Source organism: Scyliorhinus torazame, chromosome 5 (assembly GCF_047496885.1).
Source record: "Scyliorhinus torazame isolate Kashiwa2021f chromosome 5, sScyTor2.1, whole genome shotgun sequence".
Lineage (NCBI taxonomy): Eukaryota > Metazoa > Chordata > Chondrichthyes > Carcharhiniformes > Scyliorhinidae > Scyliorhinus > Scyliorhinus torazame.
This window is the reverse complement of record NC_092711.1, coordinates 167,525,856-167,650,004: the sequence shown is the minus strand read 5'-3', so window position 1 is coordinate 167,650,004 and position 124,149 is coordinate 167,525,856. Positions and strand designations below refer to the sequence as shown.

At 47.2% G+C, this 124,149-nt stretch overlaps 2 protein-coding genes and 3 long non-coding RNA genes across 5 annotated transcripts; 3 read left to right on the top strand and 2 right to left on the bottom strand.

Moving 5' to 3' along the window:
* The first annotated feature begins 16,414 nt into the window (after positions 1–16,414).
* On the top strand, positions 16,415–23,345 carry LOC140422317 (uncharacterized). Its single transcript, XR_011947381.1, has 2 exons — positions 16,415–16,529; positions 21,004–23,345. It is a non-coding gene; the product is annotated as an uncharacterized lncRNA (long non-coding RNA).
* A 17,001-nt stretch (positions 23,346–40,346) lies between these two features.
* Positions 40,347–42,487, bottom strand: LOC140418028 (uncharacterized; the record flags this gene model as incomplete). Its single annotated transcript, XM_072501458.1, has 1 exon — positions 40,347–42,487. A coding segment is annotated over one exon (990 nt), but the record flags the coding sequence as incomplete, so codon positions are not given.
* Positions 42,488–60,064: 17,577 nt separating this feature from the next.
* Positions 60,065–110,249, bottom strand: LOC140418027 (uncharacterized). Its single transcript, XM_072501457.1, has 3 exons — positions 110,197–110,249; positions 106,747–107,802; positions 60,065–62,844 (listed from the first exon to the last, which is right to left on the bottom strand). Exons 2-3 carry the CDS (start codon positions 107,444–107,446, stop codon positions 61,967–61,969), a joined length of 1,578 nt encoding a protein of 525 aa, XP_072357558.1. The 5' UTR covers positions 107,447–107,802; positions 110,197–110,249; the 3' UTR covers positions 60,065–61,966.
* LOC140422318 (uncharacterized) lies at positions 75,149–80,373 on the top strand. Its single transcript, XR_011947382.1, has 2 exons — positions 75,149–75,426; positions 79,079–80,373. It is a non-coding gene; the product is annotated as an uncharacterized lncRNA (long non-coding RNA).
* LOC140422319 (uncharacterized) lies at positions 91,800–99,184 on the top strand. Its single transcript, XR_011947383.1, has 2 exons — positions 91,800–92,004; positions 93,451–99,184. It is a non-coding gene; the product is annotated as an uncharacterized lncRNA (long non-coding RNA).
* Positions 110,250–124,149: the final 13,900 nt, after the last annotated feature.

Below are 124,149 nucleotides of genomic sequence, written 5' to 3'. Positions count from 1 at the left end.
CCCCCCCCCCCCCCCCCCCCCACCACACACACACACTGTCCTTAAGTGGCCCAATCCTTTCCCTGGCCACCCTATTGCTTTTTTACATATGAATAAAAAGCTTTGGAATTTGCCTTCATCCTACTTGCCAGGGGCTTTTCATGGCCCCTCCGAGCCGCCCTAAATTCCCGCTTAAGTACCTTCCGACTTTCTTTCCACTCCTCATTGGGTTTCGACTGTCCCCACCCTTCTACCTTCTGTTGTTCTCCGTGTTCAGCTGTAACTTCTCTGCTGACTGATTCTATCCCCCACCCTGATAGACGTCCTGGAATTTGGTTTCCTGTTTTTTGCCTCCTTCCTTCTTGGATATTGGGTGAAATGTGCTCCTTTGATGTCTGATGCAGTCCTTCCAGAATCCACTCCATGTTGGGAAATTGACACCAACACGAAGCTGGCCGAGCTCTTGGCCCAGCAGAACATTCAAGGCCATCGGCCAACTGCTGGCAAATGGGATGAGGTAAGTAGGTCAGGTGTTTTTCACATGTCGCCGCAGACTCGATGGGCTGAATGGCCTCTCACGCACTGCATTTTCTGTGATTCTGTGAACACATCTGCTGCCTCAGTAGCCACAGCTTTTCAGACCCGAGAATGACCTTCACTAGTGTCCATGGAATTGGCAGCCGCAGCTCCATCAGATTGTTCCATCACTCCCCTGGTGAGAATTCACAAGCAGTACTCCCCCCCCCCCCTCCCTCTCTCTCTCTCTCTCTGTCATCTAATCCCTCACTTCAATCTTTAGCAGGGGTGTTTTTTGCACCTTCGACAGTAAATAGAAAGTGTTTTTTTTCATCCGCGGTTTGCCGGTGACCTGCTATAATCTTCACACCGTCACTGTGCAGAGGATTAACACTCACTTCACTTTCTCTGTCTTCAAACACTGTCCAAACTCTTGCTACATTTCCAGCTACCGCCATCTCACAAACTATTTCATTTATTCTCGTTCGCCTTTTAGTTATTCTCTGTTGTTATTTATATTCCGACCAATCGCCAGGCCTGTCATTCACCATTGCACAGTTAGATAATTGTTCTTTCCCTGATGATTTATTAAACCGCGGAATGCGGGTCCTGTGCTTGGAATTGTTCTTTCTAATGGGAATCTACTTCTCCTGGATATTCTGAAATATCCCCTTTAATGTCTGCCACTCTGTCTCAATTGATCTATTCTCCGGCCTATTCTCAGCTTCACTCCAGCTCGCTCAGCTTTCACACCCACATTGCTGCTCTTATTTCAGTTTCAGACACGAGTCTTGGACTCACTCATCCTCCTTACATTACACGGTGCCAACTCTAATATAATATAGTGAGAAGTCTGACAACACCAGGTTAAAGCCCAACAGGGTTGTTTCAAACACTAGCTTTCGGAGCGCTGCTCCTTCCTCAGGTGAATGAAGAGGTAGGTTCCAGAAACATAAATAGAAACAAATTCAAAGATGCCAGACAATGCTCAGAATGCGAGCATTTGCAGATAATCAACTCTTTACAGATCTAGAGATAGGGGTAACCCCAGGTTACAGAGGGATCAGCCCTCTCTCTGGATCTGTAAAGACATAATTACCTGCAAATGCTCGTATTCAAAGCATTGTCTTGCATCGTTGACTTTGTCTATACATATGTTTCTGGAACCTACCTCTTCATTCACCTGAGGAAGGAGCAGTGCTCCGAAAGCTAGTGATTTGAAAGAAACCTGTTGGACTTTAACCTGGTGTTGGAAGACTTCTTCCTGTGCTCACAACAGTCCAACGCCGGAATCGCCACATCATGGCTAATATATGTTCGCTGGTTTGTTCAATAACTTGCTCTGAGGAACGATCTCAAAATCTTTCCACGAACTCATCCTACAGATTTCTACAGCCAATCTGATTTGTCCAGTTTAAATGTCTATTAAAGTTATCCATGATTATTGTCATCCCTTCACACGTGCATCTACTGTTTATTTTGTGTGCTTTGTCCCGCATGTTTATTACTATCTGGGGCCTTTACACCCCTCCCACTAGTGACTTCTTTCGCCAAATATTCCTCATCTCCACCCAACCGAATTCATCGTCCAATCTCCTGAACCAAGGTCATGGATAACTGTGACACCGATTCCATCCTTGATATTCAATAGGACCCGCTCCAAATATGTTTCTCTTCCTAATCTGCTCGAATCCCATAATCCCCTCAAACGTCAGCATCCAATCCGTGTTATTCTGCAACTGTGTCCCCGTAGGTGCGGCTAACCCGCGAGTTCTTGTTTCCTCTGCACCCCGCACTCACTCGCCGGATTTGATGGTCAATGGAACTGCATTCATAATGCAAACAATTAGATTGTGCAGCAACATGGGGACTTCCTGAACCACAGTTCCAGACTGGAACACGCATGTGCAAGTGTAACGTTCTCCGGTTTCCGAGCCGCCTGTTTCTCTGCATCGCGCCGTTCGCTGAGGCGGGATTTTATCCTCCCGCCGCTTGTCGATGGGATTTCCCATTGAAGCCTCCGGGAAAGCCGCGGGCCGGGGTGCGCTGCCGGCGCGAAAGGGGAATCCCGACCACAGGAGGATTCCAGCTCCAGGCGTTACAACCGTAATCAGGATTGTGATCTGGAATAATTAAATCAATCTGAGCCTATATTGGAGGCAGCAATTTCCTTAAGATGTGGCTCGAAATTGTTGTACAATTGTTCCTTTCAGTAATTGCAACTCCCTATCCATGTCTCACACTCGCTTTGTCTTTGCATCACAGAGTGTGTGTGTGTCTGGCAATTCCAGCATTCACGGTGCATCCCGCATTGCCTTGAGAGCCGAGTGCGATAGTTCAGGAATAGTTCATCTTCACGTTGGACATTTCCATCTGCAATACTGGTGGGAAGGAGCCTGACAGCAATTGTCTTCTTTATCTTCATGTTAAACCATTACTTACCTTGAAGGAGTTTGTTCGGTAAGATTTGCCATTCCACAAGCTAAATTCAGAAGAGTTTTAATGTTGTTCTTTTTGCTTTCTGCTGGCCATTAAGGACATTCAAATTATCTCAATCCCTACAAGTTACTAATCATTTAGATCAGTGCTTCCAGATGCTGATCCAACCCTGTTCTATCATACACGGATCAAATTAGTTCATGCCCATAACCTTCGTAGACGCTCTCGACATACACATTGGTAATACAATATATCTTGATATTTAAGCCAATTCGAAAAGTTCCCTACACAATATCCAAATTAACAGAGACATTGCTATCCTTACACATGTGTCCTTGGCTAAGCTGTAATTAAAAGCACACCATTGCCATGTTATGTCCTTCGTTTTGAAAATGCAGCTGTTTCACATTTGTTGTTGGTGAAAATACTGTAGTCTAAGAGCGATAATGATAGATTGCACTAAGGCAGCATGGGTACCCTGCGGCCAGCATTGTTTCCTGAACAGAAACAATAGAATAGATAACATTGCTTTTCCGGGGCGCCGGGAGGAAATATATTGAAGGAGGTGACACTTTTCCTATGGATCAATAAAATAGGATATTTGTCGTGGTTTTGCTAAACATGAAAGATCTCTCCAATGAGGTCACACCCTATGGTGTAGGCCTGAGGTCTAACTAGTGTCTTGTATCAGTTCAGCATAAACTCGTTGCTGTTTAACACGATGCTCCTTTTAATAAAGCCCAGGACGATATCTGCTTTCTGAACTGCTCTCACCACCTTCCTGCCACCTTCAATGATCTATACACATAGACACCTTTTACCCTCTGCTCCTGCAACCCTCCCCTTTACAGTTGCACTCATTATTTTATATTTTCACTCCATTTTCTTCCTAACATAAAACATCACCATACACTTCTCCACATTCTACTCCAGCTGACACCTTTCTGCCCACTCCAACAACTTGTCTGTGCCTTTTTGCCCCCTAAAGGTTTACAATGCTCCAAATTCCGAATGCTCTGTAACTATGACATTTTCCCTGCACACCAAGATCGAGAACAATAATATACATCAGGAACAGTAAGAGTCGCGATATGTACCTCTGGGGAACTCCGCTGTAAACCTTCCTCAAGCCCAAAACACACCCAGTGGCCATTATTCTGTTTCCTGTTACAAGTATTGTGTCTGGCGCTGTATCGAATGCCTTTTTACAGTCCATGTACAACACCTCAATATCGATACCCTCACCAGAACTCGCCGTTACCTCTTCAAAAAACTCAATCAATTCATTAAAACACAATTATCCCTTTAGAAATCCATGCTGCCTCTTTCTAATCAATCGACATTTTTCCACGTGACTACTAATTCTATCCCGAATAATTGTTTCCAGGAATTTCGCACCACCGAAGTTAAACTGAGTGGTCTGTATTGCTGAGCTCATTCGTAAAGTCTTTTGTATTTGAACAAAGGCCTGACATTTGCAATTCTCCAGCTGTGTTGCACCTTCTCTAAGTCGGGATAAAACAGAAAGAATACCTCCAGCGCCACTGAATTTCACCTCTTACTGCCATCAATATCACTGGATTCATCTCATCCAGCAAGTAGCAGCTGGGGTGGGCATTTGGTTTATTATTCGATGGCCGAACACAGAAATAAACACATGAATGTCGAGTATGGGAGACAGAAATAAATATAACGGCGATGAAAAGCTGCAGATCTCAGACAATATTGATGAAAGGTTCCATTTCATGGCGAGAAGAGGAAACGGCGCTGAACGATTCACCAGCTTGTGGGGAACGAGATGCGGTCGGTGACCTGGGAAAACTAGGAACAAAAATAATATTTCAAATACCCTAGGGGAACGCAGGCGTTAGAACCCAGATGTATCCATTATTTTGCTGGCAGACACTGGGGAGGCAATGACGCGGTGGTGTTGTCACTGGCCCAGTGACCCAGAGCGAATCCAGGGTTCAAATCCAGCCAAGGTAGGTGGTGAAATTAGAAATCAATAAATATCTGGAATTCAAAGCCAAACAATGGCCAAGCAACGATTCTGGTAAAAGCCATCTGATTCACTAATGCCCAACCTTGCCTGCCGCCTGCAATGGAGGGCAGGACGGATGTGCAATAAATACTGACCCAGTCAGCATTCCTCTAAAAGGAATTTTAAAAATCTTTGACTGAAGCGAAACGATGTTTTCTTCAGTATGAAAAGAGCCAGGTGGCGGTGTGAGGATTGTCACGGATGCAGTTGGGCAGAATCTACATGTAATGTTTAGACAATCTATGTAAATATTCTGACAGAGCCAGTTGGTGTGGTGTATCAGAGCACAGCTAGTCCTGTCCAGACTGAATGTGCTGATCGAACCATGTTCACTGTGAAGAGAACCCTGCTGAACTGTTCTTGTGGTAACCCAGTGCAAACTGGCTGAAGTTAACTGGTGCAGGGTCTTCGCTACGAGAAAATACAATCCATTCCTCTCCAAAGGTACTTTCTGGCCTGCTCAGAATTTCAACACTTTTGCCTATTGTTTGCGTGTTGAAGTGGACCCGCCCACACTGAATCCACGTGCAGTCCAGTGGGACAATATCCACTGAAAGCAGCGTGACTGGGCTTGGACCATGTCAGCTGAGCAGATAACTGTGAGAGCGGCTTTCAGTCCCGCTCTAGTGACTCTTCTCTTGACCACACTGAATGCTGCAGTGCACAAGTGGGTAGATCCACAGCGAATTGAACTGTGTTGTACTGGAGCTATCCAGGCTGAAACTGGCTGCGCTCAGCTCAGATGTTAGTAATTGTGTGGCGAGAAACTTGCCACCTGAATCCGTAAAGCCTGGCAACAGTCTACAAGGCCCCAGTCAAGGTGTTGATGGGATGCTCGCCAATTGATTGATTCGTACAACTCCAGCAGCAGCCAAGAAGCTGAAGACCATCGAGAACAAAGCAGCCGCTCGACAGGAAGACCCTCCACCCCCTCAAACATTCACTTCCTCCAGCAGTGACAGTCCCTCCACACACTCAAACACTCACACCCTCCAGCAGTGACAGCCCCTCCAATCTTTTCAAACACTCACTTCCTCCAGCAATGACAGTCCATCCACCCGCTCAAACATTCACTCCCTCCAGCAGTGACAGCCCCTCCACCCACTCAAACACTCACTCCCTCCAGCAGTGACAGCCCCTCCACCCGCTCAAACATTCACTCCCTCCAGCAGTGACAGCCCCTCCAACCTTTTCAAACACTCACTTCCTCCAGCAGTGACACAATGGCAGCAGTGCGAGGTGGGCGTGCGGGGATGGTGAGGTGGTGCTGTACAGTGGGGTCAGTGCCCGTGCTCAGCGAGCCCCTACCACCTAGTTGGTGAAACGTGCAGCAATCAACACCTCCCGTGCTCGCTGGCCAAGCCGGTGGCGTAGTGCAGCCTCCCGTCCATCTCCAGCCCCCATGTCCCGTCGATTGCCCACCCCCTCCCCTCCCCATCCTCCTCATCTGGAGAGCCGTGCCCTTCCCCGGCTTCCCCTCGGCCTCCTCCTCCAGCACATCGCCTCTCTGCTGGGCTATATTGTGCAGGACGCAGCAGACCACAACGATGCTGCCGACCCTCTCCGACAGGTATTGGAGGGCCCCTCCAGAGCGGTCCAGGCAACTGAAGAGCATTTCCGGAATCCCAAAGCACTTCTCGACCATGGGCCTCATTGTAGCGGGTCTCCACGTCGGTCCGTGGCCTCCGTATAGGCGTCATCAGCCATGACCGCAATGGGTAACCACTGTCGCCCAGCAACCAGCCCCTCAGCCGGGGGTAGCGGGGGGCCTGGGGGGGGGGGGGGGTTCCTCAAACATGGCGGGGATGAACGATTGGGCCAGGATACTGGGCGCAGATGTGCAGGATCTTCATCTGGTGGTCGTAGACCACCTGAATGTTCATGGAGTAGGACCCTTTCCTGTTCATGAAGACGTCCCTGTTATCCGCTGGTGGTCGCATGGCAACGTGAACTCCATCGATCGCCCCCTGGACCATGGGTACTCTGGCCCCAGCTGCGAAGCCCGCTGCCTGGGCATTCTGGTGGGGCTGGTCCACAGGGAACTGGAAGTAGCGGTACGCGATGAGGTACAGGGTGTCTGTCACTGCTCGAATGCAGCGGTGTACCAATGCCTAGGAGATGCCGGACAGGTCCCACTCGGGGCTGGAACAACCCTGTGGCATAAAGGTTCAGGGCCCCATAACCTTGACGGCCACTGGGATAGCGTGCCCTCCCCCGGTTCCACGCGTTGCCAGGTGTGCCATCAGGTGGCAGATATGGGCTACAGTTTCCCGGCTCATCCAGAGTCTCCTCCTGCATGCCCTGTCTGGCAGGTCCTCGAAGGACATACGGCGCCGGTAGACACGAGGCCTCATCAAGTTCCTCCGGCACCATGGCACCACCTCCTCCTCCTTTTCCTCCTCCTCCTTCTCCTCCTCCTCCTCCCCCCCCCCCCCCATCAACATCGATATCGCCATCCAGTGCACCGCCCCCATCGTTGTTCTCCTCCTTCTGCCCCTATCAGGCGGGCGGCCCTCCAGCCTGAGTGGGTGCCACCTAGCCTTCTGCAGCCCGTCCCTCTGCAGCAGCCGCCTCTCTGAGCCGCCTGAGCCGACGCTGCCACAGGGCTGCAGGCAGGACAGCGGCCCCCACCACGGCGGCCAACATCGCTGGCTGGTGCCCAAACATTAGGATCTGTAGGGGGTGGGGGGTAGACAACAGGTTTAACCATTGCGCATGGCCCCTTCCACAACCACATGTCATGGGCTACATGGCCGGTCTGGTTGGCCGGTTGCGCCACACTTGCGCTCACACATGCATGAGCACCCACCCCTGCCACACCCTCTGTGCCCGACTCCTGTTGCCTGACCCTCCTGCTAGCACCACCGATGGATGGCAGTGTCCTCACTGATGCCATGGGTGCGGCCCTGGGCCTACCCGCCGGTGGGTGCTGCTGGCTGGGTTACCCGCCCCCCGGGGGGAGGGGGGGTCCGGCACCCATCCGCACAGCCAGGGGCTTGCACTCAGCCAGCGCCCAGGGTCGGTGCCCATCAGCTTGGCCATCCTAATGGCGGCCGTGGCTTAGGCACCGCCCTGCCATGGCGGGCTGGTCCCGGCCGACAGGACTGTCCTTCCCACGCCAACCCCCAAACCTGGAAGCCCTCCCCCCTTCACCCCCTCGCCCCCCCCCCCCCCCCCTCCAGCCACAGCCGTTCCCGTACCACCACCCGGAGGTTCCAGGAGACAGTAATGTTAATAAGAAGTGTTGTGTTATGTACTCTGGGGTAACACAGGCTGCAACTCGATGCAGCTTTGACAAAAGGTACTCCAGACTTTGAAGCAAGTTCAATGTGATTTATTGAACCGTTAGCACAGTTCCCTATGAGTTCAACTCTCCTGCTAATCTTGCTATAGTAACTCAGTCTAACTAACCAGTCTTCTCTAAGCCACGTGGTGGTGTGATGCTTCTGATCTGCCCCTGTCCTACTCTAAGTGTCGCCTGTGGAAAAGAGACAGAGCATGTGTGCCCTGTCCTTATATATGGGTTGTGTAATGGCCCCTTGTGGTAGTGTCACCTCTGGTGTCTTGACTGCCCATTGGTCGTGTCCTACTCTATGTGTTCATTAGCTGTATGTCTGCATGTCATGACGTCTCTGGTGCTCCCTCTCGTGTTTCCTTAGTCGTAGTGTATTTACATTAACCCCTTGTGTATTTACAGTGTTGCATATCACCACAAGAAGAAGAGAAGAAGAAGGAGCAGATGCAGAAAGAGAAGCAGAAGAATATGAATGTATTGTGGACACTGTGTTGACAGCTCTGTCCACACTCAATCTATCAGTTTAACTGGAGCCGTGCACATTGCATTCAACCGGGTTCATCTCCGCCTCCCAAAATGTCTAAACTTGCTGAATGGGCGTGGAGCGCGTTAATAAAACTAAATTAGATATCGGCACACTGATTTCTTATCACTGAATTGGATCCGCTCACACTGATGTCCACCCCCTGGGGCTCTGGACTAACCTGATTTCTGAACATGGATCGGAGACTTGCTGAACTTTCCTCCCGAGCTCAAGTTAACCAAAATTAACTGGACATGTTCAGGACTTTCTTTCTGATGTGGAATTAGCTCAGACACAGTGTCGGCTGCCACGTTTCTGCGGGAATGGACAACAATGTGTAGGGGGCGGTTAAAAGGCAGGGGAATGGCCCTAAATCATGATTCTCATTTGGAGAGCCGGTTCAGACACCATGGATCAAATGGCCTCCTTCTGTGCAGTAACACTTCATTGATTCTGTGCTGGGCACTAAAGTGAAAGTAACCATGATGAACTGGACCGCCTATGTCGTTTATTTAAACGTGATTTTCCTCAATGTGTCCATCTGTAACTGGACCTCTCACTGAATGTAATCACATTGACTTGGGACTGTCTATAATGAAGGCTGTTGTGCAGAACTGGACTCAATGTAACCTTTACTGATTTGGGCGTGGATTCATTAAAAGTAACGGCGCTGAACTCGAACTTCCCACATTGAAACCAACTGGACGGAACTGGAAATGCTCCTTGTGGTGATATCCATCACTGTAAATACACAAGGGGCTAATGTAAATACACGTAGACTAGATAGACACTAGAGGGAGCACCAGAGACATGACACACAGTCAACCAATAGGCCAGTAAAATAGGACACGACCAATGGGCATTCACGATACACACAGAGGTGACACTAATACAGGGGGGCATTACACCAACCCATATATAAGGACACAGCACACATGATCTTCCTCCTTCCAGACACTCAGTGGGTACAGTCACAGGGTTGATTGAACATCACACCCACCATGTGGATTGTAGCAGACTGGTTCGTCAGTCTGAGTAGCCATAGAAGGATTAGCAATAGCGTTGAATCCAAGTAGGAGAATCGTTAACAGTAATAAATGTGTTAAAGCTATCTCCAAGTCTGAACCTTCCTTTGTCAGAGTGCACATCAAGGAAGCAGTTATGCTACGTCAAGAGCATAACAAAACACTCCTGATGAATATACAGATGTTTGAATGAAGCTGGGTGCACAGTTTCAGAGATATTTGTAAAAGGGGCTGTGATGCCATCTCATCACTGGCACTGAGTAAATAATCACGGGGAGAACCTGGCCGTGTTCCCATTAGGGCTCTGGTCAATCATCCATTAAACCACTAACTCAGCATTATCGGCTTGAAGCCGCGCACACGTCCCGTTTTCATCATTCCAACCCAACGTTTATTATTCTGTTATAGTTAATGAAGGGATGGAATTGGGATCTATTTCACATTGCAGCTGTGTCGGAACAGCTGGAAAGTCTGGCAGCAGCTGCACTAATCAGTTTGTTAACATTAGTTTATTTAATTTAATTGATCAAACATTTAATTGTCTCCCTGGAGAGTGACATGCGGTTTAAACCTGACACATTTTCTTTTGTTTTTAAATATTTTATTGAGGCATTTATATTATAAATTTTAACACAATGAACAATGACACACCCAAAGCCCAGCCAACATCTGACATAAACAGCTCCCCAGCAACGCCTCCTCTCACCCCCTGAACTCCCTGGTCTTCTGACACACCAAAGATCGCTACCTCTGGACTCAGAACCACTCTTGCCTTCAGTACCTCCGACATGATGTCACCAAACCCCTGCCAGAGTCCCACAAGCCCTGGACACACCCAGAAAATGTGGACATGGTTTGCGGGCCCACTGCGCACGGCCCACACCTATCCTCCACCCCTGCTCATCCGGGTCATGTTCATATGTGCCCCGTGGCTCTAATAATAATCGCTTACTGTCACAAGGAGGCTTCAATGAAGTTACTGTGAAAAGCTCCTAGTCGCCACATTCCAGCACCTGTTCAGGGAGACCTTGTCGAAATCCTTCTGAAAGTCTGAATAAACCACATCCAATGGTTCTGCCTGGTCAATTTTACTAGTTAAATCTTCAAAGAATTCTAGTAGATATGTCAAGCATGATTTTTGTTTGTAAATCCATGCTGACTTTGTCTGATTGCATCACTGCTTTCCAAATGCTGTGCTATGAAATGCTTGATAATGGACTCACAGAATTTACAGTGCAAAAGGAGGCCATTCAGCCCATCGAGTCTGCAACGGCCCCTGGAAAGAGCACCCCACGCCTCCACCCCATCCCCGTAACCCAGCAACCCAACCTTTTTGGACACTAAGGGCAATTTAACATGGCCAATCCATCTAACCTGCACATCTTTTGATTGTGGGAGGAAACCGGAGAACCTGGAGGAAACCCACTCAGATATGGGGAGAATGTGCAGACTCCGTACAGAGTGACCCAAGCTGGGAATTGAACCTGGGACCCTAGAGCTGTGAAGCAACTGTGCTAACCACTGTGCTACCATGGCTCCAGCAACTCCCGTCCTATCAAGGTTAGGTTCACTGGTCTGTAGTTCCCTGTTTTCTCTCTCTCTCCCTTTTTGAATACTGGGGTTATATAAGCTACCCTCCAATCTGTAGGAACCATTCCAGGTCCAAAGAATTTTGGAAAATGACCACCAATTGATCTACTATTTCTCGGAGCACTCCCTTAAGTATTCAGGGATGAAGATTATCAGGCCCTGGAGATTTGAAACTTTCAATCCCATTATTGGCCGATTCTGTGATGGTAGTGCCATTGAATGTCAAAGGAGAATAGTTTGATTCACTCTTATTGGAGATGGTCATTGCCTGGCACTTGTATGGTGTAAATGTTACTTGTTACTTGTCAGCCCAAGTCTGGATATTGTCCAGGTCTTAGTGCATTTGAATGTGGACTACTTCAGTGTCTGAGGAGTCACAAATGGTGCTGAACATTGTGCAGTCATCCGCAAACATCCCCACTTCTGACCTTATGATGGAAGGAAGGTAATTGATGAAGCAGCTGGAGATAGTCGTGCCGAGGGCACTACAGACTGACATCTGTGATGCTGGGAACCTCCAGAATAGATCGAGATGGATCATCTACTCGCACGTTTGGCTGACGATTGTTACAAACGTCTTTTGCACAGATGTTCTGGGCTCATCCATCATTGAGAATGGGGATATTTGTGGAGCCTCCTCCTCCAGTGAGTTGTTTAATTGTCCACCTCCATTCACAGTTGGATGTGGCAGGACTGAAGAGCTTAGAACTGATGTATTCATTGTGGAATTGCTTAGCTCTGTCTATTATTTGCTGCTTATGCTGTTTGGCTTCTAGGTTGATGCCTCACTTTTAGGTATGCCTGGTGTTGCGCCTGGCTTGCCCTCCTGTACTGTTCATTGAACCAGGGTTTATCCCCTGGCTTGCTGGTAATGGTAGAGTGGGGGATGTGCCGGGCCATGAGGTTGCAGATTATGCTTGAGTACAATTCTGCTGCTGATGGTCCACAGCGTTCATGGATGTCCAGTCTTGGGTTATTAGATTTGTTCAAAGCCTATCCCATTTAGCACGGTGGTAGTGCCACACAACATGATGGAGGGTATCCTCAATCTGAAAAGAGGACTTTGTCTCCACAAGGACTGTGCAGTGATCACTATTACCGAGACTGTCATGGACAGAGCATCTGCAGGTTGGTGATAATGAGGTCTGGTAATTTTTTGCCTCACCACCTATCACAGACCCAGTCTAGCAGTTACGTCCTTTCGGACCCGGCCAGCTTGGTCAGTAATGATACTACTGAGACACTCTTGGTGATGGACATTGAAGTTCCCCCACCCAGAGTCCATTCTGTGCCCTTGATGGTGTTTAACATAGAGAAGTACTCATTCATCAGCTGAGGCTGGACAGTATGTGGAAATCAGCAGGAGGATTTCTTGCCCATGTTTACCTGAAGACATGAGACTTCATGGGGTCCAGAGTGAATTGACCCCAGGACAACTCCCTCCCTCCCGACTGTGTACCACTGTGCCACCACCTCTGCTGATATGTCCTGTCCCACTAGCAGGACAGAGGACATCCAGTGCACTGAATGTGGAAAGAGCTTTAATCAGTTATACAGCTTGAAGAAAACATAAAGAATTGATGCAGGGAAAGACCCAACAAAGGGCCACCTGGACTCGAAGCGTCAGCTCTTTTCTCTCCTTCCAGATGCTGCCAGACCTGCTGAGTTTTTCCAGCATTTTCTCTTTTGGGTTCAAGACCCAACACGTGTTATGTGTGTGGACAAATGATAAAATGTTGAGAGACACAAGGGCACTTGCACCATGGAGAAACAATGGAAATGTGGGGACTGTGGGAAGGGATTCATATCCCCATCGAAGCTGGAAATTCATCAACACAGTCACACTGGGGCGAGGCCATTCACCTGCTGTGTGTGTGGGAAGGGATTCCCACTTACAGAGACACAAATGAGCTCACACTGGGGACAAACCGTTCATGTGCTCTCACTGTGGGAAGAGATTCAAACATTCATCCACCCTTCTGACACATTAGCGAGTTCACACTGGGGAGAGACCGTTCACCTGCAAAAAGTGTGGGAAGGGATTCAGTGAGTCATTCAATTTTCTGACACACCAGTGAGTTCACACCGGGGAGTGGCCTTTGACCTGCACTGTGTGTGGGAAGCAATTCACTCGTTCTTCTAACCTGTGAATACACCAAGTCACTGACACCAATGAGAGTCCCTTTAAATGCTCTGCCTGTGGGAGTGGCTTCAAAAGTTCTCAAGAACTGATGTCCCACCAGTGCACTCACACTGAGGAGAGACCGTTCAGCTGCTCTGACCTTGGGAAGAGGTTTAGAAGGTCATCCAACATGTTGGAACACCAGCGGGTTCACACAGGGACAGGCCATTCACCTGCTCTGAGTGTGAGAAAGGATTTATTCAGTTATCCAAACTGCAGATGCACCAATGAATCCACATCGGGCAGAGGCCATTCACCTGCTCTGATTGTGGGAATGGATTCTGTGATTCATCCACCCTGAAGACACACCAGCAGAGAGAGGTTGTTCATCTGATCTATTTGTGGAAAAGGATTCACTCTGCTATGCATCCTGTTGAGACAGAAGAGTGTTCAGAAGTGATGACAGGGATTGGATTCTGCTGTTTTTCTGCTGTTAATCACACCCAGGACTGAACCATGTTCATTTTGACACTTGGTGAGGTGGGATGGTTAGAGGGTTTCTTTCTGCTGCACTGGCCGTTCTCACGACCTTGCTGACAGTGGGCTGATGCTCTTTGAGTCTGGGAGAGTACATCTCCTTTGAAATGATCCACAAAAAGTCGCTTCCCATAACCGAGTGAATCCCTTCCCGCAGTCAGTCAGGTGAACGGTCTCTCCAATGACACTCTCTCATTGGAGTGTCAGCTGCTGGATAATTGAGTGAATCCGATCCCTGGTATGAACTCGCTGATGAATCAGAAAGCTATACGAATCACGGAATCCTTTTCTGCAAGCAGAGCAGGTGAACACCACATCCTGGTGAACACTTTCTCCCCAGTGTGAACACACTGGTCTATCATCTGGCTGAATGACTTAGTGAATCCCTGTCCACATGCAGATCATTTGAAAGGCCTCTCCCGAGTGTGAATTTACTGCTGTGTCTGCAGGGTGGATAAATTACTGAATCCTTTCCCACATTCAGAGCAGGTGAATGGCTTCTCCCCGGTTTGAGCTCTTTGATGTGGCAGCAGGTGGGATGACTGAGTGAATCCCTTCCCACACACAGAGCAGGTGAGTGGCCTCTCCCCAGTGTGACGACATTGATGAGTTTCAGCACAGATGGGGATCTGAATCCTTTCCCACAGTGCCCACATTTTCAGGGTTTCTCCATAGTGCAGGCGTCCTTGAGACTCTCCAGGTTTCATAATCAGTTGAAGCATCGTCCACAGCAAAAATATGCAGGATTTCTCTCCACTCTGAATAATGCGATGTTTTTTCAGGCTGTGTAATTGGTTAACATCAGGACGGCACGGTGGTGCAGTGGTTGGCACTGCTGCCTAGGGCGCTGAGGACCCGGGTTCGATCCCGGCCCCCTGTCTGTGTGGAGTTACACATTGTCCCCATGTCTGCGCGGGTCTCATCCCCACAACCCAAAGATGTGCAGGTTAGGTGGATCGGTCGCACTAAATTGCCCCTTAATTGGACAAAATCATTGGGTATTCTAAATTTATAAAACAAAGTAATTGGTTGACGCCTTTTCCAGTCAGTTCCTTGGAACGCAATTACCCAGGTGTCTGTGTGTCTTGGTGCTTTAAAATCTCTTGAGACAGACAAACATTTCTACATCTAGATTCAAAGTCCGATCATATTCAGGTCCCAAGGAATCGAGTGACTCTGTCAGACCCAGATGCGAGATTTACTTTCAGATTTCTGTCTGTAAATCCTCACTTTCTAATGTACTGGAAAAGGAGATTATAAATATCATCACTGTCAAATAAAACAGAAATTCAGAAGACAAGTCTAGTTTCTATGGAATATTTTTCTTCCCTTGTTCCCCTAAAGCTGTAAATTTCCATCCCACATACTCCCTCCATTCTCATTCTGCTGTATCTAATATTAACCCATGATTAGACATATGGGGCAGTGGGGGAGAACTTTATTTCGGCAGTGAGTGCTGATGACTTGGAACTCATTACCTAGTGGTGCAAGTTGAGACGATAAGATTATTTGAAACTGAATGTAGAAGGGCACGTGAAGGAAATAAACTTGCAGAGGTATGGTGATATCGAGAGGAAATGTGACAGCCTGAATTGTTCTGCAGAGAGTCGGCATGGACTCAAGTGACTGAATGGATTCCTTCTGTGCTGTAATAAAATAGAGAACTTATTCACAGAACTATATCAGAAGACAAGAAATAATAATAAATGGCTTAATCACTTTAATGTGAACAGTATGAAATAGACCATTCTTTTAGCCAGACAAATAAATGTGTCAAGCTGAGGGACCAAAGGATGTCAATGTCTTTGAGAGAGAGAGAGAGAGACCTGGGCCAAGATTTTCAGAGTCTGAACCCTCCCTGGATTCGCTTCCTTTCCTACAGTTGCTGCAAGTCACCAATGTCTCCCCAGAATGAGAAAGGAAATGGAAAGGAGGAAACACTGAGCTCCCAGATGAGGAGGAAGTTTTAGTCTGAAACTCATTGTCCAACCTCCGAATTGTGACGTCACAACGGAGCCGTGCCTGATTCAACCAATACCAAATCACTCTGCTCCACGGTGACGTCTGCGGGTTCCCCAGTGCGCAGTCCCGTCCCCATTGTTCCCCCTCCCCCGACACCTCCTCCAGACAAGGTTTCCAGGCAACTGGCTGATTGCTCCCGCCTGAGCGAGAAGCCGCTCGGTGATCTCCCCCGAGGTCCGGGACTGCGCATGTTCAAAGGGCGGTGTAGGTGCGCATGTGCGGGGAGGCCCCGCCCCTTGACCCACATGTCGGGGTATTGACCAATGGCAAACTGAGAGGACCGGTAGGACTCTTCTCCGCCTGCCAATCAGAGTTCCTTCATTGTCTGCCTGCGGACTTTGGAATTGAGCTTGTTAACCTGCTCATTCCGACCCAGCAAAGCTGCTGCTCCTCACTCTGAATGAGCTTGAGCTTCACACCTCCTCCCGTCTCCAACATCTGTGAGTAAAACTTTCTTTTCTCATTCTCACCTTCAATTGGTGACTTGCAGCAACTGAAGGGAAAGGAAGTGAATCCAGGGAGGGTGCAGACTCTGGAAAGCTTGGCCCAGGTCTCTCCCTCCCTTAAAGACATTGACATCCTTTGCTCCCTCAGTTTGACACATTTATTTGTCTGGCTAAAAGAATGGTCTCTTTCTCAATGCTCACAGCTCTGTCACTCCGCCCCTCCGAATCCGCTCCCTGAAGACGACGTATGGGGTAGTTTTTGGAGACTCGGTATTGGGGAATGAGAGAGGAAAAAATGTTCCATAGAAATGAGAGTTGTCGATTCTGAATTTCTATCCTACACTTTTGTAAACTCATTTTGTAAACTCCTTTTATAGGATATTAGAAGAGGAGGAATTACAGACAGAAATCTCAAACGTAACCTCTCGATGTGACGGAGCCACTCTATTCCTTGGGACCTGATTATCATCAGCCTTTGAATCTAGAAGGAGAAATATTTGTCTGTTCTGTTGGCTTCAAAATATTTTAACCATCAGTGTGACTGGAAAAGCACCGAGACACACACACCCGAGTGAGAGTGTTCCAGAGCACTGACTGTGGAAAGAGCTTAGGGGCTTTTCACGGTAACTTCATTGAAGCCTACTTGTGACAATAAGTGATTTTCATTCATTCATTCATTTAACCAGTTACATAGCCTGAAAAAAACATCACACCATTCACAGCGGGGAGAGACCATACACGTGTTCTGTGCAGGAGGCTTCAACTGATTGTCTGACCGGGAGAGACACAAGGAGACCCAAAACATGGAGAAACCGTGGAAATGTGGGAACTGTGGGAAGGGATTCAGATCCCCATCTGTGCTGGAAGCTCATCGATGCATTCACATGGGGGAGAGGTCCTTTACCTGCTCTGTGTGGAAAGGGATTTGCTGTGTTATCCAACCTGCGGGCACACCAGCGAATTCACACCGGCGAGAAGCCATTCACCTGCTCTCAATGTGGGAACAGATTCAGTGATTCATCCAACCTGCGGAATCATCAGCTAATTCACACTGGATAGCGCCTGTTCATCTGCTCTCAGTGTGGGAAGAGATTCACTGAGTTATGCAGCCTGAAGAAACATCAGCGAGTTCACACTGGGGAGAGGCCATTCACCTGCTCTGCTTGTGGGAAGGGATTTACTGAGCTATCCATATTGAAGAAACGCCAGCGAGTTCACACAGGGGAGAGGCCATACACCTGCTCTCAGTGTGGGAAGAAATTCACTCGGTCAGACACCCTGCAGTCACATGAGCAAGTTCACACTGGGGAGAGGCCATGCATCTGCCCTCAGTGTGGGAAGGCATTCCGAGTTTCAACCAGCCTACGGTCACATCAGCGAGTTCACACTGGGGAGAGGCCGTTCACCTGCTCTCAGTGTGGGAAAGGATTTATTCACTCATCCAGCCTGTGGACACACCAACGACTTCACACTGGATAAAGGCCACTCGTGCTCTCAGCCTGGGAAGGAAATCTGTGATTCATCGCACCTGCTGATTTGCCACCAAATTCACAATTGATTACAGGGGTTGGATTCTGTTATTGTTTCTGCTTCAATGACATCCAGGACTGCATTTTGTTCATTCTGATAGTTGGTCAATGGAGATGGTCAGATGATTTCTTTCTACTGGACTGGCTGGTCTCACGACATTGTCGCCAGTGGGCTGATGGTCTTTGATACTTGTTGCAATTGCCTGGTTCTAAATTTCACGAGGATCACAGACTGAAAGAGTATTTGTAAGTTTGAAGATATTTAGTTCCTATTTCTGTTTGGAACCCCCAAAGCACGCCACCTTGCCATGGAGATGGACTGTGGTGGTTAAATGTTTTTTCCTGTTTAATTTATTTGGGTGTTCCTTACAGAAGAAAACTACGAGGGTATAAAATGAAAATCACTTATTGTCACAAGTAGGCTTCAAATGAAGTTACTGTGAAAAGCCTCTAGTCGCCACATTCCGGCACCTGTTCGGGGAGGCTGTTACGGGAATTGAACTGTACTGCTGGCCTGCCTTGGTCTGCTTTCAAAGCCAGCGATTTAGCCCTGTGCTAAACAGCCCCTGCAGAGTGGCAAGTTGTTTGAGGTGGATTGGGAAACAGAGAATAGCTAATATTAAAGGAAATGTTACATATTTACCAGCTGGTCAGTTAGCTCAGTTGGCTGGTTCATGATGCGGAGATACGCCAACAGCATGTGTTCAATTCCCGTTCAGAGGTTATCCATGAAGGCCCTGCCTTCTCAACATTGCCCCTCACCTGAAGTCTGGTGACCCTCAAGTAAGTCATCACCAGTAAGCTCTCTCTCTCTCAAAGGGGAGAGCAGCCCATGGTCCTTTGGTGACTTTCATTTTCCAGAATACAGCAAATCTAGATTCCTTTAAGGAACACAAATCAAAGTTAAAGATCCCATTAGATCAAAGGAAGCGCCTCTTGAAGTGGCCAAAACAGTAGTAAGCCTGAGGATTGGGAACTTGTTTGGAATTCAGCAAAGGAGGACCAAGAAACTGCTAAACCAAAAAAATAGAATCTGAGAGCAAACTGGGGAGAACTGTAAAAGCTCCTATCGAAATGTGAAAAGGAAAAGATTAGCAAAGGCCAATGTGGGTCCATTCCAGGCAGAGACAGGAGAGTTTATAATGGGGAATAAGGAAATGGCAGAGAAACTAAACAATGTGTGTCTGTCTACATGGAGGAAGATACAGAAAATCTCTCAAAAACTCAAGGGAACCAAGGAACTAGTGTGCATGAGGGACTGAAAGAGATTAGTATTAGTAACAAAGTAGTATTGGAGAAATTCATGTGGGTTGAAAGTTAATAAAATCCCACAAAGTTGATGCTCTACATCCCAGAGTGCTGAAAGATGTGGCTGTAGAGATCGTGGATACATTGGTGATCATCTTTCAAAAATTCTACAGATTTTGGAATGGTTCCTGCAGATTGGAAGGTGGTAAATGTAACCCCACTATTTAAGGAGGGAGAGAGAAAACGGGGAACCACAGACCCATTAACCTGACATCAGTAGGAGGGAAAATGCTACAATCTATTATAAAGGATGTGATAACACACAAATTAGGAGCAGGAGTAGGCCACTCGGCCCCTCGAGCCTGCTCCACCATGCAATAAGTTCACGGCTGCTCTGATTGTAACCTCAAATCTACATACCCGCCACCCTCCCGATAACCTTTCACCCCCTTGCTTACCAAGAATCTATCCAGCTCTGCCTTCAAAATATTCAAAGACTCTGCTTCCACTGCCCTTTGAGGAAGAGAGTTCCAAAGACTCACGATCCTCAGAGAAAAAAAGTTCTCCTCTGCCTTAAATGGGCAAGTTATTACTTTTAAAGTGACTCCAATTTCTAGATTCTCCCACAAGAGGAAACATCCTTTCCACATCCACCCTGTCAAAGATCCTCAGGATCTTTTACAGTTCAATCAACTCACCTAAACTCCATCGGACACAAGCCCAGCCTGTCCAATCATTCCTCATAAGACCAGCCTCCAATTCCAGGTATGAGTCCAGTAAACCTTCTCTGAACTGCTTCCAACACATTTACATCATTCCTTAAATGAGAGTAATACTGTACACAGTGCTCCAGATGTGGTCTCACCGATGTCCTATACAATTGAAGCATAACCTCCCTACTTTTGTATTCAACTCTCCTCACAATAAACAATAACATTCTATTAGCTTTCCTAATTACTTGCTGTACCTGTATACTCGCCTTTTGTGATTCATGCTCTTGGACACCCAGATCCCTCTGAATCTGAGCTCTGCAATCTCTCACCATTTAGATAATAAGCTTTTTTTATTCTTTCTACCCAGATGGACAATTACACCTTTTCCCACATGATTCTCCATTTAGCTGATTTTTTTCCCCACTCACTTAACCTATCTATATCACTTTAGTCTCCTTATGTCCACTTCACAATTTACTTTCCTTCCTATCTTTGTATAATTGGAACATAGGAGCAGGACTTGGCCATTCAGCCCGTTGAGCCTGCTCCACCATTCAATACGATCATAGCTGATCATCCACTTCAATGCATTTTCCCCCACACTATCCCCATATCCCTTTGTGTAGGGGCTGGTTTCGCACAGTGGGCTAAAACAGCTGGCTCGTAAAGCAGAACAAGGCCAGCAATGAGGGTTCAATTCCCGTACCAGCCTCCCCGAACAGGTGCCGGAATGTGGCGACAAGGGGCCTTTCACAGTAACTTCATTTGAAGCCTACTTGTGACAATAAGCGATTTTCATTTCATGTTATTGGTATTTAGAAATCTGTCAGCCTCTGCTTTAAACACACTCAATGACTGAGCTCCCACAGCCCTCTGGGGTAGAGAATTCCAAAGATTCACAACCCTCTGAGTAAAGAAATGTCTCCTCCGAGACCGATCCAAAGTGACTTATTTTGAAATTGTGTCCCCTGGTTCTAGACTCTCCAACCCGGGGAAACATCTCACCTGCATCTATTGCCAATTATTTTTGGCTATCCTCAACAGACACAGAATACAAAGCAGCTGATAAATGTGAAGAACAGATGATGAATGCTGCAGCATCGATAGCAACCTGTCTGACCATCAAGTGAAGAATTCTGCTGTCAGAGCCAGGCAACTACATATCACGGAATTGTTGAAGCTTTTCTTGTGTAATCTTGGAGGCTGCCCCGGTCTTTGGAAATCTAGGAGTGGATAAATTTATGCTCGCGATGGTGACATGTGAGAAGACTAAAATGGACTATACTTACTACACTCGCATGTATGTTTGCCTGTTGAAAAATGTAAAACGATATTACAGAGTATAAGTTGCATGTTTAGTTTAGCACATAGCTTAGCATGGTTTAGCACAGGGCTAAATCGCTGGCTTTGAAAGCAGACCAAGGCAGGCCAGCAGCACGGTTCAATTCCCATACCAGCCTCCCCGAACTGGCGCCGGAATGTGGCGACTAGCGGCTTTTCACAGTAACTTCATTTGAAGCCTACTTGTGACAATAAGCAATTTTCATTTCATTTCATGTAATCATAAGAAATGTTTAAAATTCAAAAAGTTTTTAGAAAAACAAAGCCATCTGCGTACATCGCTGGTTCATCTTTTTAAAGGGGGAGGTGTGACGATTGGAAGATTTTAGGAAAATTTGATTATAAATGTATTGGGCAATTTAAGGGTTAAAAGCGTGGGGTTAGAGTGCGGTTCACTGCAGTGGCCCTTTTTTTATTTTAAAGAAGGATCCTGTTTTGCAGGGCCTGGGTGTTTTTAGTAGCCAGAAGGTGAAATTGTCAAAGGAATGTGTTTTCAGTCTGGGCTAATGGACTGTGGTTTGACTGGGAAAGTACTTGTGGAATTACTGTACTTTGCAGCCGTCAGAGCTCATTTGTTTTCCAGCTTGGGGAGATGAGGGCATTGCTGGGTGGAACCGAGGAAGGCAGAAAGACATTTAAAAAGTCTTGAGAGAGCAGTTTTTGGAGAAAGATTTGGAGAGAGGAGTTGAATTCTGGGTCCACAATTCTCCCACAGTAAGATAGATTGAGAGCTGTATCTTTCTTTTCCTGTTGTTTAATGGGAGATTGAGTAGTGACGTTTAAATGGGTAATTGTAAGCTGTTGTTTTTGGGTGTGAAGTTAAAAAGTTTAAATTGTAGTCATAAGAAAGTTTTATTTTAAAAATAACCAAGCCCTATTTCTTCATGCGATCACTCCTGGAGCGAATCATTCTTTCCGCACAGTCTGACAAATAAACTGAAATATTGGGGCTTTGGTCCAGTATCCGAGCCTCTGTTGGGGTCTGGTCTGGGATCGGAATAGTGACCAATGTAACAATTGGTTGGAGGTCCATTTCCCAGTCAGTCCTCCAGCACCTTCCTGTCTCTCTATTAGTGCGACGTCCATGGCAGTTTCCCAAATGGGGCACAGCTCCTGTATTTCTCAGCTAAATTCAGCCCTCAGCTCCGTCACCTGGCTGTCATTGATACAAGCGACAGAGACAGAAAGGGGCAGAGGAGGAAATGAGAAGTTAAAACTTGTGGCTCAAAATCAACACTTCAACATTTGTCAGTGAAATATATGTTATTTATACTGGGTTTTAATTATTAGATTTAGGCATCGGAGGCAAAGGGTGGAGGGTTTTAAAGCGTAACTTTTCCTTTCTAGCTAGTGTCAGTCATAGGTCAGTGGGCAGCACTATCACCTCTGGATCAGAAGGTTAAGACCCAGTTAGGGACCTGTGGACAAAAACCAGTTCCAACATTCCTGGTCCCAGCACGGAGGGAGCGCTGCACTGTCTTCCAAACAAGATGTTAAACTGAGGCCCTGTCTGCCCCTCTCAGGTGGATGCAAAAGTTCCTACAGCCACTATTTTGAAGAAGAGCAGGGGAGTTATCCCCGGTGTCCTGGTCAATATTTATCCCTCAATCAACATCACTAAAAACAGATCATCTGCTCATTATCATTTGCTGTGTGTGGGATTTTGCTGTGTGTAAATTGGCTGCCGCGCTTCCTACATTACAACAGTGACTACACTTAAAAGAACTTCATTGGCTGTAAAGCACTTTGGGACGTTCTGTGGTTGTGAAAGGCGCTATAGACATGTAATTTTTTGAATTGAAGGTTTATGTTATCTGATCTTGTTATCTGGAACTTAATTGATTTGAGCCACACCCAACTTGCGATTTAATAAATTCACTTTGGTTCAGACAAGACTTTAACCAATTAAGACAAAATCAGAATTGTCTGGATAGTAAATTTAAAAATAAGTTTATTAAATGAAAATGTTTACTGAACAAGTTTAAGACATTGACTTTTCCAACTTCATGTGGGTGATCAGTCTGTAGAAGCGTAACCCTCTCTGGCTCCTTTGACAGTAATTCTTGTGGAATTCAGCCTCGGGAGTCTAGCTCCTTCTTTCACAGTAATTTATTTGGAACTCGGCCTCGGGAGTCTTCAGTACTTGGCCAGCAAGGAAGATCTTCAGAACCTCTACTTTTATCCCCAAAGTGACCATTACCTCACGTCAGAGTTGGGTCTGTTGTGACATGATAATTGCTCAATTTGGTTACTAGATTAATTTAATTGGATCCCCAATTACTGACTCCACCTTCTGATTATCTCAGACAGGAATACAATAGAACTGTTTCATACTATCCCTTTATCTGATTCCATACAAACCCTTATTCATACAGTTTCAAATGTTGAGGCTAATCAGAGTTTGAAGGTCTCTCTTGTCAGTACATTTATCCACATTGCACTTTCTTTATACACAGCAATTAACCTTTGACATTTTTACAGCAAATGAGAATCAGGGCACGATCGAATGGCCACGATGCGCAAGGCGTGAATCCAAGTGCGCCAGTTAGATCGCAGGAGAGTCCGAAATTGGGCACCAAGCGCCAATCGGTTTCCGATCTAACCGGCCTATTCCCACTGGCCGGATGAAGGCCAATCTCCATCCCGTTAACGGGAAGGACCCCCTATCTTAAGGCAAAGCTTGATTTAAGCGACTCCCCAGTCGGTCACATGGACGCCGATGAGTATTGGCCCCACACAGACATGGGCCAGGCATCATGGTACCCGAGGGGTTCCTGGGCCATGGATGCCCCCGAATGGTCAGGGCTAGGGCAGGGTGCCCCCCTGGCACAGCCCCTGGGACGTGTGCATCTTGGCACTGCCAGACTGGCATCTTGGCACCGCAAACCTGGGTATTTCACACTCTGCCCATTCATGAAGATCACTCATAAAGACTGAGTCTTGATTTTGTGCAACAACCATGGGCGAGATTCTCCGACCCCCCGCCGGGTCGGAGAATCGCCGGGGGCTGGCGTAAATCCCATCCCCGCCGGTTGTCGAATTCTCCGGCACCGGATATTCGGCGGGGGCGGGAATCGCGCCGGTTGGCGTGCCCCCCCCCCCCCCGCGATTCTCCGGCCCGGATGGGCCGAAGTCCCGCCGCTAAAATGCCTGTCCCGCCGGCGTAGATTAAACCACCTACCTTACCGGTAGGACAAGGCGGTGCGGGCGGGGTCCTGGGGGGGGGGGGGGGGGCGTGGGGCGATCTGGTCCCGGGGGGGGGGGGGGCAACGGTGGCCTGGCCCGCGATCGGGACCCACCGATCCGCGGGCGGGCCTGTGCCGTAGGGGCACTCTTTCCCTTACGCCTTCGCCACGGTCTCCACCATGGTGGAGGCGGAAGAGACTCCCTCCACTGCGCATGCGCGGGAATGCCGTCAGCGGCCGCTGATGCTCCCGCGCATGCGCCGCCCGGAGATGTAATTTCCGCGCCAGCTAGTGGGGCACCAAAGGCCTTTTCCGCCAGCTGGCGGGGCGGAAATTCGTCCGGCGCCGGCCTAGCCCCTTAAGGTTGGGGCTCGGCCCCCATAGATGCGGAGCATTCCGCACCTTTGGGGCGGCGCGATGCCCAACTGATTTGCGCCGTTTTGGGCACCAGTCGGCGGACATCGCGCCGATATCGGAGAATTTCGCCCCTTGTCTTTCTCTCCATTTCAAATCCCCTGTGAAAATCCAAACACAATGTATTGTGAAATTATTAGATTTAAAACAGAACGAGTTGTTGGGATTCACTGCCTGACAAAGGTGCAGGAAGGAAATTCAACTGTAACTTTCACAAGTTAACTGGACAGATTCTGGAGGAAAAGAAACTTGCCGGGCGATGGGACTAATTAGTTAATTCAAAGAGCTAGCATGGGAACAATGGGCGGGATGGCCTCTTTCTGTGCTGACTGAGACTCGTTTGCATTTGAAGAAAGTGGGAAATATCTGGAAGCCACTTCCTACGATGCGGGTAGAAGCAGAGATGATGGAATGTTACCCAAAGGAAATTGGATGGGCTTTTAAGGGAAATAAACTGACAGGGATACGGGGATAGAACGGGGCAATGGTTTGATCTACAGAGATCTACAAGTTGTGAATCTTTGGAATTCTCTACCCCAGAGGGCTGTGGGAGCTCAGTCATTGAGTGTGTTTAAAGCAGAGACTGACAGATTTCTAAATCCCAATAACACAAAGGGATATGGGGATAGTGTGGGGGGAAAGGCATTGAAGTGGATGATCAGCCATGATCATATTGAATGGTGGAGCAGGCTCGATGGGCTGAATGGCCAACTCCTCCTATGTTCCAATGATACAAAGATAAGCAGGAAAGGAAATTATGAAGAGGACATAAGGAGGTTAAAAAGGTAGATATTAAATGAGTGGAATAAGATCTGCCAAATGGGGAACGTGGGAAAATGTGAAATTGTCCATGTTGGCCAGAAGAATATAAAAGCTTATTATCTAAATGGTGAGAGATTGCAGAGCTCTGAGATTCAGAGGGATCTGGGTGTCCAAGAGCATGAATCACAAAAGGCGAGTATACAGGTCCAGCAAGTAATTAGGAAAGCTAATAGAATGTTATTGTTTATTGTGGGGGAATTGAATACAAAAGTAGGGAGGTTCTGCTTCAGTTATACACGGTAGCACAAGTGGATACCACTGTGGCTTCACAGCTCCAGGGTCCGAGAATCGATTCCCCACTTGATCACTGTCTGTGGAGTCTGCACGTTTCCCCGTTTCTGCGTGAGTTTCCTCCAGGTGCTCTCAGTCAAAAGGCGTGCAGGTTAGGTGGATTGGCCACAATAAATTGACCTTAGTGATCAAAAAGGTTAGGAGGGCTTATTGGGTTACGGGGATAGCGCTTAAGTGGGTCGGTGCAGACTCGATGGGCTGAATGGCCTCCTTCTTCACTATATGTTCTATGTACTATATTGGCGAGGCCACATCTGGAGCACTGTGTACAGTATTACTCTCATTTAAGGAATGATGTAAATGTGTTGGAAGCAGTTCAAAGAAGGTTTACTGGACTCATACCTGGAATTGGAGGCTGGTCTTATGAGGAATGATTGGACAGGCTGGGCTTGTGGCCGATGGAGTTTAGGTGACTTGATTGAACCGTATAAGATGCTGAGGGACCTTGACAGGGTGGATGTGGAAAGGATGTTTCCTCTTGTGGGAGAATCTAGAAATTGTGGTCACTACAAAAGTAATAACTTGCCCATTTAGGCAGAGGAGAACTTTATCTCTCAGAGGGTTGGGAGTCTTCTAAACTCTCTTCCTCAAAGGGCAGTGGAAGCAGAGTCTTTGAATATTTTTAAGGCAAAGCTGGATAGATTCTTGAAAATCAAGGGGGTGAATCTTTATCAGGGGTAGGTGGGAATAAGACCACACTAAGACCATAATCAGGGGGATAGATAGTATCCTTTGTGAGCAGGATAAAGAGTCCCGCATGGTATGTTGCCTGCCCGGTGCTAGGGTGCGGGACATCTCTGACCGGCTTGAAAGGATACTGGAGAGGGAGGGGGAGGATCCAGTTGTTGTGGTCCATGTCGGTACCAACAACATAGGCAAGTCTAGGAAAGAGGACCTGTTTAGAGATTATAAAGAGCTAGAATTCAAATTTTAAAAACAGGTCCTCAAGGGTCATAATCTCTGGAATACTGCCCGAGCCACGTGCAAATTGCCATAGGGAGGCAAGAATAAGGGAAGTTAACACGTGGCTGAAAGAGTGGTGTGGGAAAGAGGGGTTCCTTTTCATGGGACACTGGCATCAGTTTTGGGACAGGGGGGACCTATACCGTTGGGATGGTCTCCACCTGAACCGAGCTGGGACCAGTGTTCTGGCGAAAAGAATAAATAGGGTGGTCAATAGGACTTTAAACTAAAGATTGGGGGGGAAGGGAAAGTCAGGGAACCAAGAGGTGAAGTAATCAGTGGGAAGCGTAGCTGCTTAGGAATACAAAAAATCACGAAAAGACAAAACTCAGGAGAGGTTACGATAGTCCCCATCCCACAAAATATGACACAGTGTATGGAAAGGTTCAGTAAACCAAGGTCCACCACACTAAGAAAACAAAAAGGGACGGTCAATAGAGAATTAAAGGTGCTATATTTAAATGCGCGCAGTGTACGGAACAAGGTAGATGAGTTTGTGGCCCAGATTGTGACTGGCAGGTATGATGTGGTAGGCATCACAGAGACATGGTTGCAGGGGGTTCAGGACTGGCATTTAAACATCCAGGGATTCACAACCTATCGAAAAGACAGGGAGGTGGGCAGAGGGGGTGGGGTTGCCTTGTTAATTAGGAATGAAATTAAATCAATAGCACTAAACGACATAGGGCCAGATGATGTGGAGTCTGTGTGGGTAGAGTTGTGGAACCACAAAGGCAAAAAAACCATAATGGGAGTTATGTACAGGCCTCCTAACAGTGGTCAGGACCGGGGGCACAAAATGCACCACGAAATAGAAAGTGCATGTCAGAAAGGCAAGGTCACAGTGAACACGGGGGACTTCAATATGCAGGTAAATAATGCTGCCAGTGGACCCAAGGAAAGGGAATTCATCGAATGTTTACAGGAGGGCTTTTTGGAACAGCTTGTGATGGAGCCCACGAGGGAACAGGCCATTCTGGACTTTGTGTTATGTAATGAGCCAGACTTGATTAAAGATCTTAAAGTAAGGGAGAACTTAGGAGGCAGTGATCATAATATGGTAGAATTCAATCTCCAATTTGAAAGAAAGAAGGTAGAATCAGATGTAAAGGTGTTACAGTTAAATAAAGGTAACTACAGGGGCATGAGGGAGGAACTGATGAAAATCGACTGGGAGCAGAGCCTAGTGGGAAAGACAGTAGAACAGCAATGGCAGGAGTTTCTGGGAGTAATTGAGGACACAGTACAGAGGTTCATCCCAAAGAAAAGAAAGGTTATCAGAGGGGGGATTAGGCAGCCATGGCTGACAAAGGAAGTTAGGGAATGCATCAAAGCAAAAGAGAAAGCCTATAATGTGGCAAAGAGTAGTGGGAGGTCAGAAGATTGGGAAGGCTACAAAAACAAACAGAGGATAACAAAGAGAGAAATAAGGAAAGAGAGGATCAAATATGAAGGTAGGCTAGCCAGTAACATTAGGAATGATAGTAAAAGTTTCTTTAAATACATTAAAAACGGGAGGCAAAAGTTGACATTGGGCCGCTCCAAAATGACGCTGGTAATCTAGTGATGGGAGACAAGGAAATAGCTGAGGAACTAAATAAGTACTTTGCGTCAGTCTTCACAGTAAAAGACATGAGTAATATCCCAACAATTCCAGAGAGTCAGGGGGCAGAGTTGAATATGGTAGCCATCACAAAGGAGAAAGTGCTAGAGAAACTAAGAGGTCTAAAAATTGATAAATCTCTGGGCCCAGATGGGCTACATCCTAGGGTTCTAAAGGAGATAGCTGAAGAAATAGTGGAGGCATCAGTTATGATCTTTCAAAAGTTACTGGAGTCAGGGAAAGTCCCAGAGGATTGGAAAATCGCTGTTGTAACCCCCCTGTTCAAGAAGGGAACAAGGAAAAAGATGGAAAATTATAGGCCAATTAGCCTAACCTCGGCTGTTGGCAAGATTCTAGAATCCATTGTTAAGGATGAGATTTCTAAATTCTTGGAAGTGCAGGGTCGGATTAGGACAAGTCAGCATGGATTTAGTAAGGGGAGGTCGTGCCGGACAAACCTGTTAGAGTTCTTTGAAGAGATAACAAATAGGTTAGACCAAGAAGAGCCAATGGATGTTATCTATCTTGACTTCCAAAAGGCCTTTGATAAGGTGCCTCACGGGAGACTGCTGAGTAAAATAAGGGCCCATGGTATTCGAGGCAAGGTACTAACATGGATTGACGATTGGCTGTCAGGCAGAAGGCAGAGAGTTGGGATAAAAGGTTCTTTTTCGGAATGGCAACCGGTGACGAATGGTGTCCCGCAGGGTTCAGTGTTGGGGCCACAGCTGTTCTCTTTATATATTAATGATCTAGATGACGGGACTGGGGGCATTCTGGCTAAGTTTGCCGATGATACAAAGATAGGTGGAGGGGCAGGTAGTATGGAGGAGGTGGGGAGGCTGCAGAAAGAGTGGTCCAAGAAATGGCTGATTAAATTCAACGTGGGCAAGTGCGAGGTCTTACACTTGGAAAAAAGAATAGAGGCATGGACTATTTTCTAAACGGTGACAAAATTCATAATGCTGAAGTTCAAAGGGACTTGGGAGTCCTAGTCCAGGATTCTCTAAAGGTAAACTTGCAGGTTGAGTCCGTAATTAAGAAAGCAAATGCAATGTTGTCATTCATCTCAAGAGGCTTGGAATATAAAAGCAGGGATGTACTTCTGAAGCTTTATAAAGCATTAGTTAGGCCCCATTTAGAATACTGTGAGGAATTTTGGGCCTCACACATCAGGAAGGACATACTGGCACTGGAGCGGGTCCAGCAGAGATTCACACGGATGATCCCAGGAATGGTAGGCCTAACATACGATGAACGTCTGAGGATCCTGGGATTATAATCATTGGAGTTTAGGAAGTTGAGGGGAGATCTAATAGAAACTTACATGATAATGAATGGCTTAGATAGGGTGGATGCAGGGAAGTTGTTTCCATTACCAGGGGAGACTAGGACCCGGGGGCACAGCCTTAGAATAAAAGGGAGTCACTTTAGAACAGAGATGAGGAGAAATTTCTTCAGCCAGAGAGTGGTGGGTCTGTGGAATTCATTGCCACAGAGGGCGGTGGAGGCCGGGACGTTGAGTGTCTTTAAGACAGAAGTTGATAAATTCTTGATTTCTCGAGGAATTAAGGGCTATGGAGAGAGAGCGCGGGTAAATGGAGTTGAAATCAGCCATGATTGAATGGTGGAGTGGACTCGATGGGCCGAATGGCCTTCCGCTCCCATGTCTTTTTTTTTACAAATATTTTATTGAAAATTTTTGGTCAACCAACACAGTACATTGTGCATCCTTTACACAATATTATAACAACACAAATAACAATGACATATTTTATAAACAAACTAAATTTTTTTAAAAAATGAATAAATAATAAATAACAAAAATGAAAACTAACCCTAATTGGCAACTGCCTTATCACAAGTAACACTCTCCAAAAATATAATTTAACAGTCCAATATATAATTATCTGTAGCAACGACCTATACATACTATACAGTATATATTAACAACCCTGAGAGTCCTTCTGGTTCCTCCTCCTCCCCCCCCCCGATCCTGGGCTGCTGCTGCTGCCTTCTTTTTTCCATTCCATCTATCTTTCTGCGAGGTATTCGACGAACGGTTGCCACCGCCTGGTGAACCCTTGAGCCGACCCCCTTAGAACAAACTTAATCCGCTCTAGCTTTATAAACCCTGCCATGTAATTTATCCAGGTCTCCACCCCCGGGGGCTTGGCTTCTTTCCACATTAACAATATCCTGCGCCGGGCTACTAGGGACGCAAAGGCCAAAACATCGGCCTCTCTCGCCTCCTGCACTCCCAGCTCTTGTGCAACCCCAAATATAGCCAACCCCCTGCTTGGTTCGACCCGGACCCCCACTACTTTTGAAAGCACCTTTGTCACCCCCATCCAAAACCCCTGTAGTGCCGGGCATGACCAAAACATATGGGTATGATTCGCTGGGCTTCTCGAGCACCTCGCACACCTATCCTCCACCCCAAAAAATTTACTGAGCCGTGCTCCAGTCATATGCGCCCTGTGTAATACCTTAAACTGAATCAGGCTTAGCCTGGCACACGAGGACGACGAGTTTACCCTGCTTAGGGCATCTGCCCACAGCCCCTCCTCGATCTCCTCCCCCAGCTCTTCTTCCCATTTCCCTTTTAGTTCTTCTACCATAGTCTCCCCTTCGTCCCTCATTTCCCTATATATATCTGACACCTTACCATCCCCCACCCATGTCTTTGAGATCACTCTGTCCTGCACCTCTTGTGTCGGGAGCTGCGGGAATTCCCTCACCTGTTGCCTCGCAAAAGCCCTCAGTTGCATATACCTGAATGCATTCCCTTGGGGCAACCCATATTTCTCGGTCAGCGCTCCCAGACTCGCGAACTTCCCATCCACAAACAGATCTTTCAGTTGCGTTATTCCTGCTCTTTGCCACATTCCATATCCCCCATCCATTCCCCCCGGGGCAAACCTATGGTTGTTTCTTATCGTGGACCCCCCCAAGGCTCCAGTCTTTCCCCTATGCCGTCTCCACTGTCCCCAAATCTTCAGTGTAGCCACCACCACCGGGCTTGTGGTGTAGTTCCTCGGTGAGAACGGCAATGGGGCTGTCACCATAGCCTATAGGCTAGTCCCCCTACAGGACGCCCTCTCTAATCTCTTCCACGCCGCTCCCTCCTCCTCTCCCATCCACTTACTCACCATTGAAATATTAGCGGCCCAATAATACTCACTTAGGCTCGGTAGTGCCAGTCCCCCCCCTATCCCTGCTACGCTGTAAGAATCCCTTCCTCACTCTCGGGGTCTTCCCGGCCCACACAAAACCCATGATGCTCTTTTCAATCCTTTTTAAAAAAGCCTTCGTGATCACCACCGGGAGGCACTGAAACACAAAGAGGAATCTCGGGAGGACCACCATCTTAACCGCCTGCACCCTCCCTGCCAGTGACAGGGATACCATATCCCATCTCTTGAAATCCTCCTCCATTTGTTCCACCAACCGCGTTAAATTTAACCTATGCAATGTGCCCCAATTCTTGGCTATCTGGATCCCCAGGTAACGAAAGTCCCTTGTTACCTTCCTCAACGGTAGGTCCTCTATTTCTCTACTCTGCTCCCCTGGATGCACCACAAACAACTCACTTTTCCCCATGTTCAATTTATACCCTGAAAAATCCCCAAACTCCCCAAGTATCCGCATTATTTCTGGCATCCCCTCCGCCGGGTCTGCCACGTATAGTAGCAAATTGTCCGCATACAAAGATACCCGGTGTTCTTCTCCTCCTCTAAGTACTCCCCTCCACTTCTTGGAACCCCTCAACGCTATCGCCAGGGGCTCAATCGCCAGTGCAAACAATAATGGGGACAGAGGGCATCCCTGCCTTGTCCCTCTATGGAGCCGAAAATATGCAGATCCCCGTCCATTCGTGACCACGCTCGCCATCGGGGCCCTATACAACAGCTGCACCCATCTAACATACCCCTCTCCAAAACCAAATCTCCTCAACACCTCCCACAAATAATCCCACTCCACTCTATCAAATGCTTTCTCGGCATCCATCGCCACTACTATCTCCGTTTCCCCCTCTGGTGGGGCCATCATCATTACCCCTAACAGCCTCCGTATATTCGTGTTCAGCTGTCTCCCCTTCACAAACCCAGTTTGGTCCTCCTGGACCACCCCCGGGACACATTCCTCTATTCTCATTGCCATTACCTTGGCCAGGATCTTGGCATCTACATTTAGGAGGGAAATAGGTCTATAGGACCCGCATTGTAGCGGGTCCTTTTCCTTCTTTAAGAGAAGCGATATCGTTGCTTCAGACATAGTCGGGGGCAGTTGTCCCCTTTCCTTTGCCTCATTAAAGGTCCTCGTCAGTACCGGGGCGAGCAAGTCCACATATTTTCTATAGAATTCGACTGGGAATCCATCCGGTCCCGGGGCCTTTCCCGCCTGCATGCTCCTAATTCCTTTCACCACTTCTTCTACCTCGATCTGTGCTCCCAGTCCCACCCTTTCCTGCTCTTCCACCTTGGGAAATTCCAGCCGATCCAAAAAGCCCATCATTCTCTCCCTCCCATCCGGGGGTTGCGCTTCATATAATTTTTTATAAAATGTCTTGAACACTCCATTCACTCTCTCCGCTCCCCGCTCCATCTCTCCTTCCTCATCCCTCACTCCCCCTATTTCCCTCGCTGCTCCCCTTTTCCTCAATTGGTGTGCCAGCAACCTGCTCGCCTTCTCCCCATATTCGTACTGTACACCCTGTGCCTTCCTCCATTGTGCCTCTGCAGTGCCCGTAGTCAGCAAGTCAAATTCTACATGTAGCCTTTGCCTTTCCCTGTACAGTCCCTCCTCCGGTGCTTCCGCATATTGTCTATCCACCCTCAAAAGTTCTTGCAGCAACCGCTCCCGTTCCTTACTCTCCTGCTTCCCTTTATGTGCCCTTATTGATATCAGCTCCCCTCTAACCACCGCCTTCAACGCCTCCCAGACCACTCCCACCTGGACCTCCCCATTATCATTGAGTTCCAAGTACTTTTCAATGCACCCCCTCACCCTTAGACACCCCCCCTCATCTGCCATTAGTCCCATGTCCATTCTCCAGGGTGGGCGCCCTCCTGTTTCCTCCCCTATCTCCAAGTCTACCCAGTGTGGAGCGTGATCCGAAATGGCTATAGCCGTATACTCCGTTCCCCTCACCTTCGGGATCAGTGCCCTTCCCAGCACAAAAAAGTCTATTCGCGAGTAGACTTTATGGACATAGGAGAAAAACGAGAACTCCTTACTCCTAGGTCTGCTAAATCTCCATGGGTCTACACCTCCCATCTGCTCCATAAAATCTTTAAGTACCTTGGCTGCTGCCGGCCTCCTTCCAGTCCTGGACTTCGACCTATCCAGCCCTGGTTCCAACACCGTATTAAAATCTCCCCCCATTATCAGCTTTCCCATCTCGAGGTCCGGAATGCGTCCTAGCATCCGCCTCATAAAATTGGCATCATCCCAGTTCGGGGCATATACGTTTACCAAAACCACCGTCTCCCCCTGTAGTTTGCCACTCACCATCACGTATCTGCCCCCGTTATCCGCCACTATAGTCTTTGCCTCGAACATTACCCGCTTCCCCACTAATATAGCCACCCCCCTGTTTTCGCATCTAGCCCCGAATGGAACACCTGCCCCACCCATCCTTTGCGTAGCCTAACCTGGTCTATCAGTTTCAGGTGCGTTTCCTGTAACATAACCACATCTGCCTTAAGTTTCTTAAGGTGTGCGAGTACCCGTGCCCTCTTTATCGGCCCGTTCAGCCCTCTCACGTTCCACGTGATCAGCCGGGTTGGGGGGCTTCCTACCCCCCCCCCCCCTTGTCGATTAGCCATCCCCTTTTTCCAGCTCCTCACCCGGTTCCCACGCAGCTGTATCTCCCCCAGGCGGTGCCCCCCCCCCGCCCATCCCCTCCCATACCAGCTCCCCCCTCTCCCCAGCAGCAGCAGCCCAGTAATTCCCCCCTCCCACCCCCCCCCGCTAGATCCCCCGCTAGCGTAATTACTCCCCCCATGTTGCTCCCAGAAGTCAGCAAACTCTGGCCGACCTCGGCTTCCCCCCGTGACCTCGGCTCGCACCGTGCGACGCCCCGTCCTTCCTGCTTCTCTATTCCCGCCATGATTATCATAGCGCGGGAACCAAGCCCGCGCTTCTCCCTTGGCCCCGCCCCCAATGGCCAACACCCCATCTCCTCCACCTCCCCTCCTCCCCCCATCACCACCTGTGGAAGAGAGAAAAGTTACCACATCGCAGGATTAGTACATAAAACTCCTCTTTCCCCCCTTTTCGCCCCACCACTTTGTTCAAACGTTCTTTTTAATAACCCGCTCATTCCAGTTTTTCTTCCACAATAAAAGTCCACGCTTCATCCGCCGTCTGAAAGTAGTGGTGCCTCCCTCGATATGTGACCCACAGTCTTGCCGGTTGCAGCATTCCAAATTTTATCTTCCTTTTATGAAGCACCGCCTTGGCCCGATTAAAGCTCGCCCTCCTTCTCGCCACCTCCGCACTCCAGTCTTGATAAACGCGGATCACCGCGTTCTCCCATTTACTGCTCCGAGTTTTCTTTGCCCATCTAAGGACCATTTCTCTATCCTTAAAACGGAGGAATCTCACCACTATGGCTCTGGGAATTTCTCCTGCTCTCGGTCCTCGCGCCATCACTCGGTATGCTCCCTCCACCTCCAACGGACCCGCCGGGGCCTCCGCTCCCATTAACGAGTGCAGCATCGTGCTCACATATGCCCCGACGTCCGCTCCCTCCGCACCTTCAGGAAGACCAAGAATCCTCAGGTTGTTCCTCCTTGCGTTCTCCAGTGCCTCCAACCTTTCCACACATCGTTTCTGATGTGCCTCATGCATCTCCGTCTTCACCACCAGGCCCTGTATGTCGTCCTCATTCTCGGCTGCCTTTGCCTTCACGACCCGAAGCTCCCGCTCCTGGGTCTTTTGCTCCTCCTTTAGCCCTTCGATCGCCTGTAGTATCGGGGCCAACAGCTCTTTCTTCATTTCCTTTTTGAGCTCTTCCACACAGCATTTCAAGAACTCTTGTTGTTCAGGGCCCCATGTTAAACTGCCACCTTCCGACGCCATCTTGGTTTTTGCTTGCCTTCCTTGCCGCTGTTCTAAAGGATCCACTGCAATCCGGCCACTTTCTCCTCCTTTTTTCATCCGTATCCAGGGGGGATTCCCTTCTGGTTTACCGTACAGTGTTTTTAGCCGTCAAAATTGCCGTTGGGGCTCCTATCAAGAGCCCAAAAGTCCGTTTCACCGGGAGCTGCCGAAACGTGCGACTCAGCTGGTCATCGCCGCACCCGGAAGTCTGCTCCCATGTCTTATGGTCTTATAAGTAATAGGAGTAGGCCATTCGGCCCTTCCAGCCTGCTCCACATTTCAATAGGATCATGACTGAAACCAACATTCCTCACGTTCACTTTCCTGCCCTTTCCCCGTAATCCTCGGTTCCCTCACTGATCAAGAATCTATCTCAGCTGGGCAACACAGTGGTGCAGTGGTTAGCACTGCTGCCTCACGCCGCCAAGGTTCCAGGTTCGATCCCGGCTCTGGGTCACTGTCCGTGTGGAGTTTGCACATTCTCCCCTTGTTTGCATGGGTTTCGCCCCCACAACCCAAAGATGTGCAGGGTAGGTGGATTGGCCACAATAAATTGCCCCTTAATTGGAAAAAAATGAATTGGGCACTCCAAATTCACATTAAAAAAAAAAAAATAATAATCTATCTCAGCCTTAAATATACACAAGGACTCTGTCCCCACAACTCTCTCAGTTCCAAAGACTCTCAGAAGAAATTCCTCCTCATCTCAGTCTTAAATTGACATCTCTTTATTCTGAGACTATGCCCTCTGGTCCTAGACTCTCCCACGAAGGGAAACATCCTCTCAGCATTTACCCTGTCAAACCCCTTAAGAATCCTGGATGTTTCAATAAGATCACCTCTCATTCTTCTAAATTCCAATGAGTAGAGTCCCAATCTGTTTAACCTTTGACCCGAAGACAATCCCTCCATAATGGGGATCATCACAGTGAACCTTCTCTGAACAGCCTCCAATAAAATATCTTTCCTTAAATAAGGGGACCAAAACTGCTCACAGTTCTCCAGATGTGGCCTCACCAGCACCTTGTACAGCTGCAGCAAGACTTCCCGACGCTTATACTCCAACCCCCTTGGAATCAGGGCCAACATTCCATTCGCCTTCCTGATTACCTGCTGCACCTGTCTGTGAGCTTTCTGTGTTTCGTGCACAAGTTCCCCCAAGTCCCTTTGTGTTGCAGCTTTCTGCAGTTTTTCTCCATTTAAACAATACTGTTCTTTTGTTCTCCCTTCCAAAATGAACTTTACATTTTCCCACATTATGCTCCATGTGGCAACTTTTTGTCCACTTGCTTAACCTCTCAATATCTCTTTGTAAACTGTTTGTATCCCCCTCGCAACTTTTCTTTCCACCTATTTTTGTCTTCAAATTTGGGCACAGTACATTTGCTTCCTTCCTCCAAGTCATTAATGTAAATTGCACAGTTGCGATCCCAGGACTGACCCCTGTGGAACGCCACTGGTTACAGGTCACCAACCTGAAAAAGAACCCCTTATCCCCACTTGCTGTTTCCTGCTCATTAGCTAATTCTCTATCCACGCCAACGCCATGGGTTCTCATCTCATGCCAACGTTTTGTGAGGTACCTTGTCAAAGGCCTTCTGGAAGTTTAAATACAACACATCTACTGGTCCCCCTCTATCCACTCTGGTTGAGACTTCCTCGAAACACTCTGATAAATTAGTCAGACACGGTTTCCCTTTCACAAAGCCATGCTGACTCTGCTTGATTAGATTATGATTTTCTCAATGTGCTGCTATTACTTCCTAATAATTGATTCCAACATTTTTTTCAACAATAAATGTTAGGCTAATCGTCACATTGGCAGTTTTCCAATCCTCTGGTACTTCTCCAGAATCCAAGGATTTTTGGAAAATTACAATCAATGCATCCACTATCTCTTTCAGTCCCTCGTGCTCACTGGTCACTTGGTTCTCTCGTGTTTTGGGCACAATTTCTGGATCTTCCTCCATGAAGACAGACACACATTGTTTAGTTTCTCTGCCATTTCCTTATCCACCATTATAAACTCTCCTGTCTCTGTCTGGAATGGACCCACATTGGTCTTTGCTAATCTTTACCTTTTCACATTCCTATAGGAACTTTTCCTGTTGGTTATGATGTTTCTCCCCAGTTTGCTCTCATATTCTATTTTCTCTTTATCAGTTTCTTGGTCCTCCTTTGCTGAACTCTAAAACAAGTTCCCAATCCTCAGACTCACTACTATTTGGGCCACTTTCTGAGTCTCCTCCATTTATCTCATGGAATCTTTAACTTTTCTTGTTAGCTATGATAGCTTCACTTTTGCGGTTTAATTTTTGCTTCTTAAAGGAATCTATATTTTATGTAAATAAAATGCGAGTGGTTACCTGTCTATTGTCTGTTGTCATACAAAGAACAAAGAACAAAGGACAGTACAGCACAGGAACAGGCCCTTCGGCCCACCAAGCCTTCTCGGATCGTGATAGCGGTATAAACTAAAATCTTCTGGGACTTCCGGTGATGGCGGGCGGGAGGCAGCCGCACAATGGAGGGCTCCCATTTGGGAACAGCATTTTCGGGGCTTTAAGCCCGGTCCCAGGGTCCACGGAGGCGGCAAAAGCAAGGAGAAGGCACAGAGGCGGCAGTGAAGGCACAGTGAAGAAAAATATCAAGGGTGAGCAAAATAACGGCCGTAAAGAAAACAGCTGAAGGTCCGTCAGGGAGTGGAAAGGTCACCGCGGGGTCACTAAGGAAAATGGAGGCTGAAGCACCAAGGGAGGCCGTATTGCTTACGGCTGAAGAAATAACTAAGGTGATGGCTGTGGAATTCGAAAGGCAGTTTACAAAATACATGGAGACAATGAGAAAGGAGATGAGAGAGGTTGAGTGTGCTGGTGGAGGAGGCGATTTCCCCGGTGACGAATGCAGTGGCGGAGGTGCGAGAGCAAGGGGAGGCGCTGAAGGAAGTGGAGGAGACATTATTGCAGCACGGTGATCAACTTACCTCGATGGGGAAGGAGATGCGGAAGGTGATGGACATTAACAAGGATCTGCGAGGAAAAATGGAAGACCTGGAAAACAGATCCAGGCGACAGAATTTGAGGATTTTGGGGCTGCCCGAAGGAGTTGAAGGACCGAGGCCGACTGAGTATTTTGCCGCGATGCTGGTGAACCTATTGCGGGAGGGGGAGGATCCCTCCCGATATGAACTGGATCGGGCTCATCGGTCGTGGAGGCCTGTACCAAAGGCGAGTGAGCCGCCAAGGATAGTGACTCTGTGCTTCCGTAGGTACAGTGTGAAGGAGAAGGTCCTGAGCTGGGCCAAGCAGAAGCGGGTGGTGCAGTGGGCTGGTATACGTGTATACCAGGACTTTACGGTGGAGCTGGCGAGGAGGCGGGCTGCCTTCAACCGGGTGAAGAGGGCACTGTACATTAGCAAGGTGCAGTGTGGCATTGTATATCCAACGAAGCTGAGGGTGACTTACAAGCTCAAGGACCTTTATTTTGGAATGGCGGATGCAGCGGAGGAGTTTGCGAAGGCAGGACTGTGGCAGAACTGACAAACTGAGGAATGGCCATGTGCCGATGTAACCTCATGACTGTATTTTCTTCTTTTTTGTTTCACTGCGTGCGGGTGTATGGGCTAAAGGAGCCAATGTTGTATATATTTGGACAAGAGAAGAAATGGGACTTTCAGTCGTAATGAGGGTTCTTTGGGGTGTAGGTGGATATACGGGGTTTGTGTGCTAAAAGGGGATTTCTGGGCTTTCCTAGGGCCAGCAAGGGGAAAGGGACCCGGGAGGGGGCCTCCGCGCTGGCCGGTTTAAGCTGGCCAGTGAACGGGAGTGAGGTGGGGGGAGGGGCTGCGGCCATCGGAGCCTGGCAGAACAGGGTCCGAGTGGTCTAGCTGGGGTGGAAAGTTGGGGGAAAGGAACCGAGTTTGGGGGGAGGAGTTTTACAGAAGGCAGTGGATGGAAGGAGTTGGAGAGAGAGCGAGAGAGAGAGAGAGGTGCGGGGGGGGGGGGGGGGGGGGGGCGTTGTTTACAACTCTTAGGTATCATGTACTGCTCTTTCAGAGGTTGGATGGTGTTGAGTATAAGGGGGGGGGAGGGGAGTGGACTCTATAGGTTAGTGGTGACCATGGGCGGCCCCGGACTCCATTTTCTTTTTCTCCTTAGTTTTTTGTTGCCACCGTGGGAGGGTTTGTTTTATTGGATGCATATATTGACAGGTGGGCCGTTGGGTGGGGTGGTGGGAGGATGAAATCGTTGTTGATAAGGGGATTGATTTTGTATGTTACGTTTACTGTTTGTGGGTGGGGTGTAAATTTTGAAGGAAAATGTGAAAATGGAGAATAAAAACATTAAAAAAAAACCTTCTGTGCTTCCAGGGTCTGTATCCGTCTATTCCCAACCGATTCATGTTTTCGTCAAGATGCCTCTTAAACGTCACTATCGTACCTGCTTCCACCACCTCCTCCGGCAGCGAGTTCCAGGCACTCACCACCCTCTGTGTAAAAAAACTTCCCTCGCACATCCCCTCTAAACTTTGCCCCTCGCACCTTAAACCTTTGTCACCTGTGATGCACAATCAATTACACTCGAGACAAGGAGAGTCATACTAATCGACTTTAATCAGCTAGAACTGTACCTAGCAGCTTCGATACAGAAAGTGAAGGCTGCTGGGATGGCATTGGTTCTTATACCCCGCCTCTCAGAGCGGAGCTACGTACGTTAGCCAATGGTAGACTCCTAGGTCTAGCCAATGGTGATTCACCTCTCAGGTACTGCCATACCTGGTATTACCACAACCTGGTAATTGACTTTTCCAACCTGGGAAAAAGCTTCTGACTATCCACTTTTTTAATCAGGTCGTCCCTCAACTCAGTTACTCTCGTGAATACAATCCGAGTTTATCCAACCTCTCCAGGCCAGGAAACATCCTGGTAAACCTCCTCTGTACTCTCTCCAAAGCCTCCACATCCTTTTGTTAATGTGGTGACCAGAATTGTCAGCAATATTCCACGTGTGGCCTAACTAAGGTTCTGTACAGCTGCAGCATGACTTGCCAATTTTTATACTCAATGCCCCGACCAATGAAGACAAGCATGCCGTCTGCCTTCTTAGCTCCTTATCCACCTGCGTTGCCACTTTCAGTGATACGTTTATTGTAATTTCCCAGTCTACCAGACAACTTGACCCTCATACCATGACAGTTTCCTTCTGCGAGAAACACCCAGATAAATTAGACAAAAGAACCCTGTAACCACCACAGCCCATCTTCATGGCAACGTGGCTGCTTTGGGGACTAAATATCTTCCAACGTGCAAACACCTTTTCATTCTGTGCTCCTCGTCAAACTTGGAACCAGGTAATCGCAACGAGGCTCAAAAATGGTCAGCCCACCGGAGGCAGAGGTGTTAGACCGGCCAGTCCAGCAGAAAGAAACCCTCCAATCATCACCATTCACCAGATGTCAGAATGAACAAAATGCAGTCCTGCATGTCAGTGAGAGAAGAAACAATAACAATGGAGCCAACATCTGTAATTTATTGTGAACTATCACAACAGGTGTGATGAATCACAAACCCCCTCCCCACATTGAGAGCAGATGAATGGTCTCTCCCCAGAATTAACTCGCTAGTGTCTCCGTTGTTGGGACGGATCATTGAATGTCTCCCCTGCTCCGAGCAGGTGAATGGCCTCTTCCAGGTGTGAACTCGCTAGTGTTCCTGCAGGGTGTCTGGATATCTGAATCCCTTCTCTCACTCAGAGCAAGTTAACGCCTTCTCCCCAGTGTGAACTCGCTGGTGTCTCTGCAGGTGGGCTAACCGAGTGAATCCCTTCCCACACTGAGAGCAGGTGAACGGCCTCTCCCCAGTGTGAACTCGCTGGTGTGTCAGCAGGCTCGATGAAGTAGTGAATCCCTTCTCACACTGAGAGCAGGTGAACGGCCTCTCCCCAGTGTGAATTCGCTGATGTATCAGCAGGCACGATGAAGTAGTGAATCCCTTCTCACACTGAGAGCAGGTGAACGGCCTCACCCCAGTGTGAACTCGCTGGTGTCTTCGCAGGCTGGATAACTGAGTGAATCCCTTCTCACACTGAGAGCAGGTGAATGGCTTCTCCCCAGTGTGAACTCGCTGGTGTGTCAGCAGGCTGGATGATTGAGTGAATCCCTTCTCACACTGAGAGCAGGTGAACAGCCGCTCCCCAGTGTGAATTCGCTGGTGTTTCTGCAGGTCGGATGATTGAGTGAATCCCTTCTCACACTGAGAGCAGGTGAACGGCTTCTCCCCAGTGTGGACTCGCTGATGTATCCGCAGGTTGGATGAATCACCGAATCCCTTCCCACACACAGAGCAGGTGAACGGCCTCTCCCCTGTGTGGACTCGCTGGTGTGACTGCAGGTGAACTAACTGAGTGAATGCCTTCTCACATTGAGAGCAGATGAATGGCCTCTCCCCAGTGTGAACTCGCTGATGTATCCGCAGGTTGGATGAATCACCGAATCCCTTCCCACACACAGAGCAATTGAACGGTGTCTCCCCAGTGTGAACTCGCTGGTGTGACTGCAGGGCGGATAACTGAATGAATCCCTTCTCACACACAGAGCAGGTGAACGGCCTCTCCCCAGTGTGAATGTGCCGATGAGCTTCCAGTGCAGATGGAGCTCTGAATCCCTTCCCACAGTCCCCACATATCCACTGTTTCTCCAGGGTGGGGGTGCCCTCGTGTCTCTCCAGGTTTGTCGATCAGTTGAAGCCTCGTCCACACACAGAACACATGTACGGTCTTTCCCCCATGTGAATGGTGTGATTTTAAAAAAATCTGTGCAACTGGTTCAAACTCTTTCCACAGTCCGTGCTCTGGAACACTCTCACTCGGGTGTGTGTGTCTCGGTGCTTTTCCAGTCAGAATGATGTTTTGTAGCCGACAGAAAAGAAAAACATTTCTCCTTCTAGATTCAAAGTCCGGTGATATTCAGTTACAAGGAATTCAGAGACTCAGTCAGATTGAGACGTGATGTTTGAGATTTCTGTCTGTAATTCCTCCTCTTCTAATATCCTGTAAAAACAATTTACAAAAGTTACTTTTCTTCTCCTCATTTTGGAGAAGGTTTCCTGAGGGTAACGACAGTCTGGCCGTGGGGTTAATCCTCCGGATCCTCAGTCTTATTGAGGAATGTCCCCTTGGATCTATTGTGCTCGTGATTCCTTTGTATTTTTGTTATTGTGGGAGGGTTTATGTGTTGTTTACTTTATCCTACTCTGGTACAGACGGGGCTTTTATCTGTGAAAGGAGCAGTTTGGGGAGACTTTGGTAAAGAGAGTTGGAGGAGGGGGTAATGGCGCACGCCCGATTGTGGTGTGAAAATCTGTTCCTGTTCTCTCTGTCGCCTAACTAATGGCGGCAGTTAATCTGCAAATTTTCTCAGGGAATGTACGGGGCATCCATCACCCTATCAGAAGGAAAAAGATCCTCTCCTTTCTTAAGGAGAAAGTCGACATAGCTTTATTACAGGAAACGCATCTGGATTATGAGGAACACTTTAAATTGAAGCGGGATTGGTTGGGGCAGTTTTTTTTCCAATCGAGTAGCAGGGTTGTGGCAATGCTTATTATACACGATCCAAGCAGTCAGGGTAACTGCAGATTACAATGTGCATGTCAATTTCCTTGGTGCCGGTCCCCCCATCACCCGTCCCTTCCCACCGCCCCCGACACTCGTCGTTTCTGGGTCCTTTCCTGGGCCCTTCACTGTACAATGGGAGTTATCTGTTATTTACAAGTGGACGGTGCCCTACCTTCCCCCCCATTGATGGGCCTCCCCCCTTCCACCCCGCGCACTCCCTGTCCTGTTTTAAACCTTCCCTTGGGGGTTCCTCTTCTTGTGTTTTTGTTCTCGGCTCTCTGTGTCAGTTGGATTCTGGCCTCTCCCTCCTTTTCCCAGTAGCCTCACCCTACCCTCCCCACATCCCTTTTCCTGCCTACTCTCTGCGATCCCGTTGGCCCACCTCCCTCCCCAGTTTTCCATTGATCGCTGGCTTCAAACAGATCCTGGAACAAGTTGGTGAATGGCCTCCACACTTTGTGGGAACCATCCTCTGACCCTTGGACGGTGAACTTGTTCTTCTCCAGGTGGAGAAATTCCGATAGGTCTGCCAGCCAGTCTGCAGCTGATCGCCAGCCAAGCAGGATTCTCCAGCGGCCGATGAGAGAACCAAAGGCAAGGGCGTCCACCCTCTAACCCATGAATAGTTCTGGCTGGTCCGATACCCGAAGACTGCCATTTGTGGGCACGACTCCACCCTCATAACCATGGACATTGCCTCTAAATAGGCTGTCCAGAATTCGACATGTCTGGGGCATACCCAGAACACGTGGGCATGGTTTGCCGGGCCCCGCTGGCACCATTCACATTTGTCCTCCATTTCCGGGAAGAACCTGCTCATTCGGGTTCTTGTCAGGTGCGCTCTGTGCACAACATTCAGCTGCATGAAGCTTAGCCTTGCGTAGGAGAAGGTGGAGTTGGTCCCGTTCAGTGCTTCGCTCCAGAGTCCCCACCCTATTTCCGTCCCTCGCTCTTCCTCCCATTTTTCCTGGGTTTCGTTAAGTAAGGAGCGTATCCTTATTAAGAGTTGTCCGTACAGGTCCACAGTTTCCCTTCCCCAGACTGTCTGCGTCCAGTAACTCCTCTTGCATTGTGCTTCTCAGGGTTCCTGGGTATGCTGGTGTCTCCTTGCGGAGAAATATTTTGACCTGGAGCTCATCCCTGTTTGGTAGGTCCAGTCTCTCCGTCAGCTCCTTTAAGGTCACTAGTCTATTTCCCGTGTAAAAGTCCCTAACCATCAGTGTTCCCCCGTCCTGTCTCCACCTCTTGAAGGTGGTGTTGAGAATGGCTGGTGCAAAATAGGAGGAATTAGAGACGAAAGGGGAGACACGGTGCGAAGGGCAGGAAAGATAAATGAGGTGTTCAAGACCTTCTATGAGGAACTGTATAGGTCTCAACCCCCAGAGGGGGAGGAGGGGATGCGGCAGTTCCTGGACCAATTGAGGTTCCCGAAAGTGGAGGAGCGGGGGGTGGTAGGCCTGGGGGCACCGATTGGGGTGGACGAGGTTATTAAGGGACTGGGAAGCATGCAAGCAGGGAAGGCCCCGGGGCCGGACGGGTTCCCGGTGGAATACTACAGAAAATATGTGGACTTGTTGGCCCCGTTGATGGTGAGGACGTTCAATGAGGCCAGGAAAGGGGGGACTCTACCCCCGACGATGTCGGAGGCGACGATATCGTTAATTTTGAAGAGGGATAAAGATCCGTTGCAGTGCGGGTCCTATAGACCCATTTCATTGTTGAACGTGGACGCCAAATTGTTGGCAAAGGTACTGGCATCGAGGATAGAGGACTGTGTCCCGGGGGTGGTGCACGAAGACCAGACAGGGTTCGTAAAAGGGAGACAACTGAATGTTAACGTGCGACGACTATTAGGGGTGATAATGATGCCCCCAGTGGAGGGGGAGGCAGAGATAGTGGCGGCAATGGACGCAGAGAAGGCATTTGATAGGGTGGAGTGGGAGTATTTATGGGAAGTGTTAAGGAGGTTTGGGTTTGGGAACGGGTTTATTAGCTGGGTTAGACTTCTTTATGGGGCTCCAACGGCAAGCGTAGTTACAGGTCGACATAGATCGGAGTATTTCCGACTATATAGGGGAACAAGACAGGGATGCCCGCTGTCTCCATTGTTGTTCGCGTTGGCAATTGAACCTCTGGCCATGGCGTTGAGAGACTCCAGGAAATGGAGAGGGGTGATTAGAGGGGGAGAAGAACACCGAGTCTCGTTATATGCGGATGACCTATTGTTATACGTGTCGGACCCAGCGGGGGGAATGATAGAGGTTATGCGAATTTTGAGGGGGTTCGGGGATTTCTCGGGGTATAGGCTAAACATGGGGAAGAGTGAATTATTTGTGATACATCCAGGGGACCAGAGTAGAGAGATAGAAGGCTTGCCTCTAAGGAAAGTGGAAAGAAACTTCCGATACCTGGGGATTCAGATCGCTAGGAGCTGGGGAACCTTGCACAGACTTAATCTGACACGGTTGGTAGAACAAATGGAGGAGGACTTCAAGAGGTGGGACATGCAGCCTCTATCGCTGGCGGGCAGGGTGCAAGCAATTAAGATGATGGTCCTCCCGAGGTTCTTATTTGTATTTCAATGTCTCCCTATCCTAATCACTAAGACCTTTTTTAATAAAATAGACAGGAGCATCACGAGCTTCGTGTGGGCAGGGAAAGTTCCGAGAGTAAGGAGGGGGTTCCTTCAGCGTAGTAGGGACAGAGGAGGATTGGCACTACCGAACTTGGGCGATTACTATTGGGCCGCCAATGTGGCAATGATACGTAAATGGATGATGGAGGGTGAGGGAGCGGCGTGGGAAAGACTGGAGAGAAAGTCCTGTAAAGGGACGAGTTTAGAGGCGCTGGTGACGGCGCCGCTACCGATCTCACCTAAAAAGTTTACCACGAACCCGGTGGTGGCGGCAACATTAAATATCTGGGGACAGTGGAGGCGACAGAGAGGGGTGCGGGGAGCCCTGGTGGGGTCCCCAATCAGGAACAACCATAGGTTCGCCCCAGGAAGAATGGATGGAGGATTTCAGAGCTGGTTCCAGTTGGGAATTAGGAGGGTGGGAGATTTATTTATAGATGGGACTTTTGCGAGCTTGGGAGCATTGGAGGAAAAGTATAAGTTGCCCCGGGGAAATTTCTTGAGATATATGCAGGTGAGGGCATTTACTAGACAACAGGTGAGGGAATTTCCATTGCTCCCGACACAGGGGATACAGGACAGGGTGCTTTCAGGGGTGTGGGTCGGAGAGGGCAAGGTGTCAGAGATTTACCGAGAGATGAGGGAAGAGGGGGAGGAGTCGGTGGGCGAACTAAAAGGAAAGTGGGAAGAAGAACTAGGGGAGGAGATAGAGGAGGGTATGTGGGCTGATGCCCCAAGCAGGGTAAATTCCTCTTCCTCATGCGCCAGGCTTAGCCTGATTCAATTTAAGGTGCTACATAGAGCACACATAACGGGAGCAAGATTGAGCAGGTTCTTTGGAGTGGAGGACAAATGTGGGAGGTGTGGCGGGAGCCCGGCAAACCACGCACATATGTTTTGGGCATGCCCGGCACTGGAAGGGTATTGGAAGGGAGTGACGGGAGTGATTTCGCGGGTGGTGAAGGCCCGGGTCAAACCAGGCTGGGGGTTAGCTCTATTTGGAGTTGCGGAAGAGCCGGGAGTGCAGGAGGCGAAAGAGGCCGACGTTGTGGCCTTTGCGTCCCTAGTAGCCCGGCGCAGGATCCTACTCATGTGGAAGGAGGCGAAACCCCCCGGACTGGAGGCCTGGGTAAATGATATGGCGGGGTTCATTAAACTGGAGCAGATAAAGTTTGCCCTGAGAGGATCGGCTCAAGGGTTCACCAGGCGGTGGCAGCCATTTCTCGACTACCTAGGGGAACGTTAGAGGGAAGACAGATGACCAGCAGCAGCAACCCAGGGGGAGGGGGGGGGGGGGGGGGGAGGGGGGGTTTAGTTTAGGTCAAAGATAAAGGGGTTTTGTTACTTGTGTATTGTTTAAAATTTCTGTATTGTTATTGTTGCGTTTGCTTTGTAAGAGGGGAAAAATTGTTGTTTGGGGAAAAAAATTTCAATAAAACATTTATAAAAAAAAAAAAAGAGAATGGCTGGTGCAAACCTATGGTTGCTGCAGATGGGGGCCATGAAGGACACATCGGTCAGACTGAAATGCTGCCACATCTGGTTCCAGGTTCTCAGGGTAGCTACCACCACTGGACTGGTGCTGGCGGGGATGGGAGTGTTGCTGTGGCGAGGGCCAGGAGGGTCATTCCTGTACACGAGGACTCGTCCATCATCAACCATTCCATGTCTGGGTCCTTTACCCATCTCCTCACTCTATCGGCCGTGGCTGCCCAGTGATAGTATTGCCAGTTCGGGAGGGCCAGGCCTCCCATGTTTCTTCTCCATTGTAGTACTGTTTTAGGGATTTTTGAATTCTTGCCCCTCCGCACAAACGATGTTAGGTTAGGTGGGTTGACCATGATCAATGCACCGGATTATGGGAATAGGATGGGGAGTCTGCCTCTGTGAGTGCTTTTTCTGAGGGTCAGTGTAGACTTGAAGAAGCAAATGGCCTCCTTCTGCACTATCTATGTCATCTATGTTATTTTAATTCGACTATGCTGTTAGTGTGTTTTGTAATATTTTGGGGTATGCGCCCTGCATTGTTATTCTTCTGTTTTTATATAATTTTACCCTCTTTCCCCACTCACTATGTTAACCTGTTAACTGATCTGGCATTTCATCTAGAGGCTCTGGTCGCTCAAATATCCTGCTCTGAATTAATTCTGCAATGTGTTGCTTGTATTTATGCGGCAGTATCAGTTGTTCTACACTGTACCCATTTTCCATCAATATTTCTGTTATTCTGTTGCATTCATTATTTAAAAAATGGTTTAAAAAAAAATAACAAAAGAAATATTAAAAATCTGTCCAACTCATCCTTGATATCATTCAGTGACCCACAGACTGCACTGATCCCTGTGGAAGAGAATTCCATAGACTAATAGCCTTTTGAGGGAAGAGATGACTGGAAATATATAAATAGCGACAGTACAATATTACACAACCAGAAATAATAGTAAATGTACTTTATTACAGACCATAAATAATATATCGAATTTAAAAATACTAGACATATCCCTAGCCAATATTAATTTACTGTCCCATTAAATGTCAGCCATCTCCTGGAGAAACCAGCCCTTTAATTGTGATAAAAGAAAATTACTGCGGATGCTGGAATCTGAAACGAAAGAGAAAATGCTGGAAAATCTCAGCAGGTCTGGCAGCATCTGCAGGGAGAGAAAAGAGGTAATGTTTCGAGTCTGATGACTCTTTGTCAAAGGTTTGTCAAAGAGTCATCGGACTCTAAACGTCAGCTTTTTTCTCTCCCTACAGATGCTGCCAGACCTGCTGAGATTTTCCAGCATTTTCTTTTCCTTTAATTGTGAACATCAGGAAAGAGACCATCCCTTTATTTATGAATTATTTTTTTTTAATTCATTTTATTCAAACTTGTATCAACGTTACAGCAAATAAACACCCCGGGAAACATTCTTCCCAACAATCAACTATACAGTTTGTACAGATTTTTCTCCTTTTTCACCCCCCCCCCCCCCCCCCCCTTCTTCCCCTGCAACGAATAGCTCCTCAAACATGGTCACAAACATCCCCCACCTTTTCTCAAACTCCCCTGCTGCACCCTTAACTCAGACTTTCTCTTCTCTAACCGCAGGAAGTCGTGCAGGTCACCCAACCGCGCTGCTACCCCGGTGGCGAGAGACCATCCTTTTAGCCAGACAAATAAATGTGTCAAGCTGAGGGAGCAAAGGATGTCAATGTCTTTAAGGGAGGGAGAGAGAGACCTGGGCCAAGCTTTGCAGAGTCTGCACCCTCCCTGGATTCACTTCCTTTTTCCTTCAGTTGCTGCAAGTGACCAATTGAAGGTGAGAATGAGAAAAGAAATGGAAAGGGGGAGAAAAGAAAGTGTTTTACTCACAGATGTTGAAGACAGGAGTTTTTTTCCTTCACTTCAGCTGTGACATCACAATAGGGCCCTGCCTGAATCAGCCAATAGGAATTACTCTATTCCGCGCTGTCGTCACCGGGTTCCAGTGCGCAGGCCCGGCGCTTCCCGCCCCCACCCGTTGTTTCGCCCGCCCCCTGAACAGGGGAGAAAAAAAAACCGACAACAGAACCGCCTCGAGACAAGGTTTCCAGGCAACCGGCTGATGGCCAGAGCGATAAACCGCTCAGTGATCTCTCCCTGCCCACGACTGCGCATGTGCAAAGGGTAGCCCGCCTCCTGACCTTTTACCTGAGGTACTGACCAATGGCAAGAGTGGGAGGACCAGAAGGACTCTGGTCCTCCAGCTAATCAGCTCGGGCTTTGTGTGACTGCTCGACTGAACTTCACAAGGACGCAAACTTCCTCCCGTCTCTAAATTTGTGAATAAAACATTTTCTTTTCTCCCCCTTTCCATTTCTTTTCTCATTCGGACCTTCAATTGGTCACTTGCAGCAACTGAAGGGAAAGGAAGTGAATCCAGGGAGGGTGCAGACTCTGCAAAGCTTGGCCCTGGTCTCTCTCTCTCTCTCTCTCAAAGACATTGACATCCTTTGCTCCCTCAGCTTGACACATTTATTTGTCGAGATCTTCTCAGAAGCCCAAATACGACATTCATGAACCCTGCCGCTGCCCAGCTTGTAATATAATTAGGAGCCAATTTAGCTCAGCTGGTTAGTGATGCAGAGCGAGGTCAGACTGGTCCTCCCTCATGATTGTTGGAAGGAGGGCAGCATGGTAGTGCAGTGGTTAGCACTGCTGCCTCATGGCGCCGAGGTCCCAGGTTTGATCCCGGCTCTGGGTCACTGTCCGTGTGGAGTTTGCACATTCTCCCCGTGTTTGTGTGGGTTTCACCCCCACAACCCAAAGATGTGCAGGGTAGGTGGATTGGCCAAGCTAAATTGTCCCTAAATTGGAAAAAATGAATTGTGTACTCTAAATTTAAAGGAGAAATTGATTGTCGGAAGGATGCCCTCCAACTTTCTCACCAAAACTTTAGATAGCAGTTTCAAGTCAACATTCAAAAGAGAGATTGGCTGATAAGAGACACACTCCCGTGATCCTTGTCCGCTTCAGAATCAAACAGACATAAACCTCACAAAGAGTCGATGGCAGCATACTTGAGTCAAAGTGATAATACATCCCCACAAATAGATCCAACAGTAATCCTCAAATCCCCTGTAAAACCCAAAGCCACGGCCATGTAGTCCCAGCGCTTTACCTGGCTGAAGCTCCTTCATGGTCTTTGACATCGCTGCCCTAGAAAGAGTAGCGTTAAGAGCCTCATGCTTGCTTTCTGAGGCCTCCGGGAGATTCAAGGAAGAGAAATAATGCTCCACACCGCCAATACATCACCAGACTGCTCAGACTTGTATAATCCTGCATAGAATTCCCAAAATTTTGGTTTATTTCCTCCGTCTTCATGATCCTTTTCCCTCCGCCAAGCCGCACAAAATCGCTCCAAAGTCGGTGTTTGTATTTGCTCGGGTTACTCCCAAACTCGTACAACTTCTACCTCGCAAACTTTCAACGTTTCTCAACCTGCTGAGTAAATAGGGAGTCTTGCTGCGTTAGCCTCCTTCAGCAATAGCTTACTCAGGCCTCCTTATAATTCTCCTCGGCCTTCGCCAAAGAAACCTCCAGACGCCGCTGCTTCTCCAGCACCTGCACCTTTTATTAGCAGTGTAAGAAATGATCATCCCCCCCCCACCGGAATGAACTTCACACGTCTGGAGGGGGAAATGCCAGGGGCCGAGTTAACGGAAGAGCTCAAACTCTTCCTTAAAATGTGTAGTAAATGAAGTCCTCTTATCAGGAAGGCATCAAACCTCCACTTTCTTGACCAGGGGGTGAGCCCTCGAGCAGAAGCTCCAGAAAAATGGGGGAGGTGGGTGGATTGGTCCAAAATTATAATGTTTCTGATGTTGCAGGAGGACACCAGGTGTAGGATCGTCTTCGGCACAAAAAAGTCGTTGATTCTAGTCTGACATTGATGTGGGGCTGGAAAGAACATAAAATCTCCGCCCCTCGGGTGCAAAGTTCTCCAAACATCCACATAACCCACCTCCTCACAAGCCGAAGCTCCACCCTAGCTTGAAGCGTGGGGGGTTCTTGGTAACGGGGAGCTTATCTACCAGAGGAGTGGCAGTTGAAGTCGCCAACCACAAAAATTTTAGTTGAAGCTAACTCTGCGAAATCCACAAAAGCCTTTGTAATTAACTCCAGGAGTAATTCGGGGATCCATAAACATTCATTATTGAAACAACATCTCTATGCACCGAACCTCTAATGATCACATATGTATCTGCTTTCTCCTTGGTGCAGGTTTCAACTTTAAAAGGGATATTTTTATTAATAAAGATTGCCACACCCCTGCTACTTGATGAAAAAGAGGCGAAAAAACCTGCCTCACCCAATCCCTCCTCAATTTAAAGTGTTCCTCATCACAGAATCCCTACAGTGTAGAAGGAGGCCATTCGGCCCATCAAGTCTGCACCTGCCTTTGAAAGAGCACTTCCTTAAGCCCACACCTCCAGCCTATCCCATTCACCCAGTAACCCTACCAAACCTTTTTGAACACTAAGGGGCAATTTAGTATGGCCAATCCACCTAATCTGCACATCTTTGCACTGTGGGAGGAAACCGGAGATCCCGGAGGAAACCCACACAGACACTGGGAGAATGTTCAAACTCCACACAGCCAGTCACCCAAGGCCAGAATTGAACCTGGGACTCTTGAGATGTGAGGCAGCAGTGCTAACCACTGTGTCACCCCAAATGAGTTTAATCTAGATGAGTTTCCTGGAATAAAGCTATGTCGACTTTCTCCTTAAGAAAGGAGACAATCATTTTCCTTCTGATAGGGTGATGGATGCCCTATACATTCTCTGAGAAAATATGGATTGGATTGGATCCGCTGGTGTCTCAGCAGGCTGGATAATTGAGTGAATCCCTTCTCACACTGAGAGCAGGTGAACGGCTTCTTCCCAGTGTGAATGCGTCAATGAGCTTCCAGCAAACATGGGGCACTGTATCCCTTCCCACAACCCGAACATTTCCACGGTTTCTCCATGTTTTGGGTCTGTGGGGGTCAGAGATGTACAGCTTTTGGGGAATGGAAGAGGAAAGAATGTTCCATAGAAACTAGAATTGTCTGTTCTGAATTTCTATCCTGTACTGACAGTGATGTCTTTTGTAAATTGTTTCTGCAGGATATTAGAAGAGGACGAATTACAGACAGAAATCTCAAACGTCACGTCTCAATCTGGCAGAGTCACTCGATTCCTTTGGACCTGAATATCATCAGTCTTTGAATCTAGAAGGAGAAATGTTTGCCTCATGTGTTGACTTCAAAAGATTTTAAACATCAGTGTGACTGGAAAAGTACCGGGACACGCACGCACCCGAGTGAGAGTGTTCCAGAGCACTGACTGTGGAAAGAGCTTTAAGCAGTTACATTGCACCATTCACAGAGGGGAGAGACTACACGTGTTTGTGTGTGATCAAGGCTTCAATTATCCAATCTGTGGAGACACAAAGAGATCCAAAACATGGAGAAACCGTGGAAATGTTCGGATTGTGGGAAGGGATACAGAGTCCCATGTTTGCTGGAAGCTCATCGACGCATTCACACTGGGGAGAAGCCGTTCACCTGCTCTCAGTGTAAGAAGGGATTCACTCAGTTATCCAACCTTCACAGGCACCATCAGAGACACCAGTTGATCTGATTGTAACCTCAACTTCACATAGGTCATAGAGTCATACAGCACATAAAGGCCTTTCGGCCCATCGAGTCTGCGCCAGTCCAAAACAACCACTTAACCATTCTAATCCCATTTTCCAGCACTTGGCCTATAGCCTGGGCATCGCAAGCGCCGATCTAAATGCTTCTTAAATGTTATGAGGGTTTCTGCTTCCAGCAGCCTTTCAGGCAGCGAGTTCCAAACTCCCACCACCCTCTGGGTAAAAAAACTTTTCCTCCCATCCCCTCTAAACTTCCTGCCTCTTAAACCTATGCCCCTTGGTCACTGATCGCTCCACGAAAGGGAAAGTTTTTTTCCTGTCTACTCTATTTATGTCCCTCATAATTTTTTACATCTCAATCATGTTCCCCTCAGTCTCCGCTGCTCCAAGGAAAACAATCCAAGTCTATCCAATCTCTCGTCATAACTAAAACTCTCCATCCCAGGAAACATCCTGGTAAATCTCCTCTGCACCCTTTCCAGTGCTATCCCATCCCTCCTAAAATGTGGATTCCAGAACTGCACACAATACTCTAGCTGTGGCCTAACCAATGTTTAATACAGTTCAAGCATAACCTCCCTGCTCTTAAACTCTATGCCTCAGCTAATAAAGACAAGTATGCCATATGCCTTCTTAACCACTGGATCCTCCTGCTCTGCCACCTTAAGAGACTGGTGTACATGCACACCAAGTCCCTCTGATCCTCGGTGCTTCCCAGGGTCCTGCCGTTTACCATGTATTCCCTTGCCTTGTTTGACCTGCCCAAGTGCATCACTTATCCAGATTGAATTTCATTTACCACTGATCAGCCCATCTGACCAACCCCCCTGTAATGAAAGGCTATCCTCCTCACTATTTACCACCCCACCAATTTTCATGTCATCCGCAAACTTACTGATCAACCCCCCTACATTCATGTCCAAGTCATTTATATAAACCACAAACAGCAAGGGCCCCAACACTGATCTCTGTGGGACCTCACTGGACACAGTCTTCCAGTCAGAAAAACACCCCTCAACTATCACCCTCTGCTTCCTGCCATTCAGCCAATTTTGGATCCAAATCTCCTTGGATCTCATGGGCTCTTACCTTCGCTATCAGTCTCCCATGTGGGACCTTATCAAAAGCCTTGCTGAAGTCCAAATAGACTCCGTCAAATGCATTTCCCTCATCTACACAGCTGGTCACCTCCAGGTTTAGTGCCCAGAACGACGCACAGTCTCCAAGTGGGGTCTAACTAGAGTTTTGTAAAGCTGCAGCATAACGTCTGTGTCCTTATACTCCAGTCCTCTAAATATAAAGGCCAGCATTTCATTAGTCTTCTCGATGACTTTCTGCACTTGTTTATGACATTTTAAAGATCTATGCTCGATTATAAAATTCTCCTGTCTCTACCTATAAAAGACCCATGTTTATCTTCACCAAATGTTTCCTTTTTATGTACCGACAGAGGCTTTTACAGTCCATTTTTATGGTTTTTTTTCTAGTTTACATTGATATTCTATTCTCCCTTTCTTTATGAGTGTCTTCGCCCTCCTTTGCACAATTATAAAATCCTCCCAATCCTCAGCTTTACTATTTCTGGTAACTTTATTGGCCTTTTCTTTCAATCTTATACTGTCTTTAACTTCCTCTACCAGCGGGCAGAACGGTGGCACAGTGGTTAGCACTGCTGCATCACGGCACCGAGGTCCCAGGTTTGATCCCGCCCCGGGTCACTGTCCATGTGGAGTTTGCACATTCTCCCCGTGTTTGCGTGGGTTTCGCCCCCACAACCCAAAGATGTGCAGGGTAGGTGGATTGGCCACGCTAAATTGCCCTTAATTGGAAAAAATGAATTGGGTACTCTAAATTTTTAATGTTTTTTTAAACCTCCTCTGTTAGCCACGGTTGATTGACTTTTTGGGGTTCTTGTGCCTTGAAAGAATGTAAACTGTGTAATAATTCTATAAAGTCTCTCCATTTCCTGTGTACTGTCACACCTTTAATGTATTTCCCCCAATCCACCTCAACCAATTTGTCCCTCACACCGTCATCATTTCCTTTGTTCAAATTTAACACCCTGGCTTCAGATTGAAATACCTCACGTTCAAACTTAATGTAAAATTCTGTCATAGTGTGGTCATTCATCCAAAAAAGTTCTTTTACAGCAAGATTATTTGGGCGGCACGGTAGCACTATGGGTAGCACTGTTGTTTCACAGCGCTAGGGTCCCAGGTTCGATTCCCGGCTTGGGTCACTGTCTGTGTGGAGTCTGCATGTTCTCCCCGTGTCTGTGTGGGTTTCCTCCGGGTGCTCGTGTTTCCTCCCACAATTCCCAAAAGACGTGCGGTTAGGTAATTTGGACATTCTGAATTCTCCCTCTGTGTACTCGAACAAGCTCCGGAATGTGTCGACCTGGGGCTTTTCACAGTAACTTTATTGCAGTGTTAATGTAAGCCTGCTTGTAATAATAATAATTTACTGTCACAAGTAGGCTTCAATGAAGTTACTGTGAAAAGCCCCCAGTCGCCACATTCCGGTGCCTGTTCGGGGAGGCTGGAATGGGAATTGAACCAAAGCTGCTGGTCTTGTTCTGCATTACAAGCCAGATGTCTTAGCCCACTGTGCTATACCAGCCCCGTGACAATAAATATTATTATTATTATTAATTAACCCTTTATTGCTACATAATACTGGATCTAAAACAGTTGGTTCTCTAGTTGGTTCCTCAACTTACTGTTCTAGAAAACCGTCCCTACACAGTCCGGAGACTTGTCCTCCACAGCATCAGTGCTCATTAGGTTTACACAGTCTATATGCAGATTGAAGTCACCCATGATAACTGTTTTACCCATGCTACAAGATTCCCTGATCTCCTGATTAATCTCATGCCCCACCACTACTGTTTGGTGGTCTATAAACAACTCTTACCAATGTTTGCTGCCCCATGCTGTTTCTTAGCTCCACCCAAACAGATTCCTGACTGAGATCCTCCCTTACTAATGTACTGATTCCATCCCTTATTATCAGCACAGCATCACCTCCTTTTCCTTTTTGCCTGCATCATCAGCAAACTTAATGACCATACCTTCGGTCCCGTTGTCCAAGTCATTGATATAAATTATAAAAAGTTGAGGCTCCAGCACTGATCCCGGTGACACACAGCTCATTACATCTTGCCAACCAGAAAATGACTGATTTATGCCTACTCTCGGTTTTCTGGTATCTCGCCAATCATTCACCATGAAAGACAGTTCTGGGGTTAAAGGCTGCCAGACAGAAAAGAATGGAACCCTGGGGAATGAATCATCACTTTGGACTGATTCTGAAACGATTAAGTTTCGACTTCCGGGGTAGAGTAAAATATAATTGTGAAGTGCAGTTTTTGATTGTGTAAAGGGCAAAGTTCTATTTTAGACTTTAATGTGTAGGTTTCCGACAAAAGTAATGTTTAGTTAGTATTGTTTCTAGTTATAATGAGTTGGACGATGGAATCGAATGCATGGCGGCTAATTTAAAAAAAAAAAAAAGTTAAAGTACCCAATTCTCTTATTTTTTCCACTTAAGGGGCAGTTTAGTGTGGCCAGTTCACCTACCCTGCACATCTTTGGGTTGTGGGGGTGAGACTCACGCAATTACGGGGATAATGTGCAAACTCCACAAGGACAGTGACCCGGCCTGGATCAAACCCGGGTCCTCAGAGCTGTGAGGCAGCAGTGCTAACCACTGCACCACCGTGACGTCCTTGACAACGAAATTTGCTGATGACACAAAGATAGGCCAGAAAGTAATTTGTGACGTGGACTTAAGGAGTCTGCAAAGGACAACAAATAGGTTAAGTGAATGGACAAAAATGTTACGGATGGAGCATAACGTGGAAAAACGTGAACTTGTCCACTTTGGCAGGAAGGATTAAATAAAACAGCATATTATAGAAATGGAGAAAGATTTCAGAACTGTGACGTACAGAGGGATCTGGGTGTCCTGATACAGGAATCTCAGTAAATTAGTTTGCAGGTACAGCCAGTGATTGGGAAGCACAATGGAATATTGTTGTTTATTGCAAGGGGACTGGAACATAAAAGTTGGGATGTTTTGCTGCAGTTGTACAGGGCCTTGGAGAGACCATATTTAGAGCACTGTGTACAGTTTGGGTCTCCTTATTTCAGAAATGAGATAGTTGCATTAGAAACAATTTAGAGGTTGACTCCCCGGATTCATGGAATGAGGGGGTTATCCTCTGAGGAAAGGTTTGACAGCTTTGGACTGTATCCATTGCTGTTGAGAAGAATGAGAGATGATCTTATTGAAACACGAGGTCCTGAGTGGAATTGACAGAGAGAATGCTGGGAGGATGTTTCCCCTTGTGGCAGAGACTAGAGCTCGGGGACACTGTTTAAAAACCGGGCTGTGATTTTGTTTTCTGGTGCAGTGCGCCCCGCTGGCTGCGGGATTCTCCGTCTCACCAGCCGGTCAATGGGGTTTCCCATTGTGGGCAGCCCCATGCCACCAGGAAATCCCCAGCATGGGTGCACTGTTGGCAAGGCGGAGAATCCAGCCCAAGGGGTTTCCCATTTAAGATGCTGATGAGGATATTTGTTCTGAGGGCTGTGGGTCTGTGGATCTCTCTTCCCCAGAGAGTGGAGGGGCAGTGAATACGTTTTAAGGCTGAGTTTGATAAATTCTTGATTGACGTGGGAGAGAAAGGGTGGAGGAAGGAAGGTGGAGTTGGGACCACAATCAGATCAGCCCTGATCTTATTGAATGGTGGAGTAGGCTTGAGGGGCCGAATGGCCTACTCCTCCTAATTTGAATGTTTTGATCCTTAACACCCGCTTCCCCAAACTCTGAAATTATTCACATAACCTTTATTGGTGACCGTGGTTAGATTTTATTCCGTATAAATAAGAGCTGACACATGTTAATGTCTGAGCAGTAATATCAAAGTGCAGCAGCATTCCCATTACACTCTGGGTAGAAGCACCATCTCCAGGTTAATGCTCCCTGTTCTGCCCCAGATGCCATGGTCCCAGTCAGTGGAATATGTAAAACCTCAACAAATCTCTGTGCTCGGGGAATCCCTTCTTATACTTTATTACATCACAAAGTCTATGGAGACTGATTTAACCCAATCATTGCCGAACTAATATTTGAACAGACCAATTACAAAGCCTGTCATTGAACCATCTGTACCCACCCAAGCCACGTCCAACTCTCAAACAATTGTCTTCCCCACGCTCCGTCCCCGGTACAGGGAGTCAGCATTCCCATGCCAAGCAGTGAAAACATGGTGGCCTTGACAGCCAGGTGTTGTCTAGGATTCCAGGCACTCTTGTTTTCTCTGTCCTCTGGGAGCTGTTGATCTCCCTCTTCCCACACAGCAAGTCGTCTGTTCTCAGCTCTGCTCTATTTCAGTTGGAGTTTGGTCCTTATTACACCTTTCGGATCAATAAAACATTTGGTCAGTGAAGACCCAAACCACAATTTCCCATCCTGTCACCTGTCAACCATCCTTACCCAGAGCGTAATCACAACAGGAATAAAAACAGGAGAAGTGTAACAATCAAATTCATAATAAATCCAGCCAGTCATAGAATTTAATTTAATGTTCGCTAATTAGCAAGAAAACCTGAAGTAGGGAGTCCCCCAGGATTCTTAGAGTCCACACCTAGAGGGGGAGGAGAACACTCTCTCTGACGCATTATTTTCCAGTTCTGTTCTGGCTCCGCCTGGGGTAACATCTACTTGATATTTTCTTCTCCTGAAGGAACACCGTGAGTTCTAGGTCACTGGCACATTAGGACAGATGCTTCAAGCAACAGATCAAGCATGGATGTACAAGATTCTCCAGCTCTCTCTTTGTGGACAGTTCTTACTCAGTATTATTTCTCCCAAGTCCTTCCTTATCCCATCATCGCTTTAATTTCACTCCCACTTTGACCATGTCCAGTGTGTTTAATTCTATCCTGATTGTTTTAAAGTCAGTTTCTCTCTGGAGTGTGTCAATGTCTTGATGATGTCACAATGGTGTCTCAATCCCCTGGCCACATTAACCATTTCATCTCCTGCTGTGTCTCCAGTAGCTGTGTGTGTTTGGGACCCAGTCTTCAGTCCATTTCACCATGAATTTAGGCTTGTTATTTTTCACATGTAACAAATCACATCTGCACACCCACACCGGTATCCCAAAATCATGTCACATATTCTTAACTCTCAGATACGCTGATGAAAAGATCAAAGGGAGTGTCTGGCTGTCTTATCTGCCCTGTTATGAATAGAACGTAGGAGGATACCAGATTGATTCCATTCACTCACACCCAAGGTAAATATTCCAATTCATTTATTGTCCAGAACAATATTCCCAGTATCTTTAAAACAGAAATTAAACAGTCCCGTCCGATCCCAGTTATTAACATATTCTGTTTGTTTGTTCATGTCAGGCTGGGATTGTTCACCTTGGAGCAAAGGAGGTCGAGGGGAGATTTGAGAGAGGTGGACAAGATTATGACAGGTTTAGGTAAGACGGATAAAGAAAAGCTGTTCCCATTCGCTGATGGGACAAGGATGAGGGGGTGTAGGGTTATCAAAAGGGTTCCAATCTAGAGAGATAGATTTGAAAAGCAGGGAGGTTATGTTCAACTTGTTTAGAACCAGGGTCACTGGGAGCACTGTCAACATTTGTCATCTCCATTTAGAAAAATAGAGGCACTGGAGAAGTTGCAACAAAGATTCACAAGAATAATACCAGAACTGAGAGCATTTCACCCTCAGATCATATCATGTATGCATAGATCATATAATTTGCAGTGCAGAAGGAGGCCATTCGGCTCATCGAGTGCACAGGCCCTTGGAAAGAGCACCCCACTCAAGCACACGCCTCCTCCAGTCCATCACCCTAACCCAGTAACCCCAGTAGGGGCAATTTAGCATGGCCAATCCACCTAACCTGCACATCTTTGGACTGTGGGAGGAAACCGGAGCACCCGGAGGAAACCCACGCCCACACGGGGAGGATGTGCAGACTCCACACAGACAGTGACCCAAGCCGGGACTCGAACCTTGGACCCTGGAGTTGTGAAGCAACTGTACTAACCACTATGCTACCGTGCTGCCCTCAGGAAAGACTGGGGCTGCTTTTCTCAAGAAAAGAGACGGCTGAAGGGTGACCTGATGGAAGTCTTTAAGATTATGAAGGGGTTCAATAATCCAATAGGGATTTCAATGAGAAACCTCTTTATCCAGCGAGTGGTGAGAATGTGGAACTCGCTACCACAGCGAGTGGTTGAGGTGAACACCATGAATACATTGAAGGGGAAGCTAGATACATACATGAGAGAGAAAGGAATAGAAGGGCCAGATTTCAGGTCTCAGGTAAGAGATTAATGCTGGGAGGTGGTGGGGAGGGGGGATATTTTGATGAAGCGAATGGTAATGACCTGGAACTCGCTGCCTGTGAGGGGGTTGGAAATGAAGACAAGGGAGGATTTAAAACGGAAATTGGATTGACATTTGAGAGAAATGAACTTGCAGGGCTACAGGGTTAGAACGGGGCAATGAGACTGACTCGCTGGCTCCAGAGCCAACAGGGAATCAATGGACTGAATGGCCTCCTACTCTGTCCTCATGACTCAAATCTAAAGAGAACAATTTCAGCTGCTCCAGTCTTTCCAACTCACTGAAGTCCCTCATCCCTGGTGCCATTCTCGTAAATCTCCTCCGCATCCTCTCTGAGAATATCACATCTTTCCTCAAATATGGAGCCCACAGATAGTAAAAGGAAATCGAGGCACTGGAGAAGGTACACCAAAGATTCACAAGAATAATACCAGAACTGAGAGCATTTAACCCTCAGGAAAGGCTGGAGCTACCTTTCTCTAGAAAAGAGAAGACTGAAGGGTGACCTGATGGAAGTCTTTAAGATGATGAAGGGGTTCAATAATCCAATAGGGATTTCAATGAGAAACCTCTTTACTCAGCGAGTGGTTGAGGTGAACAGCATGAATACATTGAAGGGGAAGCTAGAAATACATGAGGGAGAAAGGAATAGAAGGATATGCTGATGGAGGAGATGAAGAGGGATGGGTGGAGGTTCATAGAATCATAGAATTTACAGTGCAGAAGGAGGCCATTCGGCCCATCGAGTCTGCACCGGCTCTTGGAAAGAGCATCCCACCCAAGCCCACACCGCCCTATTCCCATAACTCAGTAACCCCAGTCAATCAACACTAAGGGCAATTTTGGACACTAAGGACAATTTATCATGGCCAATCCACCTAACCTGCACATCTCTGGACTGTGGGAGGAAACCGGAGCACCCGGAGGAAACCCACGCACACAGGGGGAGAACGTGCAGACTCCGCACAGACAGTGACCCAGCCGGGAATCAAACCTGGGACCCTGGAGCTGTGAACTAATTGTACTAACCACTATGCTACCGTACTCACCCGTGCTGTCTTTTCATGTGGAGCATGAATACTAAGAGACCAATTGAGCCGACTGGCCTTGCCCTGTGCTGCAGACTCAATGGAACAGAGACAAATATATTTATTTTAGATTCAACTGTGGTAGGAAAAACACTATTTACTGTCCAGGATAAAATAAATATCCTTTATCAGCTTTTGTGGATCATTTCAGTGGAAATGTTCTCTCCCAGGCTCAAAGAGCATCAGCCCACTGGAAGCCAAGTTGTGAGACCGGCCAGTCCAGCAGGAAGAAACCCTCCGAACCTCCCACTTCACCAAGTGTCAGAATGAACATGGTTCAGTCCTGGGTGTGATCAACAGCAGCAATAACAGCAGAATCCAACCTCTGTAATCACTGGTGAACTCGCTGGTGTCTCAGCAGGTGTGAAAATTGAGTGAATCCCTTTTCACACTCAGAGCAGGTGAACGGTCTCTCCCCAGAATGAGCTCGCTGGTGTCTCATCAGGTTGGATGAATCTCGGAATCGTTTCCCACACTCAGAGCAGGTGAACGGTCTCTCTCCAGTGTGAACTCGCTGGTGTGTCAGCAGTGCAGATGAATCTCTGAATCTCTTCCCACAATCACCGCAGGTGAATGGTCTCTCCCCAGTGTGAATCTGTTGGTGTCTCTGCAGTTTGGATGACCGGGTAAACCCCTGCCCACAGTCAGAGCAGGTGAATGGCCTCTCCCCAGTGTGAGCTCGCTGATGTTCCAGCAGGTTAGATGACGTTCTAAACCTTTTTGTGCAGTGAGAGCAGCTGAATGGTCTCTCCTCAGTGTGAACTCGCTGGTGTGTCAGCAGGTTGCATAAATAAGTAAATCCCTTCCCACAGTCAGAACAGGTAAACGGCTTCTCCCCAGTGTGAACTCGCTGGTGGGCCAACAAGGTGAATGAATCTCTGAATCCCTTCCCACACTCAGTGCAGGTGAACGGTCTCTCCCTGGTGTGAATTTGTTGGTGCCTCTGCAGTTTGGATAATTGAGCAAAACCCCTCCCACACTCTGAGCAAGTGAATGGTCTCTCCCCGGTGTGAACTCGCTGGTGCATCAGCATGCTAGATAACTGAGTGAATGCCTTCCCACAGTCAGAGCAGGTGAATGGTCTCTCCCCGGTGTGGCTACGTCGATGAATTTCCAGCTTCGATGGGGATATGAATCCCTTCCCACATTCTCCACATTTCCATGGTTTCTCCATGGTGCAGGTGTCCTTGTGTCTCCCCATGTTAGACCATCAAATGAAGTCTTCACGCACCGAACAAATGTGGCTCCATATGATAATGTTTTTTTCAAGCTGTGTAAATGGTTAAAGCTGGAACACTCTCACTCGGGTGTGTGTGTGTGTCCTGTTGCTTTTCCAGTCACACGAATGTTTAAAATCTTTTGAAGAACACAGAACAGCCAAAAACCAAAGAGAAAATGCTGGAAAATCTCAGCAGGTCTGGCAGCATCTGTAGGGAGAGAAAAGAGCTAACGTTTTGAGTCCAGATGACCCTTTGTCAGAACAGTCAAATATTTCTCCTCTATTCAAAGACTGATGATTTTCAGGACCCGAAAAATTGAGTGACAGTCAGATCTTGATGTGATATTTCGTCTTCGTTTCCTGCCTGTAAATCCTCCCCTTGAAGTATCCTGTAAAAAGAGTTTCAAAATTCATTACTGTCAGTGCAGGATAGAAATTCAGAACAGACAATTCTAGTTTCTATGGAACATTCTTTCCTCTTTCTCATTCCCCAGAAGCTGTAAAGTCCGCCCCACGCACTCTCCCTCCATTCTCACTCTGGTATTACCCCTCCCAATTCTCCTGAAGATGCTGATTCAGGCTGATTAACAGATCCATGCTTCTGCTTCCAGTCCTGGACACAGACTGAAAATCTTCATGTAGGCTGCCAGACTGATACATGTTTAGATATTTTGTTTCGATCTGTTGGCTGGACAGTTGGTTTGTGATACAGAGGTGGTTAAATTCCTGTGCTGGCTGAGGTTATTCATGAAGGGCCCACCTTCTCAACTTTGCCCCTCGCCTGAGGTGTGGTGATTCTCAGGTTAAATCGCCACCAGTTAGCTCTTCCCCCATCAAAATACAAATATATCTAATAGATGTTTCAGTTGGTTAAGATACAGCAGAATGTTCCTGCAAGGCCACAGTTGAATGCCAGAATGAGAAAAGAAATGGAAAGGGGGTGAAAATAAAGTGTTTTACTCACAGATATTGGAGACAGGAGGAGGGTTCAGACTGTGTGAAGCTTAATCTTCATTCACACAATGCCCGCGCTCTGATAGGCTGGAGAGCCAATGTCCTTCCGGTCTGTCAAAGCTTGCTATTGGCTCCGCGCCGCCAAAGAACAATGGGCAACGGAAGTCATGTGGCACTGGAAGCACATTTACCTCCAGATGCGCCGACCATTTGGCCAATGTAAAAGGTCCATTCCTGCACATGCGCCATTTTACATCACCCTTGGACATGCGCAGTTCCAGGCTGCCCGCGCAGCGGTCGAGCGGTTTCTCCAGCGCGGGGGGTTGTGGGAATTACGGCTGCCATTTCTCACCCGGATCCCAGCCTCCAAACTCCTGGGACTGGGATGGAAAGGGGCGGGAGGGGAGAGGAGGGGGAGACGCAGTGACCCCACCCTGACACAAAGCACATGTCGGTAGTCACTGAAATGAAATGAAAATGAAATCACTGGATTTGATTATGAGGTTCCCCCTCGAAAACAATTTGTTAACTTCAGGTGTAAAGATTTAGACACCTGGGTGACACATTGGGCAGGGCAATAGATGAGAGTGAAACTGAACCAGGGAGTCAGCACCTTCAGGGGAGGAGAATTGGGGAAAAGCAGGAGGCGGATATTCGGATGAATCAGTGTCAAAATCAACAAGGAAGAGGGAGTGTGTGGGGAACAAACATTTGAGAGGGAGAAGGATTTTACTGTTGTTGCTGCTATTCAGGACCAAACCATATTCAGTCTGCCACTTGGAGTTTCATTCTGCTGAAGTTACAGGACTGGAACTGGACTGGAGTTTAATATTCTCGATTTAGGTCAAATAAACCAGATTTGGATTGAACAACCTGCGTGATATCATTGATGTGGGATCAGTTGAGTGCAGATTTTCTGGGTGATAGGTGTCTCTTTCAGAACTGCTGTCTCTTTAAGAACTGCTGCCTGTGATCTCTCCTCATTCATTCAGGGCAACTCAGCTGAAATTATTTTACAAAAAAAGTTTGCTTTCAGCATTACACCCAAACAATCCTTAATATGAAATTGATCATTCCGTGTCTGAAATGTTCCACTGGTTGAAATGACATAGAATGGACATCAAAGAAACAGGCCATTCGGCCCACCTGGTCTGCGATGGTTTTGATGCTCCACACATACCTCCTCCCAGTCCTCTTCACCTTCACTGTCAGTCAGAACTCAGTGGGTAATTCTCCTACCTCTTGAGTTCCAAAGTTCTGAGCTCATCTTCCCATTCAGGACTGTAGAACAAAACTCAGGGCTGATACTGCAGTGCAGCACTGCGGTAGTGCTGCTCTGCTGGAGGTACCATCTTTCAGATGAGATGTTAGTGAGTCCCAGTTTAACTGCTTGGTTAGAACGGTTAGAAGGATAGGGTGGAAGGGTGGGGATAAGTAGGTGCTCTTTCGGAGGGCCAGTGCAGCCTTGATGGGCCGAATGGCCTCCTTCTGCACTGTAAATTCTATGATGCTATGTCTACAAAAAGATGCAGGCAGGTTAAGTGTGTGGGGGAAAATGCAGATGGAATATAATGTGAGAGAATATGAACTTTTTCACTTTGGCAAGAGGAGTAGAGAAACAGCATCCTATTTAAATGGAGTGAGATTGCAATACTAAGTGGTACAGAGAGATCTGGGTGTCCTGGTACAGGAATCACAAAACGTTGGTTTGCTAGTAGAAGGGGAATGGAAGCAGCGCAGGGCCTTGGCGAGGCCACATCTAAAATATTGTGCACTGCTTCTTCACCTTGTTTGAAAAACAAAGATATAATTGTGTTAGCAACAGTTCGTACAATCGGCTAACACATCCGTGAGTTCACACCGGGGAGAGGTTCTTGACCAGTTGCCTATGTGTGGGGGCAGGGATTCACCTGGTCATCCAGTCTGCTGACATACCAACGAGTTCACACTGGGGAGAGACAATTCTCCAGCTCCCTGTGTGGGTAGAGATTCAGTCGGTTATCTGAACTGAGACCTGAGCAAGCTCACCAGTGATTACAGGGTTCGAATTTTGCTGTTATTTCTGTTGTTTCTCACTCCCATCACTGGATCATGTTCAATCTGACAGCTAATAGAAGTGGGACGGTTCATTCCTGCTGGACTGGTTGATCTCATAAGTTTGTTTCCAGCCCACTTATTCTCTTTGAGAGTTGTTGTGAAAATCTAATTCATATTTAATGTGGATCATAGAATGAAAGGTTGCTTTGAAGGTAAATCATATTTACTTTGCTTTTGTGTTTGGAACCTCTATGAACATATCACATTGCCATGAAGGTGGGTTGTAGGGTTTGGGAGGTTCTTTTGTTGGATTTATCTGGGCATTTCTCACAGAAGGCAATTGAAGATTTGGTCTACTGTATTTTCAAGTTTCCTTGGATTTCGTGAGGGGAAAAAAAGCTGGAAGGTTTACCTAGCTTGGAGCTAGATGAAGAAACCTACAGTGACCGGCACAGTTGGTTTCTCTGGTTGTGGAAGCAATCAGCTTCAACAGTGAGCTTGAAATGAGGAGTGAAGAAGATCTGGGCGCTGGTTGGAAAAAGAAATCTGTCTGCCCAAAGTCACAACAAGGCAGTGAGGCTCAATCTTGTGCTGAGTAATCCAGAGACATCAAGTATTGGAGGCTCAATTTACCAAAAGCTAATGGAAAGATGTGGACGAATCGTTGGGCCTGAGAAGAGTTGCTGAAATATTGAGAAGAAAATGATGTGTATTCCAGAGGGCTGTGGCATACCTTTGGGTTAATCCCTGAAAAAGTAAACAAACCTTCAAGATCTCACAATGTGTAAAGAATCTCTTCGGTCGAACGACAATACAGTTCGGACTTTACAACTTATGTAATTACAAAATGTAGTGTTTCATTATGTGCTTTTAAAAAAAATCACATTAAAATTTGATTTTGTTTAAAGACATTAAGCCTTGTGGTTTAGCTCTTTCAGTTAACTACTGGGTGTTTTAATTTCTCTTGAAACATTTACTGGTTAAAGACATTCAATAGATACAAGTTGTGACTCTCAGTGATTAGGATTAGGCTTTGAGGAAACTGATTAGTTAGAAGTCACATATTGTAAAAATGTTTTTTTATAAAAAATATTTTTATTCGCATTTTCAATTGACACACAGTAACACTTTATGTTCAATATTTACAGCACGTATGGTTCTTATATACATATTGTTGGTGAAAAGGATGGTTAACAATGACAGGGGAAACAACATAGAGTGATGTTGGATGTTGCCAATCACAGTTTCTGACTCTCAGTCCCCAAAACCATAAGCTCAATGCTTTCTGATAACCCAAAATCACCTGAACCCATAATAGCACTAACCTTAACAACACTAATCCTAACCTCTAATAATCCAAATCATAACACCGAATACTCTTAACCTAATCATAACAACCACAATGGGTAGCACTGTTACTTCACAGCTCCAGGGTGCCAGGTTCGATTCCATTTTGGGTCACTGCCTGTGTGGAGTCTGCACGTTCTCCCTGTGGGTTTCCTCCGGGTACTTCGGTTTCCTCCCACACTGCGCAAAAAATGTGCTTGTTAGGTGAATTGGCCATTCTGAATTCTCCCTCAGTTTACCCGAACAGGCGCCAGAATGTGGTGACTAGGGGCTTTTCATAGTAACTTCATTTCATTGAATTTACAGTGCAGAAGGAGGCCATTTGACCCATCGAGTCTGTACTGGCTCTTGGAAAGAGCACCCTACCCAAGCCCACACCTCCACCCTACAACCCAGTAACCCTACCCAACACTAAGGGCAATTTAGTATGGCCAATCCACCAAACCTGCACATCTTTGGACTGTGGGAGGAAACCGGAGCACCCGGAGGAAACCCATGCACACACGGGGAGAACATGCAGACTCCGCACAGACAGTGACCCAAGCCGGGAATCGAACCTGGGACCCTGGAGCTGTGAAGCCATTATGCTAACCACTATGCTACTGTGCTGCCCTCATTGCAGTGTTCATGTGAGCCTCCTTGTGGCAATAAAGATTATTATTAATTAAAATTAACTAACATCCTCAATAACTTTAACTGTGAATGCCCACTATCACCACTGTAAATATCCATTCACTTTAATCACTCATCACCTGAAGTATCCACTGATCATAAAAATTCTTAAAACAAACACTGATTATCAACTAACCCTAACTCTTTATAATCCAAACCCTAACCCCGAATCGCCTATAACCATACAAGCATAAACAAATCCGAACCATAACCTAACATTAACTCCTTATAACCCAAACCCTCAAACCGAATATATACTAATGCCAAATATGACTCTAACCTTAAACACAACCTTAAACCAACAGCAACCCTAACCCTGGATACACACTGGCCTCTGATAACCCTAACTGAGGATCCCAGACCGGCCTCTGAATCACAAGTTGCAGAGACACCTGCGGAGTCACTGGTTCATGTGACATTATTGATGATGCCACCAGAGTGATACCCCCTCCCCGACCCCACACCACGGCCCCGACACAGACTCCCTCAATGTGACAGAAAGAGTGCTTTCTGAACTGCAACGGATTATGGGTAATGTCATCGCCATTAGTAACCGTCACCAATCTCACACAACCGTTAGAAATACACAGACAGACTCGGAGGAGGCGGGATATCCAACTCATCAACCCTGCCCCACAACACCTCCACATCTGGACTGCAGGAAAAGTACATGTGGATAGTCACTGGATTTCATTGTGATGTCCCCCTTAGCAAAACAGTTTGTTAACTTCAGGTGTAAAGATTTAGGCACCTGGGTGACATATCGAGGACGACAACAGGGGCGAGTGAAACTGAACCCCATAGTCAGCATCTTCAGGGGAGGAGAATTGGGTGAAAAGCAGGAGGAGGATAGTGGGATGAATTAGTGTTACAGTCAATAGGGAGGAGGGAGTCTCTGGGAGACAGAGATTTATAGTTTGAGATGAAGGATTTTCTGTGACAAATAAAATTGTCAGTTCTGAATTTCCATCCTGCAATCACAGTGATGAGTTGATTATGTCAATCCAATCACACCCATTAAAGTCTCTCTCAGGTCAGTCCTCAGCCTTCTTTTTCCCAGAGAAAATATCCTCAACCTATTCAAGCTATCATGTAATTTAAACACTCAGTCCTGCTATCATCCTTGTGAAGCTTTCTTGCACCTTCTTGAGGCCCTCTGTCAGTTTTGAAGGAGGGGCATATTTTAAAGGGGCGGCACGGTTAATGTCTCACACTAAAGATGGTCCCTCTGACAGGACAACACTCCCTCAATACTGACACCGGGAGAGTGGACTATGGGGGCTCAAGTCTCTGGAGAGGAGATTCAAACCCCCCACCTCCTGACTCAGAGGCGAGAGTGCGACCCACTGTACAGAATCAGCTGGTGTTCAAGAATGGTTGATTTACTTTTTTTTTAACAAACAATTTTATTGAGGTATTTTAAGCAGAAAGAAAAAATGACATTGTACAGTACAAACAAAAAAAGAAGTCGACGCAAATTACATACTGCAAACCACGGCGCTGTTCATGCACGGACCTGCCTCAATATCCCCCTACTCTACCCTAGCCGCCAGCCCCCCCCCCCCCCCCCCTGCTGACGCTTACTCCTCTGCGAAGAAGTCAATAAATGGCTGCCACCTTCGGGCGAACCCTAATAGTAGCAAATCTCTCAAGGCGAACTTGGCTTTCTCTAGGCCAAGAAAGCTCGCCATGTCCGATAGCCATACCTCAGCCCTCGGGGGCTTTGAGTCCCTCCATGCTAACAGTATTCGTCGCCAGGCTACCAGGGAAGCAAAGGCCGGAGCATCGGCCTCCCTTTCTTCCTGGACTCCCGGGTCCTCCGAAACCCCAAAGATTGCCACCTCCGGGCTCATTACCACCCCAGATTTCAACACCCAGGACATGACATCTGCCAATACCCTCCGGGTTTAGGGCATGACCAGAACATGTGTACATGGTTAGCCGGCCCTCCGGTTCATCCAGCCCGAAGAATCTGCTCATCCGGGCCACCGTCATGTGGGCCCGGTGCACGACCTTAAACTGGATCAGGCTGAGCCTGGCGCATGTTGTGGTCAGGTTTACTCTTCTCAGGGCTTCTGCCCACATACCATCCTCCAGCATCCCCCCCCCCCCCTCCCTCCCCACCTCCCCGAGCTCCTCCTCCTCCCACTTAAGCTTCAGGCTCTCAGTCTGCGTATCCTCAGCTCTCATTAGCTCCTTGTAGACGTCTGAAACTCTACCCTCTCCCACCTCTCCCCTAGAAACTACCCTGTCCTGCCTCCCCTTCGGCAGGAGACGTGGGATGGACGGCACCAGTCTGCGTACACGATCCCTCACCTGCAAGTATCTAAAGTCGTTCCCACTCGCCAGCCCAAACTTCTCCTCCAGCGCCCTCATGCTCGGAAAGCTCCTTTCCAGGAACAGAACCCCCACCCTCACAATCCCCGCCCTCCTCCACAATCGATACCCCCGTCCATGTTCCCCGGGGCAAATCGGTGGTTGCCGCATACTGGGGTCCACACTGATGCTCTTACCTCCCCTACATGCCTCCTCCACTGGCCCCAGATCCGAAGAGCCGCCACCACTATCGGGCTGGTGGAGTACCGTGCCGGCGAAAGCGGCAGAGGTGCTGTGACCAGGGCTGCTAAGCTAGTGCCCCTGAACGAAGCAACCTCCATCCGCTCCCAAACTGACCCCACACACACCATCCATTTCCTTATCATCGCTATGTTGGTAACTGGTTAAAGCTCTTTCCAGTCAGTGCTCTGGAACACTCTCACTTGGGTGTGTGTGTCTCGGTGCTTTTCCAGTCACACTGATGTTTTGAAGCCGAAAGAAAAGACAAACATCTCTCCTTCTCGATTCAAAGTCCGGTGATATTCAGTTCCAAGGAATTGAGATACTCAGTCAGATTGAGATGTGACGTTTGAGATTTCTGTCTGTAATTCCTCCTCTTCTAATATCCTGTAAAAACAATTTACAAAAGACATCACTGTCAGCACAGGATAGAAACTCAGAACAGACAATTCTAGTTCCTAGAGAACATTCTTTCCTCTCTCATTCCCCAAAAGCTGTAAATCTCCATCCCACGCACTCTCCCTCCATTCTCACTCTGCTGTATCTAATATTCACCCTCCCAATTCTCCTGAAGGTGCTGATTGACAGATCCCTGCTCACTGCTTCCTGTCCTGGACACAGAGACCATAACAAATAGGAGCTGCAGTCAGCCATTCAGCCCATCAAGCCTGCTCAACCATTCAATGAGCTCATTGGCCAATCTACCTCAGCACCATTTTCCCAAACTAATCCCCATATTCGTCGATATCTTCAATATCTAGAAATGGATCAATGTTGGTCCTGAAAATACTTGACGACTGAGGCAATGTAGCACAGTGATTAGCACTGTTGCTTCACAGCACCAGGGATCCGGGTTCGATTCCCAGCTTGGGTCACTGTCTGTGCCGAGTCTGCACGTTCTCCCTGTGTCTGTGTAAGTTTCCTCTGGATGCTCCAGTTTTCCTCCCACAAGTCCCGAAAGACGTGCTGTTTGGTGAATTGGACATTCTGAATTCTCGTTCTGTGTACCCGAACAGGTGCTGGAGTGTGGCGACTAGGGGACTTTCACAGTAACTTCATTGCAGTGTTAATGTAAGCCTACTTGTGACAATAAAGATTATTATTATTACTATCATCCGTGTTACCGACCAGAGGCTGAGTGTGCTGACTCAATATCTGTGAACTCATGAGGCCGAGCTGCAAAACACCATGAAGAGGCTCGATGATCCCGAGGAGAGAATCCTGAACGTTGAGCAAGTTGCCTCCTTGACAGAGGCAAGAATTTAAACCTTGGAAAACTGGCCAGTGGCAGAAGTCGTGGAGGACTTGGAGAACCGAGGGTCAGAGAAAGAACATCCGAGCCGTCGGCCTGCCAGAAGGTGTTGCTCCTTCTTCGAAGTTAGTTCTTCGAGGACCGGCTGCCACGTTTTCCTAAGCTGGATGTGAAGCCTGGGCGATTCCAATTAGAAAGAACATCAGGTCCTGTCTTTGAGGCCGAGGGATAGTTTTCATCCCAGGCCTGTAATCATTCACTTCCACAACTTGATAGATCACCAGAAGGTCCTGGGGACAGGAAAGACGAGGTGGGACCTGGCTCCATGAGGGATTTCCTTCTTCCAGGGCTTTTCGGCAGCGAAGAAAATGAAGCATCGAGGCTTCGATGAAGTTTGAAGGGAACTCAAGGCTGCGGGAGTGAATTCTGTCGCTTTATCCTGAGACCCTGTAAATTGTATCCGACAACTCCGTCAAGTCTATCGATAATCTGACTACTGCCTTGGTCTTTGTTAAATTCATGAAGGACAAGGATTTGGAGGGATGGTTTGCAGCTCGGACTAATTCAGGCTCTAATCCGGACTAAAATGGGTCTAAAATGCGAGAGGGACATTCGATCCCCAATCCTTTGTTGGCCCTTATTTTCTTCTCCTCATTTTGGAGAAGGTATCCTGAGGGTAACGACAGTCTGGCCATGGGGTTAATCCTTCGGGTCCTCAGTCTTATTGAGGAATATCCCCTCGGATCTATTGTGGTTGTGATTCTTTTGTATTTTTGTTATTATGGGAGGGTTTATGTGTTGTTGACTTTATCCTACTCTGGTACAGACAGGGCTTTTATCTGTGAAAGGAGCAGTTTGGGGAAACTTTGGTGCCTCTGGTGTAAAGTGAGTTGGAGAAGGGGGTAATGGAGCATGCCCGATTGTGGGGTGAAAATCTGTTCCTGTTCTCTCTGTCGCCTAACTAATGGTGACAGTTAATCTTCAAATTTTCTCAGGGAATGTATAGGGCATCCATCGCCCTATCAGAAGGAAAATGATTGTCTCCCTTCTTAAGGAGAAAGTTGACATAGCTTCATTTCAGGAAATGCATCTAGATTAAACTCAATTGGGGTCGACACGGTGGCACGGTGGTTAGCACTGCTGCATCACAGCTCCAAGGGACCGAGGTTCAATTCCAGCCTCAGGTGACTGGCTGTGTAGAGTTTGCACATTCTCCCAGTGTCTTTGTGGATTTCCTCCGGGATCTCCGGTTTCCTCCCACAGTCCAAAGATGTGCAGATTAGGTGGCTTGGCCATGCTAAATTGCCCCTTAGTGTTCAAAACGATTTGGTAGGATTACTGGGTAACTGGGATAGGCTGGAGGCAAGGGCTCAAGGAGAGTGCTCTTTCAAAGGCAGGTGCAGTCTTGATGGGCCGAATGGCCTCCTGCACTGTCAAGATTCTGAAATGAGGAATACATTAAATTGAGGGATTGGGTGAGGCAGGTTTTTTTCGCCTCTTTTTCATCAAGTAACAGGTGTGGCAATCTTTATTAATAAAAATATCCCTTTTAAAGTTGAAACCTGCACCAAGGACAAAGCAGATAGATATGTGATCATTAGAGGTTCGGTGCATGGAGATGTTGGTTCAATAATGAATGTTTATGGATCCCCGAATTACTCCCGGAGTTAATTACGAAGGCTTTTGCGGATTTCAAAAGTTAGCTTCAACTAACATTTTTGTGGTTGGCGACTTCAACTGCCACTTGTATCCTCTGGTAGATAAGCCCCCCGTTACCAAGAACCCCCCATGTTTCAAGCTAGGGCATAGCCTCGGCTTGTGAGGAGGTGGGTTATATGGATGTTTGGAGAACTTTGCACCTGAGGGGCGGAGCTTTTACGTTCTTTCCAGCCCCACATCAATGTCATACTAGAATCAACGACTTTTTTCTGCCAAAGACGATCCGACACCTGGTGTCCTGCTGCACCACAGAAAACATTATAATTTTGGACCAATCCACCTCACCAGCCCCCCCCCCCCCCCCCACCCCCACCCCCCCATTTTTCATGAACTTCTGCTCGAGGGCTCACCCCCAGGTCAAGAAGGTGGAGGTTTGATGCCTTCTTGATAAGAGGTACTTAATTTACTACACATTTTAAGGAAGAGTTTGAGTTCTTCCTTTTCTTTAACTCGGCCCCTGGTATTTCACCCTCTAGACGTGTGAAGTTCATGCCGGGTTGGGGGGTTGGGGGGGGGGGGGGGCGGCAGGGGGGGTTCATTTCTTACATTGCTAATAAAAGGTCCAGGTGCTGGAGAACCATCGGCGTCTGGAGGTTTGTTTGGCGAAGGCCGAGGAGCATTATAAGGCCCAAGTAAGCTATTGCTGAAGGAGGTTAACGCAGTAAGACTCAGCAGGTTGGGGAAAGTTGAAACTTTGCGAGGTAGAAGTTGTACGAGTTTGGGAGTAACACGAGCAAATACAAACGCTGACTTTGGAGCGGTTTTCTCTGTGCGGCTTGGCGGACGGAAAAGGGTCATGTAGACGGAGGAAATAAACCGAAATGTTGGGAATTCTATGCAGGATTATACAAGTCTGAGCAGTCTGGTGATGTATTGGCGGTGTGGAGCATTATTTCTCTTCCTTGAATCTCCCGGCGGCCTCAGAAAGCCAGCGTGAGGCTCTTAATGCTACTCTTTCTAGGGGAGCGATGTCAAAGACCATGAAGGAGCTTCAGCCAGGTAAAGCGCTGGGACCACATGGCTGTGCGTGTGGGTTTTACAGGGGATTTGAGGATTTACTGTTGGATCTATTTGTGGGTATGTATTATCACTTTGACTCAAGTATGCTGCCATCGACTCTTTGTGAGGCTTATGTCTGTTTGATTCTGAAGCGGACAAGGATCACGGGAGCGTGTCTCTTATCAGCCAATCTCTCGAATGCTGACTTGAAACTGCTATCTAAAGTTTTGGCAAGAAATCTTGAGGGCATCCTTCCAACAATCATTTTTTAAAAAAATTTAGAGTACCCAATACATTTTTTCTAATTTAGGGACAATTTAGCTTGGCCAATCCACGTCCCCTGCACATCTTTGGGTTGTGGGGGCGAAACGCACACAAACACGGGGAGAATGTGCAAACTCCACACGGACAGTGACCCAGTGCCGGGATCAAACCTGGGACCTCGGCGCCGTGAGGCAGCAGTGCTAACCACTGCACCACCGTGCTGCCCTCCTTCCAATAATCATGAGGGAGGACCAGTCTGACCTCGCTCTGCATCACTAACCAGCTGAGCTAAATTGGCTCCTAATTACATTACAAGCTGGGCAGTCACACAAAGCCCGCGCTGATTAGCTGGAGGACCAGAGTCCTTCTGTCCTCCAACTCTTGCCATTGGTCAATACCTCAGGTAAAAGGTCAGGAGGCGGGCTACCCTTTGCACATGCGCAGCCGCCCCTTTTTTTTGGACATGCGCAGCCGCCCCTTTTTTTGGACATGCGCAGTCGTGGGCAGGGGGAGATCACCGAGCGGCTTCTCGCTCTGGCCGTCAGCCGGTTGCCTGGAAATCTTGTCTCGAGGAGGTTCTGTTGTCGGGTTTTTTTCTGCCTTGTTCAGGGGGCGGGCGAAACAACGGGTGGGGCGGGAAGCGCCGCGCCTGCGCACTGGAACCCGGTGACTACAGCGCGGAATAGAGTAATTCCTATTGGCTGATTCAGGCAGGGCCCTATTGTGATGTCACAGCGGAAGTGAAGGAAAAAAACTCCTGTCTCCAACATCTGTGAGTAAAACACTTTCTTTTCTCCCCCTTTCCATTTCTCATTCTGACCTTCAATTGGTGACTTGCAGCAACTGAAGGGAAAGGAAGTGAATCCAGGGAGGGTGCAGACTCTGCAAAGCTTGGCCCAGGTCTCTCTCTCTCTCTCTCTTAAAGACATTGACATCCTTTGCTCCCTCAGCTTGACACATTTATTTGTCTGGCTAAAAGGATGGTCTCTCGCCACCGGGGGTAGCAGCGCGGTTGGGTGACCTGCACGACTTCCTGCAGTTAGAGAAGATAAAGTATGACTTAAGGGTGCAGCAGTGGAGTTTGAGAAAAGGCGGAGGATGTTTGTGACCATGTTTGAGGAGCTGTTTGTCGCCGGGGGCGGGGGAGTGAAAAAGGAGAAAAATCTGTACAAACTGTATAGTTGATTGTTGGGAAGAATGTTTCCCGGGGTGTTTATTTGCTGTTACCTACTTTGATACAAGTTTGAATAAAATGCATTAAAAAAATAATTAATAAATAAAAAGATGGTCTCTTTCCTGATGTTCACAATTAAAGGAAGAGAAATTGGTGGCGAATCTCAGCAGGTTTGGCAGCATCTGTAGGGAGAGAAAAAAGCTGACGTTGCGAGTCCGATGACTCTTTGACAAAGCTTTTCCATCATTTTCTCTTTCGTTTTAGAAGCCAGCACCCACAGTAATTTTCTTTTATCACAATTAAAGGGCTGGTTTCTCCAGGAGATGGCTGACATTTAATGGGACAGTAAATTAATATCGGCTAGAGATATATCTAGTTTAAAAATACTAGACATATTATTTATGGTCTGTAATAAAGTACATTTACTATTATTTCTTGTTGTGTAATATTGTACTGTTGCTATTTATATATTTCCAGTCATCTCTTCCCTCAAAAAGCTATTAGTCTATGGAATTCTCTTCCACAGCGATCAGTGGAGTCTGTGGATCACTGAATATATTCAAGGATGAGTTGGACATATTTTTAATATTTCTTTTATGTTTTTTTAACCATTTTTTAAATAATGAATGCAACTGAATTACAGAAATATTGATGGAAAATGGGTACAGTGTAGAACAACTGATACTGCCAGCATAAATACAAGCAACACATTGCAGAATTAATTCATAGCAGGATATTTGAGCGACCAGAGCCTCTAGTTGAAATGCCAGATCAGTTAACAGGTAAACATAGTGAGTGGGGAAAGATGGTAAGATTATATAAAAACAGAAGAATAACAATGCAGTGCGCATACCCCAAAATATTGCAAAACAGACTAAAGCATAGTCGAATTAAAATAACATAGATGACATAGAATCTCTATAGTGCAGAAGGAGGCCATTCGCTTCTTCAAGTCTGCACTGACCCTCAGAAAAAGCACTCACAGAGGCAGACTCCCCATCCTATTTCCATAATCCGGTGCATTGATCATGGTCAACCCACCTAACCTAACATCGTTTGTGCGGAGGGGCAAGATTTCAAAAATCCCTAAAACAGTACTACAATGGAGAAGAAACATGGGAGGCCTGGCCCTCCCGAACTTGCAATACTATCACTGGGGAGCCATGGCCGAAAGAGTGAGGAGATGGGTAAAGGACCCTGACATGGAATGGGTGAGGATGGACGAGTCCTCATGTACAGGAATGATCCTCCGGGCCTTCGCCATGGCAACACTCCCATCCCCGCCAGCACCAGTCCAGTGGTGGTAGCTACCCTGAGAACCTGGAACCAGATGTGGCAGCATTTCAGTCTGACCGATGTGTCCTTCATGGCCCCCATCTGCGGCAACCATAGGTTTGCACCAGCCATTCTCGACGCCACCTTCAAGAGGTAAAGAAAGGATGGGGGAACACTGATGGTTAGGGACTTTTACACAGGAAATAGACTAGTGACCTTAGAGGAGCTGACAGAGAGACTGGACCTACCAAACAGGGATGAACTCCAGATCAAAAACTTTCTCTGCAAGGAGACACCAGCATACCCAGGAACCCTGAGAAGCACAATGCAAGAGGAGTTACTGGACGCAGACAGTCTGGGGAAGGGAAACTGTGGGGACCTGTCCAGACAACTCTTAATAAGGATGCGCTCCTTACTTGACAAAACCCAGGACAAATGGGAGAAAGAGCGAGGGACGGAAATAGGGTGGGGACTCTGGAGCGAAGCACTGAACGGGACCAACTCCACCTTCTCCTACGCAAGGCGAAGCTTCATGCAGTTGAATGTTGTGCACAGAACATACCTGACAAGAACCCGAATGAGCAGGTTCTTCCCGGAGATGGAGGACAAATGTGAATGGAGCCAACGGGGCCTGGTAAACCGTGCCCACATGTTCTGGGTATGCCCCAGACTTGTCGAATTCTGCACAGACTATTTAGACGCAATGTCCATGGTTATGAGCGTGGAGCCGTGCCCACAAATGGCAGTCTTCAGGGTATTGGACCAGCCAGAACTATTCATGGGGAAGAGGACCGACGCCCTTGCCTTTGCTTCTCTCATCGGCCGCTGGAGAATCCTGCTCGGCTGGTGATCAGCAGCACCGCCCACAGCTGCAGACTGGCTGGCAGACCTATCGGAATTTCTCCACCTGGAGAAGAACAAGTTCACCGTCCGAGGGTCAGAGGATGGTTCCCACAAAGTGTGGAGGCCATTCACCAACTTGTTCCAGGACCTGTTTGAAGCCAGCGGCCAATGGAACACTGGGGAGGGAGGTGGGCATACGGGGGCCAACGGGATCACGGAGCAGGCAGGAAAAGTGGGGGAGGGTGGGGGCTACTGGGAAAAGGAGGGAGAACCAGAAACCAACTGACACAGAGACCAGAGAGCCTAGAACAAAAATACAAGAAGAGGAACCCCCAAGGGAAGGTTTAAAACAGGACAGGGAGTGCGCAGGGTGGAAGGGGGAAGGGAGGGCACCGTCCACTTGTAAATAGCAGATAACTCCCAGTGTACAGTGAAGGGCGCAGGAAAGAACCCAGAAACGACGAGTGAAGGGGGCGGAGGGGAGGGACGGGAGATGGGGGGGACCGGCACAAAGGAAATTGACATGCACATTGTAATCGGCAGAGTTACCCTGACTGCTTGGATAGTGTATAATAAGGTTTGCCACAAGTCTGCGACTCAATGAAAAAGAGGTGATAAAATCTGCCCATCCAATCCCGCCTCAATTTAAAGTGTTCCTCATCATCCAGATGCGTTTCCAGTAATAAAACTATATTGACTTTCTCCTTCAGAAAGGAGAGGCTCTTTTTCCTTCTGATAGGGTGATGGATGCCCCGTACATTCCCTGAGAAAATTTGCAGATTAACTGCCGCCATTAGTTAGGCGACAGAGAGACAGGAACAGATTTTCACGCCACAATTGGACGTGCGCCATTACCCCCTCCTCCAACTCTCTTTACCAAAGTCTCCCCAACCTGCTCCTTTCACAGATAAAAGCCCCGTCTGTACCAGAGTAGGATAAAGTCAACAACACATAAACCCTCCCATAATAACAAAAATACAAAAGAATCACCACCACCATAGATCCAAGGGGACATTCCTCAATAAGACTGAGGACCCGGAGGATTAACCCCACGGCCAGACTGTCGTTCCCCTCAGGATACCTTCTCCAAAATGAGGAGAAGAAAAGTAACTTTTATAAATTGTTTTTACAGGATATTAGAAGAGGAGGAATTACAGACAGAAATCTCAAACGTCATGTGTCAATCTGACTGAGTATCTCAATTCCTTGGCACTGAATATCACCGGACTTTGAATCGAGAAGGAGAAATGTTTGTCTTTTCTGTCGGCTTCAAAACATCAGTGTGACTGGAAAAGCCCCGAGACACACACACAGCCGGGTGAGAGTGTTCCAGAGCGTTGACTGTGGAAAGACTTTAACCAGTTACGCCGCCTCAAAAAACATCACACCATTCACAGCGGGAGAGACGTTACACGTGTTCTGTGTGTGGACGAGGCTTCAACTGATCGACAAGCCTGTAGAGACACGTGGAGACGCACACCCTAGGGAAACGGTGGAAATGTGTCGATTGTGGGAAGGGATTCAGGGCCCCATCTCTGCTGGAAGCTCATCGGCGCAGTCACACTGGGGAGAGGCCGTTCACCTGCTCTGTGTGTGAGAAGGGATTCATTCGGTTATTCGCCCTGCAGAAACACCAGCGGGTTCACACTGGGGAGAGGCCGTTCACCTGCTCTCAGTGTGAGAAGGGATTCACTACTTCATCGAGCCTGCAGATCCACCAGCGAGTTCACACTGGGGAGAGGCCGTTCATCTGCTCTCAGTGTGAGAAGGGATTCACTCAATCATCGGACCTGCGGAGACATCAGCGAGTTCACACTGAGGAGAGGCCATTCACCTGCTCTCAATGTGAAAAGGGATTTACTCGGTTATCCAGCCTGCTGACACACCAGCGAGTTCACACTGGGGAGAGGCCGTTCACCTGCTCTCAGTGTGATAAGGGATTCACTACTTCATCGAGCCTGCTGGCACACAAGCGAGTTCACACTGGGGAGAGGCCATTCACCTGCTCTCAGTGTGAGAAGGGATTCACTCAATCATCGGACTTGCGGAGACATCAGCGAGTTCACACTGAGGAGAGGCCGTTCACCTGCTCTCAGTGTGAAAAAGGATTCACTCAGTTATGTCACCTGCAGAGACACCAGCGAGTTCACACAGGGGAGAAGGCGTTAACCTGCTCTTAGTGAGAGAAGGTATTCAGATATCCATACACACTGCAGGAACACTAGCGAGTTCACACCTGGAAGAAGCCATTCACCTGCTCTGAGCAGGGGAGACATTCAATGAACCATCCCAACTCCGGAGACACTAGCGAGTTAATTCTGGGGAGAGACCATTCATCTGCTCTCAATGTGGGGAAGGGTTTTGTGATTCATCACACCTGTTGTGACTCCAACAAGTTCACAATAAATTACAGATGTTGGCTCCGTTGTGATTGTTTCTGCTCTCACTTACAGCCAGGACTGCATTTTGTTCATTCTGACATCTGGTGAATGGTGATGATTGGAGGGTTTCTTTCTGCTGGACTGGCCGGTATAACACCTCTGCATCCGGTGGGCTGACCATTTTTGAGGCTAGTTGCGATTACCTGGTTCCAAATTTGACGAGGAGCACAGAATGAAAAGGTGTTTGCACGTTGGAAGATATTTAGTTCCCAAAGCAGCCACGTTGCCATGAAGATGGGCTGTGGTGGTTACAGGGTTCTTCTGTCTAATTTATCTGGGTGTTTCTCGCAGAAGGAAACTGTCATGGTATGAGGGGCAAGTTGTCTGTGGTAGATTGGGAAATTACAAGAAACATATCACTGAAAGTGGCAACGCAGGTGGATAAGGAGCTAAGAAGGCAGACGGCATGCTTGTCTTCATTGGTCGGGGCATAAAAATTGGCAAGTCATGCTGCAGCTGTACAGAACCTTAGTTAGGCCACACGTGGAATATTGCCTACAATTCTGGTCACCACATTACCTAAAGGATGTGGAGGCTTTGGAGAGAGTACAGAGGAGGTTTACCAGGATGTTGTCTGGCCTGGAGGGTATTAGCTATGAGGAGAGGTTGGATAAACTCGGATTGTTTTCACTAGAGCGACGGAGTTGAGGGACGACCTGATAAAAGTTTACAAAATTATGAGTGGCACGGACAGAGTGGATAGTCAGAAGCTTTTTCCCAGGTTGGAAAAGTCAATTACCAGGTGACATAGATTTAAGGTGCGAGGGGCAAAGTTTAGAGGAGATGTGCGAGGGACATTTTTTACACAGAGGGTGGTGAGTGCCTGGAACTCGCTGCCGGAGGTGGTGGTGGAAGCAGGTACGACAGTGACGTTTTAAGAGGCATCTTGACGAATCCATGAATAGGATGGGAATAGACGGATACAGACCCTGGAAGCACAGAAGGTTTTAGTTTAAACAGACATCATGATCCGAGCAGGCCTGGTGGGCCGAAGGGCCTGTTCCTGTGCTGTACTGTCCTTTGTTCTTTGTTGTTCTTTGTATGACGATAGACAATAGATAGGCAACCACTCGCATTTTATTTACATAAAATATAGATTCCTTTCAGAAGCAAAAGTGAAGCTATCGTGGCGAACAAGAAAAGTTAAAGATTCCATTAGATCAATGGAGGGGACAATATAGTAGGGAGCCTGAGGATTGGGAACTTGTTTTAGAATTCAGCAAAGGAGGACCAAGAATCTGATAAAGAGAAAATAGAATATGAGAGCAAATTGGGGAGAACTGGAAAAGTTCCTATTGGAAAAGATTAGCAAAGACAAAAGGGTCCATTCCAGGCAGAGGCAGGAGAGTTTATAATGGGTAATAAGGAAATGGCAGAGAAACTAAACAACAGTGTGTCTGTCTTCACAGAGGAAGATACAGAAATTGTCCCAAAAACACGAGAGAACCAAGGGACTAGTGAACACGAGGAACTGAAAGAGATTAGTATTAGTGAAAAAGCAGGACTGGAGAAAATCATAGATTATCTTAGAATTTACAGTGCAGAAGGAGGCCATTCGGCCCATCGAGTCTGCACCGGCTCTTGGAAAGAGCACACTACCCAAGGTCAACACCTCCAACCTATCCCCATAACCCAGTAACCCCACCCCACACTAAGGGCAATTTTGGACACCAAGGGCAATTTATCATGGCCAATCCACCTCACCCGCACATGTTTGGACTGTGGGAGGAAACCGGAGCACCCAGAGGAAACCCACGCACACACGGGGAGGATGTGCAGACTCCGCACAGACAGTGACCCAAGCCGGTATCGAACCTGGGACCCTGGAGCTGTGAAGCAATTGTGCTATCCACAATGCTACCCTGCTGCCCATAATGGGATTGAAAGTTAATAAATCCCCAAAAGCTTCTCTCCATCCCAGAGTGTTGACAGAGGCGGCTGTAGTGGATACATTGGTTGTCATCTTTCAAAATTCTATAGATTCTGGAATGGTTCCTGCAGATTGGAAGGTGGTAAATGTAACCCCACTATTTAAGGAGAGAGAGAAAATGGGGAACCACAGACCCATTAGCCTGACATCAGTAGGAGGGAAAATGCTACAATCTATTATAAAGGATGTGATAACATACAAATTAGGAGCAGGAGTAGGCCACTCGGCCCCTCAAACCTGCTCCACCATTCAATAAGTTCCCGGCTGATCTGATTGAAACCTCAACTCCACAGAGGCTCCTTAGAAAATAAATCTTGGGAGATCGTAATAATATTCTTTATTATAATCATCTTTATTATTGTCACAAGTAGGCTTACATTAACACGGCAATGAAGTTACTGTGAAAATCCGCTAGTCGCCACACTCCGGCACCTGTTCAGGTAACGGAGGGAGAATTCAGAATGTCCAATTCAACTGACAAGCACGTCTTTTGGGACATGTGGGAGGAAACCGGAGCACCCGGAGGAAACCCACTCAGTTTTGGGGAGAACGTGCAGACTCCGCACAGACAGTGACCCCAGCAGGGAATTGAACCCGGGTCCCTGGAGCTGTGAAGCAACAGTACTAACCACTGTGCCTCCATGCCACTGTGTCAGTTATGGGGAACAAGGAAATGGCAGAGGAGTTAAACAGATATTTTGCATCAGTCTTTACGGTGGAAGATACTTCGAATATCCCATTAATACTAAAGAATATGGCGGAAGCAATTAAATACCATCGTTGGAGAAGTTGTATTGGACAAACTAATCGAATAAGATTAGTCCCCTGGATGGCTGCATCCTAGGATCCTAAAAGAAATGGCTACAGAGATAGTGGGTGCATTGATTGTAATTTTCCCAAAATCCTTGGATTCTGTAGAAGTACCAGAGGATTGGAAAACTGCCAATGTGACAGCCCCCCAATTCAAAATGGGAGGGAGGAAAACAACGAGACATTCTAGGACGAATAGCCTAACATTTATTATTGAAAAAATGTTGGAATCAATTATTAGGAAGTAACAGCAGCACATTGAGAAAATCATAATCTAATCAAGCAGAGTCAGCATGGCTTTGTGAAAGGGAAACCGTGTCTGATTAATTTATCAGAGTGTTTCAAGGAAGTCTCAACCAGAGTGGATAGAGGGGGACCAGTAGATGTGTTGTATTTAAACGTCCAGAAGGCCTTTGACAAGGTATCTCAAAACGTTAAGGCATGAGATAAGAACCCATGGTGTTGGCATGGATAGAGAATTGGCTAATGAGCAGGAAACAGAGAGTGGGGATAAGGGGTTCTTTTTCAGGTTGGTGACCTGTAACCAGTGGGGTTCCACAGGGATCAGTCCTGGGATCGCAACTGTGTACAATTTATATTAATGACTTGGAGGAAGGAAGTGAATGTACTGTGCCCAAATTTGAAGACAAAAATAGGTGGAAAGGCAAGTTGCAAGGGGGATATAAACAGTTTGCAAAGAGATATTGAGAGGTTGAGCAAGTGGACAAAAAGTTGCCACATGGAGCATAATGTGGGAAATTGTGAAGTTCATTTTGGAAGGGAGAACAAAAGAACAGTATTACTTAAATGATGAAAAACTGCAGAAAGCTGCAACACAAAGCGACTTGGGAGAACTTCTGCACGAAACATAGAACTGCCTGCCTCTGAAGTTGATGGTAGCAGTGATTTAAAAATATGTTTCTGGAACATACCTCTTCATTCACCTGAGGAAGGAGCAGCGCTCCGAAAGCTAGTGACATCGAAACAAACCTGTTGGACTTTAACCTGGTGTTGTAAGACTTCTTACTGTGCTCACCCCAGTCCAACGCCGGCATCTCCACATCTTAAAAATGAAAAACATTCAGAGTATCCAGTTTTTTCCAATTAAGGGGCAAATTAGCATGGCCAATTTACCTACACTGCACATCTTTTTGGGTGTGGGGGTGAGACACACACAACATGGGGGGGAATGTGCAAACTTCATGCGGTCAATGACCCGGGTCCTTGGCGCCGTGAAGCAGCAGTGCTAACCACTATGCCGCCCTGACGGTAGCAGAGATGATTAACAATTTCAAAAGGAAATTAGATATGTACATGAAGTAAATAAACTTTCAGGGGAACAGGAATATCAAGGGGAAATGGTACTGATTGTATCAGTCTACTGAGTCGGAATGGACAAGTTACTGAATGGACCTGTTCTGTGCCGTAATGACTCTGGGCGGGATCCTCCATTTAGCTGGCAGCGCACTCACGCCCGCGGGTTACCCAATGGCATGGGGGTGCTCACAATGGGAAACCCCATTGGCCGTCTGCCCGGACAGAGCATCCCGCTGCCAGCGGGGGTGCACCACAGCAGAAAACGGGTGTAGCGGAACAGAGAATTCAGATTCTATGTCTGGAAATATATAACATAGCTACAGTACTATATTACAATACTAGAAATATTAATAAATATACTTTATTCCAGAATCCAAAAAGAATCTGTACCATAACAACACGAGACATATCTCTGTCCGACATTAATTTACTGCCCCTTAAATGTCAACTATCTCTTGGGGAAAGCAGCCCTTTAATTGTGAACATTGGGAAAGAAACCATCCTTTTAGCCAGACAAATAATTGTGTCAAGCTGAGGGAGCAAAGGATGGCAATGTCTTTAAGCGAGAGAGAGACCTGGGCCAAGCTTTGCAGAGTCTGCACCCTCCCTGGATTCACTTCCTTTCCCTTCTGTTGCTGCAAGTGACCAATTGAAGGTGAGAATGAGAAAAGAAATGGAAAGAGGGAGAAAAGAAAGTGTTTTACTCACAGATGTTTGATACAGGAGGAGGTTTCAGTTTGTGTGAAGGTCAAGATTTCAGTCGGAAGTCAGAAGGCGGGTTCTTTCAGCACATGCGCAGTTTCCCTCTCCTTTGAACATGCGCAGTACCGGGCCACAGGCCCGATCAGCCGATGGATGCGGTTTCCAGGGCGCGGCGGATTGTGGGAGCCCCGGGCGCCATTACTCATCCAGAGCCCAGTCTCCCAACGCCTGGTACTGGGATGGAACGGGGGCGAGCGGAGTAACATGTGGGTAGTCCCCTCACCCCTTCCCAGAATCCTCCCATCCATTTCCTCTTGTAAACACCTCACCCAGTATCGATCCCCTCCCCCCACTATTCACAACTCCCAGGTCCATTGAAACCTGTTTGACCAGGCTCCCATCACACTCCCGTTCACTAATCACCCTACATTTCCTCGTGTGGCAATCCCTGCCAGAGCCCCCTCCTCGCCACCCCTTCCTCAGTAACCCAGCCCCACGTGCTCAAAACCCACCTCCTTGAAGCCAAGAAACAATACAGAACCGCACACATAAGGAAAAAAACCACAACCCCCATCCCCCCCCTCCCCCGCCCCATTCAAGAGTCAGAAACAAAACCCCAATCAAACAGAAAACCCTCAATAAGAGAACACAATCCCCATCCCACCAACCAAGCCCAAGTCCCAACTCTCATCTCAGTCTCAGTCCTTCAGCCTTAACGAACGCATCCGCCATCTCAAAATAAAAGTCCTTCGAGTTATGAGTGACTCTCAGCTTTGCTGAGTAGACCACTCCAAATCTCACTCTGCTGCCGTCCAATGTCCCCTTCACCCGTCCAAAGGCCACCCCCTTCTCGTCAACTACTCCGTCAGATCTTGGTATCTGCATCTACCAACACCTTCCCACTTAATATCCGCTAACTAATGGCATTCTGCTCTTTTACTGCTCTGGTGGGGAATGCCACCCGAGGCTGCACTTAGCATTATTCCTGCACTAAGGATCTCCTCAGTGCAGGATGATATTGGGATGCCATTTTTAAATGGTGTCCCGAGCTCTTGACCACCTGACTTGACTCCTGGAACCCCCAATGTCCCAACTCACCTATAAGGGTTCCTCGGGCCTCCCCATACCACCGCACATGGGCAGTGCACCCCCAGGCTTGATCCCCGGTGCGAGCAAAATGCCAGCCTGACACCTTGGCACTGCCCGTGTGGTACCCTGGCAATACCCCTGCCAACCTGACAGTGCTACCTGGGAACTCCAGGGTGCCAGGCTGGCACCTGGGTGGCACTGCCAGGGTGCCTACATGGCATTGCTCGGGTGCCTAGCTCAAAACCTTCTCCTTCACGTGGTAGCTGTGGAAGCAGACTATAACCGCCCTTGGTGACTCATTCACTCCAGACTTTAGCCTGAGTGACCAATGTGACCTGTCCCACTCAGAGCGGAGGGTTCTCCCCCCTCCCCCATCAACACAGCAAAAATCTTTGCAAAGTACTCGGTTGGCCTCAGGCCCTCCGCCCCTCAAGCAGGCCCACCATTCCCAAAAATTGCCTCCTTGACCAGTTCTGCAGGTCCCCTACCTTAGCTCTGAGCCTTTTGTTGACCTCCGTCACCCTCCACAGCTCCTCACCCATCGAGGTGAACTGGTCACTGTGTTGCGACAGTGTCTCCTCCACCCTCTTCAACTTCTGTCCTTGCTCCCGCACTTCAACAGACGTCTTCATCTCTGCTGTCTTTACCAGGGCAATCGCCTCCTTCACCCACTCTAAAGTGAAGCTGTCATCCCCCTCCGAAGCACCTTTAAATGCTTGGCAAACAGCCTTTCCAACTCCACTGTAGCGATAAGACCCTGTTTGTGCTAAAATGACTGATTGCAGCCATGATGGGAAGGTATTGGTCAATTTGAAATGAGGCCTGGTACCTTTTGACTGGTGACCTATTTAGAGTCTGCAATGCACTGATGGAAAAGATGGTGAAATGCCGAGCAGAACCTGAGTTGACACCTTTAACTACAATGTCTGAAGAATGGATCTATGGTTAGAAGAAAGATGTCATTCAACAGTTCGAAGTAGAGTAAAATTGACCTGTCTGGGACACTGGTCAGAAGGAGTATAAGAACCAAGCATCGAAGATTCCGTTTCAGCGACGACCGAGGATTGGTCGGGACAAATGGGTGATGGCTCAGAGAATAGAACAGACCTCCAAGAGGAATGTGGCCAATTCAGTTCAAAGGGGTAATATCTACTTATGTCTGAAGCTCTGACATCACCTCGGTCAGAGTTTCCCCGGTGAGGGGAGCGGCCCCACCCGATGACCCAGCCCCGGCCATCTTCCTTCCTGCAGGACTCACAGCAGCACTCGCCGGCGCACTTTCGCTCACCCCCTTTTTTCCAGCACCTTTCCTCTCGGACTTCGACATTCGTCAGCCTCCTTATGACTTCCCTCAACAACTCATCTAAAAACTGTCCCTAAACTGGACATAAATGTCCAAAAATCCGAGATTCTCGCAGGAGCCACCTAACGCGTGCCATCCACCTATGTTGTCACCGGAAGTCCCCGGAATGAACAATATCAATATGACACCACCATCAACATATTAACGACAGGCTCTCTCAGTCAGGCAGCCTGCTGGCACTGGGGAGTGGACATTGAAAAATGTTCCAGGAGTGGGATGGAATTCAGCCAATCCGCCAGCCTGTTGACACACCAGCGAGTTGAAACTGGGGAGCTGCTGTTTCCATGTTCTCTGTGCGGATAGAGAGTCACTCACTCATCCCACTTTCTGACACACCAGCGACTTCATGTTTGACTGCAGGGGTTCGGCTCTGCTGATGGAAATATTCACTCTATGTGAGCCCCTCAGAATTACACACAACTCAATTCAATCTCCCCTCAGCCTCCTCTGTTCCAATGAGAACAACCCCAGCCTCTCCAATCTTTCCTCATAGTTAAAATTCTCCATCCTGGGTAACATCATCATAAATCCCCTCTGCAGCCTCTCTCGAGTGATCACATCCTTCCTGTAATGTCGTGACCAGAACTGTCCACAGTGCTCCGGCTGTGGTCTAACTGGTGTTTTATACAGTTCCAGCACAATCTCCCTGTTCTTATATTCTTGGCCCTTGGCTACCAAAGGAAACTATCCCACCTGTCTTCCGAGGCACTAATAACAGAGTGAGAGGCAGCTGAGAGAGACAGAGGGAGAGCGAGGCACCAGAGACAGAGAGGTGAGAGGAGAATGGGAGAGACCCTAGTCAGTAACAAAAATAAGTAATGAAATAAGACAGATTTGCATGAACTGACACCACTTTGTTCACAGATTAACAGAGTACTCACTGTACTTGAATCAATGTTATTCACTTTTGGAATTGAATTAATTAAGGGTCAGATTATCTATATCACCCCCAGTATCAGATAGGTCTGTTTAATACAGAACAGGGTTAAACCCAGTGTCCAATATTACAGGTCTCACTGGCTGTTGGATGCCTGGTGTCACTGTACAGCTGATAAGCCCACAGCTTCAGTGAACTCGTCTACCCAGGGTCTGTTTCTAAATCCTCATCACAACATATTACCTGGTTAGCTATTTATATATGGTCATCATGGTCAGACAGCTAACGCAAAGCTCAACCAGAAACTATGGTTCTTCTTTCTACTGATTCCAGCTCCTACGAGGAGTGACGGCATCTCCAGCCCTCAGCTCTGTTGCTGGGCTGTCATGACATGAGCAATAGAGAGACAGAAGTTGCCTGAGGCATTATGGGAAGTTGAAACTTGTAGCTCTAAATCAACTGTGTAAGATTTCTGAAAAGATCAGTAACTTTAAAAGATAAATTCTAAACCCAGTGAACAAATTGAAGACTCATAAGGCAAAAACTTCATGTTTTATGACTTTTACTGCAAAAAAACTAGAAGCAACAATGCCTACACATTATTTTTATTAGGAATGTATCTCTTAAACTATAAACATCTTTGCCCTTTTACTTAAAACATTTTTTTTAGAGTACCCAATTTATTTTTTCCAATTAAGGGGCAATTTAGCATTGCCAATTCACCTACTCTGCACATCTTTGGGTTGTGGGGGTGAAACCCACGCAAACACGGGGAGAATGTGCAAACTCCACACGGACAGTGACCCAGGGCCGGGTTTGAACCTGGGACCACTGCGCCACCGTGCAGCCACTTTGCCCTTTTACTTTAAAATTTTTTTTTAAGAATACCCAATTATTTTTTCCAACTAAGGGGCAATTTAGCGTGGCCAATCAACCTATCCTGCACATCTTTTGGGTTATGGGGGCGAAACCCACGCAGACACGGGGAGAATGTGCAAACTCCACACGGACAGTGACCCAGGGCCGAGATTCAAACCCGGGTCTTCAGCGCCGTAGGCAACAATGCTAACCACTGTGCCACCACGTTGCCCTCTTTGCCCTTTTACTTTAATGTGGCAATGTCGGCGTTGGACAGGGGTGAGCACAGTAAGAAGTCTGACAACACCAGGTTAAAGTCCAACAGGTTTGTTTCGAATCACCAGCATTCGGAGCACAGCTCCTTCCTCAGGCGAATGAAGAGATGGGTTCCAGAAACATATATGTAGATAAAGTCAATGATGCAAGACGATACTTTTGAATGCGAGTCTTTGCAGTTAATTAAGTCTTTACAGGTCCAGACAGAGTGACTGGAGAGAGGGATAATCGCAGGTTGAAGAGGTGTGAATTGTCTCAAGCAGGGATAGTTGGTAGGATTTCGCAAGCCCAGGCCAGATGGTGGGAGGGTGAATGTAATGCGACATTAATCCAAGGTCCCCCTTGAGGCTGTACTCATGTGTGCAGAACTTGGCTGTATGTTTCTGCTTGGCGATTCTGCATTGTCGCACGTCCTGAAGGCTGCCTTGGAGAGGCTATTACCTCTTAATAATAATAATCTTCATTTTTGTCACAAGAAGGCTTACATTAACACCGCAATGGGGCAGCACGGTGGCACAGTGATTCGCACTGCCGCCTCATGGGGCCGAGGTCCCAGGTTCGATCCAGGATCTGGGTCACTGACCATGCAGAGTTTGCACATTCTCCCCTTGTTTGTGTGGGTTTTGCCCCCACAACCCAAAGATGTGCAGCCCAGGTGGATTGGCCAAGCTAAATTACCCCTTAATTGGAAAAAATGAATTGGGTACTTTAAATTTTTTTAAAAACATGGCAATGAAGTTACTGTAATTCTCCCTTCGTCGCCACATTCCGGCGCCCGTTAGGGTACACAGAAGAAGAATTCAGAATGTTCAATTCACCTAACAGCACGTCTTTCAGGCATTCTAGAACGAGAGGTAATATTCTTAGGGTAAGATGGGCAGCATGGTAGCACAGTGGTGAGCACAGTTGCTTCACATCTCCAGGGTCCCAGGTTTGATTCCGGCTTGGGTTACTGGCTGTGTAGAGTCTGCACGTTCTCCCCATGTCTGCGTAGGTTTTGTATGGGTGCTCCGGTTTCCTCCCACAGTCCAAAGATGTGCAGGTTAGGTGGATTGGCCATGATAAAATGTAGATTGGCAATGATAAATTGCCCTTCTTGTCCAAAAAGGTTAGGTGGGTTTACTGGGTTACGGGGCTGGGGTTGGGCGTGGGCTGGGGTGGGGTGCTCTTTCCAGGGGCTGGTGTAGACTCGATGGGCTGAATGCCCTCCTTCTGAACTGTAAATTCTATGATTTCACCGGACGCTTCAGTTTCCTCCCACGTGCCCCGAAAGACGTGCTTTCAGATAATTTGGACATTCTGAATTCTTCCTCAGTGTGCCCGAACAGGCGCCAAAATGTGGCGACTGGGGGTGGGGGGGCTTTTCAGAGTAACTTCATTGCAGTGTTAATGTAAGTCTACTTGTGACAATAAAGATTATTGAAAAAAAGAGGTAGCAAATTCAAAACAAGAGTTGAGGAGAAACTGCTTCTCCCAAGGGCTGTGAATCTGTGCAATTCACTACCCCAGAGTGCGGTAGACCTGGGACAGTGAGTAAATTTAGGGAGGAGTTAGACAGATTTTTAATTAGGTTGATGGGTTATGGAGAACTGGCAGGACGGTGGAGTTAAGGCCAGGATGAGATCAGCGATGATCGAATGGCGGAGCAGACTCGATGGGCCAAATGGCCTAATTCTGCTCCTATATCTTATGAACATATGAAATGATGTGGAGACGCCGGCATTGGACTGGGGTGAGCACAGTAAGAAGTCTTACAACACCAGGTTAAAGTCCAACAGGTTTGTTTCAAACACGAGTTTTCGGAGCACTGCTCCTTCATTCACCTGAGGAAGGAGCTGTGCTCCGAAAGCTCGTGTTTGAAACAAACCTGTTGAGCTTTAACCTGGTGTTGTAAGACTTCTCACTGAAGGAGGAAATTTTAGTCTGAAACCCATTCTCGAACCTCCACATAGCGACATCACAAAGGAACTCGTCCTCTAAATCAGCCAATAAGAATACATCCGCTCCGCGGTGACGTCACTGCCCAGCGCGCGGACACGGGAGCCCCGCCCCCACCCATTGATCCCCTTCCACCACACATCCTCGAGACAAGGTTTCCAAGCAACCGGCTGACAGTTCCAGCCGTCTGTGATCTGCCCTGACCCGGGACTGCGCATGTCCAAGGGAAAAGGGAAGCTGCGCATGTGAAGGGGAGCTCACTTCCGCTCACCTTACTGCTGAGGTGTTGACCAATAGGAAGATTGAATAACCGGAAGGACTCTGCTCCTCGGCCAATCAGAGCTCCCCCATTGTCTCAATGCGGAAGTTGGACATGGAGGTTTCTGCCGAGCAAAGCTGTTGTACTTCCAACCCTGAATGAGCTTGAGCTGCACACAGACTCCATTCTCCAACATCTGTGAGTAAAACACTTTATTTTCTCCCTCTTTCCATCTATTGTCACATTCTGACCTTCAATTGGTGACTTGCAGCAACTGACGGGAAAGGAAGTGAATCCAGGGAGGGTACAGACTCTGGAAAGCTTGGCCCAGGTCTCTCTCTCTCTGTCTGCCTTAAAGACATTGATGTCCTTTGCGCCCTCAGCTTGACACATTTATTTGTCTGGCTAAAATGATGGTCTCTTTCCCAATGTTCACAATTAAAGGGCTGATTTCCCCAGGAGATGGCTGACATTAAAGGGAACAGTAAACAGGTAAATCAAACCCAGCCAATGACTTCCCTTTCAGAATACTCTTCATCATCAGCAAAGTGATGGAAGGAATCATTAACAGCGCTATCAAGTGGTACTCAGCAAAACCTGCTCACGGACGCTCAGTTTAGGTCCCACCAGGGTCACTCAGCTCCTGACCTCATTACAGCCTTGGTTCAATCATGGACAAAAGACCTGAATGCCAGAGGTGATGTGAGAGTCACTACCCTTGACATCAAGGCAGCATTTGACCGAGTATGGCATCAAGGAGCCTCAGGTAAACGAGTCAGTGGGAATCGGGGAAAACTCTCTGTTGGTTGGAGTCATACCTGGCACAAAGGATGGTCGTAGTAAGAAGTTTTACAACAGGTTAAAGTCCAACAGGTTTGTTTCGATGTCACTAACTTTCGGAGCGCTGCTCCTTCCTCAGGTGAATGAAGAGGTGTGTTTCCAGTCATAGTCATTGCAGCACCGACCGAATCCATTTGGTAACTCAAGTCAATACTGACTCTCTGTACAGCAATCCAGTCAGTCCCATTCCCCCTCGATATCCCTGTTCCCCTGCAAGTTTATTTTCTTCAAGTGACCATCCTATTTTATTTTGAATTATTGATCATCTGGACTTCCACAACCCTTGTGGGCAGTGAGTTCCCTGTCATGACCACTCCATGACTAAATAAAATTCTTCCTCAGAATCACCCCATCTCTAATCAGTAAATATACTTAGATGTAGATTTTCTACTCTTGTACAGGTTGTAATGAGTTTAGATTGTTGATCAGCATCAATCAGCACCTTCACGAGTATTGGGAGGGAAAGGAAGTGAATTCAATCTGTATATTACACACATTTTTCATCCAGTAATATAGATATATATCTGTCTGGCAGCCTGCATGAAGATTTTCAGGTCTCTGTGTCCAGGACAGGAAGCAGGGAGCTTGGATCTGTCAATCAGCCTGAATCAGCACCTTCAGGAGAATTGGGAGGGTGAATATTAGATACAGCAGAATGAGAATGGAGGAGAGTGTGTGGAATGGAAATTTAAAGCATTTGAGGGAAAGAGAGAGAGCAAATAATGTTCAATATAATCTAGAATTGTCTGTTCTGAATTTCTAGCCTGTACTGACAATGATGATTTTTGTAAAATCTTTTTGCAGGAAGCTAGAATGAGAGGAGTTTGAGGTGGATATCTCAAACTAAATATCACGTCAAGAACTGACTGAGTCACTCAATTCTTGGGAACCGAATATCATCGGCCTTTGAATCCAGAAGGAGGAATGTTTGCTTATTCTGTCTGCTTCAAGAGATTTTAAACATCAGTGTCTGGAAAAGCACTGAGACACACACACACACCCGTGTGAGACTGTTCCAGAGCACTGACTGTGGAAAAAGCTTTAACCAGTGACACAGCCTGACAAAATACTACACCATTCACAGCAGGGAGAAACTGTATAGGTGTTCTGTGTGTGGACGAGGCTTCAACTGATCATCCAACGTGGTGAGACACAAGATCACCCGGACCATGGAGAAGCCATGGAAATGTGAGGACTGTGGGAAGGGATTCAAAGGCCCCTCCGGGCTGGAATGGCATCAACGCAGTCACACTGGAGAGAGGCCATTCACCTGCTCTGTGTGTGGGAAGGGATTTAGAGCCCCACACGAGCTGGCAAGGCATCAACGCAGTCACACTGGGGAGAGGCCTTTCACCTGCTCACAGTGTGAAAAGGGATTCACTGACATTGGCCACCTGCGGAGACACGAACGAGTTCACACTGGGGAGAGGCCATTCACCTGCTCTGACTGTGGGAAGGAATTCACTCGGTTATCCAGCCTGCAGAGCCACCAGAGAGTCCACACCAAGGAGGGGCCATTCATCTGCACTGTGTGTGATAAGGGATTTGCTCTGTTATCCAACCTGCAGAGACACCAGCGATTTCACACCAGGGAGAAGCCATTCACCTGCACTGTGTGTGGGAAGGGATTCACTCAGTTATCCCATCTGGAGAGCCACCAGCGAGTTCACACCGGGGAGAGGCCATTCACCTGCACTGTGTGTGATAAGGCATTCATTCGGTTACACCACCTGAAGAGACACCAGAGCGCTCACAGCGGGGAGAGGCCATTCGTCTGCTCTGTGTGTGATAAGGGATTCACTCAGTTATCCAACCTGCAGACACACCAGCGACTTCACACCGGGGAGAAGCCGTTCATCTGCTCTGTGTGATAAGGGATTTGCTCAATTATCTGGCCTGCGTAGCCACAATGTCACTCACACCAAGAGCAGGCCCTTTAAATGCTCTGACTGCAGGATGGGTTTCAAAAGCTTACAGCTACTGATGTCCCACCAGTGCATTCACTCTGAGGAGAGACGGTTCAGCTGCTCTCACTGCGCAAAGAGGTTTCAAACATCATCCATATTGCTGAGACACCAGCGAGTTCACACCAGGGAGAGGCCATTCACCTGCTCTCACTGTGGGGAGGGATTCACTCAGTCGTCCAACATGCTCAGACACCAAAGGGTTCACAAGCGATGACGGGTTAGATTCTGCTGTTATTCCTGCTGTTAATCACATCCAGGACTGAACCTGGAGTGGGTGGAGGGGTTTGCCTCCTCGTCAACCCCTCCTGGTGCTCGGACGTGGCGACCCTGGCAAACTACTGGTCCCCGGACCTGGAATACCCGACTGTGAAGTACGGTCCATACTACCTTCTATGGAGTTCACTTCTGCCATCATCACGGTGGTCTACATCCCACCCCAGGCGGAAGTGAAGAAGGTGCTTGATGAATTGTACACCGCTATAAATAACAATGAAACAGAATACCCGGAGGCCTTGTTCATCGTGGCCGGAGACTTTAACCAGGCCAACCTCAAGAGTGTACTACCAAAATTCCATCAACACATCTCCTGTCCCGACAAGGGCCCCATCATCCTTGACCACTGCTACACAAACATCAAGGGCCCTGATGATCCATCCCCGGACCGCACTTCAGAAAATTGGACCACAAGATGGTGCTCCTTCTCCCGGCATACAAGCAGAAACTTAAGCGGAGAATCAGGTTAAGAAGGTCGTGCAGTGCTGGTCTGAGGCTACAGAAGAGCTCCTACGTGATTGCTTGGAGTCAGTGGACTGATCCATATTCAAGAACTCAAGCAGCCAACCTAGACTAGTATGCCAGCACCATCACAGACTTCATCAGTAAATGTGTAGAAGATTGCGTGCAAAAGAAGGTAGTCTGTACATTACCCAACCAGAATCCATGGTTTAATTGGGAGATTCACTCCCGACTGAAGGTGTTCAAGGCAGGCAACCCTGACCTATTCAAGAAATCTATATATGACCTCCGCAAAGCCAACAGGGACTCCAAGTGACAATAGCAAACTAATCTAAAGTCGCAGACTAACGACAGGGACTCTCGTCGGTTGTGGCAAGGCTCAAACAACATAATGGGCTACAAAGCAAAGCCGAGTAGAATCTTCAGCAACAGCGCACACCTTCCCGACAAACTCAATGTATTCGATGCTTGTTTCGAGCAGTAAACCAACAAACCGTTGTCAACTGCCCCAGCAGCCTTGGACACATCCATACCCACCGTCACAGTCTCTGAAATCAGATTGGCCTTCTTGAAAGTGAACCCTCGGAAAGCGATGGGTCCTGACGAGATCCCAGGTCGTGCACCCAGATCCTCCGCTGACCCACTGGCAGGTGTGTTTGCGGAAATCCTCAACCTCTCCCTACTCCGTTCCAAGGTTCCCATCTGCTTCAAGAAGACCACCATCATACCGGTGCCAAAGAAGAATCGGGCAACGTGCCTCAATGACTATCATCCGGTGGCCTTGACATCGATCATTATGAATTGCTTCGAGATGTTGAACATCAACTCCATACTCGCAGCATTCCTTGATCTACTGCAATTCGCATACCGCCACAACCGGTCCACGTAAGATGCCATCTCCCTGGCCCTATACTCGCCCCTGAAGCATCTCGACACCAAGGACTCCTACGTCAGACTCCATTCATTAATTACAGCTCCGCCTTCAACACCATAATCCCAGCCAAGCTCATATCAAAACTCCAAAACCAAGGACTCGGCTCCTCCGTCTGCAACTGGATCCTCAACTTTCTGACCTATAGACCACAATCAGCAAAGATAAACAACAACACCTCCTCCACGATAGTTCTCACTTCAGGAGCCCCGCAAGGCTGCACTGCCTATACACACACAAGACTGCATGGTAAAATTTGGCTCCAAATCCATCCACATGTTTGCTGATGACACGACCGTAGTGGTTCGGATCTCGAATACTTCCTCCATGATAGTCCTCAAAACCGGGGCCCCACAAGGCTGCGTACTTAGCCCCCTACTACACTTGTTATACACACACGACTGTGTGGCAAAATCTGCTCCCGCTCCATCTACAAGTTTGCTGATGACACGACCGTAATGAGTTGGATATCAAACAACGATGAGTCAGAGTCCACAAAGGAGATAGAGAACCTAGTGGCATGGTGTAATAACAACAATCTCTCCCTCAATATCAGCAAAATTAAGGAGCTGGTCATTGACTTCAGGAAGCGAAGTATCGTACACACCCCTGTCTGCATTAATGGGGCGAGGTGTAGATGGTTAGCAGCTTCAAATTCCGAGGTGTGCCCATCACCTGCATTCTGTCCTGGTCCACCCACATCAACGCTACGACCAAGAAACATATACTTCCTCAGGAAACTAAGGAAATTCAGCATGCCCACACTGATTGCCACATGGGCGGCACGGTAACACTGTGGTTAGCATTGTTGCTTCACAGCGCCCGCGTCCCAGGTTTGATTCCCGCTTGGGTCATTGTCTGTGTGGAGTATGCATGTTCTCCCCGTGTCTGCATGGGTTTCCTCCGGGTGCTCCGGTTTCCTCCCACAAGTCCCGAAAGACATGCTTGTTAGGTGAATTGGACATTCTGAATTCTCCCTCAGTGAACCCGAACAGGCGCCAGAGTGTGGCGACTAGGGAATTTTCACAGTAACTTCATTACAGCGTTAATGTAAGTCTACTTGTGACAATTATGAAGATTATTACCATTGACCTTTACCAATTTTTACAGGAACACCATAGAAAACATCTTATCTGGCTGCATCACCGCTTGTGTTATGGGCCAGGGTTTAGAAAACTCCAAAGTATATCATGGAGTTCACCTGACCTACAATTGTTTATTGATTTTGGTTCCGATAAGCACAAGGGCCTGCCTTTCAGGGGTTATTCAACAGAGGCCTTAACCACTTTTAATCAAAACAAGCTTTATTCTACGAATTTAGTTAACATTTTTATAAACACACACAGTAAGCATTTTTCTCAATTACAAACATAAATACCCCACACAGCTACAGTAATCTATGTATAACCCTGAATGAATTCCCCCCTTTAACTGTTCCAATTTAATAACAAGGTCCCATAAACCAGTACCTCCTGTTCAAAGGTGTGGTCCAGCGCACAGCACTCAAGACCTGGTATGGATGCTCTTGTTTCCTTTCCAAAACAGTAGGTTTAAATTCCTTCCAGAAAGCAATTATTTCTTTTCAAGTTATCAAGCAGTCTGGAAACAGCTTTTAAAATGAAGATAGAGAGAGAGGCCAAAATACTCCTCTTTCTGAGTACAGCAGCCAAAAATGTGAAAACGAAAGCAAAAGACTCAGAGCCACAAAACAGCCCCAAACCAAAGCGGAAGTAAAACCAACTCCCAGAGCCACAGCCCAGCTCCACCCACACAATGACATCACTGAAGCCATGTGATAAGACAAAAACATTTCTTAAAGGGCCACTCCCATGACACTCAGTATGGCAACTGCTCAGCCCAAGACTGTAAGAAACTACAGAGAGTTGTGAACACAGCCCAGTCCCTCACACAAACCCACCTCCCATCCATTGACTCTGTCCACACCTCCCGCTGCTGTGGGAAAGTCGGCAGCAAAATCAAAGACCCTCCCACCGAGGTTATTCTCTTTTCCAATCTCTTCCGTTGGGCAGGAGATACAAAAGTCTGAGAACACGTAATAACAGATTCAAAACAGCTTCTTTCCGCTGTTACCAGACTCCAGAATGACCCTCTTATGGACTGAACTGATCTCTCCACACATCTTCTCTACTGAGTAGCACGACACTCCATATGCTTCACCCGATGTCTCTGTATTTATGTGTATTTGTCATATGTCCTATGTTTTTTCTTGTACAAAATGATCTGTCTGTATTGTACACAGAACAATATGTTTCACTGTACCTCGGTGCACGTGAATAAATTTAATCAAATCAAACTTTGTTCATTCTGACACTTGGTGAAGTGGGAGGGTCGGAGGGTTTCTTTCTGCTGGACTGGCCGGTCTCACGATTTTGCTTCCAGTGGGCTGATGCTCTTTGAGCCTGGGTGGGAGCACATTTCCACTGGAATGATCCACAAAGGCTGAAGTACATTTATTTTATCCTGGATAGTAAATAGTGTTATTCCCCCACTACAGGTGGATCTAAAAGAAACCAGATGGGTTTTTACAACAATCGACAATGCTTTCATGGTCAGCGATGACTTTTAATTCCAGATTTATAATTAATTTAAATTTCACCACCTGCCGAACCTGGATCCCTCTTGCATTACCCTGGGTCTCTGGATTACTGGTCTGGCTATTGTTTCCCGAGATGTATTGTGTGAGAGATGAAGTCACTATAGCCAATAAGTGAGCTGTTTTCGAGTTGTTTCCTTGACGTCCTGTACTTTCCCACTAACTTACAGACAAAACAGCTGCAACTGTACTGTGTATAAACGTGTGTTATTGTAACTACTCCCAGAGATGCTTCGGTTCGCTGAAGCATTCCCTGCATGTTTGTAATAAAGATTCCCAAACTTTGACCAACTCTGGACTCCGAGTGACATTTGTCCCACAACAGTCTGGTGTCAGGAACAGGATCCACTGACGGCTCTGATTAAAGGAAAGTCCCCGTGGAAAGCAGATACCGGGGTGAGTGGACAGCAGATACAGTATTGTTTGTTTTATACCACCCGTGTTTAGTTCAGTCTGACTGACCACTGGGGACACCTCAGAACCTCAGGGATCTGTTTCTGGTCTGTTTCTTTGACATTCATTCAATGTAATTTCAATAATTGGAACATTTCAGGCAGGGAATTGTCGTTTTTACACCAAGGATGTGTTTGGGGGCGATACTGAAGTCCCCGTGACCGAGAGGGTTTTGTAGCTGCTGAAAAATGAGGGGATAAAGCCGTACGGGAGGTGAAACAGCAAGATTTGGCAGTTGGACAGAGTTTGGCGTGTGTTCAGAGGTCCCAGATCGGGGTCAGCCAGCATCATCACATCAATGGATCTGCACAGAAAAGGTCCAACCGGATGGCGCTTATAAGGCCCAAGGTGAGGTTAGTGGCGCGGGGATTTGAAGAAGCTTTGGGAGATAAAGAGGTCAGAGTGGACTCGCCCACAGTGGGAAAGGTAATTTTGAAATTTCTTTGGCCCTTTTCGTGACATTTTCCCGGAACTTTCAGTCAAGAAACATAAAAGCTGCATTTGCGCTTCTCAGTTAGATCAGTTTTGTTCAAGTCGGGTTGTCTCTACCTGAAGGCAGAAGCTGCCATGCTTTATTGGTACCATGGCAGGAAACTCTCGGGCAACTTTATGATGCATGTTGATGACTGCCTATGTGGTGGTACTAGTGAGTTCCAAAACAATGTTACTGACAGGATCAGAACAACATTTAAGGCTGGAGTCAGGCTTCTAGGACCTTTAAATAAATTGGATTGAAAAACGGGCAGTGTGGGTCTGACGTGGCTTTACATCAACAATCTCATGGAGACAGTATGAACCCTGTCACAGTCAATGGGGCCGGGGCCTCACAGAAAGATGAAGATGTTTCCAAAGCCGGGACTGAGCTGCTGCAAAGTTGAATTGACGAATGGGGCACACAGACAAGGCCGGATACAAGTTTTGATGTCTTCGAGCTGAGTTCTGTAATGAAACGTCCAGAAGTCGAGGATATTTAACGGGTGAACAAAACATTAAAAAATACAAGATGGAGAAATGTGCGTTGAAATTTCCATCTTTGGGTGAGCTGCAAAATATAAAATGGATTTTTTTAGTGATGCGTCACTCGGATGAGCCTGGCTCAGTGCCTGTACACTGAGTGATGTTTAAAAATCTCTTTCAGCAGAAGAACAGACAAACATTTCTCATTCTAAATTCAAAGGTCGATGATATTCAGCTCCCATGAATCGAGTGACTCTGTCACATCTTGATGTGATGTTTGGTGTGAAATTTCTGTCTGTAACTCCTCCCCTTCTAATATCTTGTAAAAGGAGTTTACAAAAGCCATCACTTAGTGCAGGAATGTGAAATTCGATCCTATTGTAAGATCCGGGTTTGGCTCCAATCTCAATTGTAACACTCAAATCAATTACACGTCAGACTGTGTTGTGAAAGTTACCTGCAGATCCTGACTAGTTGCAGACCATTCCGGGTACAAGAATGTTGTCACAGAATTTATTAAGTTAATTGTAATAAGTACAAAATCACAATAATTAACAAAGGCAGTGGATCAGTCCGTTCACTCTGGATCACCAGCTCTCAGCTTCCAGGTGACTGTGGAGCTGTCTCTTGTTCTATTGGCTGAAGTCTATCCTCTTGCTTCATGTTGTGTTGTGCACCGAGCTCCAGAAAATTGTAGCTCATTAACCCTTTCTAGTACCTACCTCTACGCATGGCTGGTAGTATCCTGTGGTTCTGATTGGCCCAAGCAGCCCATGATCAGTCCCTGATTGGTTAAATGGGGTACGATCAATGTCTGATTGGTCTCTGAAGGATATCGGTCACCTTGCTGATGTGTGATGTCACTTTCTCATTGTGGTGTCACTTTCTCATGATTAATATTCGTCAGGCTCATCGTCCTAACTGATACCATAGCACCACTGAATCTCTAGAGTGCAGAAAGAGGCCATTCAGCCCACCAAGTCTGCACCGGCCCTCTGAAAGAGCACCTCATCTAGGCCCACTCCCCCACCCTATCCCCATAACCCCACCTAACCTGCACATCTTTGGACTGTTGGAGGAAACTGGAGCACCCAGAAGAAACCCACGCAGACACAGGGACAACGTGCAAACTCCACACAGACATTGACGCAAGGCCAGAATTGAACCCGGATCCCTGGTGCTGTGAAGAGGTTGTGCTAGCCATTGTGCCACTGTGCCGAGATGATACATCTTCAGGTGTCATGTGTAACTTCTTCGTGATTGTCAATGACTGAAGCAAGTTACTTAAATACAAATAACTGAAAGTGCACAAGATACACAAACTTAAACTAATACAGCAATTCCTACTGAACACAAAATAAATTTGTGAAGGTGATCGGTGTGCTAAAGTTCGAGCAGCAAGATACACGTTACAAAATATCATTTTCTGTTCATAAATTACATGTTCACAAGAAATAAAAGTCACAGAAAAGACATAACTACAACACCATTACAGGAACTGATAAAACCACAATAATGCAGAAAATCTGTTGTACAATTTGAAGGAAAGTGACTATTTTGCAATAAGTTAAAAAGCAAATACAATTTAAGACAGCATTTCTCTAGCATCGACACGTAGTAATAATAATAATAATCGCTTATTGTCACAAGTAGGCTTCAATTAAGTTACTGTGAAAAGCCCCTAGTCGCCACATTCCGGCACCTGTTCGGGGAGGCCGTTACGGGAATTGACCCCGCGCTGCTGGTCTTGTTCTGCATTACAAGCAAGCTGTTTAGTCAAATCCTGCAATAACAGAGATTCTCATTCATCATTAGTCTTGTGGTAAAACCATAAAATTAAACCTACTTTGGCCGAAGACAATATGGCACAAGTCACTTGTCAAGGACGAGTGCACCTGAATACAGAGACTCAGAGTGAGATACCGTATTGAGTGAATTGATTCATACACTTTGATTCTGCGATAACTGAACATAACTAAAACAAAACTATTAAAATGAATAAACATTGACTTACATAATAATCTTTATTGTCACAAGTAGGCTTGCATTAACACTGCAATGAAGTTACTGTGAAAAGCCCCTAGTCGCCATATTCCACCGCCTGTTCAGGTACACAGAGGGAGAATTCAGAATGTCCAAATTACCTACCAGCACGTCTTTCAGGACTTGTGGGAGGAAACCGGAGCACCCGGACGAAACCCATGCAGACACGGGGAGAATGTGCAGTATTATGATCACTGTTACATAGATGCTCCATCACCACATATTTATTGATTAAGCCTGTCTCACTGCACACGGAGGTCTTGGATAGACTGCTCCCTGGTTGGCTCCAGAAGGAACTGCTCCAAGAAATTCTCCCCCAAAATCTTTATTAACCGATGTTCCAGGCTATCTCTGCCTATCTGACTCTCCCAATCTATATTCGATTAAAGTCACCCATGATTATTGTGGTACATTAATTACAAGCCTTATTTAATACTTCCTGTACACTCTAGCTACAATGTAACTACTGTTAGGAGGCCCATTAACTACTCACATGAGACCTTGTAACTTATTATTTCTTATCTCGAGCAAAGCTGATTCCACACCCTGAACCTTCAGGCTAAGTTGATCTCTCAGTACTGAACTAATGTAATCCTTAATGAACAGGAGCAATCCCATCATCTTTTCCGAGCTTCATGCATTCCAATATGTCAAATACCCTTCAACATTTAGATTCAGCCTTGGTCACCTTTCAAACAAGTCTCTGTAATGTCTATCGGGACACACATTTATCTCTCTCTGTGCTGACAATTCTTTTTTTATAATTTAGAGTACCCAATTCATTTTGTCCAATTAAGGAGCAATTTAGCGTGGCCAATCCACCTAGCCTGCACATCTTTCAATTGTGGGGGTGAAACCCATGCAAACACGGGGAGAATGTGCAAACTCCACATGTCAGTGACCCAGAGCCAGGATCGAACCTGGGACCTCAGCGCCGTGAGGCAGCACTGCTAACCACTGCGCCACCGTGCTGCCCCATCTGCGCTGACAATTCATCCAAACTCTGTCAAATGCTGCGTGCATTTTCAATCCATTTTCAGGGGTTCAATAATCCAATAGGGATTTCAACTGAAACCTCTTTACCCAGCGAGTGGTGAGAATGTGGAACTCGCTACCACAGCGAGTGGTTGAGGTGAACAACATGAATACTCCTGTATCTTGACAAGGGAGAAAGGAATAGAAGGATATGCTGATGGGGGGAGATGAAGAGGGCTGGGTGGAGGCTCATGTGGAACATAAATACTGACAGAGACCAATTGAGCCGACTGGCCTGGCCCTGTGCTGTAGACTCAATGGAACAGAGACAAATGTATTTATTTTAGATCTACCTGTAGAAGTATGATTTTAAAAAATTCTTGGGATGTAGGCATCACTGGCTGGGTCAGCATTTGTTACCCAATCATAATTGCCCTTGAACTGAGTGGCTTGCTAGGTCATTACAGTGGGGGACAGTTAAAAGTCAACCACATCTGTGTGGCTCTGGAGTCACATGTGGGCCAGACCGGGTCAGGATGGCAGATTTCCTTCACTAAAGGACATTAGTAAAACAGATGGGTTTTTACAACAATTGATAATAGTTTCATGGTCATCATTAAACTTTGAATTCCAAATTTTTATTGAATTCAAATCTCACCATCTGTCCTGGTGGGATTCGAACCCCAGAATAATACCTGGGTCTCTGGATTACTCGTCCAGCGGCAATACCACTAGGCCACCGCCTCCCCCATACTATCCAGGATAAAATAAATGCAAAGTCATGAGACTGTCCAGAATGTACCTGTTGTATAGAACCTTGGTCAGACCGCAGCTGGAGGACTGTGTGCAGTTTTACTGCCCTGGTCGCCAGAGGGAAAGGGCAACAAAGGTTCACCAGACTTGTTCCGGGGGTGGCAGGACTGCCCTTTGAGGAGAGATTGGGGAAACCTGGCCTGTGTTCTCTAGTGTCAAATAATGAGAAGTGATCACAATGAAACCTACAAAATCCATAAAGGAATAGACAGGCGAGATGCAGGTGAGATGTTTCCCCTGGTTGGGGAGTCTGGAACCAGTGGACACAATTTCAAAATAAGGGGGAAGCCACTTAGGATGGAAAGTGAGTGGGAAAAGATCTGGGAAATGGAGAACATTGTGGGAAAATGTGAAATTGTCCATGTTGGCAGAAAGAATAAAAAAGCTTATTATCTGAATGGTGAGAGATTGCAGAGCTCTGAGATTCAGAGGGATCTGGGTGTCCAAGAGCATGAATCACAAAAGGCGAGTATACAGGTACAGCAAGTAATTAGGAAAGCTAATAGAATGTTATTGTTTATTGTGGGGGAATTGAATACAAAAGTAGGTTATGCTTCTGTTTGCATGAATGAATCCAAAAGAATCCCTCGACATTCAGGTCTGCTTCAAACATCACAGTTTATTGTTGTAACGCCGGCGGGGAGTAATTCTCTGGGCAAAGGCAGATACCTCTCCACTGAACAAAGGGAATCATCATTTTTTATACAATTTCAAATAGTTAGTCAGCCCAACTCAGCCGGACACGATCCAATCACAATGATTGTAGGTTGCACACATTGACTGGTAGATCCAATGAAAGTGGTTACTGGGCAGCAGGGAACTGAGTGATCAGCTCATGGACAGCTAGGGGGTTACTCATGAACTCATGATGCCTTCCAGACCCCCTCATCGACCGTCCTTGGGTCTTGAGTATACATAACTCCCTTATCTTAACCTTGTTACTGGCTGGTACCACTGTCAGTATTTCGTAAGAGCATCCCCCTTTGTGAGAAAGAGAGAGAGAGCTGACTGGTGGTGATTTAATCTGAGGGTCACCACACCTCAGACGAGGGGCAATGTTGAGGAGGCAGGGCCTTCTTGGATGACCTCAGCTGGTATGGAGTAGAACCCACGCTGTTGGTGTCGCTCAGTATCACAAACCAGCCATCCAGCCAACTGAGCTAACCAATCCCTGTAATATTAGTTATTGCCTGTCTCCCATCACACCATTTAATGTTGTTTCTCAGTCCATGTCAGACAACCTGCCCCATAGCTTGATAATTTTCTTCTGCGAGAAACACCGAGATAAATTAAACAAAAGATCCATGTACCCTCCATTGCCCATCTCCATGGCAAGGTGGCATGCTTTAGGGGGATCCAAACAGAAATGGGAACTAAATATCTTCCAACCACTGTTGCTATATTTACTTGCTATAAATATGGCAGCTAATAAGGTTGCCCTTCTTAATCTAGATATGAATAGGATATGCTTTCAGAGTCACCAGGTATCAAATGATACCGCCACAAGGTTCAATCGGATATCGATCAAAGACCCAAACAACCAGTTAGTTAGTTCAAGATCAATAATACTTTATTTACACACAAGATTAACTTACACATGCAACATAAACACTACGAGCTAAATTACACCTATCACTATGACAACCTGTACTTAACTTCAGGCATCCGGCTTAGGTCAGAGGAACAGTGGTCTTTGTTCGAATCTGGATCTGCTGGGTCTGGAGAAATAACTGTGGTTCAGCTAGGCTCATCCGCATGGTAGCGAGCATTGAACTTGAACTTGCTTCTGGTCGTGGTGCTGCAGATGGAGTCCGACGTTGCCGGAGCGCCAGGTCCAAAAGAGACCGAACACATGGCAGTGTCTCTCTTTATCCTTGGGGGGGTTTTGCGCTCTTTTGGGCGGTCCTCCGGTTTGGACCCAATAATTCGGCAGTCCTCGATCACTGCCTTCGATCTGAGCCAATAAAGGGGCGGGTGCTTTGATGGCTGGGCGGGTCCTGAGTTTATGCTTCCCGAGTAAAGGGAGTGGCACCGAAATGTCTGGAATTGTATTGGATACCTGAGTACCAGTTCCTTTATCTTAGGGAAATGGGTCATTAGCATGCAAATCGGCTGGGGGTTTCGATCCCGTCTGCTTCTGCTTACAAATATACATTTAGGCTCTGAGCCTGCCTGAATCTTACATTGGCCATATTTCCCTTGAGGCTTTGCAAATGTCCATGTTTCTTTGTAAGTGGCCATCCCAGATGGCTACACCACCAAACACTATTTCGCTCTGTGATCCTCGTGAAAGTTGAAGCCAGGAATTCACAACATGGCTCAATGATCATCAGCCGACTGGAGGCAATTTTGTGAGACAAACCAGTCCAGCAAGAAGAAACCCTCCGCCCATCCCTATTGATCAACTGACACAATTAACAAAATGCAGTCCTGGATGCGATTGAGAGCAGACCAGCGGAATCCAACCCCTGTAATCAATTGTGAACTTGGTGTGTGAGCATGTGCGATGAAACACAAAGTCTCTCCCACACTGAGAGCAGAAGAACGGCCTCGCCCCATTGAGAACTTGGCGGTGTCTCCATAGTTGGGATGGATCACTGAATATCTCACCTACTCAGAGCAGGTGAACGGACTCTCCCCAGTGTGAACTCGCTGGTGTGTCCGCAGGCTGGATAACCAAGTGAATCCCTCCCCACAATGAGAGCAGATGAATGGCCTCTCCCCAGTGTGAACTCGCTGATGGCGCTGCAGGGTGGATAACCGAGAGAATCTCTTCTCACACTGAGAGCAGGTGAATGGCCTCTCCCCAGTGTGAACTCGCTGGTGTGCCTGCAGGTGGGATAACTGAGTGCATCCCTTCCCACACTGAGAGCAGGTGAACGGCCTCTCACCAGTGTGAACTCGCTGATGTCTCTGCAGGTCAGATAATTGAGTGAATCCCGTCTCACACTGAGAGCAGGTGAACGGCCTCTCCCCAGTGTGAACCCACTGGTGGCTCCGCAGGTGGGATAACTGAGTGTATCCCTTCCCGCACTGAGAGCAGGTGAACGGCCTCTCCCCAGTGTGAACTCGCTGATGTTTCTGCAGGTCAGATAATTGAGTGAATCCCTTCCCACACTGAGAGCAGGTGAACGGCCTCTCTCCAGTGTGAACTCGCTGGTGTCTCTGCAGGTCAGATAATAGAGTGAAACCTTTTCCACACTGAGAGCAGGTGAACGGCCTCTCACCAGTGTGACTGCGTCGATGAATTTCTAGCACAGACGGTGCTATGAATCCCTTCCCACAGTCCTCACATTTCCATGGTTTCTCCATGTTTTGGGTCTCCTCATGTCTGTCCAGTTCGGCCAATCAGTTGAGGCTTCGTCCATACACAGAACACGTGTACAGTCTCTCCCCGCTGTGAATGGTGCGATGTTTTTTCAGGCTGTGTAACTGGTTAAGGCTCTTTCCACAGTCAGTGCTCTGGAACACTCTCACTCGGGTGTGTGTGTCTCGGTGCTTTTCCAGTCACAATGGTGTTTAAAATCTTTTCAAGTTGACAGATGAGGCAAACATTTCTCCTTTAGATTCGAAGGCCAATGATATTCAGGTCCCAAGGAATTGAGGGACTGTCAGATCCAGACGACATGTATTAGATTTCTGTCTGTAATTTGGCCTCTTTGAATCACCTGTTGAACAATTTACAAAGATATCACTGTCAGTACAGGATAGAAATTCAGAACAAACTATTCTAGTTTCTCTGGAACTTTCTTTTCTCTTGCATTCCGCAACATCTGTAAATCTCCGTCCCACACACTCTCCCTCCATTCTCACTCTGCTGTACCTAATATTCACCCTCCCAATTCTCCTGAAGGTGCTGATTCAGGCTGATTGACAGATCCATGCTCACTGCTTCCTGGCCTGGACACAGGGACCACAACAAATCGGAGCTGCAGTCGGCCATTTGAACCTGCTCAACCATTCAATGAGAGCATTGGCCGATCTACCTCAGCATCATTTTCCCAAACTATCCCCCATATCTCTCGATACCTTCACTCCCTGGTTCTGGGAGAGGAGTGAGGGGGAGGGCAGAGGTGTGGGTGATGGTCGGACACGGTTGAGAGCCCCGTCGACCACAGTGGGTGGGAAGCCACGGTTAAGGAAGAATGAAGACACGTCAGCAGCACCGTTTTGGAAAGTGGCATCATCGGAACAGATGCGATGGAGGTGAAGGGACTGAGAGAATGGGATGAAGTCCTTCCAGGATGTGGGATGTGAAGTGCTGTAGTCGGCGTAGCTGTGGGAGTCGGTAGGTTTGTGGTGGATATTAGTGGACAGTCTATCTCAGAAATTGAAATAGAAAGGTCAAGGAAGGAAAGGGAAGTGTCGGAGACAGACCATGTGGAGGTGATAGAGGGGTGCAAACCGAAGCAAAATGAATATATTTTTCCAGACTTTGCAGAACACCTCCGGTCCATCCGCAAGCAGTTCTCAGACCTTCCTGTCGTTTGCCATTTCAACTCACCGCCCTGCTCTCAGTCCTCATGTCCGTCCTTGGCCTGCTGCAATGTTGAGGTGAAGCCCAGCGCAAACTGGAGGAACAGCACCTCATCTTCCGATTAGGCATGTTCCACCCTTCCGGACTTAACATTGAGTTCAACAACCTCAGACTCTCCACCACCTTTACCCCATTTTTATCTATCAATTTATTTTTGTTTTAATTTCTTCCATTGATCGTTTTTTCCCTCCCCATTATTCTTCTCCCCTCCCCCATTCGAATTATTTCAAGTTGCCCTTTACACACTGCTCACCTTTATTCTGCCATTCACACATTCTAACCTTTTTATGTACCACTATCAGCACCCTTCTTAGCCTTAATTACCACCATTTGCATTCCTTTTATCTTCTGTTCTCGACATCTTTGTCTATATCTCCACCTATTGCTGGTCCATATCCAGCCCCACCGCTCTATTCCACCCCCACCGCTCCATTCCACCCCCACCGCTCCATTCCACCCCTCCCCCACTACAGTACAAATCTGACCCCATTTCCAGTTCTCTCTAACTGTCACAAAGCGTCATGCAGACTCGAAACATTAGTTCCCTTTTCTCTCCACAGATGCTGTCAGACCTTCTGAGATTGTCCAGTATTTTCTGTTTTTGTTTACGATTCCAGCATCCACAGTAATTTATTTTCATAATATATCTAATCTGTACCATGTAAAAACACTCGACATATCTCTGTCCGACATGTATTTACTGTTCCTTTAAATTTTAGCCATCTCCAATAATAATAATAATCTTTATTGTCACAAGTAGGCTTACATTAACACTGCAATGAAATTATTGTGAAAAGCCCCGAGTCGCCACATTCCGGCGCCTGTTATAGAATTTACAGTGCAGAAGGAGGCCATTCGGCCCATCGCGTCTGCACCGGCTCTTGGAAAGAGCACCCTACCCAAGGCTATACCTCCACCCTATTCCCATAACCCAGTGACCCCACCCATCACTAAGGGAAATTTTGGACACTAAGGACAATTTAGCATTACCAATCCACCTAACTTGCACATCTTTGGATTGTGGGAGGAAACCGGAGCACCCAGGGGAAACCCATGCATACACGGGGAGAACGTGCAGACTCCGCACAGACAGTGACCCAAGCCGGGAATCGAACCTGGGACCCTGGAGCTGTGAAACAATTGTGCCAACCACTATGCTGCCGTGCTGTTTCGGTACACAGAGGGAAAATTCAAAATGTCCAAATTACCAGACATACGTCTTTCGGGACTTGTGGGAGGAAACCGGAGCACTTGCAGGAAACCCGCATAGACACAGGGGAAACCAACCCTTTTAATTGTGAACATTAGGAAAGAAACCACCCTTTTAGCCAAACAAATAGATGTGTCAAGCTGAGGGAGCAAAGGATGTCAATGTCTTTGAGAGAGAGAGATCTGGGCCAAGCTTTCCAGAGTCTGCACCCTCCCCGGATTCACTTCCTTTCCCTTCAGTTGCTGCAAGTGACCAATTGAAGGTGAGAATGAGAAAAGAAATGGAAAGGGGGAGAAAGGAAAGTGTTTTACTCACAGATGTTGGAGACAGGAAGAGGTTTCAGTCAGTGTCATGGTCAATCTTCATTAACACAACGTCTGCCTTCTGATTGGCTGGAGGACCAGAGTCCTTCCGGTCCTCCCAGTTTCCCATTGATTAATACCTCAGCAGGAAGGCCAGGGGCGGGCTTTCCTCCACACATGCGCAGCTTCCCCTCAGCCTTGGACATGCGCAGTACCTGATCACCCGCCCGTGCGGTGAATAGAGCGGTTTCCCTAGCGCGGGGGATTGTGGGAGCTGCGGCCGACACTGTCCAAACTCCTGGGACTGGGATGAAAAGTGGAGGAGGGGCAGTGACCTCACCCTGACACAAAGTACATGTTAGTAGTCACGGGGATTGATTGTAACGTTCGCCCTTAGCACCTGGGGAGGGGAATAGGTGAGTGTGAAACTGAATCCGAGAGTCAGCATCTTCACGGGAGGAGACTTGGGGGAAAGCAGGAGGACAGAAGGATAAATTAGTGTTAAAATCAATAATGAGGAGAGCATGGGTGGGGGTCAAATATTTATAGTTTGAGAGGAAGAAGGATTTTCCGTAACAACTAGAATTGTCAGTTGTGAATTTCTATTCTGTAATCACAGCGATGACTTTTAAAAAAAACATTTTTTAATATAGATTTAGAGTACCTAATTATTTTTTTCCAATTAAGGGGCAATTTAGCATGGCCAATCCACCTAACCTACACATCTTTTTGGGTTGTGGGGGTGAGACCCACGCAGACACGGCGAGTATGTGCAAACTCCACATGGACAGTGACCCAGGGCCGGGAGTGAACCCGGGTCCTCAGCACCGTGTGGCAGCAGTGCTGACCACTATGCCACCCTGATGATGTCAATCCTATCACACCCATTAAAGTCTCTATAAGGTCAGTCTTCAACCTTCTCTTCCCCAGGGGAAATATCCCCAACCTGTTCAATATCTCCTGAAACTTAAACATTCTCAGTTCTGATATCATCCTTGTTAATCTTTCTTGCACATCCTGGAGACCCTATCTCTGTTTTAAAGGGTATATAATTAATATTTAGATTTGGTTTAATTTGGTTGAAGGTGCCTTATTTACTCAGTTCCAAACTGACCCTCTAAAATGCTTCAATTCGAAAGAGGCTTAACAATCAGGCAAGAGAGGACTCTGAAATGTCAATGTTTATTTTTTTAAAGCAGTATACTGATGAAGTACACAAGTGACGTTCACCACCAAAATTGGGTAACCTGTTCTGGTAGAAGTGTGAATCTTCTTCAGGTTCCTGAACCAACAGTGATTTCCTAAATTCCTGCCCAGGAGCACTCAGTGTCTCCGCGACTAGAGTCCAACTTACAAAACCCAGGATCACTCACAAATCCCACTTTTACCTCTTGAATTAACATGACCTCATCTTGAATAAGACCTGTTGTAATCAGACAATTGGTCATGATTGTCACTGGGTTAATTTTATTGGATTTAACCATTGATGTAAATTGTTCCATGGAGCAGAATAATGGGACTGTTCAGGATCTTTCTAATATCTGAGTTCAGACAAAATCATGAATGGTTTGCATAGAGTACATAAAGAGAAACTGTTTCCACTGACAAAAGGATTGTTAACCAGAGGACAAGATTTAAGGTTATTCACAAAAAAGCCAGAGGGGAAATGAGGACGATGAATCTGTACACAGTGAGGTGCTGTGATCCGGAATGCACTATCTGACAGGCTGGTGGAAGCAGATTCAACACCAGGAGTTGGATAAATATTAGAAAGGGACTAGTTTTCAGGGTTCATGGGGAAAGGAAGGATAGTGGGACTAATTGAGTACTTCTTTCAAAGAGCCAGCACAGGCACGATGGGCCGAATGACCTGTGTGGTGAGATTCTGTGATCAAAGATGAATAAATGTGTGTCTGCAATATGTATAGTGATGTCAATAATGTCTGGAATTCCCCTTTCCCCGTTTCAGTTGTCTCCCTTTCCTTCCAATTTGATTTTAGACAGAGAACAGAAGCAAATGGCTTTCAGTACATTGAGCAGCCCCGATCTCTATTCTCAGCCAGCGTTACACAGAGGGGGAAGGGGTGGATTCTCAGACCAGCGAGTCAAGGCAGCCTCTTTAAATGGGCAGTTCCCACAATGTATTCAGTGACCACACTGGGAACTCCTGTCCTCTCCAGTCAGCTGGCTCGTGCCAAGGACCCGGGTTTGATTCCCGGCTTGAGTCACTGTCTGTGCAGAGTCTGCACGTTCTCCCCATGTCCGCGTGGGTTTCCTCCAGGCACTCCAGTTTCCTCTCAAAAGTGCAGAAAGACGTGCTTGTTATGTGAATTCGACATTCTGAATTGTCCCTCACTATACCCAAACAGGTGCCGTAGAGTGGCGATTCGGGGATTTTCACAGTAACTTAATTGCACTGATAACGTAAGCCTACTTGTGACACTAATAAAGATTTTTATTATTAGGTGGGATGAAGTATTGAATCTCTTCCCACAGTCAGAGCAGGCAAACGGCCTCTCGTCAGTATGAACTTGCTGGTATGTCCACAGGTTGAATGGAACACTGAATACCTTTCCCACACAGAGCAGCAGAATGGTCACACCCTGAGTGTGAATGTGTCAATGAGTTTCCACTGTAGACGGACAACTAAACCTTGCTGGTGTCTCCGCAGTGTGGATGACCTTCTAAACTTCTTTGTGCAGTGAGAGCAGCTAAACGGTCTCTCCCCAGTGTGAACGCACTGGTGCATTTCCATTGTTTCTCCATGGTGCGGGTGTTTCCTGCTGTCCCTCCAGGTTAGACAATCAGTTGAAGGCTCACACAGGATACGTGTATGGTCTCTGCCCGCTGTGAATGGTGCAATGCTTTTTCAGGCTCTTTCCACAGTCAGTGAGCTGGAATACTCTCACTCGGGTGTGTGTCTCTGTGCTTTTCCAGTCACACTGATGTTTAAAACATTTTGAAGCACAAGGAACAATCAAACATTTCTCCTTCTGGATTTAAAAGCCGTTGATATTCAATGAATTGAGTAACGTTGTCAGATTTTGAAGTGAAGTTTGTTTTTAAAACAAATATTTTTATTCAAGTTTTCAACATTTTAACATTTGTACAACACACAAACAAACAAACCCAAACCTCAACGCCTCTCTCCCCAACCACAAACTGCCCCCCTACTCTTTGAAGGCCACCAGATCCCCAAAATATAACACAAATAAAACCCATCTCTGGTGGAACCCCTTATCTGCCCCTCTCAGAGCAAATTTCACCTTCTCTAAATACAAGAACAAGAACTCCATTGGATCCTCCAGCCACGTCGAGGCACCGGTGCAGCGGGAGGGGAGCAAGTTGGTCTCCACCTCAACAGATCCTGCCTGCAGGCAATCAACAAGGCGAAGGCTAAAACATCTGCCCACTCACCCATCTGCAGCTCTGGCAGGTCTGACACCCCAAATACGATCACGAAGGGACCCGGCTCCAAATGCTCATGCAGAACCTCAGACATGGTGCTGAACACTGACCCCCAAAATTTCTCCAACTTTGGGCAGGACCAGAACATATGGACTTGATTGGCTGAACCCCTCCCACACTGCTCACAGCTATCCTTCCACCTCCTTGAACAACCATCTCATCCTCACCTTCATTAAGTGCACCCTGTGCACAACTTTCAATTGAATCACCCCCAGCCTCGCACACGAGGTTGAGACGTTAACCCTCTGCAGCACCTCACACCATAGTCCTCCCTCCAACACCATCCCAAACCCTTCCTCCCACTTGGTCTTAATCCTTTTCATGGACTCCTTGTTCTCTGCCATAATCCTACCATAGATCGCCAAAACAGTCTCACTCTCCAGCTCCCCCAACCTCCACCCCCCCACCCCAACCCCCCCACCCCATCCCCCCACCCCACCCCCCCCACCCCCCACCCACCCCCCACACTCCCCCTCACCCCCCCCAGACAGAGAGACTGTGCAAATAAACAGTGGATCAGTCGACATCAATAATTTTAAACTGCCTGTGATAAAGGAAATCTATGTGCTGTGTGTGATGGGAGGAAGTGGGCTCTGTGTCTGACCATCACCAAACTTGTTTCCCTCAAATTGGTAGATAGTGACATCCTGACAGATGTAAACAGATGTCCTTCTGGGTTTAATATGACTGTCAGCTATGCTCCGACAGACGAACTGTCAGTCTCTGCCTGACTCTCCTACAGCTTCCTCTCATAGTTGAGTTGGACAAGGAACACTCATCACTTGAGCTGGGAAAAGCCATTGACTGCTGAGCAATGGGTGAACATGGATTCAGATCCGCTTCTAAGTTTTGTGTCATCTGCAAACTTTGAAATTGTCCCCTGCAACCACGATCTAGATTATTAATATGCACCAGGAAAAGCAAGGGTCCAAATACTGACCCCTGGGGGACACCACTACAAACCTCCCTCCAGCCTGAAAAATATCCATTGACTGTTATTCTCTGCTTCCTATTATTCTGTCACTTTTTGTGTCCACCGTACCACTGTCTCTTTTATTCCATGAGCTATAATTCTTCCCACAAATCTGTTGTGTTGCATTGCATTGAATGCTCACTGAAAGTCAATGTACACTACATCAACGGCATTACCCTCATCAACCCTTTCTGTTACCTCCTTAAAAAATCCAGCAAGTCAGTTAAACACGATTTCCCCTTTAGAACTCCATACTGGTTCTTGCAAATCAGTCCATATTTTCCATGTGGCATTTAATTCAATCTGGAATAATTGATTCTTGAAGCTTGCCCACCAATGATGTTAAACTAACTGATCTGTAATTGCTGGGGCTATCCTTTTTGAACAAATGCATAAGATTTGTAATTCTCCAGTGCTCTGGCACCTTCAGCAAAGACTGGGAAATTATTGCCAGCTGCCCTGTAATTTATATTCTTACTTTAACACTTCCACCTTATCAATTTTGAACCCATCTAGGGACAAAGTTTGCTAGTCTGTCTCCATGACCTGGGTAGCATCTATCTCCTTGGTAAAGACAAACAGCAAGTTTAGTTTTATTTTGAATAGGGTGTCAGTTACTGTTTCTCATTCTTTAAAAGCTCCTTCTTCACATTTGAACAGGTAATGGTAAGAGGGAGAAAACTGATACACAGTGACCCAAAAACAAGATGCTGTAAACATTCAGATAAAAGCAAGTTACTGCAGATGCTGGAATCTGAAACAAAATCAGTAAAAACTCAACAATCTCAGCAGGTCTGACAGCATCTGTGGAGAGAAAGGGAGCTAATGTTTCAAGTCTGGATGGCTTTGACAAAGAGTCATCCAGACAAAATATTTGCTCCCTTTTCTCTCCACAGATGCTGTCAGACCTGCTGAGATTGTCCAGTACATTATGGTACTGGAGACATTCCCTGTCTACCCAGCTTTATTTTGAAGTCAGCCCCTGAATTGTGTGGACACAGTTTCAGATTTCCACATTTGAGGAACAAACATTGAAATATTTGCTCCACACCCTCAGGGTTTCATCTGTTTCAAGCCACAAACAGGAAGGTCCAGTTTTCTCCTGAAGTTTCAGACAAATCAGCTTAAAATGACACAGAGTTTCAGCCAATGTGGGAGATTCCAGCTGATCCCCGCCCCTCACGCACTCCGACTGGTTGGAGGACCAGCTGCTCCCGTTCAGTCATCCAGGTCCGTCCCCTCTTTCTATTGGTCGGGGGCTGCCGTCAGTCAACCTGGCATTGTGATGCAGTGCATGCGCAATGTGGCTGCTATAGTTCGACATCAGTGCGCAGGCGCGGGAACGGAGTTTGGAGCATGCGCAATTCCAGTGTAGGCCTCGGGAAGGGACTCCTTTGTCCCGGAGAAGCGGAGTCAGCGTCAGGCGGTGGGTGGGAGGATCTGCAAACCCTTCAGAATCATTGTCAGCTCCCTGATTTGCAGCTGCCGGGAACAGGCCCAGGTTAACCCTCCTACTTCAGCAACTGGAGGATGGTTCACACCAGAGGAGGGGGACAGTAAATAAGAGCTGACACTTTGGACTCAAATCAATGAGGATTCTGATCTCTGGAAAGGAAGGAAACCCTGGGAGGTGGGCGGGGAGGATTCACAAACACCCGCTGGAGGCCCCAAACCCCCAATAGGAACCTGCAGGTCCCGAGTTTGCAGTTCCCGGGGCTTGTTTACTTCTTGTCTGCCCAAGTGAGCGGGCATCAGGGTCCCAGTGACCAGGACAGAAAATGAGTGGTTAATTGATTTTATTCTCACTTTGCAAAGAGGCTTGAGAACTGAACCCAGCCAGAGTGGAGGCAGGAGGTAAACTGTAAGGAAAATAATTGTGAAGGTGCTGTGCTGGGTTTGACGGGCTGACCAACTCTCATGGTGAAAATTAAGGGTGGTGTTTGCCAGAGCTGTTGGAACATAGAAGCGGTAAGGAACATGGTTTTGTGCAGTGACAAAGATCCAATTTATAGTACAGCCAGCATCCAGGCAGCATGCAGACTGGGACAGTGGACTCAGATACATTTCTGTAACGTATGGGACTATTAAACACCCTGGGATTTGCATTCAGCACAGTGAGCAAGAGAGTGTATGGGAGTAGGATTTACTGTTTTGCAGGTACAAATGAGGAAAATATGTTGTATAGAAAATAGAATTGTATGTTCAGGATTTCTCTCTGTATAACGTTTTGTGCTCTTTTCCAGGGCACTAGAATGGGTGGATTTACAGACAGGAAGCTCAAACTGAATATCACAGCATGATCTGACAGAGTCACCGAGTCGCCACGGCCAGAATATCATTAGTCATTGAATTTGGAAGGAGCAATGTTTGTGTGTTCTGCCTGTGTGACACCATTTCAAACATCATTGTGTCTGGAAAAGCATCAGGACACACACTGGAATGAGAGTGTTCCAGTACATTGACTGTACAAAGAGCTTTAACCAGTAAAACAGCCTGTAAAAAAAATCACACCATTCGCAGCAGGGAGAAACCATACAGGTGTTCTGTGTATGTGGACAAAGCTTCAACGGACCGTCCAAGCTGGAGAGATATGAGGAAACTGGCACCATGGAGAAACCGTGGAAATGTGAGGACTGTGGTGAAGGATTCAATTCTTCACCCCGGCTGGAAATCCATCGACGCGTTCACACTGGGGAAAGGCCGTTCAGCTGTTCTGTGTGTGAGAGGAGATTCACTCAGTCATCTGCCCTTTGCTTACACCAGCGAGTTCACGCTGAGAAGAAACCATTCAGCTGCACAACCTGTGAAGAGAAATTCAAGTCTTTATCCATCCTCACTGAACACCAGCGAATTCACACGAGTCAGAAACCATTCATTTGCTTTGTGTGTGGGAAGGGATTCACTCAGGTATTCACCCTCCAGACACACCACCAAATGCACACAAACGAGGAACCATTCAGGTGCATCACCTGTGGAGAGACTTTTAGTCAGTCAACTGACCTCAGTGAGCACCAACACACTCACACTGGGGAGAAGCCGTTCACCTGCTCCGTGTGTGGGATGGGATTTCCTTGGGCATCCCAATTGCTGACACATCAGTGGGATCACACCGGGGGGAGACGGTTCTCTTGCTCCTTGTGTGGAGCGGGATTCACTCAGTCACAACACCTGCTGAGACACCAGCGAGTTCACAAATGACTGCAGGGATTGGAATCTGCTGTTTTGCTGCTGCTAATCGCATCCAGGATTGATAGTCTGACAATATCTGGTTTGATTCTGCTGATGTTAACAATCTCTATAACTGGCTGCAGTTTAATATTCTGAAAATGTCACTGATTTTTGGGGCTGCAATGTCCCTTTTTAAAAGCCCCATCTGTGATATTTCTCCTTAATTCAAGAACTCTCAACAGGAACACATTGACAGTAAAATTATCATAGATTATCATAGAATTTACAGTGCAGAAGGAGGCCACCCGGTCCATCGAGTTCACACCGGCTCTTGGAAAGAGCACCCTACCCAAGGTCAACACCTCTGCCCCATCCCCATAACCCAGTAACCCCACCCAACACTAAGGGCAATTTTGGACACTAAGGGCAATTTATCATGGCCAATCCACCTAACCTGCACATCTTTGGACTGTGGGAGGAAACCGGAGCGCCCGGAGGAAACCCACGCACACACGGGGAGGATGTGCAGACTCCGCACAGACAGTGACCCAAGCCGGAATCGAACCTGGGACCCTGGAGCTGTGAAGTAATTGTGCTATCCATAATGCTACCGTGCTGCCCACGTTAAGAACTTGTACTTCAATCCTAACTTGGTCTTAGATGCAAATCAGTGTCTAAAAGGTTCCACTGATTAACATCTCCAATTAGAAACTGCAGATTAATCCTTGCTGACAATTCTTACTGACTTCTTCAGTGTTCTGTCCATTATGATATTAAATTGTGAAGGAAGCGAAACAAACAGTGAAATATTATACAGGTACTGTAAAAACGTACATAGAAATCTTAACATCAACATGTACACTGATGAAGTTTGGAAGTCGCTGAGTTGAATCATTTCTGACACAGCAGCAGCAACATTTGGTAAAGGTGGAACCCACAACAAAGACTGGTTCAGACTCACTCAGCCGAGATGACACCTGTCATTGAAGCAAAAAGCAAAGTCGACCTGATGTGCAGCATAAACCCAACAGCTAGAACACTGCATTACTTGAACGTAGCCAAGACAGTTGTGTAAATATCAGGGAGATCCTGTGCAAATAAACATTGGACCAGCCTCTGTCAATAATTCCAAGCTGCCTGTGACAATGGAAATCTACGACTGATGGGGTCAAGAGGGATCTTTGTCCGACCATCACTAAAGTTGTGCGACTGAAATTGGCAGCTGGTGAAGTTCTTACCAACAGAAGTAAACAGATGTCCTGCTGGGTTGATCACGACTGTGAGCTGGACATCTCCCAGACTCTGATTGTCTCTATTGCAGCTTCCATGTTGAGTTGGAGAAGGAACCCTCACCAGTTGAGCTGGAAGATGCCATTGATTGCTGAGCAAGCAGAAAGGCACCCGGCAAGGATGGAATTCCAGCTGATCTGCTTACACACGGAAAGTCCCTTCGGCTGTCGCACCTTCATGACCTCCGACGTCTCTGATGGGCGACAGGAACCATTCCATACGTGTGATGCAAAATCATCACAACATATAAAATCAGCAGTGACAGAGGAGATTCCAACAACTACAGGGACATCTCACTCCTTAGCATCACTGGGAGGTCCTTCACTAGGGTCATGCCTAAAAGATCCATCTACTTGCAGACTGATATATCCAGAAGCATGTGGTGAACCACTGTAATAGGAGATGTAAGGTAGGACCTGCACTACAGGTTCGCCGGTAGCTCCTGCTGGCTGGCTCCGCCCACGGAGAACTGTATAAATATGCATGACCTCCAGTGCCCTGCCATTTCGCCAGCTGCAGCAGGAGGCCATGCATCTGACTGTAATAAAGCCACAGTTCTACCCAACTTTAGTCTTTGTGCAATTGATCATGCATCAATTTATTACGGTCAGATTTTCCACAGAATGGATATCAGAATTAAGCCCGATCGCCTGCAGCTAGATCCGCACGCGCCCGACGCCAGAAAAGACTTTACTCACTGGCTAGCATGTTTTGAGGCCTACATCAAGGCTGCGGACCCCAAGCCAACGGAGGCTCAGAAGATAAACGTCCTGTACTCCAGACTGAGCTCCAGCGTGTTCCCGTTGATCCAAGACGCCACGAATTACACAAAAGCAATGGAACTCCTGAAGGAACACTACGCGCAGAAGGCGAACACGCTCTTCGCCAGGCATGTACTCGCCACCCGCTCGCAACTACATGGTGAGTCCATCAAAGACTTCTGGCGGGCCCTAAATCCACTCGTCCGGGACTGTGACTGTCAGGCCGTTACGACCGCCGAACACGCAAATCTCCTCCTGCATGATGCCTTCGTGACGGGGATTGCGCGGACCGCATCCGAGAACAATTACTGGAAGGGGCCACGCTCGAACTGGCGGAGACAAAAACCTTGGCGCTCACCATGACGGTCGCATCCCGTAACGTATAATTGTACCCCTCCCGCCGCGCTGCCCACCCTTCTACTCTTTCCTACCCCTCCTGGACCCCGCTGATGACCTCCTCAGCTGGGGCCCTGCCTTCCCAATACGCCGCACGCCGATCCGCGCACCCCGGGGGTCCCCGCTGCTACTTCTGCGGTCAGCAGAAGCACCCCCACCAACACTGCCCGGCCCGCACTGCAGTTTGTAAAGCCTGCAGTAAAAAGGGCCACTTAGCGGCTGGGAGCCAGGCCAGCACAGTCGTTGCGATCGCGCCCGCTATTGCCCCCTACCCCACGCCAGACGCACAATGGGAGCCACAATCTTCTCCTCCCGGGTCCATGTGCGACCAATGGGCGCCGCCATCTTGTCCCCCTTCGTCCATGTGCGCCCTGTGGGTGCCGCCATCTTGTCCCGATCCCGCGATGTGCGCACCATGGGCGCCGCCATCTTGTCCCGACCCCGCAATGTGCGCACCAGGGGCGCCGCCATCTTGTCCCCCACAGGGTCTCCAGACATCCCTCGTGCATCAAAGCACAGTGCGCTTTCTCTGCTGACAGGTCTGCAGTGAACATGATCTTCTCCACATACCAGCTACAAGAACAATTGGTATTTAATCTAAAATGTCTATGCTGAGAAAAGTGAAACGTTATCATTACTGAGTGAAAGTGAACCTTTCAGTGTGAATCACAATTTAATTGTACAATTGGAAAAGGCACCAAAATGTTTGATTCCCTCAAGACAAACTTCAGCCTCACATAGAAACATATAAAATAGAAGCAGGAGGAGGCCATTCGGCCCTTCGAGCTTGCTCCATCATTCATTATGATCATGGCTGATCACCCAACTCAGTAACCTGTTCCCCACTTTCCCTCCACATCCTTTGATCCCTTTTGCCCGAAGAGCTGTATCTAACTGCTTCTTGAAAGCAGACAATGTTTTGTCCTCAACTCTTTCTGTGGTAGTGAATTCCCCAGGCTGACCACCCTCTGGGTGAAGAAATTTCTCCTCATCTCTGTCCTAAGTGGTCTACCCATATCCTTCGACTATCACACATGGTGCTGGACTCCCCCACCATTGGGAATATCCTTCCCACATTTACCCAGTCTAGTCCTGTCAGAAGTTTATAGGTTTCCATAAGATCCCTCTCATTCTTCTGAACTCCAGCGAACATAATCCTAACTGGCTGAATCTCTCCTCATACGTCAGTCCCACCATCCCAGGAATCAGTCTGGTAAACCTTCACTGCACTCCCTCTATAGCAAGAATATCCTTCCACAGATAAGGAGACCAAAGCTGCAGACAATACCCCAGGTGTGGCCTCACCAAGGCCCTGTAAAATTGCAACAAGACATCCCTCATCTAAATCATGAATATATATTGTGAATAGCTGAGGTCCTAGTACCGATCCATTCGGAAAAATACTTGTTTATTCCTACGCGTTTATTCCTACTTTTTATTTCCTGCCTGCCAACCAATTTTCTATCCATCTCAATACACTATCCCCAAACCCATGCGTTTCAACTTCACATGCTAATCTCTGATGTGGAACTTTGTTGAAAGCCCTCTGAAAGTCCAAATAAACCACATCCACTGGCTTCCCCTCATCGACTACTAGTTACATCCTTGAAGAATTCCAATAGATTTGTCAAGCATGATTTCCCTTTCATAAATCCATGTTGATTCTGTCCAATTCTGCCACTGTTTTCTAAGTACTTCGCTTTAAAACCTTTGATCATGGACTTTAGAATTTTCCCCACTGCCGTCATCACGTTGATTGGTCTATAATTCCGTTTACTTTCTACCTCCCTTTTTAAAGAGTGGGGTTACATTAGCCACCCTCTAATCTGTAGGAACTGTTCCAGAATCTGTACAATCTTGGAAGATGACCACCAATGCATCCACTATTTCTTGAGTCACTTCCTTAAGTAGTCTGGTATGTAGATTATCAGGCCCCGGAGATTTATCGACCTTCAATCTCATCAATTTCCCCAACACCATTTCTCTACTCTGATTTCCTTCAGTTCCTCTCCTCTCTGAACCCTACATTCCCCAACATTTCTGGTATGTTATTTATGTCGTTCTTTGAGAAGACAGAAGCAAAGTATGTATTGAGTTGCTCAGCCATTTGTCTTCACCAATCTTTTTCTCTTCGCGTATCTATAGAAACTTTTGCAGACAGTTTTTTATGTTCCACACAAGCTTACCCTCGTACGCTATTTCCCCTTTCTTAATCAATCTCTTGGTCCTCCTTTGCTGAATTCTAACCTGCTCCCAATCCTCAGGTTTGTTATTTCTCCTGGCCAATTTGTGGGCTTATTCCTTGGATCTTGAAGTAATGTTTCAGAACTCACAAACTGTGGGAGGCTCCACCCTCTTTAAGAATGTTGAAGCTTACCTGTGAAAGCTAATGTTCTTGCTTTATTTTTCTTCAGGTTTATTCCTGTGATTTGGAAAGGTGCCTCAAGGAGAATGGGGAAAAAAAGTTACAATTGGGCAAAGCTGAAACCCCCTTCCCAAAAGAATTGGAAAACAAAGTTTAAAATGCTGTTTGGTTCATCTTTGATCTGAAAAGGAAAGTCACCTAAAGTCAGCACAATTGGGCAGAGTTGGGAATGTTTGCAAACAACCCGAGAAGTTAACCCTTTCCACTGACAGCACGGTGATAATTTGCCTTTTAAAGATTTGGCTTTATCCCATTTCTTATCTTTCAAAACAGGGTGTTTGAGAACGGGAGATATGGGAGTTATCTCCAAACTGATTTCAAATATTTGTGTCTCTGATATACAAAAACAATATTGTGTGAATGCAATACTATTGGACAGTAAAGTTTCTCCAGGACTCCTGAATGAAACTGAATAATAATTAATAGGATGGCCCACTCCGAATAAGATCGAGAAAATCACATTACCCAATGGAAATTGGAATAACTCACCCCGGGGAGAGCTCAATAGAATAGATCAATGTTATATCAATGTACATTCCAGTGAAAATCAGTGTCGATCAGACAAATAAATTGATAACTTTCTCTTGGAGATAAATGTGTCCCTGCCTCTGAACTTTAAAAGATAAACTGAATTGATTGGCCATTGACTGAGGCATTGGAGCCATGCAGGGAGAGAGAAGTACAGATCCTCCGACAGAGATCCCCCCCCCCCCCCCCCCCCCACCCCCGGCCCACGCACCAGATGTTTTGGTAAGATCACCTGAAAGGCCAAGAGTGACGTGTATGGCACATCGAGCCTGATACTGGGATACCAGTGTGGGTGTGCTGATGTGGAAATGCATGGTGAAGCTGCACTGAAGAACGGGTCCCAGACATACTCAGCTATTCGATAACAGAACAACATCGAGTGATTAATGTGGTCAGTAAAATGAGACAACATTTTAAATCATTATGATATTGACACATATTCCACTGGAAAACTGACTTTAAAACAATCAGAATATAATTATACACACTTGTATCTGTCAGAGGGAGTGAAATTAAAGTGAAGAGGGATCGAGAATCTGGATTTAGAAAATATCCACAAGGTGAAGGTAGCTGAACAGAGAGCTGGAGAATCTTTAAAGTCCGTGCATGAACTTCTGTTTGAAGCTGATGTATTTTCAACATGCCAATAATTTGGAATGGTGTGAGATGGTCTGCAGCTGGGAAAGATGAATCTAAGTGAACAGTTATCACATTTTACTGGAAAGGATTTTACTTTTATTCTTGGCGGCAGCTCAAGCATTTGTGTTGCTGATTCTGATAACTTTAGCAGTTTTAGTATGTTATCCAAATGTGTTATCTATGTAATCAAGAAATTATGAAAAAAAGCTTGTAGTGTAGAAATAGGTGGGTTGATCAGAAATCAGTTGAGAGAAGTCAATAAGGATATTCACTTCTCAAGACGGGAAGATTTGTAAGAAATAAATGATAAAATATGAA

Excerpts from the sequence above, each read along its gene's own strand:
- LOC140418027 (XM_072501457.1), bottom strand. The coding sequence starts at position 107,446 with ATGGAGAAACCATGGAAATGTGAGGACTGTGGGAAGGGATTCATAGCA. Across the intron at positions 62,845-106,746 it reads TCCGTTCACCTGCTCTGAGT|GGTCTAACATGGGGAGACAC; the intron begins AGGTGAGATATT and ends ACTTCATTTGAT.